The 144,179-nt window shown below is 41.6% G+C and overlaps 2 protein-coding genes across 9 annotated transcripts in view; both read right to left on the reverse strand.

Annotated features, from left to right (window-relative positions):
• Nucleotides 1–14,430: 14,430 nt before the first annotated feature.
• LOC119511247 (O-acyltransferase like protein) lies at nucleotides 14,431–74,480 on the reverse strand. The gene is given in 18 exon segments (XM_037805764.1): nucleotides 14,431–14,613; nucleotides 14,953–15,095; nucleotides 20,080–20,127; nucleotides 20,130–20,265; nucleotides 22,379–22,511; nucleotides 24,646–24,750; nucleotides 30,971–31,050; nucleotides 33,482–33,647; nucleotides 38,315–38,416; nucleotides 43,028–43,151; nucleotides 43,935–44,114; nucleotides 56,764–56,984; nucleotides 58,654–58,768; nucleotides 58,771–58,797; nucleotides 65,939–65,998; nucleotides 66,001–66,016; nucleotides 70,260–70,264; nucleotides 74,327–74,480. Coding segments are annotated over 18 exon segments (1,941 nt in total). The 3' UTR covers nucleotides 14,431–14,487.
• Nucleotides 74,481–96,799: 22,319 nt separating this feature from the next.
• ZNF532 (zinc finger protein 532) overlaps nucleotides 96,800–144,179 on the reverse strand; it is a 160,501-nt gene continuing 113,121 nt past the window's right edge. For 7 of the 8 annotated variants that reach the window (XM_037805984.1, XM_037805983.1, XM_037805979.1 and 4 more), the window contains 4 exons: nucleotides 109,285–109,374; nucleotides 103,912–104,024; nucleotides 101,715–101,862; nucleotides 96,800–98,772 (listed from right to left, as the gene is read on the reverse strand). In XM_037805984.1, the coding sequence (XP_037661912.1) occupies nucleotides 98,278–98,772; nucleotides 101,715–101,862; nucleotides 103,912–104,024; nucleotides 109,285–109,374 (846 nt within the window). In that variant the 3' untranslated portion in view covers nucleotides 96,800–98,277. The remainder of the gene's footprint in view (nucleotides 98,773–101,714; nucleotides 101,863–103,911; nucleotides 104,025–109,284; nucleotides 109,375–144,179) is intronic. The other variant, XM_037805985.1, reaches the window with a different exon arrangement.

The raw sequence follows: 144,179 nt of genomic DNA on the forward strand, positions 1-144,179 counted from the left end.
GCACTATAAACTCAAAGAGCAGAAACTGCATCTGTGTTTCTCAACATTGTGTCCCCAGCACCTAGAACAGTGCCTGGCGTGTAGCAGAAACAAAGAAATATTCGTTGAACATTTGAAGAAAGGAGTGGGTGAATGAATGAGTGCCTGCCTGCATCTGTAAATGAAGGGAGCCTGCTTCCAGAAAGCCAGTACCCCAAATTTTGGCGAACTCACTATGGAAGAGATCTTTGGCCAAAGGATCCCCTGGCGGCTTGAAAGACTGGCTAAAAGCAAGCCTACTGGGGACCGCTTCAGGCATGAGAAAGCTCACTTTGAGCCAGACTGTGCCTGTCTTTGAGAGGTTGCTATTTGCACATGAATGTCATAAATTCAGACTCTGTGATGTGGAACAAATCCTATTACTCAATGAGTCCAGTCGTTAAAAAACCCAGTTGCTTATTAGAATCCCTTGGGAAGTTTAAAAAAAAATTACAGATTCCTGAGTCCCACCCCAACCTACAAATCTCCAGGAGTATATCTGGGAACGTGTATTTTTTAAAAGCTCCTCAGGCCATGCTGCTACAGCCAGCCTGCAGAGACCAGCACTCGAGAACCTCTAATCTTGTCAAATTCTATCATCCTTCAGATGAGCAAACAGAGGCATGCTGACTCCATATCAATATCAATAGCATGAATTTTTTAATGAACAACAAACATTACTAATAATTTGCTTGGGACCAGAAAATATGGTGTGCTTTCAAAACAGCACATAATACCAATATGTCTGGATTCATTAGCATGGAAATTGAGGCTCGATTATAAAGTGTTGACAGTACCTACTCCTTCTCCAATTGCAATCAGAGCAAATACTAGATGGTTTGGCAGACTCAGTCAAGCTTCCTCCAAAACACTCATCACACTTGGCCAGGGCATATCTGCCAAGTTCTACACACTCTGACCCAATTCTGAGTCCGCCTCACCTAGGGCTTTGCCACCGAGTGTTTCTGGTCAGTGTGAACACAGAAGGCAATGCCATCATTCTCTAACCCAAGGCCTCTCAACCTGGCACTACTGATATTTTTGCCAGATAACTTGCTAAGTGGGGCTATCTTATGCATTATAGAATGTTTAGCAGTATCCCTGACCTCTACCCACTAAAGGACAATCAGAAATGTTTCTGGACATTGCCAAAGCTTCCCTGGAGAGGCCCCCCATTTGGAAACTACTCTAACCTTACAAATCTATCTTATAAAGAACTCAAAGAACTTGCAACACAATTTCAGGAATTGTCACTGGAGTCTTTTTATCCCACAGAGAAAATGTGAGAATATTTCTATGGGTTTCTATAAGACTCAAAAAAGCATAAAACAAAGGGAAAGAATTAATAATTTTGCCTGCATTAAAATGTAAACTTTCATATGAAAAACATCATATTCGAAGTTGCCATGGACTGCAACACAATCAACAAAGGATTAGTCTTCAGAATACATAGGGAATGTCTCAGAATCAAAAATAAAAAGACAAACAACCCTATAGAAAAAATGGGCAAAAAATATGGTGGGCAATCTATGAAGAGGAAACTTTAAATGGCCAATCGACACATGAAGAGTGCTCAACCTCACTGGTAGACTGGGAAATGGAAATTGAAATAATCAGATACTACCTTACACTCATTAGGGAGGGAATAATTCAGCAGGTTGACAGTACCAGCTGTTGGGGAAGGTACTGAGTAACAGTATATACTCCCCACACCACTAGTGGAGCTGTAAATTGATAGAATAACTTTAGACAATTGTCTGGTATTATCAGGAAAGGTTGAAGATACATATACTCTATGATCCTGGAAAACTACAATAACCTGGAAAAACAGCACATCTCCCTGAGGAAACAAGTACAAGGAGTTTGTTACAACCGTGTTTGCAATTGTGTAATAAGGGAAACAGACTAAATGTCTATCTACCAATCGGAAAATGGATAAACCTTTACGATACACATATACACAAGAGAAACCATCAGCTTTAGAAATGAGTGAATTAGAAAATGTTAGAGAAAATGGCAGACTAGGGAACTCCAAAAGTCTGTCCCTCCACAAAAACAATGAAAAACTGGCAAAAACAATCAGAATCAACTTTTTTTTTTGGAACTCTGGAAACTCACCAAAAGCTTGCAGCAACCAGAATGCTTAATCAAGAAAAACCAGCTGAATCTCAATAAGAGAACTTTATGGCATTTTAATTTACCCTGGTCCCATCTCCTGATCCCCAGGCTGAGCAGCGGCCTTGAAGACATCCCTCTTTCCCAGTATAGGTACCAGCTCCTAAGAGAGAAGAAAGGACTTTATTGTCAGAGAATTGTGGTTGGGTTTTTTTTACCTGTCTGACCAGCTCAGAGGGCTTTCCTTTAGTTTGCCTAACTTGGAAATCTGCCAGTGCTGAGGTAGCTACCTTGAGGGGGAAGGAGGGCAGGCATTTATTGAAAACATTTAAAAGCAAATGTGAGGAGGCGGGGCAAGATGGCAGACTGGTGAGCTGTATGTTTTAGTTACTCCTCCAGGAAAGTAGGTAAAAAGCCAGGAACTGCGTGGACTGGACACCACAGAGCAATCTGTCTTTGGGCATACTTCATACAACACTCATGAAAACGTGGAACTGCTGAGATCAGCGAAATCTGTAAGTTTTTGCGGCCAGGGGACCCGCGCCCCTCCCTGCCAGGCTCAGTCCCGGGGGAGGAGGGGCTGTCAGCTCCAGGAAGGAGAAGGGAGAATTGCAGTGGCTGCTCTTACCGGAAACTCATTCTACTGATTCAAACTCCAACCATAGATAGACTGAGGCCAGACACCAGAGACTCTGAGAGCAGCCAGCCCAGCAGAGAGGAGACAGGCATAGAAAAAAAACAACACGAAAAACTCCAAAATAAAAGCAGAGGATTTTTGGAGTTCTGGTGAACACAGAAAGGGGAAGGGCGGAGATCAGGCCTTGAGGCGCATATGCAAATCCCGAAGCAAGGCTGATCTCTCTGCCCTGGGCACTTTTCCTTAATGGCCCTGGTTGCTTTGTCTCTTAGCATTTCAATAACCCATTAGATCTCTGAGGAGGGCCGTTTTTTTTTTGTTTTTTTTTTTTTAAATCCTTTTTGCTTTTTCTAAAACAATTACTCTAAGAAGCTCAATACAGAAAGCTTCAAAGAATTGAAATTTGGGCACGTCAAGTCAAGAGCAGAACTAAGAGAGCTCTGAGACAAAAGGCAATAATCCAGTGGCTGAGAAAATTCACTAAACAACACAACTTCCCAAGAAAAGGGGGGTGTCCGCTCACAGCCACCATCCTGGTGGACAGGAAACACTCCTGCCCATCGCCAGCCCCATAGCCCAGAGCTGCCCCAGACAACCCAGTGTGACGGAAGTGCTTCAAATAACAGGCACACACCACAAAACTGGGCGTGGACATTAGCCTTCCCTGCAACCTCAGCTGAATGTCCCAGAGCTGGGAAGGGGGAGCAGTGTGAATTAACAGAGCCCCATTCAGCCATCATTTGAGCAGACTGGGAGCCTCCCAACACAGCCCAGCAGCCCAGAACTGCCCTGGGGGGACGGCACTCACCTGCGACATAGCACAGTCATCCCTCAACAGAGGACCCGGGGTGCACAGCCTGGAAGAGGGGCCCACTTGCAAGTCTCAGGAGCCATACGCCAATACCAAAGACTTGTGGGTCAGTGGCAGAGACAAACTGTGGCAGGACTGAACTGAAGGATTAGACTATTGCAGTAGCTTTAAAACTCTAGGATCATCAGGGAGATTTGATTGTTAGGGCCACCCCCCCTCCCCGACTGCCCAGAAACACGCCCCACATACAGGGCAGGCAACACCAACTACACACGCAAGCTTGGGACACCAATTGGGCCCCACAAGACTCACTCCCCCACTCACCAAAAAGGCTAAGCAGGGGAGATCTGGCTTGTGGAGAACAGGTGGCTCGTGGACGCCACCTGCTGGTTAGTTAGAGAAAGTGTACTCCACGAAGCTGTAGATCTGATAAATTAGAGATAAGGACTTCAACTGGTCTACAAACCCTAAAAGAACCCTATCAAGGTCAGCAAATGCCACGAGGCCAAAAACAACAGAAAATTATAAAGCATATGAAAAAAACAGACGATATGGATAACCCAAGCCCAAGCACCCAAATCAAAAGACCAGAAGAGACACACCTAGAGCAGCTACTCAAAGAACTAAAGATGAACAATGAGACCCTAGTACGGGATATGAAGGAAATCAAGAAGACCCTAGAAGAGCATAAAGAAGACATTGCAAGACTAAATAAAAAAATGGATGATCTTATGGAAATTAAAGAAACTGTTGACCAAATTAAAAAGATTCTGGACACTCATAGTACAAGACTAGAGGAAGTTGAACAACGAATCAGTGACCTGGAAGATGACAGAATGGAAAATGAAAACATAAAAGAAAGAATGGGGAAAAAAATTGAAAAACTCGAAATGGACCTCAGGGATATGATAGATAATATGAAACGTCCGAATATAAGACTCATTGGTGTCCCAGAAGGGGAAGAAAAGGGTAAAGGTCTAGGAAGAGTATTCAAAGAAATTGTTGGGGAAAACTTCCCAAATCTTCTAAACAACATAAATACACAAATCATAAATGCTCAGTGAACTCCAAATAGAATAAATCCAAAAAAACCCACTCCGAGACATATACTGATCACACTGTCAAACATAGAAGAGAAGGAGCAAGTTCTGAAAGCAGCAAGAGAAAAGCAATTCACCACATACAAAGGAAACAGCATAAGACTAAGTAGTGACTACTCAGCAGCCACCATGGAGGCGAGAAGGCAGTGGCACGATATATTTAAAATTCTGAGTGAGAGGAATTTCCAGCCAAGAATACTTTATCCAGCAAAGCTCTCCTTCAAATTTGAGGGAGAGCTTAAATTTTTCACAGACAAAGAAATGCTGAGAGAATTTGCTAACAAGAGACCTGCCCTACTGGAGATACTAAAGGGAGCCCTACAGACAGAGAAACAAAGACAGGACAGAGAGACCTGGAGAAAGGTTCAGTACTAAAGAGATTCGGTATGGGTACAATAAAGGATATTAATAGAGAGAGGGAAAAATATGGCAAACATAATCCAAAGGATAAGATGGCCGATTCAAGAAATGCCTTCACGGTTTTAACGTTGAATGTAAATGGATTAAACTCCCCAATTAAAAGATATAGATTCGCAGAATGGATCAAAAAAAATGAACCATCAATATGTTGCATACAAGAGACTCATCTCAGACACAGGGACACAAAGAAACTGAAAGTGAAAGGATGGAAAAAAATATTTCATGCACGCTACAGCCAAAAGAAAGCAGGTGTAGCAATATTAATCTCAGATAAAATAGACTTCAAATGCAGGGATGTTTTGAGAGACAAAGAAGGCCACTACATACTAATAAAAGGGCAATTCAGCAAGAAGAAATAACAATCGTAAATGTCTATGCACCCAATCAAGGTGCCACAAAATACATGAGAGAAACATTGGCAAAACTAAAGGAAGCAATTGATGTTTCCACAATAATTGTGGGAGACTTCAACACATCACTCTCTCCTATAGATAGATCAACCAGACAGAAGACCAATAAGGAAATTGAAAACCTAAACAATCTGATAAATGAATTAGATTTAACAGACATCTACAGGACATTACATCCCAAATCACCAGGATACACATACTTTTCTAGTGCTCACGGAACTTTCTCCAGAATAGATCATATGCTGGGACAGAAAACAAGCCTCAATAAATTTAAAAAGATTGAAATTATTCAAAGCACATTCTCTGACCACAATGGAATACAATTAGAAGTCAATAACCATCAGAGACTTAGAAAATTCACAAATACCTGGAGGTTAAACAACACACTCCTAAACAATCAGTGGGTTAAAGAAGAAATAGCAAGAGAAATTGCTAAATATATAGAGACGAACGAAAATGAGAACACAACATACCAAAACCTATGGGATGCAGCAAAAGCAGTGCTAAGGGGGAAATTTATAGCACTAAAAGCATATATTAAAAAGGAAGAAAGAGCCAAAATCAAAGAACTAATGGATCAACTGAAGAAGCTAGAAAATGAACAGCAAACCAATCCTAAACCAAGTACAAGAAAAGAAATAACAAGGATTAAAGCAGAAATAAATGACATAGAGAACAAAAAAACAATAGAAAGGATAAATATCACCAAAAGTTGGTTCTTTGAGAAGATCAACAAGATTGACAAGCCCCTAGCTAGACTGACAAAATCAAAAAGAGAGAAGACCCATATAAACAAAATAATGAATGAAAAAGGTGACATAACTGCAGATCCTGAAGAAATTAAAAAAATTATAAGAGGATATTATGAACAACTGTATGGCAACAAACTGGATAATGTAGAAGAAATGGACAATTTCCTGGAAACATATGAACAACCTAGACTGACCAGAGAAGAAATAGAAGACCTCAACCAACCCATCACAAGCAAAGAGATCCAATCAGTCATCAAAAATCTTCCCACAAATAAATGCCCAGGGCCAGATGGCTTCACAGGGGAATTCTACCAAACTTTCCAGAAAGAACTGACACCAATCTTACTCAAACTCTTTCAAAACATTGAAAAAAATGGAACACTACCTAATTCATTTTATGAAGCTAACATCAATCTAATACCAAAACCAGGCAAAGATGCTACAAAAAAGGAAAACTACCGGCCAATCTCCCTAATGAATATAGATGCAAAAATCCTCAACAAAATACTTGCAAATCGAATCCAAAGACACATTAAAAAAATCATACACCATGACCAAGTGGGGTTCATTCCAGGCATGCAAGGATGGTTCAACATAAGAAAAACAATCAATGTATTACAACACATTAAAAACTCGAAAGGGAAAAATCAATTGATCATCTCAATAGATGCTGAAAAAGCATTTGACAAAATCCAACATCCGTTTTTGATAAAAACACTTCAAAAGGTAGGAATTGAAGGAAACTTCCTCAACATGATAAAGAGCATATATGAAAAACCCACAGCCAGCATAGTACTCAATGGTGAGAGACTGAAAGCCTTCCCTCTAAGATCAGGAACAAGACAAGGATGCCCGCTGTCACCACTGTTATTCAACATTGTGCTGGAAGTGCTAGCCAGGGCAATCCGGCAAGACAAAGAAATAAAAGGCATCCAAATTGGAAAAGAAGAAGTAAAACTGTCATTGTTTGCAGATGATATGATCTTATATCTAGAAAACCCTGAGAAATCAACGATACACCTAGTAGAGCTAATAAACAAATTTAGCAAAGTAGCGGGATACAAGATTAATGCACATAAGTCAGTAATGTTTCTATATGCTAGAAATGAACAAACTGAAGAGACACTCAAGAAAAAGATACCATTTTCAATAGCAACTAAAAAAATCAAGTACCTAGGAATAAACTTAACCAAAGATGTAAAAGACCTATACAAAGAAAACTACATAACTCTACTAAAAGAAATAGAAGGGGACCTTAAAAGATGGAAAAATATTCCATGTTCATGGATAGGAAGGCTAAATGTCATTAAGATGTCAATTCTACCCAAACTCATCTACAGATTCAATGCAATCCCAATCAAAATTCCAACAACCTACTTTGCAGACTTGGAAAAGCTAGTTATCAAATTTATTTGGAAAGGGAAGATGCCTCGAATTGCTAAAGACACTTTAAAAAAGAAAAACGAAGTGGGAGGACTTACACTCCCTGACTTTGAAGCTTATTATAAAGCCACAGTTGCCAAAACAGCATGGTACTGCCACAAAGATAGACATATAGATCAATGGAATCGAATTGAGAATTCAGAGATAGACCCTCAGATCTATGGCCGACTGATCTTTGATAAGGCCCCCAAAGTCACCGAACTGAGCCATAATGGTCTTTTCAACAAATGGGGCTGGGAGAGTTGGATATCCATATCCAAAAGAATGAAAGAGGACCCCTACCTCACCCCCTACACAAAAATTAACTCAAAATGGACCAAAGATCTCAATATAAAAGAAAGTACCATAAAACTCCTAGAAGATAATGTAGGAAAACATCTTCAAGACCTTGTATTAGGAGGCCACTTCCTAGACTTTACACCCAAAGCACAAGCAACAAAAGAGAAAATAGATAAATGGGAACTCCTCAAGCTTAGAAGTTTCTGCACCTCAAAGGAATTTCTCAAAAAGGTAAAGAGGCAGCCAACTCAATGGGAAAAAAATTTTTGGAAACCATGTATCTGACAAAAGACTGATATCTTGCATATACAAAGAAATCCTACAACTCAATGACAATAGTACAGACAGCCCAATTATAAAATGGGCAAAAGATATGAAAAGACAGTTCTCTGAAGAGGAAATACAAATGGCCAAGAAACACATGAAAAAATGTTCAGCTTCACTAGCTATTAGAGAGATGCAAATTAAGACCACAATGAGATACCATCTAACACCGGTTAGAATGGCTGCCATTAAACAAACAGGAAACTACAAATGCTGGAGGGGATGTGGAGAAATTGGAACTCTTATTCATTGTTGGTGGGACTGTATAATGGTTCAGCCACTCTGGAAGTCAGTCTGGCAGTTCCTTAGAAAACTAGAGATAGAGCTACCATTCGATCCAGCGATTGCACTTCTCGGGATATACCCGGAAGATCGGAAAGCAGTGACACGAACAGATATCTGCACGCCAATGTTCATAGCAGCATTATTCACAATTGCCAAGAGATGGAAACAACCCAAATGTCCATCAACAGATGAGTGGATAAATAAAATGTGGTATATACACACGATGGAATACTACGCGGCAGTAAGAAGGAACGATCTGGTGAAACATATGACAACATGGATGAACCTTGAAGACATAATGCTGAGCGAAATAAGCCAGGCACAAAAAGAGAAATATTATATGCTACCACTAATGTGAACTTTGAAAATGTAAAACAAATGGTTTATAATGTAGAATGTAGGGGAACTAGCAGTAGAGAGCAATTAAGGAAGGGGGAACAATAATCCAAGAAGAACAGATAAGCTATTTAACGTTCTGGGGATGCCCAGAAATGACTATGGTCTGTTAATTTCTGATGGATGTAGTAGGAACAAGTTCACTGAAATGTTGCTATAGTATGTAACTTTCTTGGGGTAAAGTAGGAACATGTTGGAAGTTAAGCAGTTATCTTAGGTTAGTTGTCTTTTTCTTACTCCCTTGCTATGGTCTCTTTGAAATGTTCTTTTATTGTATGTTTGTTTTCTTTTTAACTTTTTTTTTCATACAGTTGATTTGAAAAAAGAAGGGAAAGTTAAAAAAAAAAAAAAAAGAAAAAAGACAAACAAGGAAAAAAAAAAAAAAAAACAAAAAAAAAAAACGATGTAGTGCCCCCTTGAGGAGCCTGTGGAGAATGCAGGGGTATTCGCCTACCCCACCTCCATGGTTGCTAACATGACCACAGACATAGGGGACTGGTGGTTTGATGGGTTGAGCCCTCTACCATAAGTTTTACCCTTGGGAAGACGGTTGCTGCAAAGGAGAGGCTAGGCCTCCCTGTATTTGTGCCTAAGAGTCTCCTCCTGAATGCCTCTTTGTTGCTCAGATGTGGCCCTCTCTCTCTGGCTAAGCCAACTTGAAAGGTGAAATCACTGCCCTCCCCCCCTACGTGGGATCAGACACCCAGGGAAGTGAATCTCCCTGGCAACGTGGAATATGACTCCCGGGGAGGAATGTAGACCCGGCATCGTGGGATGGAGAACATCTTCTTGACCAAAAGGGGGATGTGAAAGGAAATGAAATAAGCTTCAGTGGCAGAGAGATTCCAAAACAAGCCGAGAGATCACTCTGGTGGGCACTCTTACGCACACTTTAGACAACCTTTTTTAGGTTCTAAAGAATTGGGGTAGCTGGTGGTGGATACCTGAAACTATTAAACTACAACCCAGAACCCATGAATCTCGAAGACAGTTGTATAAAAATGTAGCTTATGAGGGGTGACAGTGGGATTGGGAATGCCATAAGGACCAAACTCCACTTTGTCTAGTTTATGGATCGATGTGTAGAAAAGTAGGGGAAGCAAACAAACAGACAAAGGTACCTAGTGTTCTTTTTTACTTCAATTGCTCTTTTTCACTCTAATTATTATTCTTGTTATTTTTGTGTGTGTGCTAATGAAGGTGTCAGGGATTGATTTAGGTGATGAATGTACAACTATGTAATGGTACTGTAAACAATCGAAAGTACAATTTGTTTTGTATGACTGCGTGGTATGTGAATATATCTCAATAAAATGATGATTAAAAAAAAAAAAAAAAAAAAAAAAAGCAAATGTATAAATTGCTGCTGCCTGGGGCATTGAATAACAAATGGGGAAACAATAGACTAACCAAAAAGCTTGGGAGGGAAAGGCTGGGAAATGAGACGATTTGGGGAACAGGGCTTTGAAAAGCTCCAACATATTCCTGGGGGTCTAGAAGGCCATGGGCTTGCCTAGGTCTGGACGAATGCTCTGGAAAGCCCTAAGAAGGCCGTAAACTCTTGCCTCTGGCTGACTGTCAGATTCTGCACAAGCAAGCAGAAAGGGAAGGTTAAGGCACAGTTGCAAACTGCTTGCTCTAGTGTTACAAGCACGATCCAACACCCTGCAAAGACTGGGAGTTTGTTGTTTGTTTTAATTCATTTATTTGTTTGTTTGTTTCAGGCATTCAAGGAAATCTCTAACCAATCACCAGCTGACCACTAAGGTAACAGAGAAGAGACTCAGTGGACACACATGACAAAGAATACAGACTTTACAAAATCAGTTCAGAAAAGACACTAAACAAGGAAACAATGACAACTGCAACAAGCAGCAACAACAAATCCTAAAGAAGGGGGGGAATCTGATTTCCAGAGTTGCCACATTACACTATTCAACATGTAATTTCAACAAAAAATTACAAGGCATGCAAAGAAACAAGAAAGCATGGCCCATACTCAAGGGAAAAAGCAATCAATAGAAACTGTCCCTGAGGAGGCCCAGTCATTAGACTTACCACACAAGAATATTAAATTGACTATTTTAAATATGCTCCAAGTAGAGCTAATAAACAAGTTCAGCAAAGTTGGGGAGTTCATACTGTCCCTTAACCCTTCTGTTTTTAGTATAATACCTGCATTCTCAACCTTGCCTGACCTCCCTCAATACAGAAATGCTCTGTCTGCTCCATCAGCCTCAGTGCACCAGCCTTGCCCCACCCCCTCATATTTACAAGATGTTGCCACAACTCTCAATGGCACACTGGCACCAGACTGAAGGTGATGAGAACAAGGAGGACTTCCTCCTTGATGTCCCTCCTCCTTCTCTTCAGGGAAGACAATCTTCCCCACAAGTGCCCAGCATACTTTTCCATATGCCTCCTTATGCTCCGTCACACCCACACCGAACCATTCACTGACAAAGGCAAAGAAGAGGACCATAGGCTTATACCAAATATGATTCTTTCCCTAGGTCTGTGCAAATGTACTGGAATGTCAGGATTTGTTTAGCAAAAGAAAAGAGGACATGAATTTGGCATAGGCCAGCAAAAGTGGCTGCCTCCCAGCATATATGAGCTCAGCACTGATTTAAACAGCACTTGAATTCTAGGGCCTAATGTTCTAATGGCTTCTCACACCCTCAAGCACCCTAGGGCCTCTCAGCTGTGAGCTTCACTGGAGCGGCTCTGGTTAGGCCATTGGGGTGAGGGTAGACTCTTATAACATTGAGAATATCTGAGCCCTGGTTGAGAGGGGCCTGCCTATCTGGCAAGAACTCATCCAAAAGGAAAAGGGGTTGATTCCATTACTGAATCAACTAACATTCATTCAACCCCTACTGTGAGCCAGTCATGGTGCTAAGGGCTAAAGGACACAGTGGTGAGCAAGACAGATGGAGAGGGGAAGCAGTTGTCACTCAGGTCACCCTCCACCCCAGCACCCATACTCATTCTGCCTCCAAGGGAGATGGACCTATATGAGAATGCATAAAAAATTCACAGGCAGTTTCAATGAAAACATGACGAGTACCTAGCAGAACTGCTGCCAAGTATGAATGAGGGAGCACAGGTAGCACGAACAGGGACAGAGGAAATTTATCTGCTTGTGGTGTTCATGGAGACCATTTGGGTTCTGAATAGACACACTGGCCTGGGAGGGTGGGGGTGGGGGGGTGCAACTTCCAGTCCAGAGACGCTGCTGGACAAGCTGGCAGCCTGTGGAGACTGGAGTGGGGAGGCACTGGCACCCACCACCGCTCAGCAGTTCTGGTAACAGAGCAGGGGCGGGGGCAGATCTGAGCACAGCCCAAGCCATAAAGAGGAAATACCAGAAGCCAGGTGTTCACCAGACAGGTGAGATGTCCCTGGAATCTCCCCAAACCAGTAAAAAGTGGCTGAAGTTCCTTGAGACCAGCTGGGGTGATTCTTTCCTGTTGATATAACTTCTTTTTTACCCACAGATTAGTGTGTGTGGGAAACATGGATTTCAGAATTTAAAAGAATTAGAAGAGGCTTCTGTTACTCAATGCTTCTTCTACTCTGAACCTGCTGCTTCTATAAATTAGTTTGACTCTATTATAAAAATGCCAAAAGTATAGAACAGTAGAAAAATAGTAAAATGAGCCCCTGCATACTCATCACCCAGCCCCCCAAATTACTACCACATGACCAATCTCATTTTTTGAAGCAAGTATCAGACTGAATATTATTTCATCCTGAAATATTTCAGTATGCATCAAAAAGATAAGTACTCATTAAAAAACATTATCAAATTAAAAAGTTAGCAAGTCCTTAATATCACCAAATACCCAATCGGTGTTCAGATTTCCAGTTGTCTCATAAATGTCATATGCTTTTTTGCAGTTCCTTTCAGGATCCAAATAAGGTCCACATAGTCTATAAATATTAAAAGCTCTATGGAATTCTGGGTTGAGACAAAATCCGGAACAATATTCGAGTTCTCTATCCCCCCTACCTTATGTTTTATGAAATTGCAATGGTGCAGAGAGTATTTTTTCCCCGTATAAAGTTCTAAAGGCTGTGTTAGTAATTGGAAAGCTATTTCCGTGGGTCCCAGGTTTCTAGCCTCATAACTTCACGCATTTGGCAACTGATCTGCGGCGCAATGCTGGCAGGTAATGTCCCACTGGGGTCCACCCACACTGCAGCGTGACTCACGTGTATGCCACCCGCGGCCCAGAGCTCTTCGGAGGCGTAATTAAATTAGAGGGCCAGGTGCCGACTCAGCCACCAGGGGGCTCCCGAGGAACTCGATGAGCTGCCGCGTTAACCTGGAAACCGAGCCGGTGGGCTTTATTACAGAGGACGCTGAACACACAGGGCGAAGACTGGGTTCCTCACCGGGTGAGATTCTGCCAGCAAGGGGACCAGACATCAGGGAGATGTGGCTCCTGCCCCACGGCTGGCTGGAAAACGACAAGGGTAGCAGTCAACCGCCCTGTCAAAGGATTTGAAGTTTGCAGACCTGCTCACCCGTCACTGGGGGGCAGCAGGCACCCCACGGCTCTGATCCCCAGCGTGCACTTGAGGCCAAGAGGGCATCGCAGACTAGCAATTGTGCTAATAAGCCCCTTGTAGCACCATGATTGCTAATAAATGCTTCAGTTGTTAAGTGAGGATAGCTTTGCTATCAGTGATGTTAGAATGTGGAAGCATGGACAGTTAATATGACATATACTTAGGAAAGGACATGGGACTAGAATATCCACATTCTCCATTTGGTCTCGAAAGGCGCTCCCACCTACAGGCCTCTCTGCTGAGAGTATTAGTGCAGAGAGTATTTTTCCCCATATAAAGAAACTTCCAAAGGCTGTGTTAGTAATTGGAAAGCTACTTCCGTGGGTCCCAGGTTTCCAGCCTCATAACTTGCTGGAAAATGAGGGGGTTGGGATAGCAACCAGCGGTCTCCACGGTCTCTTCCTTGTCTGTTAGTTTTTGTTACAGGACCACATTGTGGAAAGGATAGTGTTTGAAAGACCTACGATGACCACCATGCCAGCTTTACCATCCTGATAAAGTTAAGGATTTACTTAGGTATCATAATAACATAAACAATTGTGATGTGTTTTCCAACTGCTTTCCGTGATTTTACAGAGAAAAGTAAGCATTATAACCCATCATAACCCAAATCATATTAAAGAACCAAATCACCATTTGATGGTTTCCTTTGATCACTGATATTTAAAATCAAACACAACAAACACAAGACAAGACTTCCAGATTTTTTTTTGCAAAACTATGGTACTTCAGAGGGTTAGCGTTATGCTACTAAAAAACTACCGCAGAACTCTCTTATATGTTAAACACTCAGAACTTTTATATATTAAACGCATGGAAGTTGTATATATTAAACTTGCCTTCCACAAAATCCCTTTTCAGGAACACGTGTATTTATGACAGAAACGAGGTCAGCCCTGCACTTGCTCAGCTATAATGCTCACAGCCCTGCACACGTGGGTCCCAGGAGGTACCGCTTCAGCTCCTGACATGGCTTCTCAATGAACAGCGTCAGAGCCAGCCCGGTGATGAAGGTCAGGAGACAGTGTCCAGAGAAAAGATAGAACTGGAAAGAAAGCGGGGCACAGTGGGCACAATTTTACTCCAAGATTTCTATTGTGTTTGGACCTTAAAGTTTACCCTCCTGGCTACATGAAATGGATCTGGAACACACACAGCCTCAAATGTTAAAAATAAATACAATATAATACAATACTAAAATAAAATTTAAAAGATGTGATTCTATGTTAATGTCCTCTTTCTCCTCCCACCCCTCAAATAAAACAAAGAACAATAAAGACTGTAAAAAAAAAAAAAAACATAAAAGGCTTCCATCTGCTTGGTTTCTCAGGAAGAGAACAGGTTGTGGTACCAGCCCAGAGCTAGGAGCTGGGGGCCAGCTCACCATGTTGGTGTCTGTGTAGTGAACTGGTGTTTCCTGAAGTCCATTGTAGAGGATGATCACGAGTGGGTGCACCAAGTAGCAAGCATAACTGATGCTGGCCAGGAAACTCCAGACATCCCAAGAAAGCACCTGGCTCACCAGACCTGGAGGAAACAGGCTCTGCTTCAGGCAGTCACAAAGCTGTCCCTGGGCCTGGGAAGACGCCAGTGTCAGGGCTGCTCCCTTTGGGTTCTGTGCTCAAGTCTGTGAACTTTTCCCCAGAAGGTCTTTATTTATTGTAATTTTTAAAAGAACATACAAACAAAGCAAAACAAAAAAGCCACATCCTCTTCCCGTGGCAGGAATATGATGAAATAAGAGATGCTAATATTGAGCAGACAGCCAGCTTTACTTCTTTATCACAGTTTCAACCCCTAAGCACAAACATTGCACTGGCCCAGATTTGGGCTCACCCTGCAGCAACGCTAGCCCTTGGCTCTGGAGGAAGTCATTTAACATTCCTGGCCTGAGACTCTGCCTCTGTTCCTGAGAATCTGCATTTGATCATCTTCTAGGTGCCCTTTAGGGCAAACATTCTGTAACTTGGTCTGTTTTCTTAAACAGCCCAATACAATGGCCAATAACAAAAAATTCCATTCCTCTGGTACACGAGGGACATCTCAAGTGCTAGGTAGTGGAGACTGTCTGCTCAGCTGCTCAGGACAAAATCTTCAGAGGCATCCTAAACTCCATTATTACTCTCACAGCCCACAGAGTGCAGTCAATCAATCTTAAAAATACATCCCAAATGAGACCACTTCTGACTCCCTCCACTGCTAACCCCCCTCATGGAATCCTCCATCACCTCCCCCATGGACCTCCTTGGACCTCTCTGGTAGGTTCCAAACTGATCTATTGGTCACTGTGCTTTCACTCTTAAAAGCAGCAATCACATCATGTCACAGAAGCATTCAGAATAAAACCCAAATTCTTTCCCATGGCCTTACAGGCCCTGCCTGACCTGGCCCCTATCCTCTGGCTTCACTTCCCATCTCTCCTTTTCTCCTTGGTCATTCCATTCCTATCTCACTGGCTTTCTGGCTACTCTTCCAGCCCACTAAGTCATTCCAGTCTGGGACCTTTGCCTTAGCATTCCCTCTGCCTGGGATGCTCCTGCACCACCTCTTTGCAAATGTGCCCCTACTCCAGTTACCCTCCAATTCCTGCTTTATTTTTATTCACTGCATTTATCTGCATCTGAACTTACATTATAAATTTATTTACTTAATTAATATGTCTCTGTATGTGTTTCCTATGGCTGTTGTAACAAAATACCACAAACATGGTGGCTTAAGAAACACAAATGTGTTCTTTCACGGTTCTGGAGGCCCCAAGTCCAAAACCAGCATTGCTGGCCGAAATCAAGGTGTTGTCGACTGGGCCACACTCCCTCAGGGTCTCCAGGGGAGAATCTGTTTCTGCCTCTTCCCACTTCTGCGGGCTGCTAGCTCTCCTTGGTTTAGAGCCACATCCTTCATCTTCAAGACCAGCATCTTCAAGTCTCTGCTCCGTCTAAACATCACCTCCTGCTTTGGGTAGGTCTCACTCTCTCTCTCTCTCTCTCTCTCTCTCTCTCTCTCTCTCTCTCTCTCTCTCTCTCTCTCTCTCGGCCTCCCTCTTACAAGGATACATGTGATTGATTTAGGTCCATCCAAATAACCCAGGGTTATCTTCCCATCTCAAACTCCTTAGTTTAATCGCACCTGCAAGTTCCCAGGGATTACTATCTGATATTTCAGGGGACCATTATTCACCAACTACAGAATCCTAGTCTCTCTGCTTTCCCATCCTGCTGTAATTTCCTTCAAAACAAGGAATTTTTTCTTTTCTTTTGCTGTATCCCCAGCACCCAGTACAATGCCTGTCATGTAGCAAGCATTCAATAAGTATTTTTGTAATTGAGTGAATAAACAGAGCTTGACTCACATACAAAAGATTCATTTGCCCCATGTGAATGTGAAATGATAGGGTGAGGAAAAGTTTCACTGTAGAACAAACAGAATCAACATAGGAAAATTAGGTCAGCAAGAAGCCATGCTGATACAGGACACAAAAGAACCTGCACTAAAGCAAACAATACCATGTCCACATTGTAAGCTCCAGTCAACTAGTCATCACATTAAATGAACATTTTTAATTCAGATTTTATTGGTTTTATGGTTACTCTGTGAATTCGTTTTGGCTTTATAAATGTTATAAGCACTATAAACAAAGAATTTATAGCTAGGTCTATGATTGTTCTTGTTTAAGTGAAATTATAATAAAAATAATTTAGACCAATACTAAAGATCCAACAGAATTCTCATTTCTTTAGAATGGATCCATATAATACTGAAGTTTGAGAACCACTGCTGCAGGTGACAGGGCAACACTGAAAGGTTTTAACCAAAGGTATAACATGGTCAGAAGATGACTCTGACAACTCAACAGAAGATGACTCGGAGAGAACAAGAACAGCAGGTCTACACTGCTACTGATCTGAAGACAACTGAAAAGACTGAGCTGTCAAGATCCCTTCCTGTTCAGAGTCCCATTTAAATACCTCTTCAAATGTCCTTTTATACACTTCACATTCACTAGGATGGTCATTATGGAAAAAACCACACACACAGAAAATAACAAGTGTCGGCAAGGATGTGAAGAGATTAGAACTCTCATGCATTGCTGATGGGAATGTACAATGGTGCAGCCACTGTGGGAAACCATTTGACGGTGCCTCAAAAAGTTAAACACAGCATTACCATATGACTCAGCAAGTCCACTCCTAGGCATATATCCAAAAGAACTGAAAGCAGAGACTCAAACAGATTCTTGTACACCATGTTCCCAGCAGCATTATTCACAACAGCCAAAAGGGAGAACAACCCAAGTGCCCACAGACAGATGCATGGATAAACAGATATGGTATTTTCATACAGTGGAGTATTATTCAGCCATAGAAATGAATGAAATTCAGATACATGCTACAACATGGATGAACTTTGAAAACATTAGGCTAAGTGAAAGAAACCAGACACAAAAGGACAAATATTGTACGATTCCACTTACATGAAATATCTAGAATAAGCAAATTTATAGAAACAGAAAGTAGATTAGAGGTTACCAAGGGCTGGGGGAAAGGGGAATGGGGAGTTATTGTTTACGGGTACAGTTTCTGTTTCGGGTGATAACAAGTTTTGGTAATGGATGGTGGTAATGGTAGCACAACATTGTAAATGTAATTAATGTCACTGAATTATACACTTAAAACGGTAAAAATGGCAAATTTTATAATATATATATATAAAACCACAGTTCAAAAAATGTTTCATAGATATAAAATTTTCTAAAGATACATATTTTGTGAAAATTTATCTAACACATCACCTCCTCTGTTTACCTACTAATCAGTCTTGATATCTTATAAATAGCATTGGAGAGATCAACCTAGAGTATCAGTTACCCCTCTAACTATAATTGGCCCATGTCAACACACCTTTGTATGAAAAATTGCTCATGAATGAACAAAAAGGGCTTTATCAACACCTGGATTAAGAGAGAAACCATCAATACTCAGATTAATGACTAGTAACATTTACTAGTTCCACTGTAATGATAACACTGAAATTTGTTTAATCTTCTAACTTAACCCTAGTTGCTGCTCGCTAATCCTTATCTACATTAGCCAGCTGTTCTCACATAGCAGGACTTTTAATAGTAGACAGGGATGCCGTGGTGTGGGTCCCCGAAAACAGGCTGTCTGTGCCAGGCCAGGAGGAGGGGTTGTTTATGTTCTGAGGCTCTGCCTACAGCTCAGGGAAGCTGTCGTGGGAGGGATATCATGGGATGGGGTCAGGTTGTTGTCTGAGTTTCTTGTAAATGCGAAGACATTAGCCAGAAAGAATGCAGCCTACTTCCTTTTTAACTTATCAGTTTTCCATAGAAGAAGATGTTTTCAAAATTAAAATATTAAAGAACAAATCCCTCATCATATTAAAATACTCATAATTTCAAGAACAATTGTAATAAACAAACATGGGAGAGGGCCACTACTGCTGAGAAACGAAGGCTGTGGGCTTTGGGCTCCATCCTGGGCTCATTTTCTAGCACAACCACTTACTGGCTATGTGCCCTTTGCCAAGCTATTTCACTTTCAGGCATCATTTTTCTCGTTTGAAAAACAGAGCTAATTATAGTCCCACTCACAGGGAGGTGGTCAGTGTCACCTGGGGTCGTGTGTAAAGCTCCCACAAGCCCTGACATAGAGCGTGTGCTCCATCAGTGGTCGTTGTTAGGATCACTTCGTTATTTTCCTCCTTAAACCATGGTTCCCAGCCATTTTTGAGGCTGATGGTTTGGTACACAGGCCAGCCTTTAAGTTCTTCCTGATTGTTTTCCTAGAGTGTAAAATTGTCATGCCTTGGCCAGCTCTGGACCTGGCTCTGGTTCCATCACTTCAGGGCTTCTGGCCAATTTGGGGCTGCAACCCTTTCTGGATGCTTCCAACTAGCCTTTGTCCTGTCATTTGCTGACTGCTCAAGCATGCAGTTCCTACCTCATGGCAGAGAACAAAGGGAGGAAAATAACAGGTGGCTCAAATTTCTGATCTGAAGAAGATTCCCTTCTCTCCATTCAAGGCCTGGTTCTGCTTGACTCCCTGCACCCCGAAAGCCAAGCTGCAGACAAAGGCAGTTTCCTCAGTTATCAATAGGCTGAAAGAGATCTTGGCAACTATTTAATATCATACCCTCAGATAAGGGAACAGAGGCCCAGGACAGGGTGACGAGAACTCTTGTGCCCCAACTGGTATTTCTGTCTTCGCTACCCTACCCTGCCTAAGTTCTCTTCCAACTTCAAAGCTAGCTTCATGGAGACGCTGCAACTTTTTCTTTCAGAACCTGCATTTGTATACAAACCAATGTAAAATTGAATATGCAAGAATATGCAAGGTTATTTTATCAAGGATATTGGCAAATTGCTGTTTTTGAGTCAATATGGTCATTCACCAACTACTCCAGCAAATAAAATACCTTGTGTTCACTTTGTGTTTTTACATTTGTCACTTTTAAAATAACAATACTGATGTACAATAGCAACACCCCATCATACCTCCATAGCCTTCCTGACATGCCAAAATGACCCAGCCCACAGCCACCCCCACAGCATCCAGTGCAGGGCCTGACAGATGGTGGCAGCCACTGAAGAGGTGTCAGAGGTGTCATCTACAGCATAGGCCAGAGCCACCACCACAAATAGGGTCGACAGGCAGCAAATCCACCCCAACAGGACCTGCACCTATGGGGACAGGAAAGCATGGTTCACAGCCCATTTTTAGCCATTGTGAATTTATTTACTGCCTTCTATACAAACTGATTTTCTTTGGATTATTAGAGTCATACCTCATCTCACTGCCCAAATTTGCCAAAAATCAAAGGTTCAGGTTAGAGGCTACCACACGAAAGTGGGGTGTGTGCAACTAGCAGGATAGGGCAAGGGAGATCTTTGTGTTGTTGGAATAGTTGATTGTGGTAATGGTTACACAAACCTATACATGTGATAAAATTGCACAGCACAGAACTACACACACATGCACACACACACACACACACAAGAGTGCATGTAAAACTGGCAGAATCTGAATAAGGTCTATGGATTGTACCCAAGTCGATTTCCTGGTTGTGATTACCCACCATAGTTATACAAGATGTGGCCAGTGCGGGGAACTGGGTAAAGCGTTCATGGGATATCTCAGTACTATTTTTGCAACTTCCTATGAATCTACAGTCATTTCCAAATGAAAAGTAAAAAAAAAAAAAAAAAAAAAAAAAAAAAAGAGAGATAAGCAAGAGTTCCTGACTGTTTCTGCCTCCACCATGGACGTGAGGACACACAGCACACAGCCCAGACCTGGGCCACCCATGAGTCCATATAACAAGGTGGAAGGAATGGAAGGATGGAGAAGTTTTCAGCTGAAAGAAGAGCCCTGTGAGCAAAAGTCTTTTACTTAGCTTAGGTCAAGCTCTTAGATCTTTGTCATCTTCTTGGTGTTTTCTGCCTCAGGCCTATCACCGAGGGACCTCCCTCCTCTCCACATTCCTGCTTTCCCACCGCTGTGGTGAGGTCTCCACGGAACTGACCAAACTAGCATCTTATCAATCCACCATCTTGTCTCTGAGGGGAAGTTTTGCCCTACTTGGGTCTCGGGCTCCTGCCCTTATTTCTGGCTACAGGTGAGGAACAGTATTTCCTCAGGACCCCGAGACCACTATTTTCACCTGCACTGACCTCTCCATGGGCCCACCCTTTTAGACTAGGATCCCTGCACCTCCTCACTATTCCCTTGGCCTAAACACAGGCCTACAGTCTCTCAAATGCATCCTGGGTATTCTCTTCTTTCTGACCTTTGTCTGCCTACCTTTACTCACAAGGCAAGGGCAATAGCACGACCCCAGGAAGAGCCTGCTGTGGGTGTGAGTGGCAGTGAGAGAGCCCCGAGAACAGGCACAAAGGGCAAGGCAAGAGAAATGACACTGGAAAGGAGATGGGGCCACACCATGGGGCCCTTAAGGGCCTTAATGAACACATCAAGATTTATCCTAGAGGTCAAAAGAAGATACTTAAAGGTTTTACATAGTTCAGGGGCAGGCTAAGGGGGCATTTTAAATAGATGGCTCCCAGGGTAGATTTGGGATAAACAAGACTTGAGGCAAAAAAACTAGTGAAGAAGTTCAGGCAAGGGATTTAACAAGTCAGATGGAGAGGCTAAGAGAGGACAGCAGGAGAAACCATCAGCAAGGTTTTGTGGTTGATTGGCTGGTTGAAGGGTGGTAAATGAGAAGGGCGGTCCGAAATGAGCCCACGTTTCTGGCTTAGGAAACCAGGTTGGATGGTGAACCAGTATGACTGTCCACAAAGGATCCAGAGAAGGAAATGGATGTCCTGGCAAAGCCATCCGTGAAGACTCTATTAGCTTCCAACAGCTACTCTCCCTCTAGATACCTCATATCCTGATACCAGATGGAAGATTAAATCTGATCAAGAATCCCATCTATAGAAACCAAAGAGCTTGTGCTGTTAAAAATCCAACCCCATAACTATCCACTTCCAGTAGAGGGTCTTGCCATTGTACAGCACTGGGTGTGTTTTCCCATAAAGGTGGTTGCCCTGAGTCTGTACCAAGGCTCAAATGAGTGCAATCCCATTGGGTTCCAGAGGGAACTCAGTGGTGAAAGCAAGAAGAAAAAGCCCATCCTATTCTTTATCACAAAGAGATATTAACAACATACCACAGCACAACAAAGTACCCAGCACTCTAAGGCCTCCTTAGACTTTGGGAGAGCCTGGTCAGATGGGCAACCCCGTCCCAACCAGATCCACGCCCTTACAGTGTGGCACTGGGAAGCCATACCTTGGTTTTGAGAATGTTTTCTGGGTTGTTTTGGTGCATAAAAATGCTCAGAAAGAGGCCCACAAGGAATGGCCCAAATAGGCAGTAGGGCTTGGTATAGTACTCCAAGAAATACAACACAGTCACATTTTCACTGGAAAATACAAGAAAATAAGGCAAAAGGTTTTGTTTGGCCTAGACATGGAAAAAGGGGCAATCAGCAAATCCCAAGCTAAGTTTGAGGCACATTTGTTTATTTCCTCAGTAATGATCCACAAACACTGACCACATGATCTTACTGCTTGCCACAGCCAGCTTGTCAAAATTCCCTGATATCAAGAAAATATGATGTGTCCATATTAAATGGTTGTTTATATATATATATGGATAGCTCTTAAAATGTAGTGCCCAGAAGTGAACTCAAGACTCCCAGAGACAGAGACTGTCCTGAGAAAGAAGAGAAGTTCTAAGAGGTGCAGGTCAGGCCCGAGAGAGGATACTGAGGACTTTTATTTAAAGCAATAGTTTTCAAGATTCAGTCCCCTGACCTGAAGTAGCAGAAGCACCAGAGAACCTGTCAGAAACACAAATTCTGACCTACTGAATGGGAAACTTGGTGATGGGTCCAGCAAGCTGGCTTACCAAGCCCTCCAGGGGATCCTGTTGGGCTCAAGTTGAAGAATCACTGCCAGAAGAGCATCCTTTCCAGGAGATGCCCAAGTTATACCCAGGCCAGCTAAATCATCACCTCTGTGGAGGGAACCCAGGAATAGGCTTTTTAAAGCTTCCCTGGGATTCCAAAGTGCAGCCTAGATTGAGAACCACTTCTTTAAATTAATCATGTTTCCCCACTGACACTCAATGTACTCTTCGCTCTGAATCCCCCAGCTGCCATGCAGGGAGGCTCAGAGGAAGGGAAGGTTCTTCAACCAGGGTTGCACATGAGAATACCCTGGGGATGGGGGTGTGCTTTTACAAAATTCAGTTGCCCGTGCCATAGCCCCAGAGATTTGGATTCAGTTGGTCTCAGGTGAGGCTGGAAACACTGGTAGGTTCTGGAAGCTCCTCAGGTGACTCTAAGGTTTGTACAGGTTGAGAACCACTGGACTAGACAGGCATGGGTGAGCCTCATCCTGGATCACCTGGACATGTCCACAAAGTCAGATGAGATGGAAGGGGTGTAGTCATGTGTTCATTCGTTCCGCCCACCCACTCACAAATACATACAGAGCAACTTATGTGCCAGGCCCTGTTCTGGGTTATCTTACATGGGGAGGTCAGAGAAGGCTGCTCTGAGGTGATGTTTGAACAGACACCTGGAGGAAGGGAAGGCACAAGCCCCAATGAGATCTTTGATTCTAAGGGAAGAGCATTTCTGGCTAAGGGAACAGCAAGTGCAAAAACACCGAGAAAGGCATGTGCTTGGTGTGTTGAGGTGAGGAAGCCATAAAGGATGGTGAGGAAGCCATAAAGGATGGACCAGAGTAAGCCAATAGATGAGTGATGGATTAGGTCAGACAGGGATTTTACTTTGGTAGCAATGAAGAGCCATTGGGGGAATCAGAGAGATGACTGACTTAATTTGATTTTCATTTGTATCACTCTGATTGCAGAACTGAGAACAGATGAGGTAAACATATATTGGTTTTTCCTCTGTAATACACAGGGTGGTTACAAAGAAGAAATGTTATACATACCTCCTTGGGGAGGCAAAATAGCATTGTGGGTATGGCCCTAGGTTCGCATCACACCTATGCCACTCCACTATCTGTGTGGCCTTGAAGAGGTAACACCTTCCGGTGAGAAGGCAGGAGAAGCAGAGGGGAAGGTGGGAGTGAGGACACAAGGAGGCAGAGGAGTCTATTTTCAGGCAGAGGGAGGAGAGGTCCACCCAGCAAGACTTACAGAGCCCAAGCGGTCATTTGGGGCCGAGGGTTGCTGGCTCCGGAGGAGAAGGGGGCCTTGGAGCCACCTCCCGATTCCAGGTGGGCTCCACGCAGGGGTGATCCCCTGGAGCAGATACACAACACAGTCACGTGGGGGCGCCCGCTCCCCTGAGAAGCGTCTGGATGGGCCACGTGAGTTCCTTGTACATTCCTTGTACATCTCTCAGCGCAAGGTGGAAGATTCAGAAGCTTGAGATCAAAAATGTAATAAACTTTCCCATCCAGGCTGAAAATCTCCCACCCAGTTTTTCCACAAGCCGAGGCGCCGGTGCAAGGAGCCTGGCATCCGGCAGCCCTCCCGGGAAGGCCGTTCATTCCGCGGGCAGGCAGGGGCCGCGGGGCCTGGGCGCCGCCACCGGGAGACGGTGCGCCAGCGTGAGCAGGGCGGCGGCGGCGAACCACGCCGAGAACAGCGCGACGCCGACGAGCAGCAGGGCGGGTTTACTTCTGCAAAGAAGAGAGGCCATTGAGGGGGGCGCCCTTCAGTTTCCTTCACCATAAAATTTATGAACATGGAAAACTGGAAACCGTGGTAATCGACGGAGCTTCCCGTTGGTCCTCCTTTGGTGGAGGTACGGGGGGTCGGTGGGACACTGTGCCGAAGAGGAGAAAAATGCCGACCCTTTACTAGCTGTGGGTGGGCCACCCCCGACGGGGCCTTTGAGTTTCTAGATGACGGTAGTAATGAGTTCTCACCTGCCTCTCTCTGCAGCTTCCTGTGCAGCCCCAAATGACATGCTTGGGAATGTTCTTTGTCACCTGTGAAGCTCGGAAAGGACATAATGGTAGCTAATATAGGAGTGAAATGAACTGCCAGAGGCAGATGGGACACAGGGTGGACACAGTCCCCAACTCCAGGCACAGGGTAGGGGGACAGGGTAAGAGAGGGCTGGGGGGAGAGGGTGTAGGTGGGGGGGGGGGTTGGATCCATTTCACCCTTCTTCCAGGAAGTGGTACTAGAAAGTCTGTCCAATCAGTCTTAGTCTGGGAACACCCAGAAGCCGAGCCTGAGACAAATGTTTGAGTGCAGGTGGTTCATGTGGGAGCAGGAATGAGGGATGGGGTAGTGGAGCAGGGAAGGAAGGAAAGCCAATACCAGAAGGAGCTATCAGGGTGGCCAATGCTCAATTCTTCAGGAATGTTCTACAGAGCTGTAGGAAATGCATCTCAAAAAGTCCTGGGGGTTGAGGGAGGGAAGCATTTTCCCATTACCTTCTATCCCCACCCCACCCCGGGTCAAAGCAGCCCCACACAAATTAATTCCCCCACACTATGGGATTATGGATGTGTAAGAATCAGAGCAGTTTCCTGAAGGAGACCGGCTATCATGTTGAGGAAGTTCTGGGGCAGGAAAGAAGAGATTTGGAAGTAGAGGCTCAGAGCAAGGCACTCTCTGGTTGTACCTGCACAAAGCCAGCTGAAGGCTACTTGGAACTGGTCACCACGGCAGTGCCTGGAGTGAGAGCGGGGAGCAAGAGGATCTGTAGTGGTGCTGAAGAAATGTCAAACACAGGTGCTGCATTAGCCAGGTACAAACCTACCTGGATCATGCCCTTGACAACTGCACTCAACTGGTTGAAGTTGCCATGAGATGGCATTTGGTTATCACCACAGTGATACTGGGTGCAAGTAATCTTCATCCAAAGTGCCGATTCCTGTTTAGAGTTAATGCTTGGAAGGGAGAATGAGCCCTAGCTCAGTGGTACCATGACTGATTAGTAATGTCGGCCTTGAATGTGGCATAGGAGGTGTGGTGATAATGCTGTGTATTTACCGTATCTTTTACCGGACCATTTATTTACCTTTGCTCTCCTTAAATTACTGAGCTCTAAAAAGACCTGATTCCACTGATATTCTACACCAGAGTTTTCTCTGAAGGAAAGAAGCCCAACCTTTCACCACTTCCCTTCATTCAGAAGCTAAAGGTAGTTAAATAAGCACAAGTCTGCAGAGTGCTGGCTTTTAGCCAAGGGACTGAAATCTGCCTTCCATGACAGCCTGGAGGAAAGATGCTGATATTGGGGCCAGGGCCCCTCAGTAACAGAGCATCAAAGTAGGTTCCCAGACAGGTCTAGAGCAGGGAGGCACAAAGAACTCACTGTACTGGGTGGGTGGTAAACCATCCAGTCACGCCATCCAATAAAAAACCACATCCGACCAAGTAAACATTTGCTTAACTCCGGGGAGCCTGAGCCCAATCCTGGCACCTCATTCAGACAAGTCACCACTAGCTACCCTACCAGTACAGCTGAACTACTAAGGCATCATCCTGATGGAGAGGTATAAAAACAACCAGGACATGGAGACGGTGGATGTGAAGTGGACACCCTCCCCCTCCATCTTCCCTCTAGTTGGTCCTGTGTTCCCCTGAGCCCCTGAATCACTGATCAGGAACTGGTGCCAAGGCCAACTCAGATTAGTGCTTGTATTTTCTGGCTCTGTGGGGGAAATATTCCCAGGACATGGGATCAAGAAAAGCCCAGACCATTGAAAGCAGACTTTTGCTGATGCTTGGGAGATGACAGCCCAGAGTTTGCTCCAGAGAAGCTAAGAGAGGATAAAACATCCAAGAACAGTATTTTGAAGAATGCACAGGAGCTGAGAGTGGAGCTGGAACACAACTTGGGATCAGCAGATGCCAGTCACATGCATTTCCAGCTAACAGGTTCTCTGGACACCATTGGCCTTCCTTCGATGAAGATATACTCATGCTGATACCTTAATTTGGACATTTTCATGGCCTTCAGACTGTAAATTTGAAACTAAATAAACTCCCTTTATAAAAGCAAAACAAACAAACAAACAAACAAACAAAAATGCCCAGAGCTTCAAGCATTGGACACCCCCATTCCCTGAAGTTGGCCTTTCAGAAAGGCCCACTCAGGGGCCATAGCCCAAGACAAGGAAGGGGTAGCACAGTGTATTTCCCTCTGGTCTGAAAAGGCCCTGGGTTGCCTCGAAGGCCTCTCCCAGCCCCCAGGTCCTGGTCAGTTGTCGCCACAGGATTTCCCTTGCTCTTTCTTCACCCAGTACCTGAACAGCAGTCAGATCCTCCCACTCCCAACCCCACCTCTGGAAGCCTGTGGAGACCTGCCCTTTTTCCCCTGCCAGGGTGGCCAGGCCTGCTGGGGCTTCACGGTGCTGCATCTGAACCTGCTTGCACTTAACTGCTGTCTCCAGGGGCCCCAACCTGCTGGTCGAGGCAGACATGACCCGTCACAAGCTGAGGCCTCCTGCACCAGAGAATGGGCCCCAGCTCTGCCGGCCCAGCTGCTCCTCCTTCCTCCAGGGAGCTCTTGGTATTTCTTTGCTGTGAAACATGCTGGATATTTACCTTACCTTTTTCCAGACCAGCTACCTTTATTCTCCTTGAATTACTGAGCTGGAGGGGGAGTCCCTGGGGGTGGGAGCCCCTTTCAGCTCTTGCTCAGGGAGCCCACTGCCTGGCAACAGTGGGGTCAGTGACCCAGGGGTGTTCAGCCTACCCCAAGGGGCCTATTGGGGAAAGCTTGCTCAGCATCCCAAAGGCACCTTTATTTACTCTCGACCTTCTTCTGCTGATTCCCTGTTGAGCTGTGGGGAGGAGGACACACTAATTCCAGCCACTCTTAGTGGTTTCATCCTGGGTTGAGGGAGGAAGGGAAGACGTGGGTGACATAATATGGACATAACAGGAAGAGGTTTTTCTACAAGAGGGTGTTCAGAGTTGGGTGTTTTGATCTTGAGTTCCAAAATAAATAGAACCAGGACTATCAGATTTTATAATTTCCATAGTCTATCTCATATGCTTTTCTTAGTTTCATGATGCTATCAAAACTTGCACCTTTTATCCCCCACTGTGAGCAAACAGCACATTACATTAGGATGCTTTTGTTTTAGGGGATGGGGAGGGGGAGAACTTGGGTCACCCCTCTCTCCACAGGATGTTTACATGGATAGGCTCCCGCCAGTACTGGGTACCTGTTCACGGTCTCCACATCATCCCCCCTCGGAGGAGAGGGAACTCAGAAATGGAGAAGCAAGAAGGATGTGACAAGAGGTAAGGTTGAGCAAGAGAATGCAAAATACCTCCATTCTGGGAAACGTTCATTAAAATCGGCTCCACACCAACACCCTGTGGAAAGGGTGTTTAGAGGGGAAATCAAGGAAAGGGGACTGGTGGCACACAGGAGAGGGCCCTTTGTGGAGTGGAGACTCTACAGAGAAACGGTGAGATGTACAACCCTGAAACTAACTTAACCGGGCAGAAGCTTGCAGCCAGTTATCCGCCATCCTTCCCCCAACCCAGCAGAGACTGGGAGGGACAGGGGCTCCCGCTGCTTGGGGACTGGGTGCTCAGGGACCACAGCAATTACATTTGAATCTCAGAGGACAGAATGACTGAGTTGCCAGGAGGGTCACACGATCACTGACAAACAAGCGCTGCGCTGGTTCCAATATGTCTGATCTCGTTTTATCCTCCAACACTGATGAGAAGTGTTATCTTCTCTACTTAATAGACATGAAAAATGAAAATGAGAGTTCAGCAGTTTACCCCCAATCCCAGAGCTGCTCCTTTACCAGACTCAAACTTCACTATATCAACATAAACCACCTCTGTGCTTCATGGTCATTCAAAAAGTCTTTTACATTTGAATTTAGAAAGTTTTGTGTGTTTAAAATAAGGATGGAAAAATCAGATTTGACTTTTTTATCTTTCAATTCTTAGATAAAATTTAAGTTAGGATACATTTCACTTGTTTAAATGTTTGCATCACTGGTAAGCCTGAGATTTCAACCTCTGCTTGAAAAGGGCATGAACAGGGAACCACAAAAGCATGGAGAGAGCTGGTAAGCACATATCTAGAACACAGCTCTACCCCCTGGTGATCAAAGACTTATAAATTAAAACCACAGTCCTGTTTTTTCACATATCAAATAGGTCGGTTTGTTTTTTGCTTTATTTTGTTATTGATATTACATATTGGCAACGGTGTAATTTAGTATAGTGGGTTGAGCTATGTCCCCTCCCAAAAGATATGTTTAAGTCCTAAGCCCCGTACCTGTGAATTTGGAATTAGGGTCTTTGCAGGTGTAATCAAGTTAAACTGAGGGTGGACCCTAATCCAATGGCTGGTGTTTTAATAAGAAGAGGAAATTTTGGTTACAAAGACACACAGACACATAGGGAGAACGCCATGTGATGGTGGAAACCAAGATTGGAGTGATGTGTTGATAACCCAAGAAACACCAAGAACTGTCAACAACTATCAGAAGCTGGAAGAAGCAAGGAAAGATCCTCCCCTAGAGCCTTCAGAGGGAGCATGACCCTGCTGACACCTTAATTTTGGACTTTTAGCCTCCAGAACTGTGAGAAAGTAAGTTTCTGTTGTTTTAACCCAATGCAGTTGTGTTCCTTTGTTAGGGCAGCCCTGGGAAGCTGACACCGATGGCTGGAAGGACTGAATATTGACACAGTCTTTAAGGAAAACAATTTGTCACTGTGATGCAAGACCCCAAAAGACATTCGTGCCCTTTGACCCAGTAATTTCTCTTAAGACTATGTATTCTAAAGAAATATCAGAGTTGGAAACTAATGGTTGCTATGAAATTATATATTTACCGACCATTAAGTATAAAAGCATAAGACTGGAAATAATCTAAGCATTTAACAACAGGGGAGGATGTAAGTAACCTCTAGTTCATTCATGGAATGGAATGTTATACAGACAATAAAATTATGTTTATTAAACAAATAAAATCACATAGGGAAATAAATATTTCATAAAATTATTAAAAGATAGACACTAAAGGATATACATAGAATGCTCTCATGTATAAAAACCCATGCTGAGAAAAGGTCAAAAGGATAAGCTCCAAAACATTAACAGTGATGGCTCCTCTCTCTCCCTGAGAGTCGGAATGGGCCTAGGGTGATCGTTTTACCCTCTCCCTACCTTAATATTTTCCAATATTTCTTGAATGGAACATGTATTTTAATAAAATATAATAACACATCTTTTAAAATATGGCATGGATAATCCACAAACTGCAAGTCTATCCATGAATTATTGAAGCCTTTTGACTTTGTAAACCTAACAGAAATTAAAGTGATAAATATCCAAAGGGGGGAAAGCAGGTACGCTGATATATTGCTGGGGGCACTGTAAATTACTTCACTGTTTCCAGGGAGCAATCTTACAATATGTAACAAGCACCACAAAATTGTTCCTACCCTTTGACCTACTAATTACACTTGGAAACATGCCCCCAAAGAAATAACTTAAAGGGCACAGAGACCTTAATTGCAGAGCAATTTATAATCATGAAACATTGGAAACAATCTAGATATCCGACCAAAAAAATGGTATACAAAATCCTAAAACCAAAGTAAGCAGGTTATGTCAATATGCAGAAATGTTTATAATAACAGTTAAATGGAAAAAAACTGAACACTTGAGAAGATATATACACAGATTATAACTCTGCAAAAACGTATACTTACTTCTGTAGGACAAAATTTGGAAGAGAATGTGGAAGAAGGTAAACAGTGGAGGATTCAATGTTTACTTCTCAGAAAGTTAATTTCCTAATTTTTAAATGCTGCACTGCTCAGAACTGGAACACTTCCATACAGTCTCAGGAAAGAAGCCACCTGGGAAGAAAAACTTGTCTGAATTACACTTACTTCCTATGGATGACGACTATCACCGGAGTCATGAGGTGGAACTGGAAGTCACTGGCAAGATACCACGTCCAACCATTGCACTGAAAAGAGAGAAACAAGGTCACTTCCTTCTTTACTGTGTCTGTGCCACATTGTCCCACCTATCGTGACCAGGAGGAAGAATCAAACAGGCAGGTAGGGTGAATTTCGATGGAAAGTAAAAAGAAATCTGAGTCTCTTGGTGTCTGATCCTTCATGTACTTCCTCTCATTTAATCTTTATAACAAGCCTTATAAGGTACTTATCATTGCCATTTTATAAAATGAAGATTCGGACATGTTTTCTCTTTTGTGTACAGAAACAATGAAAGCTAATCTTCTAGGGCAGTTCTGGGAACTAAACTATATCACATTATACCAATGTAAGGGATTTTTATCCTTATTGTGTGGATGGTAATCAGAGTGGTCAAAGCTGTTCTCTTTTTCTTTCCCTGCTTGCCGTCCCCCACTCTAGGTGGAGAGAATGTTCTTTTAGATCTGAGGCCTGGCTCCAGATGAACTTTTGTGTGAAATGCAAGAGTGCCCAGCATGACTGACATGGGATCTTCTTGCCAAAGCCACATCATTCCAAAAGCTATCAGTGCTTGTGCTCAGTTAGACAGTTACCTATTGTACCAGGTTGAAAAGTGTCCCCCCAAACTTCATGTGCACTCCGAACCTCGTAACATGATCCTTTTTGGAAACAGGTCTTTGCAAAGGTAATTAGTTAAACTAAAAGAGCCCTAAATCCAATATGATTGGTATCTTTATAAGAAGAGGGAAAAAATTTGGACACAGACACACAGGAGAGAAGGTCATGCAAATATGGAGACAGAGACTGGAATTATGCTGCTATAAACCAAGGAATGCCTGGGCTACAAGATGCTGGGAGAGGCAAGAAGGATCCTATTCAAAAAGCTTCAGAGGGAGTGTGGACCTACCAACACCTTGATTTCTGATTTCTAGCCTCCAGCAGGTGAGAGAATAAAATACTGTTGTCTTAAGTTACCCAGTCTGTGGTAATTTGTTACTACAGCCCTGGAAACTAATAGACCTAGATTTTTTCTTCAATGTGAAAAACATTCTGGTGGCAACTCACTCCATTGCTTTGGAGATAAAACGCACCCTGGTCTCTCCTCCTACCCACCCTGTACAAGGAAGACCAGACTTATCCACAGTAGGCACAGCTTTGTTCACGGTTAAAGAGAGATTCTATTAGTGGGGGAAAGTTGGATGAGTACTGCGTTGGGGATTGAGTCATGTCCCCCCAGAGGACATGTATGTGTGCACCCATTTGTAAACAGGACCACTAAAGATGTTATTTATTAGGGTGAACCCCAACTGAATGAGAGTGGGCCTTACTCAATATGGCTTAAGTCCTTATAAACAAAGGAAATTGGACATAGAAAGAGAAGCTCTGGGGAGCAGCCAGAAGCTGGAAGTCAACGGAACCCAGAAGAGAAAGAAGAAGACGCCACCAGGTGCTTTGCCATGTGACAGAAAAGCCAAGGAAGCCCAAAGAGTGCCAGCCAGAAGATACCCACCCAGGTGGAAGCAAGCCTTCTGGGCTCTGAAACCTTGAGCCAATTAATACCTATTGTTAAGCCAACCCAACATATGGTATTTGTTTAGCAGCCGGGAAACTAAAACACATTGCTTCACAGCCCAGGAAAGATCCTGCTTTCAAGGAGCTAAGGTGGGCTTTATCTCCGAGGGGTGACTGGCTCATGTCCTCACCACCAATGCCCACACTAGCCCAAGCTGTGCCCCCGCCAGTCTACTTCTAGGAAAACAGCACAGACCCCCCGTGGGCCCTGGACACAGCCCCCGGGAGGCCGGTGAATGGCTGTGGAAGCTGCTGGGCATTTGTGAAGGGAAGGCAGCTGTCTCAACGGTCAAGTGGTTAGGTTATATGCAATAACCACACTTTAGTGGGGCTTTCCATGCAGAATCATCAACATGGCTTAATTACAGCTATTTCACTGTCATTCAGTCTGAGTTCATTATGAGGGAGTGGGGCCTTTGGGGAAGCCACGACATACAGAGATGGTGGCTCTGAACCAACTCTGTCAAGGAGTGGCTTGAAATTAAGAATTCATTATGGTGAGGGTGTGGCCCCCTGTGAGGGGTAAAGTGTCCTCACCCGGGAGCTGATGTGGACTGGAAGAGGACCCACGCCGGAGCCGGGTCGGCGGCCTCGGGGAGCGCACCAAGATGGCCGCCGCCGCTGGCCACGCCACCCCCCCCCCCCCCCCCCCGTGCTCCCCGCCCTTCGCTTGCAGAGCAAGCGCTCCCCGCGCAGGTGGGTGTGTACCAGCCGCCCCATCACAAGAGGCCCACAAATCCCCTCCTACAGCATCACTATTACCCCAGAGACTATGCCACAAAAAAGAGGATCAGAACTCAGCTTGACCTTGGAAAGGTCAGTGAACCCGGAAGCTGGAGGCCGCATTGGGCCCTGCCCGACCTCTCATGGCCAACACTGGAGACTCACCGCGTTCCGAACCGAGAAGAAGTTATTCAGCAGCAGCAGATTGGTCCACCAAGCTCGCCGGGAATTATCCAGGTGGAATTCAGGCACTTCCCAGACGGGTCCCCAGGGAACAAGGGAGAACAATCCAACCAACAAGCACACAGAATACAAATGAAGAGGCTGCAGCCTGGCAGGAAAGAGCCGGGAGACAGAAGATGGCTCTCCACAGTGGTCCCATCCAGTCCCGGAGGGCACACGGGAGATGGGCAATAAGACTTTCTAAGGCAGACTGCATTTGGTGGGCAGCTGCCTCTCCACCCACACCCAACAGCCATGCCTTCATGGGTTCAAAATCATTTACTGAGCCCGTATCAGATGCTGGCTCAGGCGCAGCTGAAGCCAAAGTCATGTTATTTATTGAGCAAGTCATACATGCCAGAAACTATTCTGGGAGCTTTTTTAGATATTTCTAAATCTCAAAGCAACTTCATCAGGTACCTATTATCTCCATTTTACTGACAAGGAAATGATAGCTCAGAGATGTTGGAGTAACTTGGCTAAGATCACCCAGCCCTAAACAGCAGACTAAGATCTGAAACTAGTACATGCTCTTTCTACTATACTACATGGCCTAACTTATCTGTATATAATAGAAACATATTTCTATTATATATAAATGTGAAATTTTATATTTAAATAATTTTTAAATATAATTTTAATGTCAAAAAATTAAAGTATTTTTCCTGTCTTTGTTTCATTCATTCTTTCCTACCTTCTTTCCTTCCTTCATACCATCTGTCCTTCCAAGCAGGATTTAAAGCAGCTACAAAGATGATGAATGAGACACAAGACCAGCACTGTTCAACAGCAATATAATGCCAGCCACATGTGCCACATCATTTACATTTTCTAGTAGCCACATTTTAAAAATTAGAACAAGTAAAGTTGATTTAAATAACATTTAGCCCAATATATTCAAAATATTGTAATTTCAACATGTAACCAATATAAAAATATATTGAAAGATTTAATATTCTTTTTTCTTTTTTCCTAGGTTCTCAAAATCCAGAGTGCATGTCACACAGATAGCACATCTAGGCCTGCCACGGGGCATCTAGTGGCCCTACCGGGCAGTGCAGCTCTAGAGTTAGATGTGAGGTTGGGGCAGGGAGGTGCACACAGCGCTGGCGTGGATGCTGATGGGGGCTGGGATCAAAGTCCTGTTTAAAAAGAACACATTTAAAAATTGTGTTCTCATCCCAGAGTAATTTGGGCAGATAATAAAAAATATATTTACAGCCTCCCCCTACCCAGCCCTGAGAATCTGGGGGAAGGTGCAGATGTGTTGGACATCCTCACCTGGACTGATGTTGATGTTGTCACAAACATTGGGACTGGTGGTTTGATGTGCTGAGCCCTCGAGCATGGGACTTGCCCTTATGAAGCTCATTACCACAAAGGAGAGTCTAAACTTGCATGTAATGGTGCCTAAGAGTCTCCCCCTGAGTACCTCTTTGTTGCTCAGATGTGGCCCTCTCTCTCTCTAACTGAGCCATCTCGACAGGTGAACTCGCTGCCCTCCCCCCTAAGTGGGACCCGACTCCCAGGGGTGTAAATCTCCCTGGCAATGCACAATATGACTCCCGGGGATGAATGTGGACCCGGCATCGTGGGACTGAGAGTATCTTCTTGACCAAAAGGGGGATGCGAAATGAAACGAAATAAATCTTCAGTGGCTGAGAGATTCCAAATGGAATCGAGAGGTCACTCTGGTGGACATTCTTATGCACTATATAGGTAACACCTCTTAGGTTTTAATGTATTGGAATAGCTAGAAGTAAATACCTGAAACTACCAAACTCCAACCCAGCAGTCTGGACTCCTGAAGACAATTATGTAATAATGTAGATTACAAGGGGTGACAGTGTGATTGTGAAGACCTTGTGGATCACAACCCCTTTATCTAGTGTATGGATGAGTGGAGGAATGGGGATAAAAACTAAAGGACAAATGGGGTGGGATGGGGGATGATTTGGGTGTTCTTTTTTCACTTTCATTTTTTATTCTTGTTCTGGTTCTTTCTGATGTAAGGAAAATGTTCAGAGATAGATTGTGGTGATGAACACATAACTATGTTATCATACTGTGGACAGTGGATTGTATACCATGGATGATAGTATGGTGTGTGAATGTATTTCAATAAAACCGAATTTAATTAAAAAAAAATTGTGTTCTGAATGTCAACCTTGCAAGGTGTTAAAAATAGCGTGGGCTTGGGAGAAAAATACAATCAATGCAAACTAGAGACTATAGTTAACAGAAACATTGTATTATGCTTCCTTTAATGTAATAAAGGGAATATACCAAAGCTAAATGCATATGGGGGGGTGTGACATAGGGGAAGGTATGGGACTCTTGGCATTGGTGATGTTGCCTGACTCTTTATTCTACTTTAGTTTAATGCTATCTTTTCTTTTTTTGTTCCTAGCTGTCATGTTTTGTTTTGTTTTGTTTTTCTCTTTCTTTTTTCTTTTTCTTTTGTCTCTCTACCTTCTTTGACTCTTTCTCCTTCTTTGTGGAAGAAATGGAGATGCCCTTACATAGATAATGGTTATGGTGGTGAATGCATAAGTACATGATTATACAGGGAACCATCGATTGTTTACTTAGGATGGAATGTATGGGAGGTGAACAAAACCGTCTTGAAAAACAAGAAAAAACAACAACAAAAAAAAAAACAGGTTGATGAAGAAACCCTGAGGGCACTATATTGACTTATTAAGTCAGACACAAAAGGACAAATATTGTACAATCTCACTGATACTAACTAATTACAATATGTCAACACATAGATATGAAATACAAGTTAACAGGATATAGAATGAGGCTAAAGAATGGGGAGTGGTTGCTTATTATGAGCAGAACATTCAACTAGGGTGAACTTAAATGTTTGGAAATGGACAGAGGTGACAGTAGCACACTGTGAGAATAACTAACAGTGCTGAATGGTGTGTGAAGGTGGTGGAAAGCAGAAGCCTAGAGTCACGTATGTCACCAGAAGGAAAGTTGGAAGAAGATAGGAATGTATAAAACAGGGAATCTTGTGGTGGACAATGTCTATGATTAACTGTGCAACTATTAGAAATCTCTCTCATGAACTAGAACAAAGGTAGGACACTATAACTAGAATAATAGAGGGGCATATAGGAACAAAATATACCTATTGCAAACTATATATTACAGTTAGTAGTATTTTAACATTCTTTCATCAACAGTAACAAAAGTACTATACCAATACTATGAGTCAATAATGGAGGTGGGGAGTGGTTAGGGGTATGGGAGGATTTGAGTTTCCGTTTTTTGTCTTTCTTTCTTTTCTGGAGTAATGAAAACGTTCTAAAAATTGAAAAAAAAAATTAATTGTGATGGATGCACAGCTGTATGATGGTACCGTGGGCAACTGGTTGTACACTTTGGATGTCTGGATAATTGTACCATATGTGAACAATCGCAATTAAAAAAAAAAAAAATTCAGGGTACTGCAACCAGGCAGAGCACGTGGCCCAGCAACACCTCCAAAACCTCTTCGTGAGGGGCCAGGCCTGAGGATGGGCGTGGCAGATGGGAGACAGGGAGCGAGCCTCTGCAGTTAGCAGCGCTCCATCCGCAGCAGCGGCCCGCCTGGGTCCGCATCAGCCTCCGTCCGCACCTGGAGCTCCAGGTCCGTCTGTCTTCCTGTCCGCCCCGCAAAGATAACATTCTATAAAGAGCGTGTCGTGTCTTGTGGGCGGACGGAGGGTGGGGAAGGCAGGGGCAAGGGTGGAATTGCTGATCGAAATCAGAGAGAAGAGGCCGAGCTGGCTCCCCAGAGCGCCCAGATCAGCTCACGTGACAGCACGGAGCCCCCCGCCCCGGGTGCCGGTCCCTGCCAGGTTGGCCATCTGACCGCTCTGCCCCACAGCTGCCCCTGCGGGCCTCTGACACTGGCCTCCCTTCCCACCATCTGTCGCCTCCCCCGCCCAGGGGGAGAGTAAACGGGGCCCTGCTCCTGCAGCGGGTCCGAAGCCCCCAGAGAGGGCCGTACCGGGGCGTGGCTTCCCCCACTGCCCGCGCCCCTCCCCGGAGCTCGTTGAAGGGCAGCTCTGGCTCCGTGGGTGCCCCTTGCGTGGGGGCAGGGCTGAGGCTGCTGGCGTGCACCACGCCTTGAGTAGCAAGGGTATAGGAGAAAGAACAAGCAACGTGATTCTAGTTTTGTCTCAATTTTTCACGTTGAGAAAATCATACAGCTGCTTTCTTTTCCCTTCTAGAAAAGGGGAATAATTCCTGCCTCCCAAGATGTTTTTGAGAATCAGATGATATAAATATAAAACAGTTGGAAACATTTAAAGCAACATGAATGTACATGAGCTTATTTTTGTGGACGTTTCCAGAAGATTTGAAGTCAAACTGGGTTTTCATAGATTAAAAATTGTGATACTAGCCATTGTCGTCGTGGTGTGAAAAGCGGACATTCTCTTACCTCGTTGATGGGAAGGTAAACTGGAAAATAAATGTCTCTCAACAGGCTAAATGCACAAAACCACCAATTGCTACTAATTTGAAAGAGTCACACAGATTATCCTGTTGCATATAGAGTCCGTGTAATTCTGACAGAAATATGCAGGCCATTAGCTGAGGAATAAGGATATTTCTGTCAGTGGAAGTTATCAGTTTTCATGGCATTTTTCCTAATTGAATTTAACACATTAGGCCAGTTTATTTTTCTTTGGAAATTCTTTCAAAAGAGGGTTAAAGACAAAAATAATAAAATATTACATAGCAATAATGAATTGAAAATTATACTAATAAGCCTACCTTGTCAAGCGACTGAAAAAGTATCTGAGGATGACCTTAAGGGTTACTCCTTTGTCTGAATTCTGATGTATCTTTAAAAATGACCTTGCACTTAACCAGCCACTGACAAAAAGAGAAGAACAGTTGCAGGAATTACTTATCAATAACACAGTACATTGGTCAATTAATTTAGTTGTCTCAGTCCAGACAGGGTAAGTTATGCCACATCGACGAAGCAGCAAGGAGTCCTAAACCAATAGTTATTTTGTTTTGTTTTTTGTTCATGCTGCAGGTCCACAGCCAGGAGTAGCGCCTATCTGAAACTTCACCTGTGACCACAGCAGAGGACAAGAGAGTTCTAGAAGGCCTCAAACCAACAATTAAATGCTCTAGCCCATAAGAGAGTTCAAATAGAGTCAAGAGGCTGTCCTGGAGGTAACTCCTATGCAAGCTTCACCTAGATATGCCAAATGACCACAGTATGATAAGCCCAAGTCAACAGTAGCCCCGAAAACCTTAAAGAATATCCAGATCCCTATAAAAGTTTCTATGACTCTATAAAAATTTCACTCACTAAGCTTATTCTTCAGAGACTTAAATCCTTCAGAGTGCTCCTATGCCAGCTAAGTCCCCAAACCCAGAGGCAACAGCCTCTTCAAGAACATCAACTAGATGTGTCCCCTTTGCTCATAAAGTTGATTCTCCTTTTCAACATGAATAGGTTAGGGTGGTCACTGCCTAGGCATCCCTGAAGATCGGGAAAGTGATTAAACTAGAGGAAGGGGTAGCAACAAACAAGATGGAATTTAACAAAGGATTATGAACACTGAATCCTTATATAATTTTCTTTTTCTTAGTTGCTAGGGTACTAGAATAGCTAGAAGGAAAGAACTGAAATGGTGGAATGTGTACAACATAGCATACTTTGAAATTTGTTCTATAGCTACTTGTTAAATTGTAATTTGAAAGCTATACCTTTTTGTAGAGTTAGATTTTAAAATAAGGAAATAACTGAAACTATGGTACTATAACTCATAACAACTTTGGAAATATTCTATGTATCTACTTGTTAAATCATACTTTGAAAGATACTACCTTTTTTATATGTTATATTTCATAATAAGGAAATAATTGAAACTGGAACTATAACCTATTTTTTTTGAAATTTGCTCTCTAACTACTTGTTAAATTGCACTTGGAAAGTTATCATTTCTATATGTATGTTATATTCAACAATAAAAATATTTAAAAAATGTTCTAGCCTGGAAGTGACACGTGTCACTTCCATTCATCACTCATTGATCAGACCTAGTGGTGATCTCCCCAGCCACAGTGGGGCCAGGAAGTGATGTTACCAAGTGCCTGGAAAACAAGAGCAGGAAATATTTGGCGAACAGCACTAATGATTACTACACTGGTCTTCTGAAATACTAATGCCAAGGTCTCCCGTTTACATAACGCCACGTAGTTTTCAAAGCACCTTCACTAATGGGATTGCTTGTGTTTCTCCAGCCTTACCAAACTGCTGTGCGATAAATGTTGGTTGAGTAAAAGATTGAACAGATAAACAAACAGCTCTATTAACTTTATTATCCTTGCTCACCTTATAGGAAAATTGAGAATCAGAGAATGTTCAGTAGGTTGCCCAAGCTCACAATCCGAATTCTTTACCAACATATTGTGACACAAATTCGTTACCCAGAACATTCAGCTAAAGAAACCAAGGTTATGCCTTTTAGTTATTACTTGGTGCCAAGCAAGTTTGTGAGTGGATTACCTCATCTTGTGACATTTATACTAGGGATCCTTGCTGGTGTTTCCCTAAAGATCAAATGTGTTTCCTCTTGCAAATGAAGGCTGCGTGTGTTGGGCAGAACTTGGAAGGGATGGGGGGAGGGTAGGAGAATGTCTTTATTCTCTGCCTGCTGGGTTTTCCTTTGAAATGCATAAGTTGGATTCACTATAACAGGAACAAAGTTTGTAGAGACATCTAAAGGGGAGCGCTGAGATGTGGAAGTAGGACAGCCGGTTCTGATTCCCGCCCCCTCTTACTTTCAGGACAGAATGACTCAGGGGCCTGAGCCCCCCTCTCTTCTCAGAGTGCCTGGCCTCCCCCTTGGCCTCAGGTCTCCCTGTGGGCGGGCAAGCACCTTCCAGCCTTTAAGTTCATCTAGAAAGAACAAAGAGAAGGCCTGGGAGGACAACAGGCTCGGGACAAGATAACTCGGAATAGGACGAGAGACTCAGGAGACCTAGAGACCGGGAAGGGAAAATCATGGGATAGAGGTGTATGACATCAGCCTGAGCCATAGAAAAGGATCCAAAAAGAGTCGCTGACTGGTTATTCTCATCGATAATCAGAAGACTTTGGTTTTACTATGTAAACATATCAGGGACAGAGTGGTTAAGACATGGTTTGGGAGTGAAACAAACACTATATTTAAGTTCTGATTCTAGCCTTACTAGCTGTGTGGACTTGGACAAGTTACTTCATCTCTAAATATCAACTTTCTCATATGTAAAAATGAGAATGTTACTGGCACCAACTTTATAGGTTTATTGTAAGAATTGCAATGGGATAAAAGATTTAAAGCTCTTACAATTATGGCAATGCTGTGTACCGCTATTATTGATATTTCCTTTGTTCAAAAGAAAATTTTAAATAAAAGAATATGTGCACCTTCTAAAGTAATAAAATAAAAACTGAAGGGAGACAAAGATAGTCTCTGAGACTTGGCAGTGAAAAACAGAAGCAAACAGGGATAAAGAAAAGGAAATGTATTCTTCTTCGCTAGACTGGTGTCGTGACCCGTCTCACTTCTCTCTCTCCAGCCCTCAGCTCCTCACACCTGGGCTTACCTGGTGGTTGTCAAACTTGAGCCCACGTCAGCATCACCTGCAGAGCTCGCTGTCGCACAGGTTGCCAGGCCCAGATCTCCAGTATCAGTCAGGCTGGGGTGGGACCCAAGGGTCTGCATTTCCAACAAGCTTCCAGGTGACACTGAGGCGGCTGGGCTGGAACTATACTTTGCAAACCACTGACATAAGGCATCGCCTTCCCCAGGCTGCAGACCAATCAGGTGGGGATGTGCAGTCTTTAAAACAAAGGGAGCCTATCATTTTCTTGGATGTTTCATATTTAATAAGCTCAGCCTGTGTTCTGGATTGCTCAGGGCTGACCCAATGGGCTCTATGTTGTCTCAGATTCCCACAGATGGCTCAGGGATGACCTTTCACGCCCTTCACCCTTCCCTCCTACTGACAGCTTTCCTATTCTCCCAACTGAGTTCTTGCTTTGGTGCCAGCCACAGCTTGGAACTGTGCAGTCAGTCCTGTCCTAACATAAGGGGTCTGCTCTTGCTAGTCCCCTTTGCCAGGGACCAGAGTTCTGGTGTTTGCTGCCCCATCAGCAAACCTCCTCACCCTCCAAGGGACCTGCTGCTGCTGCAGGTCCTGCAGTTGTGCTTAGCCCGCCTGGGGAAGCCCAGTGATGCCCTCTTGGAAATCCATAGCACTGCTGGGCTTGCTGCAGACTTTAGACTCTAAGCCCTGCCCATCTGGGCCATGTTGCATTGTCACCTCGGCCACCTCCTCACTTAACTGCTGCCCTCGGCTCATCCTGCACCCCACGTCCTCTGCGTCACCACAAGAAGCCATCACATCCAAGCCTCGAGATAATGCAATCATGGACTCATTCATTTCGACAGCTACTTATTGAGCAATACTTAGGGCTTGGCACTGTTTTAGGCAATGGTGATACAGCACGTGGTAGATCAAATTATGAACCCCAACCAATACATGTGCTTTATCTTAATCCAATTCCTGTGGGTGTGAAGCCATTGTAAACAGGAACTTTGAAGATGTTGTGTTAAATTATGGTGTCTCCCAACTGAATCAGGGTGGGCCTTAGTCCATATTACTGGGTCCTTATAAGCCAAAGAAATTCGGATGCAATCAGTCAGAGGAGGCCACACGGGAAGAAGCTGGAAGTCAGCAGAAACCGGAAGAGGGATCCCATGTGATAGGAGGCAGAGCTGCAAGCCAAGGAACCAGGACGCTGCAGACTTTGGGGAAAAAAGCCTGGCCTTGCTGATGCCTTGATTTTGTACTTCCAGCCTCCAAAACCTTGAGCTAATAAATGCTTGTCATTTAAGCCAACATTGTGCAGTATTTGTCACAGGAGCTCTGGCAAACTAAGACACAGAATCCATAAAACAGAAAACATTTTTGCTTTCCATTTTAGTAGAGAGAGATAGACAATAAACTAAACAAATAAAGCAACATATATGGTATGTTAGATAAGGAGAAAAATTGCCTGACAATTATTAAACAGTTAAGTGATTTTAACTCTTTGTAGTTAATTTAAATAAATATAGCTTTATGACACCTCAAACCATTTTCTTAATTTTTCACATTGGAAACTTCATCATAGACCTGCACCAGTCCATGGGCCAGCATTTGAGAACTGCTGAAATAAACCACTCTGAGAAACAAAATCACCATTTTATAGAGGCCCATTTTATAGGGCCATCCTAATGCATTTATAAACCAAAGATACAGAGGAGAGGAGCTTGACAATAGTGCTGTCCAGAAATGGACAGAAGCAAAGGCACACTGAAGGAGGTATGGGCTGTTCACCTTTTCTCACTAGAGTGCGACTGGCAACCCATGCACACACACACCAAAACAAACAACATGCGCTATTACAGAGAAAACATAGTTTGACCTTGTTACCTGATCAGGAAAAACGTATCAACGCCAAGATAGAAGGGGCCACTCTGAGAATAAATGTGCAGTGGGTTTCTAAGCACTCGGGTTTTCCATTCACATTATCTGTAGCAAAGAGAAAAGGCAGGGTCTTTTTACTTAATAGAAGAAAACCATGTGATTTGGCTTTCGGGGGTTTGTTTTTGTTTTTGTTTTTCAGAAAAAGCAAGGGGAACACCCTCGCCTTGCTGTTGTATTGGGAGGGTTTCATGAACTACCAGGACTTGCGTAAGAGGAAAACTTAATGGTGACTAAGGCTGGGAGCTCCTTTGGGCTCTCACGGTGGTCGTGGCCCCTTTGGGACCACACAGCATCGTCTGTTCATGGACAGGCACAGATCACCTCACAGGCTTTTTCTAACTACCCTGGACAGACTCTGTGCCCTCAATTCTGATACATGTGTCTGGTTCACTGATTAAGAAAAACGGCCAGAGTTTACCACAGTAATGGATGGGAATGCTTCGGGAATATAGGAACAGGGAGAAGACTGAGAAACTCATTTATTACTAGTGCGCAATATTTATTTATGCTTGATTGCTTTCCAGGGAGAGGAAAAAAATGCTAATTTGTGGCTTCATTAATCATGAGGAGGGAGAATGGAAGTCTTCGGATCGTGACAATTCAATGCCCAGGTATCAGCATTCACCTAACAGGGCACCTAATTGATGCCTTGGAGGAGTTAAGGCAGCCACGGACACTGGCCTGGAAAGCTCACTTATGGGAAGTCATGGTGTGTGTCTTTAAAATAGAAGGAAAGCAGCTTGTGGGGAAGGTTAGGAGCCTCCTGCCACGTGGCCCAACACAGATCCCACCACAAGGCAGCTTCTCTCTTCCTTGACTGCTCATAAAGTAAAGACTCATCAAGACTCCGCACCCGACGACAGCCATGCGGTCATCTGACCAGTGTGCCCCGAGATGACCCAGAGGAGGCTCAAGATGCGGATGCCATTCAGTGGACAGCAGGTGCTTCCTGGGGTCTTTGGCATCCAGATGGCAGGCACGTTCTTCTGCCAAGAAAAGCATTTCAAGGCATGGTCCACGGCTCCTAGAAACCCCGACCAAGAGGAGAGTATGACGGTCCATTCCGAAATCCAGACCTATCCCCGTACCTGCCCGTAAACCACAGCCACACACAACAGGGACTCAGGCAGCCCCCAGGAGCACCCTCACTCTGGCTTGGGACTGCCCAACCCTGGTCCCCTGTCCCATCTCAGTCTGTCTGAGTCTTTCCTCCCCCTTGAACCTTGACTTTCCCCAATAGACTTGACCTGAGGTTGTGCCCCACAATGCCTTGCACGTAAGATGCTGCCCTACCTCGGGCCCCAGGGAGGCCATCCCCTGACTGCAGCCCTGTTTTACAAAGGGCTGGGGGGACTCCAGTGAGAAGCCACATGATTCATAAAACCAGCATTTCACTTGAAATGGAGTCCCTGGTGCTTTCCCGAGGATGAACTGCTCATGACCACCATCCCTGACATTGGTTAATGTATAGGCATGAAAACAGCTGGAGGAGACATGTGACACCCTAGCTCCAGGTGGGGACTTGCAGTAAGATACTCTGGATCTGAAATCTGGCTCTCTGGCCTCTGAAAGTTAATTAACTTCTCTAAGTTTCCACATCTGCAAAATGGGAATAAAAGCAGATCGCATAATCATAGGATTATGGTAAAGAACAATTGAGATAATGCTTACATATTATTTTGAATTGTGACCAACCCATAGTAAGTACTCATGAAATCACAGCTACGGCCATGACTATTTTAAGCCCTCTCTCCTTAAGAAGGAATGGTCAATTTTTCCTACTTGGTTTATGTTCGTTGTTCCTTAAAATTCAATTTGACCTATCCTGAGAGTCAATTTTGTGGCTAGAATTGTGAGACGGGAGACTCCAAAACTCAAGCCAGCTCCAAGAAACTCACATTTTCTCCTGGGCATAGCTCAGGGCCTTAAACAGTCATAAATCCTTGCAGAATTGAAACTTCTCACAAACAAGACCTGGCTTATGAACAAGCATTGGATATCTAAATCGATTTATTGAGGTGAGGAATTTAACTACCTAACATTTTTAGGTTCCAGCCGTAAATATTAGTTTTCCATTCAAGTTGCTCAGTGTGACGGTGTCTCTGCCTTAAGGCAGACGTTCCTGCTTTCATTCAGAGGAATTTCCACTCACCAGGAATTGGCACTGAACACAGCACTATCTGCAGTTTCCTTTGCCTGCTGTCACCTGGCCCCTCCTTGGTTCCCAAAAGGCACAGTGCTGCTGTGGGGGAGCACAGGACCCGGGCTCCACCAAGTTTGGCCAAGTTACTTAACCTCCCTGAGCCTCAGTTTCCTCACTTTTAAAGTGGACATGCCTTTTGGCAGGATTTTTGTAAGGATCCAAGAACAGTGTTTGTCAAAGGTCTGATCCGATGGCTAATTTGGCAAGCGAGCACTCAAAAAATTTTGCTATTATTTTTTTCCATCTAAATTTTACTCGTGGGTGAACTTAACTGTGAGTAGTTTATAAGATCTTATGAACATAACCGGTCCACAAGGAGGACACTTAGCCTGGGTGAGTCTCATTTGACTCTTTTGTAAATGGAAACTATTATAAACCACCCATCCCACTGGGTCTCTGGTGGATCAGATGAAACAATGCATGTGACAAGGGTTCTCAAAGTGTGGTCCCTAAATGCATCAGCATCACTTGGGAACTGTTAGAAATGCATATTCTCAGGCCCCACTCCAGACCCACTGAATCAGAATTTCTGGGTGGGGCCCAGCAGTCTGTGCTGGAACAAATCCTCCAGGTGATTCTCATACATGCCAAAATTTGAGAACCACTGGGTGTGATAGTGCTTAAAAAAAAAACCTTGCAGCCCCTTCAGACTTTCTCAATTATTATTACTGTGAGCCCAACTTCCAGATACTGAAACCTATGGCAACTTACATCATGAAAACTTCTTTATCCATCCACTCATATTTTTCTCATCCAAATAGGAAAGTACAAGCTCATGTAACAGGAAACTACTCTAAACAAATGCATAGATTATTTGGAGGGTAAAGAATCAGGAATTCAAAATATCTGTTTGGGCTTAAAGCTTCTGGAAGCTACAGTGTTCTCACGTTGATTTGACTCACTGATGAATGCAAAGGTAGACAGGAAAACCCACTGAACGTCAGTGTCTCTCCATCTCAATTTTTATTTCTAAACATTCAAGAATGTAATATTCTATCTGTGGTGGTATTCAATACAATACAATTGCTATGACCATTGAACCCCCATTTTGAGGCCACAGTTCATGTGGCTGTTAAAAATCTACAGTAGCCTCCATGTCCCTTCACAGAGAGCCAATTCCTGACACTATATGAGGTTTGTGAACCCTAAATCCTGTCATCTGGCCTTAAAATGCAGGACTCTGTGGGGCAGTCTAACACCCCGATAATAAGCAAAGGTGAATTTTGGTGACGGTGGGCTCACCCTTCACGTGATAGTTAGAAGCCTGGGCCCAGTCACTGGTGTCCAGCCCTTGCCCTGATGCTCACTCAGCGAGGTCAGTGTAGCACAAACTAAAGGTCTTGGCAAATTAAAACTCCTGCCCCTCTAAACTTGCATATAATTGTGCCTAGGAGTCTCCCCCTGAGTACCTCTTGGTTGCTCAGATATGGCCCTTTCCCTCTAACTAAGCCATCTTGGCAGGTGAACTCACTGTCCTCCCCACTACGTGGGACCCGACTCCCAGGGGTGTAAATCTCCCTGGCAACACAGGATATGACTCCCGGGGATGAATCTGGACCCAGCATCATGGGATTGAGAACATTCTTGACCAAAAAGGGGATGGAAAATGAAACGAAATAAAATTTCAGTGGCTGAGAGATTTCAAATGGAGTCGAGAAGTCACTCTGGTGGACATTCTTATGCACTATATAGATAACACCTTTGGTTTTAATGTATTAGAACAGCTAGAAGTAAATACCTGAAAGTATCAAACTCCAACCCAGTAGTCTAGACTCCTGAAGACGACTGTACAACAGATTACAAGGGGTGACAGTGTGATTGTGAAAACCTTGTGGCTCACACTCCCTTTATCTAGTGTATGGATGGATGAGTAGAAAAATGGGGACAAAAACTAAATGAAAAATAGGGTGGGATGGGGGGGATGATTTGGGTATTCTTTTTTACTTCTATTTTTTATTCTTATTCTGATTCTGTCTGGTGTAAGCAAAATGTTCAAAAATAGATTGCGGGAGGCGGGGCAAGATGGCAGACTGGTGAGCTGTATGTTTTAGTTACTCCTCCAGGAAAGTAGGTAAAAAGCCAGGAACTGCGTGGACTGGACACCACAGAGCAATCTGTCTTTGGGCATACTTCATACAACACTCATGAAAACGTGGAACTGCTGAGATCAGCGAAATCTGTAAGTTTTTGCGGCCAGGGGACCCGCGCCCCTCCCTGCCAGGCTCAGTCCCGGGGGAGGAGGGGCTGTCAGCTCTGGGAAGGAGAAGGGAGAATTGCAGTGGCTGCTCTTATCGGAAACTCATTCTACTGATTCAAACTCCAACCATAGATAGACTGAGACCAGACACCAGAGACTCTGAGAGCAGCCAGCCCAGCAGAGAGGAGACAGGCATAGAAAAAAAACAACACGAAAAACTCCAAAATAAAAGCAGAGGATTTTTGGAGTTCTGGTGAACACAGAAAGGAGAAGGGCGGAGATCAGGCCTTGAGGCGCATATGCAAATCCCGAAGCAAGGCTGATCTCTCTGCCCTGTGCACCTTTCCTTAATGGCCCTGGTTGCTTTGTCTATTAGCATTTCAATAACCCATTAGATCTCTGAGGAGGGCCGTTTTTTTTTTTTTTTTTTTTTTTTTAAATCCTTTTTGCTTTTTCTAAAACAATTACTCTAAGAAGCTCAATACAGAAAGCTTCAAAGAATTGAAATTTGGGCACGTCAAGTCAAGAGCAGAACTAAGAGAGCTCTGAGACAAAAGGCAATAATCCAGTGGCTGAGAAAATTCACTAAACAACACAACTTCCCAAGAAAAGGGGGGTGTCCGCTCACAGCCACCATCCTGGTGGACAGGAAACACTCCTGCCCATCGCCAGCCCCATAGCCCAGAACTGCCCCAGACAACCCAGTGTGACGGAAGTGCTTCAAATAACAGGCACACACCACAAAACTGGGCGTGGACATTAGCCTTCCCTGCAACCTCAGCTGAATGTCCCAGAGCTGGGAAGGGGGAGCAGTGTGAATTAACAGAGCCCCATTCAGCCATCATTTGAGCAGACTGGGAGCCTCCCAACACAGCCCAGCAGCCCAGAACTGCCCTGGGGGGACGGCACTCACCTGTGACATAGCACAGTCATCCCTCAACAGAGGACCCGGGGTGCACAGCCTGGAAGAGGGGCCCACTTGCAAGTCTCAGGAGCCATACGCCAATAACAAAGACTTGTGGGTCAGTGGCAGAGACAAACTGTGGCAGGACTGAACTGAAGGATTAGACTATTGCAGCAGCTTTAAAACTCTAGGATCATCAGGGAGATTTGATTGTTAGGGCCACCCCCCCTCCCCGACTGCCCAGAAACACGCCCCACATACAGGGCAGGCAAAACCAACTACACACGCAAGCTTGGTACACCAATTGGGCCCCACAAGACTCACTCCCCCACTCACCAAAAAGGCTAAGCAAGGGAGATCTGGCTTGTGGAGAACAGGTGGCTCGTGGACGCCACCTGCTGGTTAGTTAGAGAAAGTGTACTCCACGAAGCTGTAGATCTGATAAATTAGAGATAAGGACTTCAACTGGTCTACAAACCCTAAAAGAACCCTATCAAGTTCAGCAAATGCCACGAGGCCAAAAACAACAGAAAATTATAAAGCATATGAAAAAACCAGACGATATGGATAACCCAAGCCCAAGCACCCAAATCAAAAGACCAGAAGAGACACAGCACCTAGAGCAGCTACTCAAAGAACTAAAGATGAACAATGAGACCCTAGTACGGGATATGAAGGAAATCAAGAAGACCCTAGAAGAGCATAAAGAAGACATTGCAAGACTAAATAAAAAAATGGATGATCTTATGGAAATTAAAGAAACTGTTGACCAAATTAAAAAGATTCTGGACACTCATAGTACAAGACTAGAGGAAGTTGAACAACGAATCAGTGACCTGGAAGATGACAGAATGGAAAATGAAAGCATAAAAGAAAGAATGGGGAAAAAAATTGAAAAACTCGAAATGGACCTCAGGGATATGATAGATAATATGAAACGTCCGAATATAAGACTCATTGGTGTCCCAGAAGGGGAAGAAAAGGGTAAAGGTCTAGGAAGAGTATTCAAAGAAATTGTTGGGGAAAACTTCCCAAATCTTCTAAACAACATAAATACACAAATCATAAATGCTCAGCGAACTCCAAATAGAATAAATCCAAAAAAAACCCACTCCGAGACATATACTGATCACACTGTCAAACATAGAAGAGAAGGAGCAAGTTCTGAAAGCAGCAAGAGAAAAGCAATTCACCACATACAAAGGAAACAGCATAAGACTAAGTAGTGACTACTCAGCAGCCACCATGGAGGCGAGAAGGCAGTGGCACGATATATTTAAAATTCTGAGTGAGAGGAATTTCCAGCCAAGAATACTTTATCCAGCAAAGCTCTCCTTCAAATTTGAGGGAGAGCTTAAATTTTTCACAGACAAAGAAATGCTGAGAGAATTTGCTAACAAGAGACCTGCCCTACTGGAGATACTAAAGGGAGCCCTACAGACAGAGAAACAAAGACAGGACAGAGAGACCTGGAGAAAGGTTCAGTACTAAAGAGATTCGGTATGGGTACAATAAAGGATATTAATAGAGAGAGGGAAAAATATGGCAAACATAATCCAAAGGATAAGATGGCCGATTCAAGAAATGCCTTCACGGTTTTAACGTTGAATGTAAATGGATTAAACTCCCCAATTAAAAGATATAGATTCGCAGAATGGATCAAAAAAAATGAACCATCAATATGTTGCATACAAGAGACTCATCTCAGACACAGGGACACAAAGAAACTGAAAGTGAAAGGATGGAAAAAAATATTTCATGCACGCTACAGCCAAAAGAAAGCAGGTGTAGCAATATTAATCTCAGATAAAATAGACTTCAAATGCAGGGATGTTTTGAGAGACAAAGAAGGCCACTACATACTAATAAAAGGGGCAATTCAGCAAGAAGAAATAACAATCGTAAATGTCTATGCACCCAATCAAGGTGCCACAAAATACATGAGAGAAACATTGGCAAAACTAAAGGAAGCAATTGATGTTTCCACAATAATTGTGGGAGACTTCAACACATCACTCTCTCCTATAGATAGATCAACCAGACAGAAGACCAATAAGGAAATTGAAAACCTAAACAATCTGATAAATGAATTAGATTTAACAGACATCTACAGGACATTACATCCCAAATCACCAGGATACACATACTTTTCTAGTGCTCACGGAACTTTCTCCAGAATAGATCATATGCTGGGACAGAAAACAAGCCTCAATAAATTTAAAAAGATTGAAATTATTCAAAGCACATTCTCTGACCACAATGGAATACAATTAGAAGTCAATAACCATCAGAGACTTAGAAAATTCACAAATACCTGGAGGTTAAACAACACACTCCTAAACAATCAGTGGGTTAAAGAAGAAATAGCAAGAGAAATTGCTAAATATATAGAGACGAATGAAAATGAGAACACAACATACCAAAACCTATGGGATGCAGCAAAAGCAGTGCTAAGGGGGAAATTTATAGCACTAAACGCATATATTAAAAAGGAAGAAAGAGCCAAAATCAAAGAACTAATGGATCAACTGAAGAAGCTAGAAAATGAACAGCAAACCAATCCTAAACCAAGTACAAGAAAAGAAATAACAAGGATTAAAGCAGAAATAAATGACATAGAGAACAAAAAAACAATAGAAAGGATAAATATCACCAAAAGTTGGTTCTTTGAGAAGATCAACAAGATTGACAAGCCCCTAGCTAGACTGACAAAATCAAAAAGAGAGAAGACCCATATAAACAAAATAATGAATGAAAAAGGTGACATAACTGCAGATCCTGAAGAAATTAAAAAAATTATAAGAGGATATTATGAACAACTGTATGGCAACAAACTGGATAATGTAGAAGAAATGGACAATTTCCTGGAAACATATGAACAACCTAGACTGACCAGAGAAGAAATAGAAGACCTCAACCAACCCATCACAAGCAAAGAGATCCAATCAGTCATCAAAAATCTTCCCACAAATAAATGCCCAGGGCCAGATGGCTTCACAGGGGAATTCTACCAAACTTTCCAGAAAGAACTGACACCAATCTTACTCAAACTCTTTCAAAACATTGAAAAAAATGGAACACTACCTAACTCATTTTATGAAGCTAACATCAATCTAATACCAAAACCAGGCAAAGATGCTACAAAAAAGGAAAACTACCGGCCAATCTCCCTAATGAATATAGATGCAAAAATCCTCAACAAAATACTTGCAAATCGAATCCAAAGACACATTAAAAAAATCATACACCATGACCAAGTGGGGTTCATTCCAGGCATGCAAGGATGGTTCAACATAAGAAAAACAATCAATGTATTACAACACATTAAAAACTCGAAAGGGAAAAATCAATTGATCATCTCAATAGATGCTGAAAAAGCATTTGACAAAATCCAACATCCCTTTTTGATAAAAACACTTCAAAAGGTAGGAATTGAAGGAAACTTCCTCAACATGATAAAGAGCATATATGAAAAACCCACAGCCAGCATAGTACTCAATGGTGAGAGACTGAAAGCCTTCCCTCTAAGATCAGGAACAAGACAAGGATGCCCGCTGTCACCACTGTTATTCAACATTGTGCTGGAAGTGCTAGCCAGGGCAATCCGGCAAGACAAAGAAATAAAAGGCATCCAAATTGGAAAAGAAGAAGTAAAACTGTCATTGTTTGCAGATGATATGATCTTATATCTAGAAAACCCTGAGAAATCAACGATACACCTACTAGAGCTAATAAACAAATTTAGCAAAGTAGCGGGATACAAGATTAATGCACGTAAGTCAGTAATGTTTCTATATGCTAGAAATGAACAAACTGAAGAGACACTCAAGAAAAAGATACCATTTTCAATAGAAACTAAAAAAATCAAATACCTAGGAATAAACTTAACCAAAGATGTAAAAGACCTATACAAAGAAAACTACATAACTCTACTAAAAGAAATAGAAGGGGACCTTAAAAGATGGAAAAATATTCCATGTTCATGGATAGGAAGGCTAAATGTCATTAAGATGTCAATTCTACCCAAACTCATCTACAGATTCAATGCAATCCCAATCAAAATTCCAACAACCTGCTTTGCAGACTTGGAAAAGCTAGTTATCAAATTTATTTGGAAAGGGAAGATGCCTCGAATTCCTAAAGACACTCTAAAAAAGAAAAACGAAGTGGGAGGACTTACACTCCCTGACTTTGAAGCTTATTATAAAGCCACAGTTGCCAAAACAGCATGGTATTGGCACAAAGATAGACATATAGATCAATGGAATCGAATTGAGAATTCAGAGATAGACCCTCAGATCTATGGCCGACTGATCTTTGATAAGGCCCCCAAAGTCACCGAACTGAGCCATAATGGTCTTTTCAACAAATGGGGCTGGGAGAGTTGGATATCCATATCCAAAAGAATGAAAGAGGACCCCTACCTCACCCCCTACACAAAAATTAACTCAAAATGGACCAAAGATCTCAATATAAAAGAAAGTACCATAAAACTCCTAGAAGATAATGTAGGAAAACATCTTCAAGACCTTGTATTAGGAGGCCACTTCCTAGACTTTACACCCAAAGCACAAGCAACAAAAGAGAAAATAGATAAATGGGAACTCCTCAAGCTTAGAAGTTTCTGCACCTCAAAGGAATTTCTCAAAAAGGTAAAGAGGCAGCCAACTCAATGGGAAAAAATTTTTGGAAACCATGTATCTGACAAAAGACTGATATCTTGCATATACAAAGAAATCCTACAACTCAATGACAATAGTACAGACAGCCCAATTATAAAATGGGCAAAAGATATGAAAAGACAGTTCTCTGAAGAGGAAATACAAATGGCCAAGAAACACATGAAAAAATGTTCAGCTTCACTAGCTATTAGAGAGATGCAAATTAAGACCACAATGAGATACCATCTAACACCGGTTAGAATGGCTGCCATTAAACAAACAGGAAACTACAAATGCTGGAGGGGATGTGGAGAAATTGGAACTCTTATTCATTGTTGGTGGGACTGTATAATGGTTCAGCCACTCTGGAAGTCAGTCTGGCAGTTCCTTAGAAAACTAGATATAGAGCTACCATTCGATCCAGCGATTGCACTTCTCGGTATATACCCGGAAGATCGGAAAGCAGTGACACGAACAGATATCTGCACGCCAATGTTCATAGCAGCATTATTCACAATTGCCAAGAGATGGAAACAACCCAAATGCCCTTCAACAGATGAGTGGATAAATAAAATGTGGTATATACACACGATGGAATACTACGCGGCAGTAAGAAGGAACGATCTGGTGAAACATATGACAACATGGATGAACCTTGAAGACATAATGCTGAGCGAAATAAGCCAGGCACAAAAAGAGAAATATTATATGCTACCACTAATGTGAACTTTGAAAAATGTAAAACAAATGGTTTATAATGTAGAATGTAGGGGAACTAGCAGTAGAGAGCAATTAAGGAAGGGGGAACAATAATCCAAGAAGAACAGATAAGCTATTTAACGTTCTGGGGATGCCCAGAAATGACTATGGTCTGTTAATTTCTGATGGATGTAGTAGGAACAAGTTCACTGAAATGTTGCTATATTATGTAACTTTCTTGGGGTAAAGTAGGAACATGTTGGAAGTTAAGCAGTTATCTTAGGTTAGTTGTCTTTTTCTTACTCCCTTGTTATGGTCTCTTTGAAATGTTCTTTTATTGTATGTTTGTTTTCTTTTTAACTTTTTTTTTCATACAGTTGATTTAAAAAAGAAGGGAAAGTTAAAAAAAAAAAAAAAAAAGAAAAAAGACAAACAAGGAAAAAAAAAAAAAAAAAGATTTAGTGCCCCCTTGAGGAGCCTGTGGAGAATGCGGGGGTATTCTCCTACCCCACCTCCATGGTTGCTAACATGACCACAGACATAGGGGACTGGTGGTTTGATGGGTTGAGCCCTCTACCATAAGTTTTACCCTTGGGAAGACGGTTGCTGCAAAGGAGAGGCTAGGCCTCCCTGTATTTGTGCCTAAGAGTCTCCTCCTGAATGCCTCTTTGTTGCTCAGATGTGGCCCTCTCTCTCTGGCTAAGCCAACTTGAAAGGTGAAATCACTGCCCTCCCCCCTACGTGGGATCAGACACCCAGGGAAGTGAATCTCCCTGGCAACGTGGAATATGACTCCCGGGGAGGAATGTAGACCCGGCATCGTGGGATGGAGAACATCTTCTTGACCAAAAGGGGGATGTGAAAGGAAATGAAATAAGCTTCAGTGGCAGAGAGATTCCAAAACGAGCCGAGAGATCACTCTGGTGGGCAGTCTTACGCACACTTTAGACAACCTTTTTTAGGTTCTAAAGAATTGGGGTAGCTGGTGGTGGATACCTGAAACTATTAAACTACAACCCAGAACCCATGAATCTCGAAGACAGTTGTATAAAAATGTAGCTTATGAGGGGTGACAGTGGGATTGGGAATGCCATAAGGACCAAACTCCACTTTGTCTAGTTTATGGATGGATGTGTAGAAAAGTAGGGGAAGCAAACAAACAGACAAAGGTACCCAGTGTTCTTTTTTACTTCAATTGCTCTTTTTCACTCTAATTATTATTCTTGTTATTTTTGTGTGTGTTCTAATGAAGGTGTCAGGGATTGATTTAGGTGATGAATGTACAACTATGTAATGGTACTGTAAACAATCGAAAGTACAATTTGTTTTGTATGACTGCGTGGTATGTGAATATATCTCAATAAAATGATGATTAAAAAAAATAGATTGGGGTGATGAATGCATAACTATATGATGGTACTGTGAATAGCTGATTGTACACCATGGATGACTGAATGGTATGTCAATATATTTCAATAAAACTGAATTTAATTAAAAAAAAAGACTCCTGCCCTTTCCTCCGCCTGCTGGCTTTAAAAGAAGAGAGTAGGAAAAGAGGGACGAATTTAGCAGTGAGTCTGTATTATCTCATTTAATCCCCTGAATAAATCCCATTATATGCCTCTATTTTACACACGTGGAAACTAAGGTCTGCACAGGTCAAACTACCCCACAAAGGTCAGGGATGGCAATCGAGGCACACTGGTCCCGGGATGGCTCAGCATGTGCCCTTCTGTCCCGCCCACTACCTGGAGAGTCTAGACTCACTCATGAGAGAAATAACTGAAGGTTTCTGAGACCTGGGGGAGGCTGTCGTAACTGTCCTCAGTATCTGAGAGGGATGCCCCAGAAACCAGAGAGTAGATTTATTTTCTGTGGCCCTAGAAAATAAAACCAGAGCCCGTGGATGGGGATTTCAGGACGGCAGAGAATGACTCTTGCATGGAAGTGTGTGGAACAATGAGCACTTCCCATCACAGGTGTGTGTCCAGGGAGCTGCCAGGTGGTCAAACTGCTTCTGACTTTGGGAAAAGGTTGCACCAGGGAGCCGCTAAGCCTTCTCAGTTCTGAGATTACATGTATGTCTACCCAAACAGGTTTTTTATTTATTTGGTTGTTGGGATTTTTTGTTTGTTGTTGTTGTTTTTGTCTTAAGATCTGAATTGGATCTGAGAAAATCATCATAATGCCTTCCACACTGGACATATTCCTCAAAGCCACTTTATCAGACATTCTTTGGCAACATTCATTGAAATTTTGTTTTATTTTTATCCTCCTAGTTGGTGTAAGGAAAGGACAACTGTGTGAATCTAGGGGAGATTGGCCAAAAATTATTCCACAGGATCCACATGTATTTGCATGATCAGGCTTTTCTTATTTGATAGATATAGTTCTAGACATAGTTATAAATTTATAGGCAAAGATAAATATACAGAGATATGGATATGGATATGAATATAGATATACCATTCGCCTTGTCGTAGCGGCAGGAGAAAATGAAGCCAATGCTCTTGATTTTTAACTAAAACATGGCACAGTGTAACGCACTGAAATCCAGCCTCCCCCAGCACTACTCTGCTATCTCTTTCTGGCTTGTTTTAATTAGCTTGTGTCAGAGGCTCTCCTCTGACCTTGGTTTACATTTAAATCACTGACCTCCGTGATGCCAGGAAGCTTCTAGGCATCCTCTGTGTAACTTGTGACACTGGAAACAGACATTGTGATCGTGTACTTGTTCCTTAGAGGAAGAGTGTGGTGCGGCCCAAGCCCTGTTCTGACCCAGTCTTTGGTTAGCACAGAAACACACTGGATAATTGCACTCGGGAGAGAAAGCAGCGCTTGCCTTAACACACGACGGTAAGCAAAGACCGGATGTAAAGAGCAGAGTCGCGCCCTCCATGCCCACACTTAAAGCTCTTGGGCATCCCCTAGACTGTGGCTCGGGAGGACTTGTTCTCCAACTGCATCCTCATCCAAGTCACCTTTCAAGGGGAGCCTCAGTTTCATTAAAGTGCCTACTTTTTCCTCTGCTCGCGGCTCCTGACAGTGACAGGCGAGGCAGGCACTCGGTCAGTCGGCGGCGCTTCCCGCCTGGCGCCGTCTCTGCCCCGGGCGGGCTCCGGTAGCTGGCGGGGGGAGAGCCCGGGGCCGCCGCTCCCCCGCGGTCCCACCCCCGGGCCCCCGCGGCCACGTAGACCTTCCCGCCCAGGGGCCAGGCCAGGCCCAGCACCGAGATGACCCTGCAGGGAAAGACCACGTGAACCTCGCCCCCGCGCCCCGACGCCCCGTGAGACGCGGAGAAACAGCCCGCGGTGCAAGGAAGCGCTCAAAGCCCCCGACGAGAGTATAGGTCAATATTTAACGGTTTTAAAGGCAGAGAAGGACCTCCTAAAAATAATGAAAGAAGTTACAAAGGAAAATATTAACAGATTTGATTGAACTCCTTATTACGATTACAAAAAATAATAATTATAATAATAAGCAATCAAAAAGGAAACTAAACATTGAGGGAAATATTTACAGCTGATATGGCTAAGGATTAATATCCTCCATATATATAATGAACTTTAAAAAAATCATATTTATTGTGGTAAAATATATATAACATAAAATTTGCCATTTTAACCATTTTTAAGTGTACAATTCAGTGGCATTAATTATATTTACAATGTACAACCATCACCACTATTTCCAAAACCCTTTCATCACCCCAAGAAGAAACTTTGAACCCTTAAGCAATAATTCCCCATTTCCCCTCCCCCAGCCCCTGGTAACCTCTCATCTATTTTCTGTTTCTATGAATTTGCCTATTCTAGATATTTCATTTCAGTGGAGTCATACAATATATATCTGTCCTTTTGGGTCTGGCTTATTTCACTCAGCATAATGTTTTCAAGGTTCATCCATGTTTTTGCATGTATCATTTCTTTTTATGGAGAATAATATTCCATAGTATGGATATGTTAAATTTGTTCATCCATTCATCTGTTAAGGGAGACTTGGGTTGCTCCCACCGTTTGGCTATTGTGAATAATGCTGCTGTGAACAGTGGTGAACAAGCATCTCTTTGAATTCCCTTTTTCAATTTTTTTTGTATCTATATCTAGAAGTGGAATTTTTGGGTCATATGGTAATCCTGAGTTAAAATTTTGAGGAACAGCTCATTGTTTTCCACAATTGACTGTACCATTTTACATTGCTACCAGTAATATACAAGGGTTCTAATTATTATGAACTTTTAAAATCGGTAAGAACCCAAGAAACACAAACATGGAAAAGAGGTAAAGAATACAAATAAATAATTTACAAGAGAAAAATACAAAAGGCAGATAACTGGGGTGGGGGAACTCATTACTAATTTTTATAAATGTAAATTAAACCAATTTATTTACTTGTCAAATTGGTTTTTATAAAGGTAACTTTTAATGCTGGTGAGAAGGTGATGCAACAGACATGTAGCTTTCCTACTGGGGTCAGTGTAAATGAGTTTTCAAGAAAGCATCTTATCAAATGACTCAAGGTTTCTGACCCAGCAATTCTTCTATTTAGTTTATTCTAAGGAACAATTCAGGTGCAAATAAAAAGCAAGGGGCAAGATTGCAGCCATATTTGTGAGAGAGGGAAAGCCTTGAATAAAAGAAACTAATCTCCAGTAGTCCCAGATGTAAGAGTTCTTGATCCTAAGGAACTGGAACATTTTGGGACAGGACACACATCTCAGTGGTTCTGAAACCCAAACATGTTTGGATGCGACCAGCCTTCCCCTTGAACTATTTGCTGTTTTCTCATTCAAGGTCAATGGTGAGCTCTCTGTGGCCAGGCATCATTCAGTGGTTAAATGCAGCTGGTGAGCAGAAGTTGATGAAACTGTACTGACCGGTCCGTCCCACCCTCATACCCTGCCCATACTCACAGACACACGGCAGCAAACGTGTCGAGGGGAACCTCCCAGCAGCACATCTGGCCACACTCCCACCAGAGGAGGGTGAAGAGTTTAATGCAAAGAGAGAGAGGGATGGGGCTAAAATGAAATGTTTCTGAATCTTAAAATATCTACCAAGAGAGAAAAAAAAAAAGTATTAACAATACTTTGCAATAGTGCTTTACACTTTTCTAAGAACTTTCGTTATCTATTACTTCAAAACAAAACTTTGACATAAAAAAGGCAGCTGGCTTTTAATAGATCTGTTTCATAGATGGGAAAAACAGGGCACAAAGATATTGAAATTCACAGAACTAGGAACCCTTAGCCCAGGTGGAAATGGACTGCTCAGGGTTAGCACAAGGCTCTGGAAATTAAATCCTTAAAATACACCCTTGGCAGATCAAATCTATTTCTGAACGAGTCCTCACAAGAGAGATAAATGCAATAAGAGAAATGAGACAGTAGGTAGGCTGATGGAATGCGGATGCATATACATGAAGTTCTCCAAATAAAACACAAGCCCACGATCTGCAGAGAGTTGTTCTCTGAAATCGAAGCTAAGAAAAATCAGGTTCAGGCAGAGCTGCACAGACACCTGAAGGGATGTGTGAAGGTCTTACTGATAATACTGGGGCAGTGGTCTCAAACTTCAGGGAGCCTCAGGATTACCTGGAGGGCTTATCAAAATACAGATTGCTCCCCTCCTAGTTTCTGATCCAGTAGGTCTGGGGTGGGGCTTGAGAATTTGCATTTCTAGCAAGTTCCCAGGGGCTCCTGCTACTAATCAGGGACCACATTTTGAGAGCCCCAGGACCCTCCTGCAAGGACGAGGGAGTCAGCATGGTTTAATGAAACAATAGCAATTGTAAAATAACAATAAATTCTACTGTTTATTAATTGCCTACTAGATATGAAACACGTTTTGTCCATTATTTCTAACCCTTCAACAACCCTAAAAGGAGCTTATTTTACAGATAAGATGCATTAGCCTCAGAAAAGTTCATGAACTTGGGCACAGTGGTTAAGAGTCCAGGTTCTGCCATTTGGGACCCAATCAGCCTGGGTCCACCCCTTACTATGTGACCATGGGCAAGTTACTTAATCTCTCTGTGCCTCAGTTTCCCTGATAAAATGGGAAGAGTAACAGACCCTAACTTAGGGTCTAACAAATAGAACTATGTCTAACAAATAGTAAGTGCTCAATAATTGTTGGTCTATGTGATGGTTAGTTCAGGTGTCACTTTGGCTATGTTAGAATGTCCAGTCATTTGGACAAGCAAGCACTGGCCTGGGTGTTATTGTGAGGGTATTTTGTACATGGATTTACATCATTAGTCAGTTGATTGCATCTACATTCAACAATGGAATGTACATTTCATCTACATTTTCCAATCATTTGGAGGTCTCAATGTAAGAATTGAGGATTTCAGCAGCCAGAAAGAATTTCTATCTCTACTTCAGCCAGCCAGCTTCTCCTGGGGAATTCAACTTTAATTTCACCAAGTTTCCTTGTGGTTTGCTCTACAGAATTAGGAATTGCCAATCTCGACAATCTTATGAATCAATTCCTATGACAAATCTCTTTATGTTTATATATTCGTATATATACATATCTTCTGTCAGTTCTGCTTCCCTGGAGAATCCTGTCTATGCAGTTGTTTTTATTATTATGGTTGGTAAGTGGCAGAGTGAGAACTCATCCCTGAAGGATGTGCTCTTTGACTTCCTCATGCTGCCTCTCACCACACCTCATTGTCTGGACTTGGATTCAGGAGGTGTGGGTTCAAAGTCTGACTCTTTCCCTATGTTGCTGTGTGACCCTGGGTAAGTCATGTCACCTCTCTGGGTCTCACTTCCTCACTTGTGTAATAGGAAGTGGGGGCCAAACTTGGATCTGGTGTATCCTAACACCCCTCTACCTCCAACACACACTAGTCTGACGAGTCTGTGACTAGAGGTATTCTGAAATGTCCAAATAGATTGCTAAAAGATTAAAAATATATGATTAATTGTGATTCTTAATTATATCATGTCAATGGCAGGAACAACAAGGAAGACTTGTCCATGTGTCCCCAGTACTGGCCGAGAGTGAGAGTGCTCGAATTAGGTGACAAGCAGGTCCCCACAAGGGATGTGGCAGCAGAATCTACTACCCAATTCTATTTGCTCTGAATTGATGCTCCCCAAGATGCTTCCTGTTAATATCTGAATTTCCCAAATAAACTCTTCCAGTGAAAAAAAAGTATACTGACCAGTCAGCACATGTCTGTTCTTAGCAATTCTATTTCTAGTTTAAAAGAATCAGCAGGCATTTTGTTTTGTCACTCAACCATTAGAAGGTGCTGGATGCGTAAATCGGGCCCCCAGAGCTGGCTGACCCCTGGATGAACCGAGAAAATCAACTTCCTGGGCCTGCACAGCTGAGGCCCGGCTCTGCCCCTGGGGTGACCCTACGGACCCTGTGCCATGTGGACTTCCTGCGAGGCCTGGATTTAGCCAAACTGCCAAGGTGAGAGCCGACTATCAAGTTTAGGGGGCACACAGTCCTCCACAAGTCCACCCTCACTTCTGACACCAACCACAAGTTTGGGGGTTCCCAAAACACCCTGAGTTCCAAAGATTTGCTCAAAGGCTCCAAGTAATCTGAATTAAGACCCACCCTCATCCAGTTGGGCCACCTCTTAACTAAAACTAACATCTTGAAGAAGTCTATTTACAGTGGGTCCACACCCACAGGCATGAGGATTAAGACCAAGAACATGTCTAACTAGGGGGCAGGCAACTCAAGCCAGCACCCCTCCTGTAGGTATGGCATGGATCACCTTCCAGAAGCCACCTGCTTAGAGCAGCCTCTCATTGGCAAGGCTAAATTCTTCATTACACACAGCCTGTACCTTTCTTTGATACCTTTTAATGGCACAGCATGTATTGAAGGCCACAGGGAAATCCAAAATCAACTTTTAAAAGACTTATAATTTATAGCTACACTATTGGGAAAAAAAAATTTTTAATTTAATTTAGGGCCCTACATGCAACAAAAAGTACAAGACAACAGAACTTAGAATAAAATGATAAAGTATACCTCTAGGAGCCCATAATAGATTTCTTTCACTTTCCATTGTCTTTAAAAGTGTATCTCTCCTTAAGTCTGAATCCTCTCTTCCCAAGAAGCACAGGCCAACATGTACCAAGTTGTCTTAAATGATGGTTTTTCTGCCTCGCAACCACAGAGGCACCACCCTCACCTGCCTGCAGCCCAATGGGAGAGCAGCTCAGCAGGGTAACCTCAGTTGCCCTGGGGGCTGCCTCCCCTGCAGCCCACAGGGCGTCCAGGAACTCGAGGTGTGAATGTGAGGATCCAGGACCCTGAAGGACCAGGGGGCCCCCATCGCCTGCTGCTCGATGGGCAAAGTGCAAAGTCCCTACTTCATGGTTCCAGTGGTTACTCGTAAAATGATGTACTTGGCTCAGCCCTCCGTAACCACACTCACTTGACAGTCTGGCAGTAATTTCTAACCTTCTGAACTGCTCTGGCCCAATCATGAAGCCAGAGCTGGGAGCCTTGGGAGAAGCGTGTATATGAGTGCGTGTATGTTTTGGGGGAGATAATAGAAAGGGTTAAATCATCTGCACTTAAGGCATCATCGGCTTTGGCCTCCAGATACTCAGGCCCTTCCTTTCCTTACATTTGCAGAGCCCAGGGCGAGAGTGCAATGGATCCCTCCCAGTCCTCCCCGCTAACCAAGCTCCTACCGCACCCCTTTTCCCTTCCCACATAGGAGAGTAACATCCTAAGCACCTTCCCCTCCCAACCCCCTCACCCCCTTTGGAAGAGGGCTTGGCGCTGGCTGGGCAGTAGATTCACTCAGAGCATGTACTGGAAGAGAAGGGGGCAGGCTCTAGGTGGGCATGTCTCCTTGGTCCTGCAGACAGCTCACCCCTGGGGGAGGACACAGGTGGAGGGAGGGCCCCTAAAGGCTGGGGCCCGGGACAAGACCCTTCTTGCCTGGGTCTGGGGGGTGGGCAGCAGTCACCACAACCCCCTCCTCCAAGGCGTCCAGCCTCGCCACAAACTGACCACAAGAATCCAGAGATCCCAAGAATCCCTGGGTCAGGAGAGGAAAAAAATGGGTAGATCAGAACTGAGCCTAGGGGTTCCAGAGGCAATTGCAAAGAAACTTTGAACAGAGACTCCCCAAATCAGTATAGTCTACTGAGGCAGCCTCTGGCAGGGAAGCAGGCCTAGCCCCTCAGAAGAGGCCGCAGCTGTGTGGGTCCAATCTCACCCAAGGCCTGAAGTCAGTGTCCTCAGGGTCCCAAAAAGTCGTGGTGCCAGCAGCGCTGAGGAGAAGCACCCGCGCCCTGGCTGGCTCTAAATCCTGCCATTGTAACAAGGCCAACTGGCAGCCACGCACACTTAGCCAGCTCTGGCGGTCTACAGCGTACCAGGCTCTAGGTCTACGGAAGAGAATATAAAATCTTTATCTGAAGCTTTTATTTGATCTGCTTTCCACCAACTCCTCACCACCCCCCGCGACCACTTCACTAAGGCAAGGCCAGGTCAGCCCTCTCTGTAACTGTCTTCTCCTCGCTGTCTCCAGTGTGGCTTTCCCCTCCCATTCTCCACAGCTCCTCCAGCCTGTATATGTATGTCTAGCACATGCATGGTGCTAGTTGTCCTCAGCGCTCAGTGGGAGACACAGCATTTATTTCCTGATAGTGTTTCTTAATAGCTTCGGGCACACATACTTTTCTTACTGACTACATGATAGGTTTCATGAAACAAGCGACTTCCAGTTCTTTTGATTCTCAGCCAGCACACACCTGTGGCATCTCATTCACAGGTCAGATAAAAAATTGCTCAAATAAGTATTTTCTGAATTGAATTGAGAACAGAAAATGGTATTCTGTGAAATGTTTTGGATTCCTTTTGAGTCCTTAGCCAGAAAGGCACTTTGGTGGGGAATTTGAGGAGTTCCTGTTAAAATGGCCCAATTTTCTCAATCAGGGCTTGGGGACTTTGTAAGAGATAGAGTGGAGGGAAAAAATCATCCCTTGTTCCAGCACCGTTGTTCCACTCCGTAGGCCTAGTAATTCCAATCAGGATAGGCAAGCCAAGATGGAATTAGCCTAATGGAGCATGGAAAAGAGGAATGGTGGAAGCTTATTGTCAGGGCCTGTTAAACATTGATTCTGAGCAGCTCAGCACTCACTATTTTGGGCCATGGCAAACTGGAATAGAAGGAGCATCATAAAATGTTATAAAAATTCAGATCGGACAGACTTGGAGAGACCCTGAGAATGGAAATATGTAGCACTTCAATGTTGAGTCTGGATAAAAACTGCCAACTCAGTTTTCACAGGTCCCCTTTTTCAGCTGGCCCTGTGGCTTGTGTGGGTCCTTGGCCTCACAGTTAAACTTCAGTGGCATCATTTAACATTTGTCAAGCCTGTTCCAAGTGGAGGTTGGGTGGCTGCAAATCGCCGTCTTCCCAACTCTCTGTCATGTTTAAGGGAACTCAGAAATGACACTGAAATACATGGATCTGAATTTTTTAGGGAGACAGCTTATAATTGGGTTGCATGGTCTTTACATCCAAGTTTTACCCAGGCTGGTGTTATATAGATTTATTCTCAGGAATTTGTGCAAAGTCTGTTGGGTGAAATTTGATAATGAATAATGATATATAAAAACTATACAGTTTTTTGCCCTAGCCTTTGGCCAAAAGCAGTAAGTTTTGACCTGTCCAGTATCTTTTTTCCTCCCTCTGCAATAGCAAGCTAATTTCCTCTTGGGCTTTCTGTTACAGTCTCCACACATTCACTCCCTGCCTCGGTGATAAAGGCCGTGCAGTTTCTGCCTGGTACCGCTGAACTGATTGCCCCCATATCTGGAGAGGAAGTTTTGGCAATTTCATCAAATAGCTTTAGGAATAGCTGACAAATCCTTTCCACCTGGGGACCTTTTCCCCCAGTCGGAGGCACTGCCATAACTATCCATTGTCTCTGTGCTGCACCTGGAGAGACACCTCGGCTGTGAAGACAAAATTCCACCAACATGTCCATCCACTAGCCAGAACCTTTCCTTTTTTTTTTCTTTTTTCTTTTTATTGTGGTAAAATGTATATAACATAAAATTTGCCATTTTAACCATTTTTAACTGTTTTAGCTCAGTGGCATTAATTACATTCACAATGTTGTGCACCCACTCCCACTATTAAATGTTAAAATTTTTCATCACCCCAAACCTTTTCTTTTCTCCAGTTCATCAAAAAGAAACATCATCTTGCTTTTCTCCTTACTCTGCTTTCTCAAAATACCTTTGAGATATCTTGTTGGCATATCCAACAAGCATTGAAATTTGAGTTTCATTTATAACATTTTTTAAAACAGCACATGAAATATTTGGCTATATAGATAGATAATGTACCCAAAGCTATAGGGATAATCAAATATGCAGAGGATAATTTAAGGTTATTGAAAACTAACTGCAATATCAAGACTTTAAAAGAGGACTCAATAATGTGTCATGTTAATTCTTATTTGGATGACAAGAATAAATCCAAAAGATACTAGAGGTAAAATATTAGGCTTTAAAAGCTCTTACTTTGAAAAATCTGAAAGACTTAGATGAATCAAACCATTCCCATGTGGATTAAAATGTACTCATTCTGGGTAAAGTCCAAAAAGATCCTAAAGCATAGAGAGTTAGAGCTAGACTGAACTTCAGAGTCCACCCCTCATTTTATAGAGAAAGACACCAAAGCTGGGGGAGATTAAGTGATTTGCCCAGGATCACACAGCTGGGAGGTGACAACTAGGACCAAATGCTGGGCTCTTAATGCTAATCCATTGCAACATGTTGACTTCACACAACTCCAGCTCCCAATGGCCTTCTGGATTTGGCAGCTGACAAATTTCCCACATGGGCCACAGCAGAAACACTCACAGTAAGGAAACCTGATACTACCCACCTCCCTTCAGGCCTGACCATGCAGCTGTGGGGAAGGGAAGACTTTTTCATTTAAAATTTTATTACATAGAGATTCTGCTCCTACCTCCTCTTTATTATCTTTCTGCTCCTTTCTACCTACTCCCTTCCTCTCCACCACCTCCACTCCTAAGCCCCTCAAACTCTGTTTCCTCAGTTAACTGAATTTTATCAGCATGAAAAGTGAGTGCAATCCTGAAGGCATTGCCTTTTTTTTTGGCTCCAAGGAGTCGGGGTTTTCAAACTTAATGCTGAGACAATAGTTCCCCTGGACCTACCCAGACGACACAACATGGTCACACCCTCTTCCACACACGAATCGGGGACACACACCCCACACTGTAGTCTGCGCCATCCTGTGAAACACAATGCCACCATGTTTCTGCCTGCTAGTGCTCACAGTGTGTGCACATAATCATTTCTAAGAAAGGCTGTCCCTGCTCTGTGCGTGAATCAAACAGATTGGGAGAGTGGAGATACAAGGTGTTGAAAGAAGTTTTCTGACTTCTTCAGAGATGGCTTTTCCATTACCGAGTGGTTCAAGTGAATTTCCAGAACATCAGATGCTTCCATATTTAAGTAAAAATATATTCCAAGACTTAATGTAGTTGGTTATTTAAAAGGCAGCTGCCAGTTTTGGATAATCTACCAAAGCATCTCTCTCCCATATTAGAGGTCACTAAGAGTTGACTGCCCTACAATATTCAGTAAAATCACCAAGTTGCCATTTCTTGATAGCAGGACCCAAGGTACTGAGAAAACATTTTATTAATAAAAGTCTAGCCAATAATGAGAGTGCCTTGCTCAATAAGGAAAAGATCAAATCATAAATAAAAATTTCTGGGATGCTTCTTCTAAACATGTAACTTACATAATTGTGTATGCCTGACCTTTTGCTGTATCAAAACCATAAATCTGCTTCAGAAATAGGATATGAAGTCTGTACACACCGATTAAACCCTCAAGCAATCATCATTATAACTCTCAGCAGGACAAATGGGGCTGGGGTGATAATCTCCCTGTCTCCAGTGGTTAACAATTATAAGATCATTTTCTAGTATTAATATCAAAGAGATCAGATTTCTTTACTGTTATTTTTATACAATTGTTGTTAGCCAACTAGTGATGTAATTTTTGTTTAGTATTTTATGACACGCATAAAATCAATCTCTGTGTTTAAGAAGAGACTGTGCTAGTTTCCTAATTTCTTCTAGCAGTAAAATGATTAACATGCTTTGAAGACTTAGTGATTTAGTGATGTATTCAGAAGTCAGGGCCCCTCTGATAGGATAATCTGAAGTGAAGGGAGACAAGGTCCAAGCAAAGTTTGGAGTTCATTCATCCCAGCGGGGGCCCTGAGAGGCTCTAGAATGGGTGCTGTCACCCATACTGCCTGGACCTGACTGGTCCAAAGACCAGTTCTGAGCCTAGTAGGTATTTGGCCTTCCTCTCCATCCTGTGAGCTTCCCCACATCCTATCAGCAAACCCTCCCTTTTGCTGAAGTTTGACAGAATCGGTGCCTGTTGTTTAACCAAGAAATCCTTCCCACCTGATATACTCAGGGATCTGGCAAGTCGATGACTCAGACTCGGCCCAAGGGAAACTCTCACCTAGGAACATCATCATAGGATGTTCACAGCACTAACGCTTGGAATGCCAAAAAGGTGGATACAAACCATTAGGTCTAACCACGCAAAAATGCCATTTTATAGGATAGAAACAGTTGAGTGCCAGCAATTTCAAGTAGTTCAGCCTCTATCAGTCAGGAAGTGGTTAAGTGGGCTATGGTGCTTTCATATATTTTGTAATGCTATGCAGCGATTTAAAAGACAGAGATCTGCATTTGCTGTTGTGGAACATGCTGCAAAACATTATTACATGGGAAAAAAAGGAAGGTTAAGAAAACTGAATATATTTTTTAAATTTACAAAATAAAACTCTTTCAAGTAGATACATGTACAAAAATGTAAAGAGAAAGTTCTGGAAAATTCTGGAAGGATATGCACCTGGTGATAACAGTTGTTATCCAGGAAGTGGATTGGTGTTTGAATGCAGGAACAAAAAGGACTAGAACTTTGTCTATATTGTTTAGATGTCTTTACCACAAGAACGGATTCATATATTATTTATGTAACAAAATATAAACAAAAATTTAAATCAATATATGTTTAAAATTTTTCATGGCATCCCAACATCCAGAGTAGTAGTCAGTAAACCATGGCCGACCTGTTTTTCTAAGTAAAGTTTTATGGGAATATAGTCACGCTCACTCATTTACATATTGTCAACGTTACTTCCACGCTACAAGAGCAGACTAGAACAGTTTGCAGCAGAGGCTGTATGACGCACAAAGCCGAAAATATTTACTATCTAGCACTTTACCGAAAAGTTTGCAGACCTCTTTTGCAGAGTTGTGATTCTCAACCCTGGTTGGACATTAGAATCACCTGGGGCACTTTCAAAACATACTAATACCCAGGCTCCACCCTCCCAGTGTGTGATTTCATTGGCCAGGGCTGGGCTTTGATTTGGGCACTAATTGCTTTTCAGGATTTCCCAGATGATTCTAATGTGCAGTGAGCATCAGTGCTCTGACCTTTAGGAGTCATTGCAGACTCCCAAGCATGGCCTTTCGTGACCTGACTTGCCCCTCCGTCTCATCCCTCTCGCACCCACACACGTTTCCTCTGCTCCATTATACAGAAGGCACCAGCCTGCACGAATCTTTCTTTCCACCCAGATGTCCCTCCTTCTCACGTGCCTGGCAAATGCTGAATCAGCCTTTATGCCTGGGCGGAAGGGCCATCTCCCCCAGGAAACCTTCCAGACGTCCCTTAGTGCATCACAGAAAAGGCACATCATGTTTACCTATCTGTCTCCCAGGTGAGAGCTGGGGCCATGTCACAGCTAACGTATGCCTTGGAGGAGGAGTTCAATAAGCATTTGTTCAATCAAATTAAGTTTTGAAAAAATTAAGTGCGAATGCCCAAAATACACTCCTCAAATGTATTCTGAGGTCTTCCCCATGTCGAAAACAAACAAAACAAAACTGGACACATTTATTATCACTAGAATAGATGATTCTCAAATTCCCTTCCCCACCACTGGCTGGGTATCCCAAAATCTGTAGCCTAAATTTAAGGGTCTGCAATGACAAGAGTTGAAGGACACAGAAACAAGGGCATCGATTCTGAACTTGTCTTCACCCTGAGGGACACACGTTGTGTGATACCCGATTCTTTATTTGAGAAGATTCAATTCTAGTTGTCTTCCTGGTTGGTGTTTTGCTTTGTAAACTAATTGGATATTTGGTTGTCTAGCTAAATTTATTTTGTGTGCTACGCAAATTTCTGAATTGCATTTGCTTCCTTTCTGATTATGAACTCAAATGGACAAGTTGCCCTTTTCCAGCCTCATCGTTAATTAGTTTCTGTCAAGAACCTGAGAGACACTGGGCCATGGGTGCCATCCAAGTCAAAACACATCTTGGCTGTCATGGGAGAGAAGACTAGACTAAATGAATGACTAATAACACCTGTTATTGCAAATCACGTGGCAGTTGCGCCAAGGTTTTATTTTCAAAAGATTAAGAACAACTCATTTCAATTTGGCTGGGCTAACTGGCAGATAAATTTTCTTTCTCACATGGCGGCAATGATACTTGGATATTAAAATGCAAAGTAGATTAGTTTCTAGGTTCAAATGGAGGGGAAAACATGCATTGGTCATTGGTGTTAAATTTTATGATATGTGCACTTAGGCTATGCAGTTGAAGGCAGCAGAAGTCTCTGAATGAAAGGTCAGAAACAAATCCTCACAAAAATGACCATCTTAATTAATTTATTTATTAAGCACCTACCAGATCGCTGTGTTACATTGGAGATTTTTAAAAACCAGAATTAGATGGTCCTTGCCCTACAGTTGATAATACAAGGCATAGGAATAAAATCTTCTCAGGAGAGAAAGTGAGACACTGAGACAAGTGTCATGAAATCATTTAGGAAGCCCAAGAGAGTAAGTCCTCAGAACAGAATGACTGAGAAATCTCCATATTTATATGGGTAAGGATCAGATATTCGCTACACAAATTCACCATTCTATATTGTGGTCAAATTTTTAAAACATAGCCAAGAAAAATGTAGGTGTGGGGAGAGGACCCAAAAGTGGTCATAGAGAAAATGAGTAGAAAAAAGACAAGGAGTGTGGTCACGGGGCTGTGTGGCCAAACTAGTAAAAGTGAGCTTCCTCTAAATCTCTATTACTTTTCTATTGCTGCTGTAATGAATCTGTGCTGCCAGAGCTTATCCTTGTAGCTGTCCCTCCAGACGCTCTGGAGACGGTCCATTCCTTGCCTCTTCCAGTGTCTTGTGATTGCCACATCACTTGGCTTGCAGCCACATCACTGCCATCTCTGCTTCTGTAGTAACATCACCTTCTCTTCTGCCTATGTCACATCTCTCTCTGTCTCCCTCTTAGAAAGATACATATTACTGCATTTTAGGGCTCACCCAGAAAGTCCAGGATAATCTCCTCATCTCAAGTGTCCTTAGCTTAATCAGAGGTGCACAGACCCTGTTCCCATATATGGCAGCACTCACAGGTTCTGGGGATTAGGGCAGGGATAACTTTAGGGGAGCCATGTGTCAGCCAACCACAGCAGGGTCATTTGAAATCCAGTTGATCCAGAAATTTCAAGAGCATGCCCTGTATCACCTTTTCCCCAATGAAAGATTCTCCTGGTTTCAGCATCTTTTGCCCTATAGCTGATAATACAGGGCATATGGGTAAAATCTTCTCAGGAGAGAAAGTGAGACACTGAGACAAGTGTCATGAAATCATTATGAAGCCCAAGAGAGTAAGTCCTCAGAACAGAATGACTGAAAATCTCCATATTTACATGGGTAAGGATCATATATATTTGCTACACAAATTCACCATTCTATATTGTAAGCTCCTCTGAGCTCCAGCACCAGGGAAGGGGCTGGACTTGAGTAAAATACCCTCCAGATTGTCAGTGGGACTGGAAAGAGGAATATTCACAGACCAGAAATCAAGTACAGGATCAGGGCTCCACTGATGACTGGGGAACAAAGTCACGGCCAGGAGCCGGTAGCTGGGGCCAACCCAGTGCCTCTGATAACAGGGCTATAATCCAGGGCTGTGTCCTCCAGGAGAGAAGACATGAAATCATCCGTCCAGGAGATGAAGGATGAAGCCAAAGGGAGTGAGTGACCGGGGTGGGAGCTCAGCAACACAGCCATCAGGGTGGGCTAAATGTTGTGGAGCAGGTACCAGAGAGAAGGGACTTAAAGGGTTAAGAAAAAGGTTCAGAGCAAAGTAGCTGCTGGGAAAGAATTTAAGAATGTTATGAGATTAGGGAAAACAGGAAATTAAAAGGCCTGAGGCTGCTCAGGAACCAGAGGCCTCCTCTCCTCCCTCTATCATCCTCTCCCAGAGGAATAAAGTACAGGAACTTACGTGAAACCATGAGGCCACAGGGTTTTAATTCCATCTAACCAGACGCCACTGCCAGGCCCCCCGGAGACGGTGTACAAATGACCCAGCTGGACTTGCATGAAATGGCTGTGGGTGACCTGGTACATCTCGAGGAAACTTAGTCCCAGTATCTACCTGAGACTAATGGGTCTGTTTGTTTGTTTATTTTAATCCCAGATAAATCGATGCATGTCTTTTAAATCTAAAGAGTGTGCTCGAGAGGAGCACGGCTCACCAAGTGGGCATCCCAAACTGAGCCAACCTCTTGTTGAATCCAATGAGTTTTCAAGTACTGAAGAATATTTCCTCAATTTTTTTTGTGCTATTTGTAATGTAATGGCTATAGACACTTTTAAATTTATTCTGCATTATTAATATTTCCTCCATCAATTTCCTAAGTCTAGACAGTGAACAAAACACTAAGTCAAGCCCTCATTTGTAACACTTGCAGACTTCCATGGCAAAAGTACTCCCCCCACCAGGGCTGACTTCAAGTTTTCAATTAGAAATGGATGAATTTTAAGAAGGAGGAAGGCAATGAATATTGTGAGGTCAAGGAAAAGGAAATTGGAGGAAAAAAATTATTAGTCAGGAGGGAGGAAGCTGGAGATCTGTTAGGGTATGGTTTTTGTACATGATAAGAGGTTGCATATAGATTTCTGAGGATTATGGAGTAAAAAATTAATAACATTAGAAAAAGAAGCAGTGTTGGGGACGCTTGCACCTTCAGCGATGCCAGAAGCACAACATGGCCGCTAGAGATAAGAATAACCTTGAATAGCGTCAGCCTTCTTTACGGAAGTAGTAGTTCGCGCCAAGAGTTCGCGCCTAAACAGTAGCCGCCCATTGGCCATCCACCCCAGCAACAGCTACCACCAATCCCAGACCGCCACCTGTCCCTATTAGCCACCCCCTCTCCCTCCAGGGCATATATACCCTGCCTTTTCAATAAAGCTTTGCAGCTTGATCAGAAACCTGTCTTGCTGTCATTCTTCGTGTCTCTTGTCCCATATCATTCTTCCCTTGCAGGAGTTAGAGCCTCGGTTGAAAGTCCCGCGGGCCGGGACAAAACAGATATGACAGAACAGTCACCCAAACTCCACAGCAGTGAAAAGAAGGATAAAATAGGACGATGACCCAAGAGGGTGGCAAAATCAAAGCCTACAATAGTATTTGATGGATGTTGCTCCCTATAAGATGGTGGAGTGCATGTCTGTTAGAAAAGCAAACAGAGAAGGCTGGTGCAAGGGGAGAGACGGGATCTCCTTCCAAAGTTATATCATTACAGTCGTCTACTTTGTCACCTCTATACCCTTGAATCTGTCCTATCCACTGCCAGATTGAGTCTCTAACTCTCTCACTCCCCTGTGTTCTAGAACAGTCATGACTCCAGTTATCTTCTGCGAGACCAAGCGTCTCTGCTTGAATTTCAAGGACCTTCTCTCTCCACCCTGTTCCTTAGGTGCCACAGGTTACCATCCTGAGGTTGTGCTTTGGATTGGGGGTGGTGTTTTAAAACATTGTTTAATATATTTTAAAGGCATGAAGAATAAAGTAATAAATACCTATGTTCCCATCACCCAGCTTAAAAAATTAAACTTGACCAATCGGGTGAAACCTGGTATGTCCTGTCTGCAATTTCATCCCTGCCCTAACCACTTCCCCCAAGGCAGCCGTTAGCCACACTGAGAGCTGCATGTGAGAGCTTTTCTTCCTGTTTCTACTACATACATATGTCTCCCTGTTATGGGTTGAATTGTGTCCCCCAAAAAGACATGTTCAAGTCCTAACCCCCAGTGCCTCTGAATATGACCTTATTTGGAAATAGGGTCATTGCAGATGGAATCAGTTAAGATGAAATGATACTGGAGCAGGGTGTCCTTATAAGAAGAGGCCAGACACAGAAGCAGAGACACACAAAGAGGAGGCCATGTGAAGATGACACAAGACTGAAGTATGGAACATCATGGATGCACAGCCAGAGTAATCTGTAAGGCAAATATAGCAAAACGTGGCTGTGACTCACAATGACAATATATGTCACCGCCACATCACAGGAATCCAAGGCAGCCATTACACCTTCTGGATTTTCTTGGCCAGCTTATTTGGCCCAGGTTTGTCAGGATGTTCCCTGTCAATATCACCAAGTGTTGTAGCAAAACATAATCAATTCCAAAATGGGACTTGAAAAAGATGGCTATTGAATTAATGGATTTGTATTTTCCCACAGTTTCATTAAATACCAGGATGTCTAATTTAGCATAGAATGGCAATTGCTTCAAACCATGTGCTATTTTGAATTACCCAATGTAAGTTCAAAACATTTGTTTATCTTATGATATATATTATAATATTAAATCTAAGTGTCTTTCAATACAAAATTTAAGTGTTCCAAATGTAAATGAAAATTTCTCTGTTAATTTTTCTGATTTTGGAAAGAGAGTTTTTACATTTTCTCTTGTTAGTGGTTTCCATAAGAATCAACAATGATTTCATTCATTGTAACCTCTGAAGAAGTTACTCCTCTGAAAATGAATCTGGTTGCCTGCCCCTTTAGGGTAGGAAGATATGGGTCCTTTTAGCTCTGAGAATAACTGGACAACTAACAAAAAATAAATTCTGTCCTCTTGGAATCCATCTCTATCATTTGCAAAGATGTTTGGCTACTGTCTTACTTCTTCCCCCTTGAGCCAGTCCATCTACCAACCCACTCCTTGTAATGTATTAAGAAGCATATAATGGGCAAGACGTTCCCTGAATAACAAAGCAATTCATTATCAACAGCAGACAAAATGTCTAGAAAAAGAAATAAACCAAGCGATCTCATATGACAGTGAAATGTTATCAACTTCAATAATAGTAACCAGCATCATACAATTTGGAAAAAAATCTCATCTTATTAAGAGGTTGGTCCACATAAGATTCCTTCTGGCTAGATTTAATACCACTTCCTACTCCACTGCCCTCTGCAATAAAAATTCCTACTCCCTTCTGATTCCTGGCACAATGTATAAAACAAGGCTCATCTTCTCCTCCTCATTTGGTTCTGTGTTTTTAATTCTCAAGAGTTTTTCTGGAATCCTCCCGGCAGGAGAAACTGCACAACCCTCAGGCTGCCCTGTCAGTCTGGGCACTGGTCACCCCCCATGGGTCAGGGAAGTCAACTTACTTCTTAGAGTGTATTCTTTGGGCACCACTGAATTCAGATCAGAGAGGAACTCATCAACGTCTTGCATGCACTTGAGAGGAATGTTTCTGGCAGGAAAAACAAAAGGTAATTGAAATTGAAAAGAGAGCAGGCAAAGCAATAGTGTGGGGACCATCTTTGTCCCTTCACCCATCAGGAAAAAACTCCCTTCTCATATTCTTGGACAAGTGGCTTATATTTATGAAACACTGGTCTATAATCCAGAGGGGAAAATGGTGACACTGCTTGTCCGTTAACATGTGGAGATGAGTGTGTTTCCTCAGCCACCTGCAAAATGGCCATGACCAACAAACCATGGAAACCAATTGATACACGACTTGTTATTGTTGAATAAAATAGTGCTCTGGGTGAGGATGCCGCAGACCACCTGGCGTCCTTTAGTCATGCAGATTAACCTTTCCAGCTAACACAGATAAGGCTAGATTTTCTTTGGTTAGACAACTTTGTTAGCTGTGTGTATCTATGGGTTTAAAAAAATACACCGGCTATTATATGGCAATATTTGTTTTGTCAACAAATGATTATAAATCCAATCTTTAAAACATTTGGATGAATGATAAGAAGAGAAGGGCCCCTCTGTGATACTTTGGATAGTTTATGCACTTGTTGGTTTCTCCTGGTGTAAATATTGTCTTTCCAGAAAGACCGTCTTTTGTGAGTAATCTCCCTGACTACGTTTAAAACGGGATGTGATTTCTGCAATTCTTGTTTATACTGCAGGGACAAGCATGCACCTGTGGGTGACAGTGACGCAGTCGCTCTTCCTGCAGCTTGTCTGCTTCACAGGAATTCCACCCTCTAGCGCCCCAGATGCTGCCCCTTTCCTTGCACATGCTGTGCAGTCTCCTGCCTCTGTGCCTTGCTCATGCTGTGCCCTCTGTCTGGAGTGCCCTCCTCCCAGCCCGCCTCCTTTTCGGCTCTACTCCCCACCCCCCAACTCTGAATTATTCTTTTAAGCTAGTTGCCTGCTCTTCCAGGAGGTCCTCCTGGGCTTCTTCCTGGGCCAGGTCAGGTGCCTGTTGTCTGTGCCCTAAAGGCTGTGGGCATTCTCTCCCCACTCCCAGCATGGCAGCCATCTATTTCTGTGCCTGTCTCTCCCACAGACCAGCAGCTCTGAGAGGGCAGGGGCTAGGTCCTTTCTATCTTCCTGTACTTTTCTGAGCAACAGTATGTAGAGTGGCTTTGAACCAAAGTGACACTTAACTAGCTGTGTGACCTGGGGCAAGTTACTCATTTTCACCTGCAAAATGAGGATAGGAATAGTCCCTATCTCTTGGAATTTTTGTGAGATTTAATGATAATACATTATTTAAAGTGCTAAGAGAGTACCTGGCTCATGATAAATATTTGAGAAATATTAGCTATCACTATCTTTACAGCTACTACACACCTGGAAGATAATATATACACCACTCACATAAAGTACACACAAAAGGGCCTTGCAGGGTCTGACCTGTAATAGGCTCTTAATAAACAGCTATTGTGATGGCTTACTATTGTTTTTTGTTATTGTTATTGGTCTAAAGAAAAGACGATTCAGAAATACATGCTGGTTCTCTTTGAATAGTTAAAGCACTACTAGGTCAATAGTTCCTTGGAAAACCAATCATTAGATTGAAGTTACAGAGGAACAATTTTTGAAACAATAAAAAAACAACTTTCTAATGGTCAACACTACCCAAGGTGAGTGGGCTCTTTCAAATTATATAGAGGTCTCCAACTTTGGAGATGTTCAACTCTTGGGTAAACACTGAATGGGAATGTTAAAGAAGAGATTCGAGGACTCGGGCAAGATGGTGGCATAGAGAGGAGTGGAAGCTAAGTAGTCCCCCTGGAACAACTACAAAAAACCAGAAACAACTAGTAAATAATCCAGAATAACTGCGGGGGGACAAACGAGACCATCCACTCATCATACACCAACCTGAATTGGGAGGAATGCCCGAGAACACAGCATAAAATCTGTAAGTAAAACCTGCGGAACCAAGTCGTGAGACGCCTTCCCCATAGCCCGAGCTGCAAAGCCTCGTGGTGCCAGAGAGAAGCTCTCTCCCAGCAAGCAAATATAGCTCAGCTGAGCTCCAACTGGGGTTTTAAGTGGCGAGTGTGAACTGCTCACTACAGGTACGCATCCCCCAAAACAGACAGAGGCTTTGGGTGACGACTGACCTTGGAGAGCCAGAGGGTCGCCTTGGACTGGGTCTGAAGGGGACTATCTGTTTCTTTTTCAGCTCAGTGGAGAAAGCCCCAGTCATTTTCTATGTCCAGGGCTGTGACTCGGGGAAGGGCAGAGACAGCACAAGCAGAGAGAGAGACCATTGAAATGCTAATAACCTTCACCTGGGGGGTCTGTCGTCTCTAGGAGGAAAGGGGTGGGGCCCTTTCCATTCAGAACCAGACCCCAGAGCCTGGGGGAACATGGCCACACCACCTCACACCAGTCAAGAATTATAGGCTAACAGGCATCACCTGCTGGGCAGAAAAGCACAGTGACCTGAGGCATCAAAGGGTGGAGCAATTTTCTAAGACACACCCTCAGGGAAACCAGATACTGAATATTTCTTCCCTCTGGGACCTGAGCCTGTTCTGGTCCGGGAAAACCTGATTTGGATAACCAAGGAAACCATGCCTAGACAACAGAAAATTACAACCTACACTAAGAAAAACAAAGTTATGGCCCAGTCAAAGGAACAAACGTACACTTCAACTGAGATACAGGAATTTAAACAACTAATGCTAAATCAGTTCAAAAAGTTTAGAGAAGATATTGCAAAAGAGATAGAGGCTGTAAAGGAAGCACTGGGCATGTATATGGCAGAAATCAAAACAACTAGTAGAATCTATGGAAATGAAAGGCACAACACAAGAGATGAAAGACACAATGGAAACATACAACAGCAGATCTCAAGAGGCAGAAGAAAACACTCAGGAACTGGAGAACAAAACACTTGAAAGCCTACACGCAAAGGAGCAGATGGAGAAAAGAATGAAAAAATATGAGCAACGTCTCCGGGAACTCAAGGATGAAACAAAGTACAATAATGTACGTATCATTGGTGTCCCAGAAGGAGAAGAGAAGGGAAAGGGGGCAGAAGCAATAATAGGGGAAATAATTAATGAAAATTTCCCATCTCTTATGAAAGACATAAAATTACAGATCCAAGAAGCACAGCGTACTCCAAACAGAAGAGATCTGAATAGGCCTATGCCAAGACACTTAATAATCAGATTATCAAATGTCAAAGACAAAGAGAGAATCCTGAAAGCAGCAAGAGAAAAGCAATCCATTACATACAAAGGAAGCTTAATAAGACTATGTGCAGATCTCTCAGCAGAAACCATGGAGGCAAGAAGGAAGTGGTGTGATATATGTAAGATACTAAAAGAGAAAAACTGCCAACCAAGAATCCTGTATCCAGCAAAGCTGTCCTTCAAATATGAGGGAGATCTCAAAATATTTTCTGACAAACAGAAAAATGAGACTGTGAACAAGACAACTGCCCTACAGGAAATACTAAATGGAGCACTACAGGGTGATAGAAGACAGGAGTGCGTGGTTTGGAACACAATTTGGGGAGATGGCAGCACAACAATGTAAGTACACTGAACAAAGGTAACTATGAATATGGCTGAGAGAGGAAGGTGGGGAGCATGTGAGATACCACAAGAAAGGAGGAAAGATAAAGACTGGGACTGTGTAACTTGGTGAAATCTAGAGTATTCAACAATTGTGATAAAATGTCCAAATATGTTCTTTTATGAGGGAGAACAAGCAAATGTTAACCTTGCAAGGTGTTAAAAATGGGGAGGCATTGGGGGAGGGATGCAATCAGCATAAACTAGAGACTGTAACTAATAAAAAAAAAAAAAAAAAAGAGATTCGAGCATCACATGGTCTTTGTGCTAAAATAACTTTAAGGTCTCCTCAATCTTCAAATCCTCTGTGTCTGTCTTCAGATTTACTCATTTATTTATTTATTTATTTATTTATTTATATATTTTTTTTGTAGATAAAGTCATTTATTTCATTTTAGATTTTTTTTTTTTAAACTGTATTTAACCAAAAGAAAAAAAAGGCACAACGCTATTCTTGAATTTAAAAAGTCAGCTTCTGGTCCAGTTCACTATTATAATCCCCAAATGAGATCGGTTGCTATGAAATAAATATCTTACTGCCTATTCCCCGCATCATTCTTTTTTTTTTTTAATCATTTTATTGAGATATATTCACATACCACGCAGTCATACAAAACAAATCGTACTTTCGATTGTTTACAGTACCATTACATAGTTGTACATTCATCACCTAAATCAATCCCTGACACCTTCATTAGCACACACACAAAAATAACAAGAATAATAATTAGAGTGAAAAAGAGCAATTGAAGTAAAAAAGAACACTGGGTACCTTTGTCTGTTTGTTTCCTTCCCCTATTTTTCTACTCATCCATCCATAAACTAGACAAAGTGGAGGGTGGTCCTTATGGCTTTCCCAATCCCATTGTCACCCCTCATAAGCTACATTTTTATATAACTGTCTTCGAGATTCATGGGTTCTGGGTTGTAGTTTGATAGTTTCAGGTATCCACCACCAGCTACCCCAATTCTTTAGAACCTAAAAAGGGTTGTCTAAAGTGTGCGTAAGAGTGCCCACCAGAGGGAACTCTCGGCTCCTTTTGGAATCTCTCTGCCACTGAAGCTTATTTCATTTCCTTTCACATCCCCCTTTTGGTCAAGAAGATGTTCTCCGTCCCACGATGCCAGGTCTACATTCCTCCCTGGGAGTCATATTCCACGTTGCCAGGGAGATTCACTCCCCTGGGTGTCTGATCCCACGTAGGGGGGAGGGCAGTGATTTCACCTTTCAAGTTGGCTTAGCCAGAGAGAGAGGGCCACATCTGAGCAACAAAGAGGCATTCAGGAGGAGACTCTTAGGCACAAATATAGGGAGGCCTAGCCTCTCCTTTGCAGCAACCGTCTTCCCAAGGGTAAAACTTATGGTAGAGGGCTCAACCCATCAAACCACCAGTCCCCTATGTCTGTGGTCATGTAAGCAACCATGGAGGTGGGGTAGGCGAATACCCCTGCATTCTCCACAGGCTCCTCAAGGGGGCACTACATCATTTTTTTTTCCTTGTTTTTCTTTCTTTCTTTTTTTTTTTTAACTTTCCCTTCTTTTTTAAATCAACTGTATGAAAAAAAAAGTTAAAAAGAAAACAAACATACAATAAAAGAACATTTCAAATAGACCATAACAAGGGAGTAAGAAAAAGACAACTAACCTAAGATAACTGCTTAACTTCCAACATGTTCCTACTTTACCCCAAGAAAGTTACATAATATAGCAACATTTCTGTGAACTTGTTCCTACTATATCCATCAGAAATTAACAGACCATAGTCATTTCTGGGCATCCCCAGAAAGTTAAATAGCTTATCTGTTCTTCTTGGATTATTGTTCCCCCTTCCTTAATTACTCTCTACTGCTAGTTCCCCTACATTCTACATTATAAACCATTTGTTTAACATTTTTGAAAGTTCACATTAGTGGTAGCATATAATATTTCTCTTTTTGTGCCTGGCTTATTTCACTCAGCATTATGTCTTCAAGGTTCATCCATGTTGTCATATGTTTCACCAGATCGTTCCTTCTTACTGACGCGTAGTATTGCATCGTGTGTATATACCACATTTTATTTATCCACTCATCTGTTGAAGGACATTTGGGTTGTTTCCATCTCTTGGCAATTGTGAATAATGCTGCTATGAACATTGGCGTGCAGATATCTGTTCGTGTCACTGCTTTCCGATATTCCGGGTATATACCGAGAAGTGTAATCGCCGAATCGAATGGTAGCTCTATATCTAGTTTTCTAAGGAACTGCCAGACTGACTTCCAGAGTGGCTGAACCATTATACAGTCCCACCAACAGTGAATAAGAGTTCCAATTTCTCCACATCCCCTCCAGCATTTGTAGTTTCCTGTTTGTTTAATGGCAGCCATTCTAACCGGTGTTAGATGGTATCTCATTGTGGTCTTAATTTGCATCTCTCTAATAGCTAGTGAAGCTGAACATTTTTTCATGTGTTTCTTGGCCATTTGTATTTCCTCTTCAGAGAACTGTCTTTTCATATCTTTTGCCCATTTTATAATTGGGCTGTCTGTACTATTGTCATTGAGTTGTAGGATTTCTTTGTATATGCCAGATATCAGTCTTTTGTCAGATACATGGTTTCCAAAAATTTTTTCCCATTGAGTTGGCTGCCTCTTTACCTTTTTGAGAAATTCCTTTGAGGTGCAGAAACTTCTAAGCTTGAGGAGTTCCCATTTATCTATTTTCTCTTTTGTTGCTTGTGCTTTTGGTGTAAAGTCTAGGAAGTGGCCGCCTAATACAAGGTCTTGAAGATGTTTTCCTACATTATCTTCTAGGAGTTTTATGGTACTTTCTTTTATATTGAGATCTTTGGTCCATTTTGAGTTAATTTTTGTGTAGGGGGTGAGGTAGGGGTCCTCTTTCATTCTTTTGGATATGGATATCCAACTCTCCCAGCCCCATTTGTTGAAAAGACCATTATGGCTCAGTTCAGTGACTTTGGGGGCCTTATCAAAGATCAGTCGGCCATAGATCTGAGGGTCTATCTCTGAATTCTCAATTCGATTCCATTGATCTATATGTCTATCTTTGTGGCAGTACCATGCTGTTTTGGCAACTGTGGCTTTATAATAAGCTTCAAAGTCAGGGAGTGTAAGTCCTCCCACTTCGTTTTTCTTTTTTAGAGTGTCTTTAGCAATTCGAGGCATCTTCCCTTTCCAAATAAATTTGATAACTAGCTTTTCCAAGTCTGCAAAGTAGGTTGTTGGAATTTTGATTGGGATTGCATTGAATCTGTAGATGAGTTTGGGTAGAATTGACATCTTAATGACATTTAGTCTTCCTATCCATGAACATGGAATATTTTTCCATCTTTTAAGGTCCCCTTCTATTTCTTTTAGTAGAGTTATGTAGTTTTCTTTGTATAGGTCTTTTACATCTTTGGTTAAGTTGATTCCTAGGTACTTGATTTTTTTAGTTGCATTGAAAATGGTATCTTTTTCTTGAGTGTCTCTTCAGTTTGTTCATTTCTAGCATATAGAAACATTACTGACTTATGTGCATTAACCTTGTATCCCGCTACTTTGCTAAATTTGTTTATTAGCTCTAGTAGCTGTATCGTCGATTTCTCAGGGTTTTCTAGATATAAGATCATATCATCTGCAAACAATGACAGTTTTACTTCTTCTTTTCCAATTTGGATGCCTTTTATTTCTTTGTCTTGCCGGATTGCCCTGGCTAGCACTTCCAGCACAATGTTGAATAACAGTGGTGACAGCGGGCATCCTTGTCTTGTTCCTGATCTTAGAGGGAAGGCTTTCAGTCTCTCACCATTGAGTACTATGCTGGCTGTGGGTTTTTCATATATGCTCTTTATCATGTTGAGGAAGTTTCCTTCAATTCCTACCTTTTGAAGTGTTTTTATCAAAAAGGGATGTTGGATTTTGTCAAATGCTTTTTCAGCATCTATTGAGATGATCAATTGATTTTTCCCTTTCGAGTTTTTAATGTGTTGTAATACATTGATTGTTTTTCTTATGTTGAACCATCCTTGCATGCCTGGAATGAACCCCACTTGGTCATGGTGTATGATTTTTTTAATGTGTCTTTGGATTCGAACTGCAAGTATTTTGTTGAGGATTTTTTCATCTATATTCATTAGGGAGATTGGCCGGTAGTTTTCCTTTTTTGTAGCATCTTTGCCTGGTTTTGGTATTAGATTGATGTTAGCTTCATAAAATGAGTTAGGTAGTGTTCCATTTTCTTCAATGTTTTGAAAGAGTTTGAGTAAGATTGGTGTCAGTTCTTTCTGGAAAGTTTGGTAGAATTCCCCTGTGAAGCCATCTGGCCCTGGGCATTTATTTGTGGGAAGATTTTTGATGACTGATTGGATCTCTTTGCTTGTGATGGGTTGGTTGAGGTCTTCTATTTCTTCTCTGGTCAGTCTAGGTTGTTCATATGTTTCCAGGAAATTGTCCATTTCTTCTACATTGTCCAGTTTATTGCCATACAGTTGTTCATAATATCCTCTTATAATTTTTTTAATTTCTTCAGGATCTGCAGTTATGTCACCTTTTTCATTCATTATTTTGTTTATATGGGTCTTCTCTCTTTTTGATTTTGTCAGTCTAGCTAGGGGCTTGCCAATCTTGTTGATCTTCTCAAAGAACCAACTTTTGGTGATATTTATCCTCTCTATTGTTTTTTTGTTCTCTATGTCATTTATTTCTGCTTTAATCCTTGTTATTTCTTTTCTTCTACTTGGTTTAGGATTGGTTTGCTGTTCATTTTCTAGCTTCTTCAGTTGATCCATTAGTTCTTTGATTTTGGCTCTTTCTTCCTTTTTAATATATGCGTTTAGTGCTATAAATTTCCCCCTTAGCACTGCTTTTGCTGCATCCCATAGGTTTTGGTATGTTGTGTTCTCATTTTCGTTCGTCTCTATATATTTAGCAATTTCTCTTGCTATTTCTTCTTTAACCCACTGATTGTTTAGGAGTGTGTTGTTTAACCTCCAGGTATTTGTGAATTTTCTAAGTCTCTGATGGTTATTGACTTCTAATTGTATTCCATTGTGGTCAGAGAATGTGCTTTGAATAATTTCAATCTTTTTAAATTAATTGAGGCTTGTTTTATGTCCCAGCATATGATCTATTCTGGAGAAAGTTCCGTGAGCACTAGAAAAGTATGTGTATCCTGGTGATTTGGGATGTAATGTCCTGTATATGTCTGTTAAATCTAATTCATTTATCAGATTGTTTAGGTTTTCAATTTCCTTATTGGTCTTCTGTCTGGTTGATCTATCTATAGGAGAGAGTGATGTGTTGAAGTCTCCCACAATTATTGTGGAAACATCAATTGCTTCCTTTAGTTTTGCCAGTGTTTCTCTCATGTATTTTGTGGCACCTTGATTGGGTGCATAGACATTTACGATTGTTATTTCTTCTTGCTGAATTGCCCCTTTTATTAGTATGTAGTGGCCTTCTTTGTCTCTCAAAACATCCCTGCATTTGAAGTCTATTTTATCTGAGATTAATATTGCTACACCTGCTTTCTTTTGGCTGTAGCTTGCATGAAATATTTTTTTCCATCCTTTCACTTTCAGTTTCTTTGTGTCCCTATGTCTAAGATGAGTCTCTTGTATGCAACATATTGATGGTTCATTTTTTTTGTTCCATTCTGCGAATCTATATCTTTTAATTGGGGAGTTTAATCCATTTACATTCAACGTTATAACCGTGAAGGCATTTCTTGAATCAGCCGTCTTATCCTTTGGTTTATGTTTGCCATATTTTTCCCCTCTCTCTATTAATATCCTTTATTGTACCCATACCGAATCTCTTTAGTACTGAACCTTTCTCCAAGTCTCTCTGTCCTGTCTTTGTTTCTCTGTCTGTAGGGCTCCCTTTAGTATCTCCAGTAGGGCAGGTCTCTTGTTAGCAAATTCTCTCAGCATTTGTTTGTCTGTGAAAAATTTAACCTCTCCCTCAAATTTGAAGGAGAGCTTTGCTGGATAAAGTATTCTTGGTTGGAAATTTTTCTCACTCAGAATTTTAAATATATCGTGCCACTGCCTTCTCGCCTCCATGGTGGCTGCTGAGTAGTCACTACTTAGTCTTATGCTGTTTCCTTTGTATGTGGTGAATTGCTTTTCTCTTGCTGCTTTCAGAACTTGCTCCTTCTCTTCTGTGTTTGACAGCGTGATCAGTATATGTCTCGGAGTGGGTTTATTTGGATTTATTTTATTTGGAGTTCGCTGAGCATTTATGATTTGTGTATTTATGTTGTTTAGAAGATTTGGGAAGTTTTCCCCAACAATTTCTTTGAATACTCTTCCTAGACCTTTACCCTTTTCTTCCCCTTCTGGGACACCAATGAGTCTTATATTTGGACGTTTCATATTATCTATCATATCCCTGAGGTCCATTTCGATTTTTTCAATTTTTTTCCCCATTCTTTTTTTATGCTTTCATTTTCCATTCTGTCATCTTCCAGGTCACTGATTCGTTGTTCAACTTCCTCTAGTCTTATACTATGAGTGTCCAGAATCTTTTTAATTTGGTCAACAGTTTCTTTAATTTCCATAAGATCATCCATTTTTTTATTTAGTCTTGCAATGTCTTCTTTATGCTCTTCTAGAGTCTTCTTGATTTCCTTCATATCCCATACTATGGTCTCATTGTTCAACTTTAGTTCTTTGAGTAGCTGCTCTAGGTGCTGTGTCTCTTCTGGTCTTTTGATTTGGGTGCTTGGGCTTGGGTTATCCATATCGTCTGGTTTTTTCATATGCTTTATAATTTTCTGTTGTTTTTGGCCTTGTGGCATTTGCTGAACTTGATAGGGTTCTTTTAGGGTTTGTAGACCTATTGAAGTCCTTATCTCTAATTTATCAGATCTACAGCTTCGTGGAGTACACTTTTTCTAACTAACCAGCAGGTGGCGTCCACGAGCCACCTGTTCTCCACAAGCCAGTTCTCCCCTGCTTAGCCTTTTTGGTGAGTGGGGGAGTGAGTCTTGTGGGGCCCAATTGGTGTACCAAGCTTGCGTGTGTAGTTGGTGTTGCCTGCCCTGTATGTGGGGCGTGTTTCTGGGCAGTTGGGGAGAGGGGGTGGCCCTAACAATCAAATCTCCCTGGTGATCCTAGCGTTTTAAAGCTGCTGCAATAGTCTAATCCTTCAGTTCAGTCCTGCCACAGTTTGTCTCTGCCACTGACCCACAAGTCCTTGGTATTGGCGTATGGCTCCTGAGACTTGCAAGTGGGCCCCTCTTCCAGGCTGTGCTTCCCGGGTCCTCTGTTGAGGGATGACTGTGCTATGTCACAGGTGAGTGCCGTCCCCTCAGGGCAGTTCTCGGCTGCTGGGCTGTGTAGGGAGGCTCCCAGTCTGCTCAAATGATGGCTGAATGGGGCTTTGTTAATTCACACTGCTCCACCTTCCCAACTCTGGGACAATCAGCTGAGGTTGCAGGGAAGGCTAATGTCCACGCCCAGTTTTGTGGTGTGTGCCTGTTATTTGAAGCCCTTCCGTCACACTGGGTTGTGTGGGGCAGCTCTGGGCTATGGGGCTGGCGATGGACAGGAGTGTTTCCTGTCCACCAGGATGGTGGCTGTGAGCGGACACCCCCGTTTTCTTGGGAAGTTGTGGTGTTTAGTGAATTTTCTCAGCCACTGAATTATTGCCTTTTGTCTCAGAGCTCTCTTAGTTCTGCTTTTGACTTGACGTGCCCAAATTGAAAGTCTTTGAAGCTTTCTGTATTGGGCTTCTTAGAGTAATTGTTTCAGAAAAAGAAAAAAGGATTAAAAAAAAAAAAAAAAAAAAGGGTCCTCCTCAGAGATCTAATGCGTTATTGAAATGCTAAGAGACAAAGCAACCAGGGCCATTAAGGAAAGGTCCACAGGGCAGAGAGATCGGCTTTTCTTCGGGATTTGCATATGCGCCTTAGGGCCTGAGCTCCGCCCTTCCCCTTTCTGTGTTCACCAGAACTCCAAAAATCCTCCGCTTTTATTTTGGAGTTTTTCGTGTTGTTTTTTTTTTTTCTATGCCTGTCTCCTCTCTGCTGGGCTGGCTGCTCTCAGATTCTCTGGTGTCTGGTCTCTGTCTATCTATGGTCGGAGTCTGGATCAGTAGAATGAGTTTCCGATAAGAGCAGCCACTGCAGTTCTCCCTTCTCCTTCCCGGAGCTGACAGCCCCTCCTCCCACGGGACTGAGCCTGGCAGGGAGGGGCGCGGGTCCCCTGGCTGCAAAAACTTACAGATTTCGCTGATCTCAGCAGTTCGACATTTTCATGAGTGTTGTATGAAGTATGCCCAAAGACAGATTGCTCTGTGGTGTCCAGTCCACGCAGTTCCTGGCTTTCTACCTACTTTCCTGGAGGAGTAACTAAACCATACAGCTCACCAGTCTTCCATCTTGCCCCGCCTCCCACTCATTTATTTATTTATTTAGATTTTTAAAAATTTTCTTGCGATTGTTCACATACCATTCAATCATCCAAGGATCCAAAGTGCACAATCAATTGCCCACGGTACCATCATACAGCTGTGCATCCATCACCACAATTAATTTTTTTTTCAATTTTTAGAACATTTTCATTACTCCAGAAAAGAAATAAAGACAAAAAAGAAAACTCAAATCCTCCCATACCCTTAACCACCCCCTTCTATTACTGACTCATAATATTGGTACAGTACATTTGTTACTGTTGATGAAAGAATGTTAAAATACTACTAAATGTAGTACATAGTTTGCAACAGGTATATTTTTTCCCTATATACCCCTTTATTATTTATTAACTTCTAGTTATAGTGTCATATATTTGTTCTAGCTCATGAAAGAGATTTCTAATATTTGTACAGTGAATCATGGACATTGTCCACCACAAGATTCACTGTTTCATACATTCCCATATTTTAACCTCTAACTTTCCTTCTGGTGACATACATGACTCTAAGCTTCCCCTTTCCACCATATTCACACACCATTCATTACTGTTAGTTATTCTCACAATAATGTGCTACCATCACCTCTGTCCATTTCCAAACACTTAAGTTCAACCTAGTTAAAAATTCTGCTCATAATAAGCAACCGCTCCCCATTCTTTAGCCTCATTCTATATCCTGGTAACTTTTATTCCATGTCTATGAGTTTACATATTATAATTAGTTCATGTCAGTGAGACCATACAATATTTGTCCTTATGTGTCTGACTTATTTCACTCAATATAGTGCCCTCAAGGTTTCTTCATCCTGTTTTTTTTTTTAAGACGGTTTTGTTCACCCACCATACATTCTGTCCTAAGTAAACAATCAGTGGTTCCCTGTATAATCACGTATTTATGTATTCACCACTATTACCACTATCTGTATAAGGACATCTCCATTTCTTCCACAAAGAAGGAGGAAGAGTCAAAGAAGGTAGAGAGACCAAAGAAAAAGAAAAAGAAAGAAAAAAATGACAGCTTAAAAGCAATAAAAGGAAAGATAGAATTAAAGTAAAGTACAGTAAAAGAATCAGACATCACCACCAATGCCAACAGTCCCATACCCCTTCCTTATGTCCCCCTTCTATGCATTTGCATTTAGCTTTGATATACTGCCTTTCTTACATTAAAGAAAGCATCATACAATGTTTCTGTTAACTATAATCTCTAGTTTCCAATGGTTTTATTTTTTCCCCCAATATCACCCCATTTTTAACACCTTGCAAGGTTGATATTCATTTGTTCTCCCTCATGTAAAAACATATTTGTACATTTTATCGCAATTGTTGAGCACTCTAGGTTTCTCTGAATTATACAGTCCCAGTCTTTATCTTTCCTCTTTCCTTCTGGTGTCACACGTGCTCCTAACCTTCCTCTTTCAACCATACTCACAATCATCTTTGTTCTGTGTACTTACGTTGTTGTGCTACCATCACCCAAAATTATGTTCCAAACCTCTCACTCCTGTCTTTTCTTATCTGTCTGTAGTGCTCCCTTTAGCATTTCCTGTAGCACAGGTATCTTGTCCACAAACTCTCTCATTGTCTGTTTGTCAGAATATTTTAAACTCTCCCTCATATTTGAAGGACAGTCTTGCCAGATATAGGATTCTTGTTTGGCTGTTTTTCTCTTTCAGTATCTTACATATATCACACCACTTCCTTCTTGCCTCCATGGTTTCTACTGAGACATCCACACATAGTCTTATCAAGCTTCCTTTGCATGTGATGGATCGCTTTTCTCTTGCTGCTTTCAGGATTCTCTGTTTGTCTTTGACATTTGAAAATCTGATTATTAAGTGTCTTGGCGTAGGTCTATTCAGATCTATTTTGTTTGGGGCATGTTGTGCTTCTTGGATCTGTAATTTTATGTCTTTCATAAGAGATGGGAAATTTTCATTGATTATTTCCTCTATTATTGTTTCTGCCTCCTTTCCCTTCTCGTCTCCTTCTGAGACACCCATGACACTTATATTCATGTGTTTCATGTTGTCATTCATTTCCCTGGATGTTGCTCATATATTTCCATCCTTTCCCCATCTGTTTTTTTGTATGTATGATTTCAGGTGTCTTGTTCTCCAGTTCCTGAGTGTTTATTGAGATCTGCTGTTGTATGTCTCCATTGTGTCTTTCATCTCTTGTGTTGTGCCTTTCATTTCCGTAGATTCTGCCAGTCGTTTTTTCAAACCTTCGATTTCTACCTTATATTCGCCCAGTGTTTTCTTTATATCCTTCATCTCTTTTGTCATATCTTCCCTGAACTCACTGATTTGGTTTTTGAGTTGATTTAGTGTATTTCTTTGAAAATCTTTATTTGATTGTTTCATTAAAGTAAAATAATACCTCAACTCTATCTTAATTGAGATGTAAGTTTGTTCCTTTGACTGGGCTATATCTTCATTTTTCCTAGCATAATTTGTAGTTTTCTGTTGTCTAGGCACCTGGTTTCCTTGGTTACCCCAATCAGATTTTCCCAGACAAGAATGGGTTCAGGTCTCAGATTGGGGTTATATTCACTTTTGAGTTTCCCTGAGGATGTGTCTTAGAAGAATGACAGATTTTCCTGAGGCCTCCAGCCGCTGTGCTTTTCCTAACCTGCCCAGCAGGTGGTGCCTGCCAGCCTGTCACTCCTGATTGGTATAAGAAGGTGTGGCCCCTTTAGTTTCTGTTTTGTCTATTTTCCCCCAGGCTCTGGGTCTGAGTTCTGAAAGGAGGGCCAGCACTAGAGCTTGGCCCCACTTCCTTCCTGTTAGGGAAGATACACCCCCTAGGGAGTTATCTTTTGCATGTGAATTGCTCCGTTGTCTCTCTGACTCTGTTATCTCCACCCCTGTCTGTGTAAGAGGGTTGTGAACTGAAAATGTCTGAGGCTCTCTCCACTGAGTCACTCAGTTGAGAGAGAGAAAAAGGGAAAGAAAGCCCCCTTTTAGAATCAGTACACAGCTCCCCAGTTTCGCCCGTTGGTCAGAAAGAGCCCCTGGTCTTCTGGGCTCCCTTTCCTGGGGCACAGTTTTCTGTCTCTTTAAGGTCAGTTGTCACTAAAAGCGTCTGTCTGTTTGTTAGGGGTTTGTCTATGTTTGTAGTTTATGTTCAGCAGTCCACATTTGTTAATTAAAATCCCAGTTGGAGCTGGGCTGAGCTATATTCGCTTGCTCCAGGAAGATTGCTTTCTTCTAGAGCAAGGTCTTGTAGCTTAGCCCGTCGTGGGGGAAGGGGGCTCCCGGCGCACGTTTGCAGTTTTTACTTACAGATTTTATGCTGCAATCTTAGCCATTCCACCCAATCCAGGTTGGTGTATGATGTGTGGAAGTCACAGTTGTCCCCCAGCAGTTGTTCCGGATTATTTACTACTTGTTCCTGGTTGTTTATTAGTTGCTTCAGGGGACTAACTAAATTCTACTCCTCTCTATGCCACCATCTTGCCCAGATTTATTTTTTACCATTAATGCATTGGTTTTATGACCCCCTTTAAATGGAAGGAGAAATAGACATTTAAACATGAAAAATGAAAGATAGCTTCCAATCTGGAATTATATAGAGAAGGCAACAACTTTTAGTTAAAAGTGAACCTAATTTGGTATCAGAAACTAGGATTTAAGTCCTGACTCTGTCAGAAGCTGGTTCAATTTGCCCATCTGTAAAATCATAAAACCAGTCTCCCTGACTAGATTTCTTTATAATATTAAATTAGAGCTCATGACACAAAAACATTATATAAGACTCGAATCATAAACAAGTATTCATTAGCATTATTAGAACTCTCACTTTCAAATTATCTCCTGAACTTAACTACCTTTCCACATTAAAAAGTGGGGAGAGGCCCCCCTACATGGGACATGACTCCCAGGGGTGTAAATCTCCCTGGCAACGTGGGACATGACTCCCCAGGGATGAGCCTGGCCCTGGGATTGAGGAATTGAGAAAGCCTTCTTGACCAAAATGGGGAAAAGAAATGAAACAAAATTAAGTTTCAGTGGCTAAGAGATTTCAAATAGAGTTGCGAGTTCACTTTGGAGGTTATTCTTATGCAGTATACAGATATTTCTTTTCAATTTCTAGTGTATTAGAATAGCTAGAAGGAAATACCTGAATCTGTTGAACTGTAATCCAGTAGCCTTAATTCTTGGTGATAATTGTATCGCTATACAGCTTTTATTGTGTGACTGTGCGATTGGAAAACCTTGTGATTGACACTCCCTTTATCCAGTGTATGGGCAGATGAGTAATAAAATAAAGTCAAAAAAATAAAATAATTGGGGGGGGGAGTACGGGCTATGACATGTTTTGGGTGTTCTTTTTTTATTTTTATTTTTTTGGACTACTGAAAACGTTCTAAAATTGATTTTGGTGATGAATGCACTACATGATACCATGAGCCACTGACTGTATGCTTTCGATGGATTATATGGTGTGTGAATATATCTCAAGAAATTGCATTTTAAAAGGCGGAGGAGAGATTAAAAATGAGAGGTTTGGATAATTTGAAGATTTAAGAACGTTTAAACAGAAAACTCTCTGAAACCTGGATTTAGTTCCAAGTTAGTTGCTGACATTATGAAGTTGCTGCAAATAAGGATGATATTGCTTTTAGAATTAAGTGTTAAATATTCCATCTTTTGTCAACTAGGTAGAAATTACAATGAGCAGAACACACACATTTAACTATTAGTAATAAAAAGCACCTAAATAATAATTTAATACATAAAAAAGGAAAAAGAGAATATTACTTTTGGGTAATTAATAGCTAAAGACCCTTCTAATGTTTGCCGCAACCCCCAAGAAATAAAATTATGACTAATCAAGGTTCAAGGAAACACAGTCACCTTACAAATATATTTTGGGCACCTGTTTTATGCAAGGCACTGTGCTGGCCATAAAAAACAGGACCTGAAAATAAGTAAGGCCTTCCTCCCCTGGAAGCAGCCTTTACCATCACCAAGATAGCAGCAGTCAGTTAGCTGATGCTATTGTTAACAAACACCAGGGTCATTTTATTCAGGTAACTAGCTCCACGGAAAAGGAAAGGGCGTTAGGCCTCTCCTCATTTGGCGGTGGATTCGAGAAAATGAGGGTTTATGTTTACTGACAAGGATAAGGAGCAACCTGATGGAAAAAATGTAACTAATATCTGCTGCTCTCAGCCTCTTACAATGGGAGGAAATGGAGATTTCAGATTAGAAAGCTGGCAGAGGGTTCATGGAAAAGCTTAGAATAGTTGTTCTGGGGATGGCAGACAGTTAACATATAAACATATGAAGTCAGTCAATGAGAAGTGCTAGGAGAGTAACAATGCAGCGTGAGGAAACGGGGAGCGGGTTGTGGGTCACTGGTGGGGCAAGGGCACCTTAGGAAGGTGCTGGGGCAGGCGAACCCTGAGCCGCCATGGGAACGATGGGGGGTGGGGGAAGAGCATTCCAGACAAGGCAAGCAAGTGCGGAGACCCTGTGACGGGAATGTGAATACTGTAGTACAGGGATACGAAGGAGGGAGGGAGGTGGACGTGGGGAAGAGGTGGTAGGGGATGAGGTGAGTGAAGTGGTGGGATATAGGGGGAGGTGGGTCTTCTGGGGTCTCATGGCCATTGAAAGACATACAATTACGTTTGTCTGGGTAAGCCCCTTCTAAAATGACTGATGTGGTCATGTTGTTCGGATGCAGTCTTATTCAGAGTGAAGCAAGAGTCTGAGCTTCACGATGTCCCAAAACGATTTTGGCCTGCTCTGGGTTCAAGCAGTGGTTCCTTAAAACACACTCAACCACCCCACCCCTGCTTCCCCAATGGGCGTAGATGCTGAAGACTACACACATTCTTTCCACTCCTCCTTATCTTGTTTCTTCCCTTTCCCTGATTGAACGATGGAACTCACAAGGTAAATCTCATCCTGCGATCACCATGACCATTGCTACCATGCCGTCACCATTGCCACCAGAATGAATAAATGTAAACTGTCCCTGCTTCTTTGTACTGCCTGCTCCAGAGTCAGGGTAGGGGAGTGACTGTTTGCTTCCATAGTAAGAAGCCAGGTTCATCTCTTACTGAGGTTTATAGAATGGTAGATTCCCCAACATTGGAAGGGGATCAGATGCTGAACTGACAAAGTAAAGATCAATACTCATTACTCCTGCTTACAGATGCATCTTCCAAGATGGGGTCGTATCCTTTGACAGATGTCATTGTGCTTTCTCTTGACTCTTGTCCACTTCACACCCTCCTGTCCAATCAGCAGACCTTTGTCTTCCTTGTTCTTGTTCATAAAAAAATAAAAAGAAGGGGTTTATTCTCCAGAAATAACCAATCCAATTAAGCCTGACTTAATCTAGAGGTCAGAAAATTACTCTTGGACTAAACCCATACTTTCGAAAACTGAGTTGTAGATGTGAGATGGCAGACTCTAATTATGGAGCCCTCCTAGACAGAAATAGGGTTTTGCAAAGGATTGTGTTTAGCGACAGATCTGCCATGGTAGTTTAATTTACAATTATAACTATAAGAAAAGCTCGAGGATAAGCAGTTTGCAGTAAAATACCAAAGCAAATTGAATAGTCAGTTCCTTTCAAAATTGTGAAAAATTATAAATAGGAGTGCTTTATGAGTCAGAACTAACCTCGTAAATGGAGTTTAGAAACTGGTAAAGAGTATTTTTTTTTTTTTTTTTGAAAGTGCTCTTCTGTATCTTTGAGTAAAAATAGCCACTAGAGAAACGCTATAATTCCATGATAAACCTGGTGAGGTAATTAGAGAGAAAAGTTAAATGTAGATTCCAAAGAACTCCATTCCAGCTAAAGCCTACATAGGGGGGATAAAAATGCACATTGACAATAAAACAGGAAGAGAAGACGCACTAACTTCTAAAAGCACATTCTAGGTGTCTGTGCCAATTACGATGTTTGTCCCACCCTGCACCCCAGAGCCACCATCCACCCTTTTCTGCCCTCTCCATGCCAGGAAGCCAACATCTATGGCTGTGTGGTGGGGCCCCCTGGCTTCTATTTGGTTTCGGCCAGTGGGAGGTATGGGCAGGAAACCTGAGAGTAGAGGAGACAGCTTTCCTGTCATCTCCCTTCCGCCCCCAACACACACCCTCATTGCTTCTCCACAGTTCTGTGCTCCTTTCTGGCTGTGGCCCCTATGGAGTGGCCCTTCTTCTATGGCTCCAGTCCCCACCCGAGAGTGGTAATGGCTCCCCACTGTCGCTAGCCCCTGGACGCCTCAAAATCCCTTATTCCAGCCATAGCTCTTTAAAGTTAAGCCTTTTCCAGTGTGCTGTTTCCTCCTGTGGGGACCCTAACTGACCCCGTCTAACGCTGGGCTGCCCCAGACCTACCTTCCCAGGGGCAGCAGCAAATGTAAATGAGCAAACTACCCGAAAAACACGGGCCAAGATGATCAAAGTTTTACCATTCTACGTATTGACTCTTCACTAGAATGATCACCAAAATCCATTAGAAGAGTAGGAAGGAAAGTAAGTGTGAAAAGAGAATGCTCTAACAGGGAAGACTGACAGTGGCCAATTCTCAAATTCAGCCTCACTCCTGAGCTAATCTGGCAGACGCTGGGCTATTCTGAATGAGTGAGTTCCGGGTAATGGTGACCAGAGTTGCAAATGGTTAGCCCACAAGCTTCTAATGGCAGGAGGAGAGGCACTCTGCAGAGGAGTGAGTTCACATTCTCATATTCCAAAGGCTTGCAAATGACTGCAGGGATGCGGGGCTCAGAAATGTAAAAAAATTCAAAGAAAACAAAAGGTCCAAAAGTCCATTTAAGCAAAGAATAAATTCTGTATGAATAGAAGCCAACTTTTCATGGTAAGTAAATCTATGTCCCTTATTTAGAAGACATATGCTAAAGTTAAGATCTACTATCTAGGATCCTTACAAGATCTGAGATTTGCAAAATATGTGTGTGTGTGTGTGTAAACTAAATGGCATAAAGAGCACTCCACATTTGGCACACTCCTCTAGACTCAGATGCTCCTTTGGGGTAGGTGAACGGCTCCTTTGTGTAATACTTTATACGAAGTTCTTCAAATGGATTTTCATTTCTTCCCCTTTCACAAAGGCATCTTTAAAAAAAGCAGGATGAATATATTAATATGAAATATTTTATATTAATCTTGACTGGCCAACATTTTCAACCAGAAACTTCACTGGTCAATGATCCTGGGATGGAAACTCTGGCTGACACTGGGGAGGAAGGTGAACCCACCACCTTCTTCCTCACCACAGTTAGGTTGGAAGAGTTTTCCTTTCGAATCTTTACTGTAATAGGAGTTAGGAATTTGCAGAAAATGTGTTTGGGAGGAAGAACTGGTTTATGCCATATAGTCTCAGCCTTTCACCCTTTTCTCATTTTCTAAATTTTTAGTACTTTGGTGGCATTCTTCTTTGTGCATTCAATTACTGATAAGCAAAAATAAAGTCAACCAACCACAGACAATCGTAACAAAAACCTACCTTGCATGTACATCTAAAATCCAAGCTCTTAATTTTGACTTCTGTATTTCTATTTAAGCAGTCTAAATAATCCATTTAAGAAACCACTAGGCTTGAACTTTCAGATCGGAGATCTTTCTTCCTCTGGACCCTGGGATATAAAATACTCTTGATGCTACTTCTGAAAAATAACAACCAAACCCTCTTTCCAAGCCTTCTCCCACCACCTAGGTCAAGCCCTCATGGTCATATGGACTACTTTGTTAGCATCATAGCTACATGTATTCACTCCTCGAATGGTCATTATGCTGTTCAAATATTTTCACCCTCTACCTTCTGGACACATGGTAGGTTTGCACTTCCTGACCTCCTTGTGATTGGGTGTGCAGGGGGTGGTGGTGGTAGGGGGCTGTGTGCCTGGTTTTGGCAAATAGGTTGTGAACGTAAGTGAAATATGGCAGCATTTAATTGCTCTTTCTTTTTGCCATAGTAAACAGCAACTTTTGGGATAGTTGGATAATGGAACAGAGACAGGGAGCAATGCCTCCAGCCAACTCACAATGGACATTGTATATGAGCAAGAACTCAAGTCTTGTTATAAGCCATTAAGATGTAGGGTACCTACTATAGCATAAACTAACCTACCCTGGCTGGTAGACTCCCCTATTTAGATACTGCTATCAATAAATCTAGTCATGTCAAGGCACTGTCCAAAAAACTTGTCTCTAACTGCCCAAGTGTACAAACCCCTTAATCTGTCATTCACAGCTCTTCAGAACTTGGCCAGTCTCAGCTCCCAATTCTCCACTAAACAGTAAAAGGGCTTCCTAAGGATTCATCAAGCATGCCCCAGTTTTCTGTTTTTGGTCCAACTGTATCCACCTTCTCAAATGCCCACACCCAGTGTGGATTTATGTTCAGTGTTCTCTATGTTGAATCAAAGGATTCATTTCTTTAATGGCTAAGAATTTCCACATTGATCCTTCCCAATTCTATTTTCTCTTTCTAAAACTCCAATTAAACCTAAGTTGGACGATCTTTTCTTTTTGTCCTTCTTGACCTCTAACATCTCTTGCATATATTCCATCTTCTCATCTTCATGCTGTACTCTAGGTTATTTCCTCAAGATCTATTTTCCAGTTCACCTGTTCTATTCATCCAGAGGCTCCTTCAGGGCTACAGCATCCCATGAGGTTTTTCTTACTCTGGATTTCAGTTTCTTCTCTATTTTGGGCCCCTGGGTATTTTCTTTATTTTCTTGTGCACTCAGCAAGGTATTCAATAGATGTTCATAATGTATTATAGAGCAGTTTGGGTATTTAAAAGTAGATAGGTTTTCAGTTCTCATCTTATAAAAAGCCGTATTGCCAAAAACAAAAATTCTAGTATCGTGTTTTGCACATACTTTTTATTTGTTGAATAAATGAGTATTTGTCAATATGTACATAAACACATACAGCAAGCACTACACTTAGAGTAAGAATATCTGGGTTCTAATCCTCACAGCCCCTTGATAGCTATGACGGTTTAGGCAAAAAACTTCATCTGAGCTTAGCCTCCTCAACCATAAAACTCGAGTAGTAAGACCTGTGCAGCCCACCACACAGGTTTATTGCAAGGTTCAAATTCAGAAACATATGAAAGTGCTATGAATACAACTTAGAGCAATACAAAGATAAATATAACAAGTAACAGCAATTGAATTTTCCAAGTTGAGGAATTACTTAGTCACGCCCTCAGATCATACCAATGTACTGACGGAGTAAACCAGAAAGCGAGAAAACAGCTGACTGCTAATGGGAATGACCGTCCCACACCTCTGCGTGGGAAGACTTCCGCAACATCCTGTAGCTTGTTCCTGCAATTACTTCCTAAACTTCACGAAGATGCCAGAGACCCGCCATCAATAACTCTCTCACGGAAGCACAAGGGCCAAATGTCCCACGTTTATTTACATCTGAAATGCGTTTAATACAGTTAGGAGGGGTTGTAGTGCATAACACCTGACAGCAGCAAGACTTCTGAGGAACCGAACGTTGACTACAGTTTATCATGCAAGTATCTGTATATACACAAGAGTTTCTTAAAAAAAAAAAAAAAAGTACAAAACATGTTTAGGGATAAATACAAGTTATAAAATGCAAAAGAAAACACATACACAAAAAAATGCAAAAAATTTAACTCTCCCAGAGAACTATAAATGGAAGGGACAGAAGAGTACCTTTGCTGCACTTCAGTAGAGCAGAACTACGAGTAGTACAGGCATTGAAATGGCTGGAATAAACCCAGGGGGCTCAGCGTGTAATCTAATGGCCAACTGCAACCCCCAGGCTGCAGCACTGGTGAGTTGGTGGTCGAGGTTGAGCACCCCAACTCTAAGAACCAGGACGTTTGGCAGTAGCACCCAACTGGAAACGCCAACTCTTTAGACAGCAAAGGGTTAAGTCAACCGATTCTTTTTTTCCTGTCAAGAGCCAGAGAAATACTTGATATTCTTAGTTGTGTGTCTGTAATATTTAATAAATTACATGACAAAAACCTGACTGTATAAATCTATTGGTCTAACTACATATTTGTAACTTTTACAGTAGTCCAGCCCTTTCGTAACTTTTACCTCCTTGTGCTCTTTAAACCAGCCTTGCAAATTTGCCCAGCAGACAATCAGCTCTCGTTTTCTTTTTCCTTTGTAACACCTTCTTTCCCCATTCCTTAAGAAGGAATGAAGGAAATCCACATTCCTTACTGGGCTCTGGGCCTCCGTTTTTAACCCACCACTGGGAAAGAAGCTACTTACAAGGCTGCTTTAAACACCGTTTGGCATGGCCTGACAAGGCGGCGGTGCGCAGGTGCGTCCCGAACGTGCCCTCGCTGACTTCGGGCAGGCACACTGAGGATAGTGCTAAGACACTTAAAAGTTCCTAGTGTTTGTGAGACCCACAAATCACCTACAATTTATGTAGTGAATTCTAAAAACTAAAAAACACTAAAAAAGGCATTATCGTAGCCTGTAATTAGTTAACCCATTCAAATCCATAACATACAAAATGGTTTATTTGAATTCAGGAACTGCCCCTGTTACTAAGAACTGTTTTAAAGAAACAGTACAAAAAAGAAAAATCCTAACCCCCAAAAAACTCAAAACATTTCCACTAAATACTGATACAAACATGTAACAAAGAGTATAAAAAGTTATTCATTTAAATATATACAAACTCTTTTAAACTCAAATAGTGTTTTAATACTTAGCAAGGATATACATGACAAGGTGAGGAAGGTACATGGAAAGAGAATATATTGCAACAGCCTGCGCAGTACTGTTAACTCTATTATACTGCAAACTTTCTGCAACAAAAATGTCTGTTTTTGATTCCAATGTGGACAGGGATTTTCCTCATGGAACGCCGGTGGCTATTTCTCAGCTGAACTCATTCTTTTGGATTTTATGAAGGCCATGCCGTGGGTCCGCATATGAGTATTTAAGGCAGCTTCAGTTTCAAAAGTTTTTGCACACACTTTGCACTTTCGGTCTGACACGGCACCATCGGAGGCTTCGTCCTCGGGGCTGGGCTTGTTCTCCTGCTGGCTGTCTTCCCCAGCCCCGTTCTGCTTGGACACTGGCTGTGGTTCCTTCAACTTGTGCACGATGAAGAGGTGCCTGGAGAGCGAGACGTGGGACGTGTAGCAGAGGCCGCATTCCCGGCACTGGTAGGAGGAGCCATCCGATCGGTGCTGCGGGATGTGTTCGTGGAACTGCAGGAGGTTCTCGGTGGTGAAGCCACACACAGCACATTTGTGAACCTTGAAAACATTTATCTTTAGCTTTTTCAGCGGTTGAGTAATTGCTCCTCTGGGAGGTCTGAACTCTAAAACTGGTTCTTCCAACTTCCGCTTTGGGCTGGGAACCTTTGAGAGAAAGCAAAACGAGTGACACAATTCAAAACCGTTCTGTTACATGGTGGATAAATGATCAGTTCTCCAGGACTCGAGGGGCTATAAAAACATTATCTTGTAAACTTTGGGATTTTGGCTTTTTTAACAGCTGCGTGTCTGCCGCCCCACCTGAGGCATATGTCTTTTATCCACTCCGTGAATATTAAGCCGAGTTCCTACATATACCAGGCACTGCTTAGCCAGACAGGTCTTTACCTTCATGGAACTTACGTCCAATGGAGCGAGACCAACAAAAACAAGGAAACCATAAGTGTACAGCGTGTCAGACACAGAATGACCAAAGCAGGGCATGTGTAGTGAGATGACCGTATTTGGAAACAGAGTTTTTGCAGATGGAATTAGTTAAGATGTTGCCGTACAGGATTGGGGGGGACCCTGAATCCAACACTTGTGGTGTCCTTTTAAGGAGGAGAAGACACACAGCGACACGGGAAAAGGCCATGCGAAGACAGAGGCGGCAACTGGAATCAGGGACGGCCTCAGTGATGGGTGACATTTTAACAGAGTCCTGATGTGGTGAGGACATGAGGACAGCTACGTGGGGGAAGCTCTCCAGGGAGAAGCAGCCCTGAGTACAAAAGCCATGGTGGGAGCAGGTCTGTATGCTTAGGGAATAGCAGGTGGGCGAGCGGGGCTGAAACCGAGTGACCCAGGGAAAGGGCAGGAGATGAAGACAGGGAGAGCTAGAGGGGTGCACTGCACAGCAACAGGTGAGAGAGAGAATTTAAGGACTTTTGCTTTTACTCTGATGTGGGAAGAACCTGGAAACTCAGCTGTAGCTCTGTGATTTGGTAATAAACTCAGTTCCCTTAGTAGAAAGTCATGACACAAAGGAAGAAAATGCAGCAACTTCCTTTAGAACTGAATTTTAAATTTCTTTAAACACACCCACTCAACTTGCAGTAAACAGGGGTAATGCTGGATTCTGTGAGAGGTGGGATAAAGACTGGCTCCTGGCCCTCAGGAGAGAGAGACAAGCAGAGGGGGTCACTGCGGAGGGGGAGTTATAGAGTAAAGGAAGGAGAGAGGCTACTCCGGGGGCGGGGGGGGCGATCAAAGCAGGCCTATGGGAAGATGGCACTGAAGCTGAAACCGGAGGGAGAAAGTGGCAGCCAGAGAAGACACGGGGAAAGGGAAGGCCAAGCAGCAGGATGGGCAAGTGCAAATGTCCTAGCTGGCTCCCTGGCGCCCTTCCCGCCTCCTCCTCTCTTGCCACATGGTTTGAGCATTCCCTTGAGCTCCACGGAGCCTTGCAACTCAGGCTGCGCCAAGCTGCCTCCACCTTCAGCTTCAGGAGAGGCCCTGCTGAGTCTGAGAACAACCCCATCCTCCTTTGCCAACGGCTGGTTCAAGAACAGACATGTAATCCAACTCAGCCAATGACACAAGAGAGATTTGCTGGGGGCCCCTGGGAAAAGCTAACCCTTGCTCTAAGAGAAAGCCATGGGAAGCCACATCTTCCCCAATGCACACGCTCTCTAGTGAACCAGGAAGCAGGAAGTTTGCCAGTGGAAGCAATCCCAGTGTTTCGAGGTCAGAGCAGGAAGCCAGAGAAGGAGGAAAACTACAAGTGTGTGTGACCACAGCATCTGAGGAGAGTGTTTTCCAGGCTCAATGGCCAATTATGCCAAATACTGCCAAGGAGCTCAGTAGGACAAGGAGTTTCACTGGCTGGGAGTGGGGGGCAAAGTCACACTTTGGGGGCTCCTTTAAAGACTTCAATTAGCACATTGTATCATGTGTACATTCTTCCACATTTAAACATCTGTGAAACAGTAAGCTGCTTACAACTGATGGCCTGACAGCTTAATTGGCAGCATTTTTTCTTTCTTAATGGCACATGAAACAAGGAAACATCTTATAATTAATGGCGCCTTAAAATTCAACAAAATACACTATTTTGTAACTATAGAAATACTCAGGACCCAGGAAAGAAAAAATCCCTATTTGAGAGTGCTTGTAAGCTATATAATAAACAGATCTATGACCTCACTGTTAGCTCCTGCCATTTTCTCCATGGACTCCAGGCCAGCCAGGACGGCAAGTAACTGCTTCCTATCAAATAGCAACTGCCCTTTCCTGCCTACTTACGTTCTTTGCACTATTTCCCCCAACTTCCTCCTTCATTTCCAGCTTTCAAAATCTGACCCACATAAAATCCTCTACTTCTACTTCTCCAAAAATCCAAGCCAAAGTGGCATCTTCCTCCTCCAAACTCCAGGGCTTGTCTTCTCTGCCCTGTGCATATGGCATCTCACACACGGCCTCGAACAGAAGCTCCCTCGGCATGCATGTTCTTTAAACTCCCCCCACCCCCTCCATCATTTGAGGGTGAGGACTGCATCTTAACACCTCACTAGTCTGACCTGTATTCTGCTTAGCTTTGACTCAATGATTAACTCCTTGAGAGCACACATAGCATCTTACCCAGGTATATTCCAACTTAGCAGAGTGCCAACGGCAGTGGAATCTTCTAAATGTTGGCTGAACTGTTGCTTTCTTTGACTCTAATAGCACCTGGCATACATGATGCCTTTACACAGGTTAATATATTTATTGTTGTCTAATTGAAGCCCACTATTGTCAATGAAAAGGAATCCAGTTTATACATTCCTTCTGGTAAGAGAATTTCTATAAGTCAACATAAAAATTTTTAATGTATATATGTAAGCAGATCCCTAAAGCTTTTCCTGGAAGGATAAAGAAGAGAGTTCATAAAGGTTGACACCTTTTAGAAGCAGGATGAGAGGTCAGAATGGGTGTAGGGGGAGATTATTATTTTATATCTTTAATGCATAGTCTGAATTTGAAAAACTGTGTAACTCTACAGAAATTTAAATGGAAAAGCAAATCAACACAATGTCACTGTAAAGAGAACATCTGCAGTGTTTGACCTTGGTGTCTTCCTTTACTTCTGTTTCCTCCTCATTGGTGGCTTCTGTCATTTCTTTTAGGTCAGGGTCCTTAATGCCATGCATCAGCTGGATGTGCTTCTCCAGCATCAAGCGCTTTGTAAAGGTGCGTCTGGAGTCCGGGCAGTGCCTGGGGAGCAAAAGACAGAGAGATGATCTATGTGCTGACAGGATAACCTCACAGTGAACAATACATCACTGCAGAAAGATCTCTAACCAGCGACAGTGCACTCAGAGAGGTCTGTGTGAATACCAATGGTCCCAGGCTAAGTAGCAACTGTGCTACGAGTCATTTTCCAATTTGTGAAAGAAATTTCACAGCTTTTGTTAAAAATAAATAAATAAATAAATAAATAAATAAATAAATAAAAATTTTTTTGGTCCATTTTTGTTTCCTTTAGGACGAACCTCATTTGGCTTGGAAGGAAAATTTATTTTCTAGGTTTGGTTAAAGAAACTAGATAGCTTTAGTTTCAGTGTTCCTGGCTGTGGCTTGAAGGGTACTCAGAATTTACATCCTGACAGTTTCTTGAGCAGGAGGAAGAGGTCCCTCCCTCCCCGGCTCCCCTGTGCTGACAGAACTGTTCCCACTGGCTCTGCCGTAGTGAAGAAAAGGCAGTGTCCACTGCAGTCACGTTCCTCACCAAAGCACGGATCCAATGGGCAGGTTTATAATCTTTATAATCACAGCACTCTAACACATTTATTCATTCAGGAGATTAGAAAACTGTGAGTAGATACCCAAAATCGCTCACTTTTTTAAAGTTTTCATTTTATCTTGTATAAAACAAACAAAACTTAAGAATGCTGTAGATTAGCAAAAATTTTTCTTTGGAAGATATGAATTTACTATTTTCTTAATAAAACAGGCCAGAAACAGGTATGAAAGTTAGTGAACATGGTGAATACACCAAGAATACATCAAGACCTCAAGAACACCACTGCAGTGAAGGGGGAAGAAAAATGTGGTCATTCAGAATCCAATCTGCCACCTTCAAAAAGGCTTCCCAGGATTTTCTAATGCTTCGTCCCTAAATGCTGATGATTAGATTATTACAGATGCTCTGTAGGGACAGACTGGAAATCAGCGCCTACACCAAAGACCCAGTGCTCCCAGTAAGGATGCATTTCAACTGCTAGCTGGGAAACGCCAGCATTTTATTACCTTGCAAAAGACTATGCAGGAAAATAAGCCCCACCTATCGGTGGAGCCTTTATGTCATGCCAGACTTTCTTTCTGCCTTCCTCTCAGCCCAGGGCATCCATCTAATTCTCCGATTCTTTTGATTTAGCCTCAACATATTTATAGAATGTTCCCATTTCACTAAAATCACTCCCAGCTTCAATTTTATTGAAGTAAATTTTCCCCCAAGAAACTGTCCCTAACTGGCCAAGACACGGTAAGGCCTCGCTCCATCTGCCAGCCTTCCTGACCTCCTGCTCCACAACCTACACTGGACCTTGGTTCACTCATGCTCAAATGGCAGACATCCACAGCATCTCTTAAAAAAGTATCTTAAAATAAGTAACCATGTTATATCAATCCATTTTTGGCAGTAACTAATATAGTTCTCCAGTTGGTTAAGTGGGTGATAAATATTTTTCATTAATAATATGATAAATTCTGATCTTCATCTACAAAGAAGTAGCGAGCGCATGACAGTCCACTGAGTAGTACAGGTTTGTGCTGGTCCAATTATACTAGAAAAAGACTGCCATGCATTAGGTGGTGAACTAATGAATCCATGACCCAGCCTTGGCAGAGTGTCCCCCGAACCATGGAGTCAATCAACCAGCCAACCAGCCAAGGAGATGCTGACAAGTCGCTTTGTGTGTAAGGGCCAGAAAGCATCTCATCCAACTATGCACCTGCAAATTAGTCACCTCCCCAAAACTCAGGACTAAAATATGCACCTCTGGATTACAAATAAGGATGTACACTGTAACAAGCAGAACATAAAAATGTACCCAGGGTATTCAAGGAAGTTCTCCTTTTTATGTGTTCAAATCTGATCAAAAAACTCTATGCCTAAACAATAGAATATAACAAAGAAACTCAGTCTATAAACTATGGAGCAGAGGATGGGGACTCAAGGATTAATGAAAAAATGTGAAAAGCCCTTCAGGAAGTTCTGACGATTGTTTCACTGCATTTCCCATGTTAGACATGGTAACTTACGAGCAGGTGTAAACTTTCCTGATGCCTTTGTGCTTGATTCGATTATGGCGACACAAGCTGTGTGATGAACTGAAGGACTTGTCACACTGGCGGCAAGGGTGTTTCTTCATTTGCTTTATTAGGAGAAAAGAGAAAAAAAGTCACTCGAGAACAAAAACAGAAAACACTTAAAAAATTAAGAACTCTTTCTTAGTTATTAAATTAAATAACCAGTATCATTTAGCAAACAATATAATAACAAAACTAAAAGATTCTCTAAAAATATGTAACAAAAATGAAGGGTGGGGCCGAGGTAAGCATGAAGGGGCTGATTTCAAGAGGATGGGGTAAACTTTACCATAAAAGTAAAAAACCAGATTTTTCTCTCAAAATATTTTTTCATCCAACACAAATATTCAGGTATTTGAAATAGGAGAAAATATTGTATAACCTTTTTTTGCAAAGGAGAAACAACAAATGTTAATTTTTTAAAAGCAGATAATATTTGAAAACATACCACTTCACTAAATACCAAATAAAGCCATTATCTAATTTAATGTACCTGGTAAGAATAGACCACCTTATCCAACATGCCATTTAAAAGCTAAATCTCTGGCTAGTTTTAAATGTTTTTAAAGATGTTTTCCCTTTAACAACTAAGTATTCATTCTACAAGGGAAGAGTTTTCCAGAAGGCCTTTTGTTTTAAATGATACTATTTGTTATCTCAAGAAAACAAAAGTTTGAAGCCACTTTAAAGAGGTTGCGTGTGGGTGTGTGTAGGGTGTTTGTGAATGTGTGTGTATGTGAGAGAGAAAGACAGAGGGACAGAGAGAGAGAAAGCTATCAAGCAATACCTAAAAACTGAAGTAGGTAAACCTAACATTTTCTCATTCTTAAATGCTTCCCACTTTGGCTAAGTCATAATCTTTGAGTATTACATACAAAGCAATCTGGAACTAAACAATGTCCTATCACAAGGAGATGAAATAAAGAAAGAACTGTTAGCCTCATGAATGGATGGTTCCACCCTCATTAAAAATAAGTTCTCATGTGAGATAACAGTACTATTTTTGGCAGAAAGTGGAAAGAAGTAACAAGAGAGCAATTCTGAGCTAAGTGATAAAGAAATGATAAAAATAAATTATTTTCAAATTGCTCCCTGATAAATATGTCCTTATTTGAACCGGAAAGTAAATCTATTTAAGAGGTTGAGTTTGGCTCTGAAGACCCAGAGAGATGGTTCCCACCTGGTCTCCATCAGTCACCAACCTGGGACCTGGGAAAAGTTCCTCAATTTCCATAAACACTCATTTCCTCAACTGTACAGTTGGAATCAAAACGGTCCTTCCACAAAGGGTGCAGAGGGAAGCCCAGAGGACAATTAAAAGGTCACATAGAAAGCACTCAATAAACATTCCTTATTAACCACAATTGTCAAGTTTCACATCCAAGAGTTTCTTTTTAAAAGAGTGAAAAATATTATCTTTTACATAAAGCAAGTCAGTCTGGCAGGTGTTCAAGAGGGTCTTGAGCTCAGAGGAAAGAAGGAATTTTCTTCCCAATGTTAAAAAATAGAAGTTGTGCCATTCCTTTTATTGTTTTCCTACCAGACATTCTCTGAAAAAGACACTGAACAATCAGCCTGTACCTCTGTGAGATATAATGTCCCCTCCCCCAAAAAGTGTTTCTTTATAAAAATTTTGATCACAGAGAGTAGACCGTCAGCAACCCATAGTCTCTTCAATTAGCATTTACGTAACTGGAGAATGAGTAAGAGGGAAACCGTGTGTGGTTGGGCTCAACTGTGCACCGTTGGGCATGTCTTCGGTCTTGGTCTGGATTCTGGTGACATGCACCATTGTAACAGGATCTCTTAAAGACGTCACTTCAGTTAAGGTGTGACCAATCAAGTCAGGCTTTAATCTGGATTACTGGAGTCCTTTATAAAGCAGAATGAAATTCAGACATTGAAAAAAGCCATTGGAAAAAGCTGGAAGTCAACGGAACCCAGCAAAGAAAGAAGACCTCACTATGTGCACTGCCATGTGACAGAAAATCCAAGGACAAAGGATTGCCAACAGCCAGCCCCAGAATGCCACTGTATTTGGGGAGAAGTATTGACTTGCTGGCACCTCAATTTTGGAGGTCCTGGCCTCAAAACTATGAGGCAGTTAATTCCCATTTGTGCCGGTTTACAAATATTATGTCCTCCAAAAGCCATGTTTTAATCCAATCTTATCGGATATTTGGATTAGGTTGTTTCCATGGAGATGTGACTCACCCAAGTGTAGGTGAAACATTTCGATTAGACATTTTCATGGAGGTGTGGGCTCCACCCATTCAGGATAGGTCTTTATTAAATCACTGGAGTTCTGTAAGAGAGCTCACAGACAGAAGGAGCTCAGACCAGCTGAGATGGACTTTTGAGAGGCACTTGGGAGCTGACAGAGATGCTTAGAGATGCTTGGAGATACAGACAGAAGGACGTTTGGAGATGCTAAGCTAAGAGAAACCCAGAGACCTTTTGGAGAACACCCTTTTGAAATACAACCCAGGAGCACAGGACCAGCAGACGCCAGCCACAGAGGTGATCCAGATGCCACTGGCCCTTCAGCGAAGGAATCCTCTTGTTGATGCCTTAGTTTGGACACTTTTATGGCCTTAGAACTGTAAATTTGTAACCTAATAAATCCCCTTTATGAAAGCCAATCCATTTCTGGTATTTTGCATAACAGCAAAATTAGCAAACTGAATACCACTGTTTAAGCCAACCCACTGTATGTTATTTGTTTTAGCAGCTAGGAACCTAAGACACAGTCTTTATTTCAGAATAAAGTAAAGAACAGAGTCACAATGAACAAACTTGACAACAGTTCTACTATGATTCAATAAAGGTATTAAAAATCTATTAATACCTAATTCATTTTCAGTTTTGTACATCTAAGATCAACAACATATTAAGATCAACTGTTAAGAGTCAAAACACAAGAGATCTTTCTAAAAGGAAGACTTTTGCAGCACATAATAAAGGAAGTAGAGAATTGCAAAATATCTTTCTAACAATACAACAGGGAAAGAGACCTCAGAGATATGCAAACTGGATTTTCTATTAAGGTGAAGCATTTAATATTCTATTTCTTATTATCATATAGCTATATTAGTATCAAATAAAAGTATAACAGGGAAATGCCAATAAAGAAATCCTCAGTAGATAATAAATTAAATGAAGAACAGTTTTGGCTTGAATCAATAATTACTATTTTCTACAGTCAAAAATGTGTGACCTCTTTCTTTTTTATCATCTTTATGAAAAACATGCAGAAGTGATCTGTGTGCAATCTCAAAACAATAGAACAGGGTCTCATAGTTCACTAGTGGCAAGAAAATTAAAGGTTTAAACACCAGTTTCCAGATCAAACTTGTCATGTTCACATTACCTAAACAAATGACTTTTCTTATTCTCTGTTGAATTTTAAATAATACTAAATTATTTAAAGGTGCTCTATCTAATTTTTAAATAACATTATCTTCAATTGGTTAGTAACATTATCTTCAATATTGGTTCATACTGCTAACTTTATGACACAGAAAACACTCTATAACACAAACAAAAAATGGAAAAACAAGGTTAAGAAAGTGTCAAGTCTATCATCATGCTTTCACAACTTTCAAGGCCATTTGTTTTCTCCTGACTCCAAGGTACACTAAGACGGTATTGAGGAAAACAGGCCTTGAGAGGGCTTTTTAAAATAAACTAACATCAGAAAAGGAACATGCTTTCCACTTACGAGTTATTTTTAATTTTTTTTTCGTAGAAGAGAACTCTAAAGAAATAGTGAATTAATAAGCTGCCAGGCCCCCCCTTTCAATATGAACAAGTTAGGGTGCCCACCCTGAAGATGGAGAAAAAGATGAAGTGAGAGGAAAGGGTGGCAACAAACAAGATAAGATTCAACAAAGGTCTATGAATACTGAAACTTTATATAATTATACGTATTTTTTGGATGCTGGGGTGCTGGAAGGGCTGGAAGGAGGTAAATGACTCGCTGGAACTGTAGCCTATAGCATCCCTTGGGATTTGCTCTATCGCTGCTCGTTGAATTGTGCCTTGAAGGTCTTCACTTTCCTGTATACACCCTGCGTTGTATAATAAGGAAAGAACTGAAACTATGGAACTGTAACCCATAACAATTTTTGAAATTACCTATATAACTTCTTGTTGAGCTGTACATCAAGAATTGACATCTTTCTGTATGTATGTTATATTTTACAATAATGGAAATGGCTGAAGTTGTGGAACTGTGACCCATGACATTCTTTGAAATTTTCACTACTGTGAAATTGTACTTTAAAGTTATCACTGTTATGTATATATGTTAAAGTTTACAATAAAACAACAACAACAGCAACAACAAATAAGCTGTCAGGTCCAAAAAATTCAAGTGTAAAACCTTACTGAGTAAAATATCAAATAAAGCAAACACTTGGGTATACTTCTTAAACTTCCTCCCTAATCGCTAATTTTAAAATTTTTTTATCTTCATAGCTTTTTGGAAAGAAAGCATTAACTCCTCTTATCAAATTACTATGCTCTGAATGCCTTCCCTTGTATGTGACCTCTGGGCTCTGGGAGTTAAACTGCCTCTCAAGGCCACTCTGCTTAACAGCACTTGCTAATGGTGTCTGGGACTGCCATGGGCTCTTGCACAGTCGATCACTACCCACTCTGATAACTAGTCCGTTTTTTCTCTTTGCTTGAACACCTCTTTCTGTTTTAGCTGACTTCGCTGAAGTCCAATCTCACACTGCATTTGGCTACAGACATCTACTTCCCCACCTTTTTCTGAGATTCTTACCTCCATGAGGTATTGTGGTCTGCACCTACATGCAAAGAGACTTCTTAAGGACCATCATGCAGCCAGGAACACACTCAAATTTAAGACCAAAGGATGCAGGATCACTCCCAAAGTGCGCTGACACATACCCTTCTTTAGCTCTATCACAACATTTTTTTTTTGTGAAAAAGAATCATACCAATCTTATAGTTTAAATATATAACAGCATTGAGAACTCAAACTATAAAAATCTGAACCCACCCACTTTGGAGACTTTACAGATACACTATCACATTTACAAAATAAAATACAGTCAGTTCTGCTACAATGTAACACAGGCATTCCTAAAAGTCAGTGCGCTATGCAAAATTGGGCAAAAAAAACCACACTGCTTATGGAGAAAATGGAGTTACAGAAGGGCACAGCATCAAAAACTTTTCAGTGACACAGTAAAAAAAAATAAAAAGATTGGAATCTAATAAAAAACAGCAGCACAGTTTTACAGATGTTAAATTGTTAATAAATACATAAAGACTGCAAAAAATATGGCACTTTACCTTGAAAAAGACCTGCAGTTTGCTTGTGGAAGTGGGCGTCAGAAGGGTTGCAGCTTGTGAGTTATTATGAGGTGGTGGAAGGAGGGTTATCTGAAATTGGAGGGAAAGTTTTAACACCAGGTGTGAATGGGTGTGACAACACACGGTGACTCGAAGTAGCTGGTAGAAATCTGAGGTGAGTATGGGTGTGTTTTGTATATTCCTTTACAGCTCCATTCAGCAGTTTTCTGTGTACTCAGGGACAAAATCGAACAAGCAAATGGGATATTCATGTTATGCTCAAATTATTCCCTAATGAATCAATTGCATTGGAACAAATTTGCATTTTCAAAATAAGCATTATAGCAGAACTGATTGTATGCATAGCAGCACTGTATATAAGGCAAAAAGACCAGAAAAACTCTGTTCATCAAAGGACAATTGGTTATATAAGCTTTATGCGCACACACAACAGAACGCCATGCAGCTGTGAGAAAGAATGTGGACAAACTCAATGCATTGATGCTACTAATAAAATTGTATTAATTGTGCTCTGTGTTAGAAAGGGCTAAAAATGAGAACATATGCATATGTTAATACTTGCATAAAGAAATTTCAAAATATAAAAGACATTTAGTGATCATAGGTGGCAGGAGTGGAAATGAAACTTTTCACTGTCTTCTTTTATATTGTCTGGATTTCTGAATTATGTGACTATACAGCACATATCCAAAAAATATTTTTTGTCTGTTGCCTCAAAAAAGACTCGGTCAGGTTTATCGAGATATAATTTACAAAATGTTAAAATTCACTTTTTAGTGTAGAGTTCCATAAGTTTTGATAATTGTATAGTCGAGTAACTGCCACTGTGATCAAGATATTAGAACAGTTCATCACCCTAAAAAAATTCCCACATGACCCTTTAGAGTCACCCCCTCCCTCCACATCCAGCTCTTGGTAACCACTCAACTGTTTTCTATTCCTATAGCTTTGTTATTTCTATTTATCATATAAATGGAATCATGCAGAATAGCATGTAGCTTTTTGAATCTGGCTTCCTTCACTCAGTGTAATATATTTACAATTCATCCCTGTTTTTGAGAGTTTCAGTAGTCCATTTCTTTTCACTGCTGCATAGTACTCTATTGCGTGGATGTACCCCAATTTGTTAATCCATTTACCAAATTGAAAGGCATCTAGGTTGTCTGCAAAGCCACCATAAACATTCAGGTATGTATGTTTTTTCTCTCTTGGGTAAATACCCAGGAGTGCAATTACTGAGCCACACAGTGTGTATTTAACATAAGAAACCATCAAACTGTCTTCCACAGGAGCTATACCTTGCACTTCCACCAGGAAAGGATGAGAGCTGCAGTTGCTCTGCAACCTTGTCAGCACTTGATATTGCCATTTTATTTTATTTCAGCCACACTTAAGAGTGGGTAGTGGTATTTTATTATGGTTTTAATTCATATTTCTCTATTGACTAATGATGTTAAGGCAAAAAAATTTCAATTAAAAGATAATCAATAGCCAAAAACATCCTGATACAGAAGAATAAAGTGAGGGGACTCAAATTTCCTGACTTTAAAGGTATTATAAAGCCACAGTGGTCAGTACAGCATGGTAGTGGCATAAAGGAAGACATATTGATGAATGGAATCGAACTGAGAGTTCAGAAATAGACCCTCAGATCTATGGTCAACGGAAGTCCACTAAACTGGGACAGAAGAGTCTCTTCAATAAAATGTAGGGAAACATCTTCAAGATCTAGTGATCGGCAGTAATTTCTTAGACTTTACAACCAAAGCACAAGCAATGAAAGAAAAAATAGATAAATGGGGACCTCCTCAAAATTGAATACTTCGGTACTTCAAAGAACTTTGTCAAAAGGTTGAAAAAGCAACCAATTCAAAGGGAGAAAATATTTGGAAATCACATATGTGATAAGGGTTTGATATCCAGAATGTATAAAGAAATCCTACAACTCAACAATAAAAAAACAAACAACTCAATTAAAAAAGAGCAAAAGACCTGAACAGATATTTTTCCAAAGAGGAAACAGATGGTTAAAAAGCACATGAAAAGATGCTCAGCTTCACTAGCTATTAGGGAAATGCGAATCGAAACCACAATGAGATATCATTTCATACCTACTAGAATGGCCACCATTAAACAAACAGGAAACTACAAGCATTGGATAGGATGTGGAGAAACAGGAAGACTTATTCTCTGCTGGTGGGAATGTAAAATGGTACAGCTGCTGTGGCAGATGGTTTGGTGGTTCCTCAGAAAGTTAAGTATACAGTAGCCTTATGATCCAGCAATCCCACTACTCAGTAAATATCCAGAAGATCTGAAGGGAGTGATGCAGACACTTGCACACTGATGTTCATAGCAGCATTATTCACAATTGTCAAAAGATAGGAACAACTCAAGTGTCCATCAACAGACGAATGGATTAACAAATTGTGGTTTATACATACAACAGAATACTATTCAGCAGTAAGAAGGAATGAAGTCCTGAAGCACATGACAACATGGATAAACCCTGAAGACATTATGTTGAGTGAAATAAGTCAGACACAAAAGGACAAATATTGCACCATCTAATTAATATGAACCTATTATAATATGTAAAGTAATAGATAAAATCTAGACTATAGGTAAACAGGCGATAGAATGAGGCTAAAGAATGGGGAGCAAATGCTTAATATGCGCAGAAATTTTAACTAGGTTGAACTGAAACGTTTGGAAATGGATAGAGGTGATGGTAGCATGTTATGATGAGTATAATTAACAGTAGTGAACTGTGTATGAATGTGGTTGAAAAGGAAAGTTTAGAGTCATGTATGTCATCAGAAGGAAAGCTAGAGGTTTAAATATGGGAACTATGTATAATACAGTGAAATTTATTTTGGACAATGGCTGTGATTAACTGTATAAATATAAAAAAGTTCTTTCCTGAATTGGAACAAATGTACAACACTATTAAAAGGAGTTAATAACATAGAATGGTATATATGGGGAAAACTATCTTTTGAAAACTATGGACTACTTAATATCTATATTAAATTCAACATTAATATCTATATCTTATTTAATATTAAACATATTTATTTATATTTATACTATATTATATTTAATATTAATATCTTAGTATTTTTTCATCAACAGTAACAAAGGCACCATATCAATAACAGGGGTCAATAATAGGAGAGGATTGGGGGTAGGTTTTCTTTTTTTTTTTAAGTAATGAAAATGTTCTAAAATTGATTGTGGTGATGAATGCACAGCTATGTGATGATACTGTGAGCCACTGATTGTAAACTGTGAATGGATTGTATAGTAGGTGAATATATCTCAATAAAATCGCACCAAAAAATAAAGTTCCTGAGGAGCTGTGGATTATTCATCTCTGTATCTCTGGCACCCAGTACCCAGAAAATACTCAGTAAATATTTGGTGAGTTAATGAATGAATAAATAAAAGAAGGGATAACTGAATATATAATTATCTATTAGAAAAAATCAGTAGGTTCTACAAAGAAATAATCATAGCGTAATGAACTTAGGGTAAAGTGGTAGACACTGATTTTTTGAAGATGGGTAAGATATTTTAAATACTGGTAAGAATAATCCTGTAGAAAAAGAACACACTGAGGACAGAGGAGAGAAGTGAATTAAGAGGAGGGAGAAGGGGAAGACAATCCAGATGGGGGAGGACAATTCTTCCTGTGTGGCCAGACATAAGGCACCATCTGCAGACAAGTGCAATGCATATTAAGGTCAGTGGTGGGTGGGTAAGGAAGGGACCAGGAAATTGACAGAATTCCTGCCCGATGGCTTCCATTTATAAAGAGAAGAATATACGGTACAACAGGATAATGTGGCCTTCATTTTCTGTCTCTATTTTTTTTAAATATAAAATTTTAAAATGCTAATTGCAAAATAAAAAATAAAGATTGCTTCTAATATCACCAATAGAAATAACTGTTGTCAATTTCTAGCTATATATCTTAATTTCCTTCTGAATATGTATTTATATTTATAAAATATATATTTATGTATATTTTATTTGTATTTATAAAAACGAGTCTATATTATACATATTTGATTTTTAATCTTTTTTTCACTAGTAAAGCATAAACATCTATATACATGTTGACATTTCTACATTTAAACACATGTATAGTATAGTATTGTGTAAACAGACTAATTAAGCCATCATCTATTAATGATTTAGGCTGCTTCAATTTTTTAGTAAAAAATTAGATAAAAATTTCTGTACTTGACCAATTATTTCCTTTGTATACATTTCTGAGAGTAGTCTTTTAGTTTAAAAGTTGCAAAAAATTTTAAGGTTCTTTGAAACTTCTTAACAAAATGCTCCCAAAAAGGAACACTGATGTACGTACCATGTAAGCTGGTGCTCATTTATCAAAACAATCTCCAACAATGGGTCACTATTCTTCAACTATATAGGTAAAATATTGTATTTCATTGTATTTTGATTGATTCAGTGCCTAGTGATGTTGAGCATCTATTCACCTAATCCTTGGCCCGTTTGTATTTCTACGTGAGTTGTGCAGTCATACCCTTTATGGAGCAAAGACGGGGAGAAGGGTGGGAGAGCAGTTGGAAAGCAGACCGTAGGACTTTGTGGACCATGGTGAGAGCTTTGAATGGCTCAGGAGTGAGATGGGAAGACCTGGGACACTTGAGGCTTTCAGCAGGAGTAACATGCTTGACACGTTTTAGGAGGGGCACTCTGGCTGCCAGGGTAGAAGAAGGGAAACCACTGAGGAGGCTGCGTGCCACAATCCGGGCCAGAGGTGATGTGTCTGGACAAGGAAAGCAGAGGAGGTCATGATAAGTGGGTGGATTTGGTATATATTTCAAAGATACAGTTTATAAGATTTGTGGATGGATTGAATGGAGGTGAAAAAGAGAAGTCAAGATCTCTCCAAATTTTTCTGGCCTGGACATCTGGGAGAATAGAGTTGCCAGTTACTAAGATGGGAAAATACGAGGAGATAAGCAGGTTTACAGGTAGGGAAGAATCAAGAATTACACTTCAGATATGTTAAATTTGAGAGGCCCATTGGAGATCTATGTAGAAATGTTAAATAAACAGGTAGTTAAGATTCAAGTCTAGAACTCAGGGGAGAGGTCCAGGGTACGGGCCAGAAACACAGATCTGTGAGTCAGTAGGAGACAGGCATTTAACATCATAGGCCTAGGTGAGAACCTTCCAAAAGTAAATGGACACATCAACAATTACAGACTAGAGAGATGAGAAAGACTGAAAAGGGACTACGAATAAGACAGGACGAGAACCAAGAGAAAATAGTATCCTGGAAGCCTAGCAAAGAAAGCATTTTAAGAAGGACCTTGCAGACAAGTGCACCAAGTCAGGTAAGATTAGGACTGACAAATCACCATGGGTTTGGCAATGTAAGATGAGGACTGACAAATGACCATGGATTTGGAGACATGGAAGCCACTGGAAGCCATTGGAGGCTTTGACAAGAGTGGTTTTGATGGAGTGTTAAGATGAAAGCCTAAATGGTAGGAGAGAAGTAGGGGCTACAAGTATAGAGAAGTATTTCAAGGAGGTTTGTTGTAAAGGGAGGTACAGTAAAAGAGGCAGTAGGGAAGAGGTGTCCAGGAAGGTTTCTTTGTTTTGCTTTGTTTTGTTAAGACAGCAGGCATGGACACGCTTTATGATTTAGAGAATGATTCCGGAAAAGATGAAGATGCAGGAGAGTAAGGAGACACGCACGTACAGTTGTGATATCCTTTAGTAGTCAACAAGGGGGCCGGATGGAGTGCACAGATGGAGGAGTTGTCTTTATAGAGGGACAAGGGAAAGTAATCCTTTAAAATGGGAGAGGAGAGAGTGGGTTCAGATGCAAATGGGTTTTACTGCATCCTGCCTCCCATTATATGTAAAGCAAAATCTAAATTCCTTGGCTTGCCTGACAGTCTCCAATCTAGGTTCAACCTATCATTTTGACAGCATCTCCTAGGACTTCATGAACTTTCTGTTCAAGCTCAGCCACATTCTGATGACAATGACACATTCCTCCCTGGCTCTTCTGAGACCACCTTCCCTCTCCTGGGGGCCAACTCAGCCCCCTCTGCCCCCAGGCCCAGCGTACATCTCAGCTCCTGGATGGACTGTCCTGATCTCTCCAGCCCTCATGGTCCCTCCTCTTAACTACATTTCATACACCTACCACAGCCATCCATTTAAAACGTACGTCTTCATGTGTCACGTTTCTGCCCAAACCCATCCGGTGTTCTCTGTAGTGTTGGGGGTAAGGCCTCTAACGTGCCCCGTGAGGCCTCTGAACTTGCCTGCCTCACCAATTCTAACCGCTCTCCTTGCCTTCCTCCCATCTCATGCTCCACGTCACATCACGTCACGCTGGTCTGCACCATCCATACTCTTCTTGCTGCTCTGTATGCTGGGAAAATTCCTCTGGCTCATCCTTCAAATACCTCTCTGAGTAGTATTTCCTCTGGGAAGCCTTCCCTGGCATTTCCCACCCCCTACCAATCCTCTTGGGACCCCTTTGAAGGCTGGGCTGTATTTTACTGTTTACTCTATGCACAGGACATTAACAAGTAGTGAACCCTGAACTCAGAGAGCCTTTCACTGGGCATCTAATTATACACCACTTTGTGATTCCTTGTAGATTGTTTTAAACACACTCTTATACGGCCATGGCTTCTAAAATGTTTATGCCTTCTTTTTTACCCAAACCGTAACCAGGAATGGATGGCAAGAACTATTTCATTTTTACTTCCCCATACCAAATGCTATGCAATATTTATCAAATTATTAAATAAGGTGTGTACAGTAGAACCAACATATTAAAAGTTATTAAACATTCCCCAAAGTATGAATGAATGACCTTTTCTAATAGTCTCAGAATGGCACATTATGCTTATAATATGCAAGTACCCAGATAAACCAGAGCAACGGAGGAAGGGAAGGAGGAAGAAGGAAGGAAGGAAGGAAGGGCATAGATCACTAATTTCAACAAGTTAAAAAAAACTACAGTCTAATATATCCTCTAAAAAATGGATCACCTTTCTGCAAAACAGAAATGCACTATGATTACATATGAACTATGCCTCAATAAAGCTGATAAAATAATTTGCTAAAAAAAGTTTAATGTCATTAGCATACTTAATAAATAAATATAAGGCATAATTTTCACTGAGAATTCTTTAAGCTTTTTACCAGGATAAATAAAAACTAACACAGTATAAGCATTTAAGTTTCTTTCTTTACTCATGCTACATCTGGATATACTCAGCATATGTCCAAGAACCTGAAAAGCTTTCACTCAAGTTTTTAACTGGGGTTATATATGGTAAATTACAGGAAATAAACCTGCTCATAGGCTCTTAGGAAATGGTCTTTTACACACAGGCTACGTAGCCTTCCCCTCAGGTTTGGAATATTTTGGTTCATAAATTCCAAAGTCCCTCCTAAGAAAATATAACATCGAGGGCTAGTGAGATTTTTCAGTTAGTTTCACTATGTCCAACAACATACAAATAAATGGGTATTTTAAAGCCCAGGAAACTAAAACTGCACATATGTGGAAGCACTGAGAAAAATAATTTGTGAGTACTAAATTAACTGCACCATTCATGCTTCTGCAAATTGAACTGAGCAGTTGTGGGGAAATATTTAAGCACAGAGTATAAATTTAGGCCAAGGCAGATCTTTTTCTATAAAGGGCCAGATAGTAAATATTTTAGGCTTTGCAGACACTACAGTCTCCGCTGCGATTACTCAACGCTGCCCGGGCAGTGAGAGAGCAGCCGCAGACAGGAGTACACAAGTGAATGGGTGTGCATGTTTTCAGCAAAACTTTACTTTAAAAACAGGTTGTTGGCCCATGGACTGTATTATCCTGAAGCTGATTCAGACCATGTTCCCATCAATAGAAAAAAAGTCTCCATCATCCCGAACCAAACCTATTTAACAAAGTGGACAATCAATCTAGGAAAGCAAATCACAACTATGCAGTAAGGAGAAGGATTTTTTTTTTCACATGACATGCTCTGAACATGTTCCAAGTACCGGCAGTGCCACTGTAGTGTATCTAGATTTCTGAGTGACAACTTTGAAATGAAATGTTCATAAGGATGAATATGTGCTGGCCACTGCACTTATTTAAGATAGCAACAAAACAAAACCAGTGCCCTAATTTTATGGCTATGAGACTTTCTGGTTTGCTGATGACACTGTACAGTTGAGAAAGCAATGACGCAGAACAGTAATAAATGCATGGGAAGGAAAGGCCAAGCCCAGAGCAGACAGGAAGAGCTGTGTCCTATCACCGTTTCCAGGCTCAGAGCAACGTCGGCTACTCGGGAAGTGGAAAAAGGCAGAGTGGTGAAAAGAGGGCTGACTTTCAACAGAGCTGCCAGAACCATGGAAATGATGCTCCAAAACACCTGCCTGGTGTGGGGGTGCACAGGCACACAGCTCCCTGCACCTCCACATCGACCGGCTGAGCACAGGTGCAGCTGAGGTCTGGGGTCCCACCTCCAGACCCTCCACAGACCCCACGCCTCTGCCTATAGGACTCTTGGCCTGGCTCCTCCTGCCATCCACTTCACTAATCTTATTAGAAGTCCCTCACACAATAAATCCCAAATAATGGTTAATCTCTCCTTTTCACAATTCACAATCGAGAAGAAAAGAACAGACAGGCACCTGGAGGCTTGCGCAGTCAAACTGCACTTAACTGTGAGATACTCAGGAATCAAAAGACCGGGTCACCACACAGGGAACTCTGCTGCCAAATTCTTCTGGATCTGGTTCAGTTTTGTTTCTTCTCCTGCTTTTAGGGGTTTGTCCTGTCTGGTAAGCCCTCTTGGTTCCTAAAATATATGCCTACAGATTGTATTATTTCTGTTCTCAGAGAACCCAGTCTTCAATGAGTGACCATAGAAAGGAATATCTAGAATGTTTTTGCTTCTAATGCAATGTTTAATACAATCTTTTTGCTCTTTTTAATTAAAAGGCCACCTAAATGGGAAAGACACCATTCTAAAAGCTCTTGCAGGGAGAAAGACAAGGACAAATATTGCAACAGAATAAAAAATTTAAATATGTTGTCTGAAGACCTAAGTAGAGTCTTTCTAATCTTATTCTTTTCCACAAATAAAAATACAAAGGAAAGTAGTCATTCCTTTTAAAGACAATCATTGTTTTAATCATATGATCCAAAAGAAATCTGCTAATAACTCTAAAAGGTAAATCGGCAAGCACAATTAAATGTCAAAAGAGCTAATATTAAAACAAACTGATGAAGTCTTACACCACATTCCCACATATTAATTTTAAAGTTACCTAACCAAACCCCATGAACGAGGTATTGCTTGCATGGTATGACCACCTATTAAATCTGGAGACGTGAGAATGTAAGTGCTGGTTTGCAAGTAATCCATTTCCCTGCTCCCAGCAAGACCACATGTGCCTTAGAGAACAAACTGTCAGGCAGCCATTAAAAGCCTCTTTGGTTTTTCTCATCTTGTTGGTGTTGATTCCAGCTTTGTGATCTTTTGGCTTTTAGAGCTAGGGCACTGTGGGTTCCCCCTTTCTTCCTTGAACAACCCCCCCCCCCCCAACTCGGCTTTGTGTGCAGCCCAGAGCAGAGCACATATTGGGCAGGAGCAGGGACTTGCTGGATGTAACGGATTGGACAGACCCTTCCTGCTGACTCCAGTCTCACCCTAGACTCTGGCTCTTCTCCTACCCAATAACAAGAGTTTATTCTCAGCCATAACTCAAGGTGACTGCTCACAAACCTGCACAGCGATGCTGTGGAAGCGGCAGCACACCTTCTGTGGGACTCCAGGTTCTAAGGCAGAGTTTGCCACAAAGGGCTAAGTGCTCAGAAAAAAAGGCATGCCCTCCTTCCGAGAGTGAAGTTTTCCCACCTGTAAACTAAACTGAGTGGAAACTATGACTTCTTGGTTATCTTCTAGTACTTTCTACTTTATGATTCCTTATTAAGCCTTTGAAGTCACCATTTGTAGTATTCTCTGGTTGTTTTGGGTTTCAAGGTCCTATCAACTTACAGGCAGAGCTTTGTGCTAAATTCTTAACTTAAAATCTAAAAATCGGGGTCTGCCAGTTGGATTTTAAAATACATACAAATGATGTTTGCATTTCTGGGCAAGTTCATAAAAGCCTACTCACTGAACAGAGCAGAACCACTAGGCTATAACAACACGACAAAGTCTAAGCATTCTTTCCAGCACTGTTTCAATGAAGAAAACTAACCCTAGGGCAAATCTGTGTTCCCCAAGCCATGAAAGAAACTCTTCTCCTCCCTCTCTTCCCCTGGTCCAAATCCTATCGTATCTGCACCTGCTCAGGACGTTCCAGGGACTCAAGGGGAGGGAGGAAATCCTGGTGCACAAGGGCTGGGGTGGGGAGAACAGGGGGTTGCTTTCCTGTTCAGAGAAGCAAGGGAGGGGTTTCAGCGAGGCAGCAGTCTGAGTCTGGGTCTGAGTAGGTAATGGTTAAAGGCCACATCTTTGCCGTATGGTGAGCATTCGTGTGTTCTGAGTAAAGTCAAACCTCGAGCATGCACAGGAGGAGGACTGGGAGCTAGTCCACCGCCGTGACGAGGCAGGGCGGGAGGAAAATAGCTTGTCTGTGACAGTGAGTCGTGTATGTCCCTGGCTGTGCAACATGTTTTTAGTAAGAAATATTCTGAAGCCAGCAAGTCCTGGTACATTCACCCAAAGCAGACGTCCCACGTCTCCTGTTTTCCCTCCTCGGCAACAGCTCCAGCCCAGCATCTCCACCTTCTGAGCCTCCTGGAGACAAACAGGAAGAGCCAGTGGAGAAAGTAACTTCCTCGGTCTCCAGAATAACAGCAGCTCTGAGACACAGTGCACTGCAACGTCTGTAAACAGCTCAGTCACTGTGGTGTTTTGAAGTACCAGGTTCTAACCAGATACTCCTTGCAAGCCTTGCAGGGAGCTGACTTTCCAGAAAAGGCTACCCCATGTGCTGCTCTTCAGGAGCCAAGATACAACTTGGTATCTGTTCCACAAGGGCTTTAAGTGACCCGTTCCCTTTCTGGTTGGTAATTCTGGCCAAAGGCTTATATCAGTCACACAGCAAGGATGAACTAAACGTGCAGTCTCTGGTTACAGAATGGAGGGGAGAGTAACTGCCCACAGCCAGCCCTCGGCCACACCGAAGCTCCAAACCTGCCTACTAACCCAGCACACCACGGGCGGCTGTGGCACACTCTGATTGATTCATTCCACAATATTTACTAAGCCCCTACAATTACTGATCAGGATCTCCCTGCCCTTGAGGAGATATAATCAGTTGAGGGAGACAGAAAAACAAGTAGAGAAGATGGTAGCAAAACGGATGTGACAGAGGCAGTCACAGATACTGGGAAGATACAGAGGCAGACATGGTGGGGGCTGGGGAAGATTTCTGCTGGCCACAACTGGCTGGATCCCAACAGGAGTCACCCAAGCAATGGGGCCGGGAAAGAGCATTGTAGGCAGAGGGAGGTGAAGCAGCAAAGGCAAGAAAAAATACGATAAGTGTGAAGAACAAGCAGTTCTATACTGCCAGAACAAAAAGGAAAGGCATAGCAGAGAGGATGGTGGGGAAGGGGGCAGGGTCAGACACAGAGGGCCTCGGTACCTGGTGCTAAAACACTCATGCGGAGACCACGGAGGCCTCGATACTCCAAGCTAAAACACGCGTGGGAGGTGTCCATCCAATGCCTACAGACTGCATTTACAGGAGAGCACTCTTGCAGCTGTCATGTACAGTGAGTCTGTCATGTACAGTGCGTCTAACCTATGGGGCTCTGATCACAGGTGACTGGTTCCATCTGGGACCCTCCACCTGGACCACCAACAGCTGGCCCTGCCTCCAGGCCCAGACCCACCAGCCCAGCCCTTAAACCCTTTTGGACTTTGAGACAAGCCCATGACACTGGGCCTTAATGAATTTGTCTTACTGTTTTCTGTTATTAATTCTATTGAATATCCTTTGATTTTGTTTTTTGTTTTTTTTTATATCTAATGTCCAAGAGAATGTCCATTAATATACCCTCTTATGATCAGAAAATGTGCATACCTGACAGTAAAAGGAATAATAAAATGAATCAGGAAAGAAAGACGTGTCTTTTTCTATAGATCATAACAACTGGGTCAACCTGGTGTCTATAGAAATTTTGAGTGAGTTCACTGAAAAATGCCTCCTAAAATGGCTACAACAGACACCACACGCAAACATTGCACACCTAAGAGCAAATCTTCATAAAAATCTGAAGGAAAAAAAACAGTCTCTTCTAGCTATAAACAAGATCTGAAATAATATTTTGCAGACTTATTTGAGTCTCATTTTCAAAATAGTTGTTTTTCTTCATTTTTCTGACCCTCATGGAAGAGCAGTCAGTAAATTTCAGAAGTGGAAACTGGTCACTGGCTTGTCATTTCATTTTCTTTGAATTTAGAGTGCCAAGTCTCGTAATTCTTCTTCAATCTTTAACTTTACTTAGGGTCGGTGTAACAAGGAAGAACTACCTCATATGGCAAAGCATGGGGTTTTCCAGATTCTTATTCATGATTCAAAAATAAACAGTTTTGCTAAAATAGTGTAACTGAAATAAACTGTAAACTAACATCTAGGCAAGTGATTTTTTAAGGTATACTTTTTAAATATAAGGTAATATCCAAGATAAAAACTTGCATTTTTCTAGCTTTTTTTTTTTTTTTTTTTTAAATACATTCACTCCTAAATTGAAGCTATTTTCTAATCTCAATTTCCTGGTAGGTAAGTTTTTATAAACTCTCTGGTGTTAAGAGTTGAATACCCTAGAAAGTTGATCTGTCAGCTGTCAACTAAATCCCTTTAGAGTAGAACTTCTCAAAGGGGAAAGGGAAGGCGGGAGAGTAGGAGGGAAGATGATTGTAAGTGAGAAGGTATTGTAATTAACTGGGGAAATTTAAAAATACAGCTTCTCCCTACCCGCATCCTATCCATTTCTCCACGTCCCAATACCCCAAAACCAGACCACCCTCAACTCTGACTGTACTCTCCCTTGGGAACCTCGGCTTTAGGACAACTCCTGGAGTAAGACAGGGCTTCTCTGGTGCGTTTCTCCAGCTTTCTCTTTCTCCAGGAAGGGGCTCTGTCTCCCAGGAGATACCTAAAAATCTCTCCCAAGGAGCTCATTCCCTGCCACAATCCATTCAGCCTCCAAGTACATCCCAGGCTATCAATAAGAAATGAAAGTCACTCTAAAGCCTTCCATGACACTGACAGAGATTTGTGCAATTTATTCCCACCAGCACAGCACTCTCAACCACACTGCAACTAACTCCAGTAAAGCATTAGGCCCCAGTCGAGGAAGATACAACTATTACACTCAAACATTCTTCAAAACTGCAAACATATGTTCATTTAATGATGGCAGAGCCAGCTTTAATCAAGACTGAGCATCTAAAGCGACAGCAAAAGCTAAAGTAAAAACTGGATAGAAAGTCATATATCTGCCTACTGTTCTATATCTACACTGAAAGACTCAAAGACACTAGAATCAAGCAATTTTTGAAATGCCCACCCTTTATGCTCCACAGATAGTAACTTCAGCATAGTACTTAAACGCTTGGACTCTTGACAGAATCCTGGCTCAGCTACTTACAAGCTGCAGAACACTGGATAAACTACCACACCTTCCCGCAGTTAGTATGAGTGTCTACCTCAAGAGCCTGTTTCAAGGGATACATGAGATAAAATACAGTGCATAGCACATGGCAAGTCTTCAGTCAATGTGTTAGTAGCCACTGTCATTGTCACCACCCCCAAATTCAATTTAGCCACAAGTTACTGAAGTCATCAACAGTCATGTATTTTAATGTTTTGAACTAAAAACAGTGTAAGTCATTTATACAAGGCAAGTATATCCTTACATTTAAAAAATAGCTTTTCATTAAAAGATCAAGAACTTCTATAAAACTGTATGTAGTAACGGATTACTAATAAAATATCAATTTGTGATCAAAATTGATTTAAAAGAAGTCTCATATACCAGCAATCGTATACTTCTAGAACAACAAATTACTATAAAAACTCGACTTATGCGCCTGTTAGCCCTTGGGTTTACAAAGATTTGAGCATAGAATCAAGTGAGAAGCCATCCTTCTTTCACAATTGACCTGTACAGCAGAATATTCAACTGATTTAAATATATTTCTCTTAAAACCATGGGTGATCACAAATAAGTTCTAAACCAAAAAGATAGAAGAAACAGACTTTTTTGGGCAGAAAATCAATTATCATTGTACTAAAAGACCAGTTTTGGAAGGAGGAAAATCTATTATCTGCCTACATTTAGATTTATTAAATAAAAAACCCTTTAGTGTTTTCAAGTAATGCATGCCTAATGACAAGAAGATGCAATATAACTAATGCTAAAAGAATGAAAATGAAACCCTCCGGCAATTAACCATGAAAACTGGACAATATTTTCATATTCTTAACTAATGGTCATCACCACAATAAAGGAGAAAAATAGAAACCAAAAGGAGTTGTAAAATCTTCTTTATTTCACAATTTTCTATTACCTTGAAATTTCAGAAAGCCTAAGAGGAAAAATTATGCCCTACCATTACATGTTATGAGCTTGGCCAGGATCCAGATTTGGGGTGAGGGAGGGGAACTTAACATATAAAAATTACAACTGGGGAGAGGATCTAAGATGGCGGCTTAGAGAGGAGTGGACGCTAACTAGTCCCCCTGCAACAACTAAAAAAAACCAGAAACAACTAGTAAATAATCCGGAATAACTGCAGGAGGACAGACGTGACCGTCCACTCATCATACACCAAATGAATTGGGAGGAAGGCCAGAGATCACAGCATAAAATCTGTGAACTGCGGATCCAAATCGGGAGACCCCTCCCCCACAGCCTGAGCTACAAAGCCTCGTGGCGCCAGAGAGAACCTCTCTCCCAGCAAGCGAATATAGCTCAGCTGAGCTCCAACGGGGGGTTTTAATTAGCAAGTGTGAACTGCTCACTATGAAGTACGAATCCCCAAAAAGTAGACAGAGGCTTTGGGTGATGACTGACCTTGGAGAGCCAGAGGGTCACCTCGGACTAGCTCTGTTCCTTTTTCAACTCAGTGGAGGAAGCCTCAGCCATTTTTAGTTTCCAGTTCTGTGACCCAGACAGGGGTGTGGCACAGGCAGAGAGAGACCATTGAAATGCTAATGACCTCCCCCTAGGGAGTCTATCTTCTCTAAGAGGAAAGGGGTGGGGGCCAGCTTTACTACCTGCCTTTCATTCAGAACTTACACCAGTCAAGAATTACAGGCTAATCTTTGCATCAGGCTGGGAGTGCCCCTGCACAGCCCGGCGGCCCGGGGCTTCTCTTGAGGGATGACGCACACTAGTGATGTAGAACAGCCTTCCCTCAGCAGAGGTCCTGGAAGATCACAGCTGAGAAGAGGGGCCCGCTCAGAAAACCCAGGGACACTATGTCAATGCCGGTGGTTTGTGGGTCAGCGACAGAGAAAAGCTGGGGCAAAACTGAAATGAAGGCTTAGACTCTTGCAACAGCCTTGGATCTCCAGGAACACCTGGGAGATTTGAATACTAAAGCAGCCCTGCCTCCATGACCACCCAGACACATGCACCACGTTCAGGGCAGACAGCTCCAACAACAAACCCAAACTGAGTTCACCAACTGAACCCCACAAAAATCATTTCCCCACACACCACAGAGACAGAGTTAGGGAGAACTGACTTGAGGGGTATAGGTGACTCGCAGACACCATCTGCTGGTTAGTTGGAGAAAGTGTATGCCACCAACTTGTATTTCTGAAAAATTAGATAGGTATTTTTTTTTTTTTTTTTACAACTTGAAAGAACCCTATCAAGCAAACAAAGCAAATGCCAAGAGGTCAAAAACAACAGAAAATCTTAATGCGTATGATAAAACTAGACAATATGGAGAACCCGATCCCAAACACCCAAATCAAAATATCAGAAGAGAAACAGTACTTGGCACAATTAATCAAACAATCACAATAGAGGAATGAAAACATGGAACAGGATATAAAAGACATGAAGAAAACCATGGAGCAGGATAAAAGGGACATAAAGAAGACCCTGAAGAGCATAAAGAAGAAACTGCAAGATTAAATAAAAAAACAGAAGATTTTATGAAAATAAAAGAAACTGTTGGCCAAATTAAAAAGACTCTGGGTACTCATAATACAAGATTAGAGGAAGTTGAACAATGACTCAGTGTCCTTGAGGTCCACAGAACAGAAAATGAAAGAACAAAAGAAAGAATGGAGAAAAAAAATTGAAAAAATCGAAATGGATCTCAGGGATATGATAGATAAAATAAAATGTCCTAATTTCAGACTCATTGGTGTTCCAGAAGGGGAAGAGAAGGGTAAAGGTCTAGAAAGAGTATTCAAAGAAATTGTTGGGGAAGACTTCCCAAACCTTCTACACAATATATTTATACACGAAGCATAAATGCCCAGTGAACTCCAAATAGAATAAATCCAAATAAACCCACTCCGAGACATATTCTGATCAGTCTCAACTACTGAAGAGAAGGAGCAAGTTCTGAAAGCAGCAAGAGAAAAGCAATTCACCACATACAAAGGAAACAACATAATACTAAGTTGTGACTACTCAGCGGCCACCATGGAAGTGAGAAGGCAGTGGCATGACATATTTAAAATTCTGAGAGAGAAAAATTTCCAACCAAGAATACTTTATCCAGCAAAACTCTCCTTCAAATTTGAGGGAGAGCTTAAATTTTTCACAGACAAACAAATGCTGAAAGAGTTTGTCAATAAAAGACCTGCCCTACTTCAGATACTAAAGGGAGCCCTACCGACAGAGAAACAAAAAAAGGAGAAAGAGATATAGAGAATTTTAAAGGACATATACAGAATCTTACATCCCAAATCACCAGGACACTCATTTTTCTCTAGTGATCATGGATCTTTCTCCAGAATGGACCATATGCTGGGACATAAAACAAGCCTCAATAAATTAGGGAAAAAAAACAACAAAAAAACAATTGAACATATTCAAAGCACAATCTCTGACCACAATGGAATACAAATAAAAGTCAACAATTTTTGAATTGTAACTCCACTATTTACTTCCTACATGATATAAAATACACAAACTCTAATGACAAATCAGTGGTTTTGAACTCAATGTAAAATATGTAATTTTTGACAAGAACTATATAAAGGTGGCGGAATGGAGGAGTATAGGTACATAGTTTATGTGTCCTATTGAAATTAAGTTGGTGTCAAAGAAAAACAAGATTGTTACGGATTTAAGAGTTTAATTTTAAGCCCCACAGTAAATACAAAGAAATTATCAGAGAATATGACCATAGAGATGAAAAGTAGAGTTTGGGTTAAGAGAAATGGGGGAAGGGGCAATGGGGAGTTAAGAAATGAGGGTAGGATTGCTGTTTGAGGTGAAGGCAAATTTCTAGTAATGGATGGTGGGAAGGTGATAGCATTACAACATTCTAAATGTGATTAATCTCACTAATGGAATGCTAGGGAGGGGGTGGAATGGGAAGATTTAGGCTGTATATATGTTTCCACAATTGAGGGAAAAAAAAAAAAAAAGTCTAAACAGATGACAATTGAATGCCAAGGATGACCCTGGATAGGATGTGAGGATGGAGGAAAGGAGGCTCAAAGGGACACAGTTGAGACATAAGGAAAAGGAAATATAGAATGCAAGCTTTGTATAATTGTTGAATCTCTTGGACTTCTTAGCTGCACTTAATGGGACTGCATAAAAGAATGTTATTGTTCGTGGGAAGTGTATATGTGAATTATAGTGTTTGTTCAAGGATGTGTGCAGCTAGCTCTCATATGTTCAGAAGACAGAGCAATAGATGATGGATGATAGACAGGGAGGGAGGGAGGGGAAGAAATAGCTGTGCGACAACATGTTAAACTTTGTGGACCAGGGTATTGGGAGGGTCAGGGAATGCTGGAGTTCTGTGTATGGGGTTAGTATTGTTTTTGCAACAGCTCCTATAACTTTGAATTTATTTCAAAATAAAGTGTAAAAAAAAAAAAAAATTACAACTACAAAGAAGCCTGTGCAAGTGAGGGGCTCTGAAAAGCTCCCTGGTCAATCTGACTCTAAGCATGGCCACCCCACGTGGGAAACGTAAGACAAACTCACCAATACTTTAGAAGGCACAAGAGAACAAACTCCACTTCAACAGCACTTTAATTTCCCAGACACTTTTATCTTTCATTCTTCCATTTTCCTTTCCTGTCACTGCCCTTTCTTTTACCTACATCTCAGAATAAGCTCAAAGTGTACTTCAAAACAGAAAAGACCAAATAATAGTAAGTATTCCAAATCCTCCTCATCCAGGGAGGAAAAAAGCAGGAGATAAGATCTGTGGACTTATCTTAAAGGGTTTACAAACTCATAGGGAAGAGAAAAGTTAAGAAATCGTGAAACAGTTTATAATTGGGCATTAAATTATTGAAGACCTCTCCCTCTATGGCCAACTGACTTTCAACACAGGTGCCAAGTCCCTTCAGTGGGGAAAGTCTCCAACAAATGGGGCTGGGAAAACTGGAGAGTCATATGCACAGGAATGAACCTGGACCCCCTACCTCACACCATATATATAAACTCAAAATGGATCAACGACCTCAACATAAGAACCCAGATCATAAAACTCCTGGAAGAAAACTGTTTCAGATTCAGGAAGACGATGTAAGCTATACTGGGTGTGGTAAACAGCATCCATCACTCCCTCCCCTCCAGGGCACACACACTTGGGTCTGGTCCGATGATCAGCGCTGGCCAATGAAATGTGCTGCATGTCACCTCTGGGTTAATGAGTGTGAAGTCTAATCCTTTTTATCCCCCATTGCATGGACACCTATGCCTTGATTATTGAGTCATCAGTTGAAGGACAGCTGCCCTGGAGAACTTCTGAAACCCATGGCAGACTGTATGAGCAAGAAATAAACCTTTACTGTATGAATCAATGGGCTTTGGGGAATTTTAGTGCCACATAGCCTATACCAGTTGTGCACAAAGTGGGATTCAAAGACCAGCAGCATCAGAGTCACCTGGGAACTTGTAAAAATGCAAATTAACAGGTTCCACCCCAGACTTACTGAACCAGAAACTCTAGGGGTGGAGCCCAACCGTGTTTTAACAAGCCTGTCACGTAATTCCGGCACACACTCAAGTTCTGAAAACCACTAACTTGATTACTGGGCCAAATGAAAAGATATTAGCTTCCCTGATATGAAAGCTATCCCAAAAGCTGCTAAGAAAGATGGTTATAACAAGACAGTCATATAAAGCCAGAACATCTTCACATAAGTTAGCTACACCATAGCTGCCCCACGTAGTATTTGCACACTTGATTTTTTTGAACCTAAGTAAAAGACTCTGCATCTATTTGTTAAAATTTACCTTGTACAATCCCTGCTGGTTCCTTTACCTACAACTGAGGCATTGATAAAAATGTCAGGTAGAAGCTGATTCAGAATAGAAACTTTCTCCTCTCTAGGAGGAGAAAACAGCAAAGAGCCAGATGTCAGTTCTCTTTGGACTAGAGATGTCCTATCTGCTAGAAATTCAACATTTCATCCAAGTCCTTTTCCACTATCCTTTCCAAAATGGTATCGAGAGAGGCTGTTTCAAAAGTTTTGCTGAAACCCCATTACTCTGTTGAGTTATTCTACCTAACACCCAGTAACTCTGTGAACAAAAGAAATTAAAATTTATCTGAAGTCACCTGATCTTATTCTTCACGAAGTTCTTTATCCCTCTGCTTAGGATTCAACTGTGTTCTGAAATGGCTCAACCTAACCAACTATCTGAAATTTTCAGAACGTAATCTTCTCCCTTTAGAAAAGCAGAATATTTGGCCACATCCCACCACTAAGATTGCGTGTGTGTGTGTATATATACATATATATTTTATATATATATATATACACACACACACATATATATATATATATATATGTATATATACATATATATATATATATTAAAATGTGCAAGCTCTTTTAGCCCCATGTAAAAATGGGAAAGTAAACTGGCTAGACCCTCTCTCTTCGGGCCTTGCTCTCTTTCTTCCTATCAAATCCCTCTTAAAGATACTGGTTCCATTTTCTTTGGAAAATCAAAACAGAAATGGAGTAATTTTACCTTTTCTTGGTCGATTGCAAACATCACAGGACTTTCCAAAAAAACAGTGGCCCGTGTCTACCCTTGTCCTTCATGCTTTACAAAACTCATTTATTAAACATTCCATCCAACAACTGGATATATTTTATGAGCTCTGGGTCATTCTAATTTTAGCCAAAAGCAGCTGATAAAAACACATTAATTCCCAAATATATCATATTACCTCACACTAAATAACTGAGAAGCCACTTTGAGGTTGTTACTTTTTTCCACCCACACTCTATTTTCCTAATTATAGTTTCCCACGAGGAGTGATAACCTATACTTAAAGAATCTCTTAAAAATATATGTCAAAAAAAGCAAATGAAAGTATTAAGGGCCATTCGATTCAAGGAATTGTGCCTCAACTCAAAAGAACACTTATTGAGAAACTACGCTGAGCTAAGCACACAGCCTTTAAAGCTACAGAGATAAAAACACTCTGGGTTTCAGAAAGCCAGGAACTGCGTGGACTGGACACCACAGAGCAATCTGTCTTTGGGCATACTTCATACAACACTCATGAAAATGTCGAACTGCTGAGATCAGCGAAATCTGTAAGTTTTTGCGGCCAGGGGACCCGCGCCCCTCCCTGCCAGGCTCAGTCCCGGGGGAGGAGGGGCTGTCAGCTCCGGGAAGGAGAAGGGAGAACTGCAGTGGCTGCTCTTATCGGAAACTCATTCTACTGATCCAGACTCCAACCATAGATAGACAGAGACCAGACACCAGAGACTCTGAGAGCAGCCAGCCCAGCAGAGAGGAGACAGGCATAGAAAAAAAAAAAACAACACGAAAAACTCCAAAATAAAAGCAGAGGAGTTTTAGAGTTCTGGTGAACACAGAAAGGGGAAGGGCGGAGCTCAGGCCCTAAGGCGCATATGCAAATCCCGAAGAAAAGCCGATCTCTCTGCCCTGTGGACCTTTCCTTAATGGCCCTGGTTGCTTTGTCTCTTAGCATTTCAATAACCCATTAGATCTCTGAGGAGGACCCTTTTTTTTTTTTTTTAATCCTTTTTTCTTTTTCTAAAACAATTAATCTAAGAAGCCCAATACAGAAAGCTTCAAAGACTTTCAATTTGGGCATGTCAAGTCAAGAGCAGAACTAAGAGAGCTCTGAGACAAAAGGCAATAATTCAGTGGCTGAGAAAATTCACTAAACACCACAACTTCCCAAGAAAACGGGGGTGTCCGCTCACAGCCACCATCCTGGTGGACAGGAAACACTCCTGCCCATCGCCAGCCCCATAGCCCAGAGCTGCCTCAGACAACCCAGTGTGACGGAAGGGCTTCAAATAACAGGCACACACCACAAAACTGGGCGTGGACATTAGCCTTCCCTGAAACCTCAGCTGATTGTCCCAGAGTTGGGAAGGTGGAGCAGTGTGAATTAACAAAGCCCCATTCAGCCATCATTTCAGCAGACTGGGAGCCTCCCTACACAGCCCAGCAGCCCAGAACTGCCCTGAGGGGACGGCACTCACCTGTGACATAGCACAGTCACCCCTCAACAGAGGACCCGGGGTGCACAGCCTGGAAGAGGGGCCCACTTGCAAGTCTCAGGAGCCATACGCCAATACCAAGGACTTGTGGGTCAGTGGCAGAGACAAACTGTGGCAGGACTGAACTGAAGGATTAGACTATTGCACCAGCTTTAAAACCCTAGGATCACCAGGGAGATTTGATTGTTAGGGCCACCCCCCCTCCCCGACTGCCCAGAAACACACCCCACATACAGGGCAGGCAACACCAACTACACACGCAAGCTTGGTACACCAATTGGGCCCCACAAGACTCACTCCCCCACTCACCAAAAACGCTAAGCAGGGGAGAACTGGCTTGTGGAGAACAGGTGGCTCGTGGACGCCACCTGCTGGTTAGTTAGAGAAAGTGTACTCCACGAAGCTGTAGATCTGATAAATTAGAGATAAGGACTTCAATAGGTCTACAAACCCTAAAAGAACACTATCAAGTTCAGCAAATGCCACGAGGCCAAAAACAACAGAAAATTATAAAGCATATGAAAAAACCAGACGATATGGATAACCCAAGCCCAAGCACCCAAATCAAAAGACCAGAAGAGACACAGCACCTAGAGCAGCTACTCAAAGAACTAAAGATGAACAATGAGACCATAGTACGGGATATGAAGGAAATCAAGAAGACTCTAGAAGAGCATAAAGAAGACATTGCAAGACTAAATAAAAAAATGGATGATCTTATGGAAATTAAAGAAACTGTTGACCAAATTAAAAAGATTCTGGACACTCATAGTACAAGACTAGAGGAAGTTGAACAACGAATCAGTGACCTGGAAGATGACAGAATGGAAAATGAAAGCATAAAAGAAAGAATGAGGAAAAAAATTGAAAAAATCGAAATGGACCTCAGGGATATGATAGATAATATGAAACGTCCAAATATAAGACTCATTGGTGTCCCAGAAGGGGAAGAAAAGGGTAAAGGTCTAGGAAGAGTATTCAAAGAAATTGTTGGGGAAAACTTCCCAAATCTTCTAAACAACATAAATACACAAATCATAAATCTCAGCGAACTCCAAATAGAATAAATCCAAATAAACCCACTCCGAGACATATACTGATCACACTGTCAAACACAGAAGAGAAGGAGCAAGTTCTGAAAGCAGCAAGAGAAAAGCAATTCACCACATACAAAGGAAACAGCATAAGACTAAGTAGTGACTACTCAGCAGCCACCACGGAGGCGAGAAGGCAGTGCCACGATATATTTAAAATTCTGAGTGAGAAAAATTTCCAGCCAAGAATACTTTATCCAGCAAAGCTCTCCTTCAAATTTGAGGGAGAGCTTAAATTTTTCACAGACAAACAAATGCTGAGAGAATTTGCTAACAAGAGACCTGCCCTACTGGAGATACTAAAGGGAGCCCTACAGACAGAGAAACAAAGACAGGACAGAGAGACTTGGAGAAAGGTTCAGTACTAAAGAGATTCGGTATGGGTACAATAAAGGATATTAATAGAGAGAGGGGAAAAATATGGCAAACATAAACCAAAGGATAAGATGGCCGATTCAAGAAATGCCTTCACGGTTATAACGTTGAATGTAAATGGATTAAACTCCCCAATTAAAAGATATAGATTCGCAGAATGGATCAAAAAAAATGAACCATCAATATGTTGCATACAAGAGACTCATCTTAGACATAGGGACACAAAGAAACTGAAAGTGAAAGGATGGAAAAAAATATTTCATGCAAGCTATAGCCAAAAGAAAGCAGGTGTAGCAATATTAATCTCAGATAAAATAGACTTCAAATGCAGGGATGTTTTGAGAGACAAAGAAGGCCACTACATACTAATAAAAGGGGCAATTCAGCAAGAAGAAATAACAATCGTAAATGTCTATGCACCCAATCAAGGTGCCACAAAATACATGAGAGAAACACTGGCAAAACTAAAGAAAGCAATTGATGTTTCCACAATAATTGTGGGAGACTTCAACACATCACTCTCTCCTATAGATAGATCAACCAGACAGAAGACCAATAAGGAAATTGAAAACCTAAACAATCTGATAAATGAATTAGATTTAACAGACATATACAGGACATTACATCCCAAATCACCAGGATACACATACTTTTCTAGTGCTCACGGAACTTTCTCCAGAATAGATCATATGCTGGGACATAAAACAAGCCTCAATAAATTTAAAAAGATTGAAATTATTCAAAGAACATTCTCTGACCACAATGGAATACAATTAGAAGTCAATAACCATCAGAGACTTAGAAAATTCACAAATACCTGGAGGTTAAACAACACACTCCTAAACAATCAGTGGGTTAAAGAAGAAATAGCAAGAGAAATTGCTAAATATATAGAGACGAACGAAAATGAGAACACAACATACCAAAACCTATGGGATGCAGCAAAAGCAGTGCTAAGGGGGAAATTTATAGCACTAAACGCATATATTAAAAAGGAAGAAAGAGCCAAAATCAAAGAACTAATGGATCAACTGAAGAAGCTAGAAAATGAACAGCAAACCAATCCTAAACCAAGTACAAGAAAAGAAATAACAAGGATTAAAGCAGAAATAAATGACATAGAGAACAAAAAAACAATAGAGAGGATAAATATCACCAAAAGTTGGTTCTTTGAGAAGATCAACAAGATTGGCAAGCCCCTAGCTAGACTGACAAAATCAAAAAGAGAGAAGACCCATATAAACAAAATAATGAATGAAAAAGGTGACATAACTGCAGATCCTGAAGAAATTAAAAAAATTATAAGAGGATATTATGAACAACTGTATGGCAACAAACTGGACAATGTAGAAGAAATGGACAATTTCCTGGAAACATATGAACAACCTAGACTGACCAGAGAAGAAATAGAAGACCTCAACCAACCCATCACAAGCAAAGAGATCCAATCAGTCATCAAAAATCTTCCCACAAATAAATGCCCAGGGCCAGATGGCTTCACAGGGGAATTCTACCAAACTTTCCAGAAAGAACTGACACCAATCTTACTCAAACTCTTTCAAAACATTGAAGAAAATGGAACACTACCTAACTCATTTTATGAAGCTAACATCAATCTAATACCAAAACCAGGCAAAGATGCTACAAAAAAGGAAAACTACCGGCCAATCTCCCTAATGAATATAGATGCAAAAATCCTCAACAAAATACTTGCAATTCGAATCCAAAGACACATTAAAAAAATCATACACCATGACCAAGTGGGGTTCATTCCAGGCATGCAAGGATGGTTCAACATAAGAAAAACAATCAATGTATTACAACACATTAAAAACTCGAAAGGGAAAAATCAATTGATTATCTCAATAGATGCTGAAAAAGCATTTGACAAAATCCAACATCCGTTTTTGATAAAAACACTTCAAAAGGTAGGAATTGAAGGAAACTTCCTCAACATGATAAAGAGCATATATGAAAAACCCACAGCCAGCATAGTACTCAATGGTGAGAGACTGAAAGCCTTCCCTCTAAGATCAGGAACAAGACAAGGATGCCCGCTGTCACCACTGTTATTCAACATTGTGCTGGAAGTGCTAGCCAGGGCAATCCGGCAAGACAAAGAAATAAAAGGCATCCAAATTGGAAAAGAAGAAGTAAAACTGTCATTGTTTGCAGACGATATGATCTTATATCTAGAAAACCCTGAGAAATCGACGATACACCTACTAGAGCTAATAAACAAATTTAGCAAAGTAGCGGGATACAAGATTAATGCACATAAGTCAGTAATGTTTCTATATGCTAGAAATGAACAAACTGAAGAGACACTCAAGAAAAAGATACCATTTTCAATAGCAACTAAAAAAATCAAGTACCTAGGAATCAACTTAACCAAAGATGTAAAAGACCTATACAAAGAAAACTACATAACTCTACTAAAAGAAATAGAAGGGGACCTTAAAAGATGGAAAAATATTCCATGTTCATGGATAGGAAGGCTAAATGTCATTAAGATGTCAATTCTACCCAAACTCATCTACAGATTCAATGCAATCCCAATCAAAATTCCAACAACCTACTTTGCAGACTTGGAAAAGCTAGTTATCAAATTTATTTGGAAAGGGAAGATGCCTCGAATTCCTAAAGACACTCTAAAAAAGAAAAACGAAGTGGGAGGACTTACACTCCCTGACTTTGAAGCTTATTATAAAGCCACAGTTGCCAAAACAGCATGGTACTGGCACAAAGATAGACATATAGATCAATGGAATCGAATTGAGAATTCAGAGATAGACCCTCAGATCTATGGCCGACTGATCTTTGATAAGGCCCCCAAAGTCACCGAACTGAGCCATAATGGTCTTTTCAACAAATGGGGCTGGGAGAGTTGGATATCCATATCCAAAAGAATGAAAGAGGACCCCTACCTCACCCCCTACACAAAAATTAACTCAAAATGGACCAAAGATCTCAATATAAAAGAAAGTACCATAAAACTCCTAGAAGATAATGTAGGAAAACATCTTCAAGACCTTGTATTAGGAGGCCACTTCCTAGACTTTACACCCAAAGCACAAGCAACAAAAGAGAAAATAGATAAATGGGAACTCCTCAAGCTTAGAAGTTTCTGCACCTCAAAGGAATTTCTCAAAAAGGTAAAGAGGCAGCCAACTCAATGGGAAAAAATTTTTGGAAACCATGTATCTGACAAAAGACTGATATCTTGCATATACAAAGAAATCCTACAACTCAATGACAATAGTACAGACAGCCCAATTATAAAATGGGCAAAAGATATGAAAAGACAGTTCTCTGAAGAGGAAATACAAATGGCCAAGAAACACATGAAAAAATGTTCAGCTTCACTAGCTATTAGAGAGATGCAAATTAAGACCACAATGAGATACCATCTAACACCGGTTAGAATGGCTGCCATTAAACAAACAGGAAACTACAAATGCTGGAGGGGATGTGGAGAAATCGGAACTCTTATTCATTGTTGGTGGGACTGTATAATGGTTCAGCCACTCTGGAAGTCAGTCTGGCAGTTCCTTAGAAAACTAGAGATAGAGCTACCATTCGATCCAGCGATTGCACTTCTCGGGATATACCCGGAAGATCGGAAAGCAGTGACTCGAACAGATATCTGCACGCCAATGTTCATAGCAGCATTATTCACAATTGCCAAGAGATGGAAACAACCCAAATGTCCTTCAACAGATGAGTGGATAAATAAAATGTGGTATATACACACGATGGAATACTACGCGGCAGTAAGAAGGAACGATCTGGTGAAACATATGACAACATGGATGAACCTTGAAGACATAATGCTGAGCGAAATAAGCCAGGCACAAAAAGAGAAATATTATATGCTACCACTAATGTGAACTTTGAAAAATGTAAAACAAATGGTTTATAATGTAGAATGTAGGGGAACTAGCAGTAGAGAGCAATTAAGGAAGGGGGAACAATAATCCAAGAAGAACAGATAAGCTATTTAACGTTCTGGGGATGCCCAGAAATGACTATGGTCTGTTAATTTCTGATGGATGTAGTAGGAACAAGTTCACTGAAATGTTCCTATATTATGTAACTTTCTTGGGGTAAAGTAGGAACATGTTGGAAGTTAAGCAGTTATCTTAGGTTAGTTGTCTTTTTCTTACTCCCTTGCTATGGTCTCTTTGAAATGTTCTTTTATTGTATGTTTGTTTTCTTTTTAACTTTTTTTATCATACAGTTGATTTGAAAAAAGAAGGGAAAGTTAAAAAAAAAAAAAAAAAAGAAAAAAGACAAACAAGGAAAAAAAAAAAAAGATGTAGTGCCCCCTTGAGGAGCCTGTGGAGAATGCAGGGGTATTCGCCTACCCCACCTCCATGGTTGCTAACATGACCACAGACATAGGGGACTGGTGGTTTGATGGGCTGAGCCCTCTACCATAAGTTTTACCCTTGGGAAGACGGTTGCTGCAAAGGAGAGGCTAGGCCTCCCTGTATTTGTGCCCAAAGTCTCCTCCTGAATGCCTCTTTGTTGCTCAGATGTGGCCCTCTCTCTCTGGCTAAGCCAACTTGAAAGGTGAAATCACTGCCCTCCCCCCTACGTGGGATCAGACACCCAGGGAAGTGAATCTCCCTGGCAACGTGGAATATGACTCCCGGGGAGGAATGTAGACCCGGCATCGTGGGATGGAGAACATCTTCTTGACCAAAAGGGGGATGTGAAAGGAAATGAAATAAGCTTCAGTGGCAGAGAGATTCCAAAACGAGCCGAGAGATCACTCTGGTGGGCACTCTTACGCACACTTTAGACAACCTTTTTTAGGTTCTAAAGAATTGGGGTAGCTGGTGGTGGATACCTGAAACTATTAAACTACAACCCAGAACCCATGAATCTCGAAGACAGTTGTATAAAAATGTAGCTTATGAGGGGTGACAGTGGGATTGGGAATGCCATAAGGACCAAACTCCACTTTGTCTAGTTTATGGATGGATGTGTAGAAAAGTAGGGGAAGCAAACAAACAGACAAAGGTACCCAGTGTTCTTTTTTACTTCAATTGCTCTTTTTCACTCTAATTATTATTCTTGTTATTTTTGTGTGTGTGCTAATGAAGGTGTCAGGGATTGATTTAGGTGATGAATGTACAACTATGTAATGGTACTGTAAACAATCGAAAGTACAATTTGTTTTGTATGACTGCGTGGTATGTGAATATATCTCAATAAAATGATGATTAAAAAAAAAAAAAAAAAAAAAAAAAGAAAAACGAAGTGGAAGGACTTACACTCCCTGAGTTTGAAGCTTATTATAAAGCCACAGTTGCCAAAACAGCATGGTACTGGCACAAAGATAGACATATAGATCAATGGAATCGAATTGAGAATTCAGAGATAGACCCTCAGATCTATGGCCGACTGATCTTTGATAAGGCCCCCAAAGTCACTGAACTGAGCCATAATGGTCTTTTCAACAAATGGGGCTGGGAGAGTTGGATATCCATATCCAAAAGAATGAAAGAGGACCCCTACCTCACCCCCTACACAAAAATTAACTCAAAATGGACCAAAGATCTCAATATAAAAGAAAGTACCATAAAACTCCTAGAAGATAATGTAGGAAAACATCTTCAAGACCTTGTATTAGGCGGCCACTTCCTAGACTTTACACCAAAAGCACAAGCAACAAAAGAGAAAATAGATAAATGGGAACTCCTCAAGCTTAGAAGTTTCTGCACCTCAAAGGAATTTCTCAAAAAGGTAAAGAGGCAGCCAACTCAATGGGAAAAAATTTTTGGAAACCATGTATCTGACAAAAGACTGATATCTTGCATATACAAAGAAATCCTACAACTCAATGACAATAGTACAGACAGCCCAATTATAAAATGGGCAAAAGATATGAAAAGACAGTTGTCTGAAGAGGAAATACAAATGGCTAAGAAACACATGAAAAAATGTTCAGCTTCACTAGCTATTAGAGAGATGCAAATTAAGACCACAATGAGATACCATCTAACACCGGTTAGAATGGCTGCCATTAAACAAACAGGAAACTACAAATGCTGGAGGGGATGTGGAGAAATTGGAACTCTTATTCACTGTTGGTGGGACTGTATAATGGTTCAGCCACTCTGGAAGTCAGTCTGGCAGTTCCTTAGAAAACTAGATATAGAGCTACCATTCGATCCGGCGATTGCACTTCTCGGTATATACCCGGAAGATCGGAAAGCAGTGACACGAACAGATATCTGCACGCCAATGTTCATAGCAGCATTATTCACAATTGCCAAGAGATGGAAACAACCCAAATGTCCTTCAACAGATGAGTGGATAAATAAAATGTGGTATATACACACGATGGAATACTACGCGTCAGTAAGAAGGAACGATCTCGTGAAACATATGACAACATGGATGAACCTTGAAGACATAATGCTGAGTGAAATAAGCCAGGCACAAAAAGAGAAATATTATATGCTACCACTAATGTGAAGTTTCAAAAATGTAAAACAAATGGTTTATAATGTAGAATGTAGGGGAACTAGCAGTAGAGAGTAATTAAGGAAGGGGGAACAATAATCCAAGAAGAACAGATAAACTTTTTAACGTTCTGGGGATGCCCAGAAATGACTATGGTCTGTTAATTTCTGATGGATATAGTAGGAACAGGTTCACAGAAAGGTTGCTATATTATGTAACTTTCTTGGGGTAAAGTAGGAACATGTTGGAAGTTAAGCAGTTATCTTAGGTTAGTTGTCTTTTTCTTACTCCCTTGCTATGGTCTCTTTGAAATGTTCTTTTATTGTATGTTTATTTTCTTTTTAACTTTTTTTTTCATACAGTTGATTTAAAAAAGAAGGGAAAGTTAAAAAAAAAAAAAAAGAAAGAAAGAAAAACAAGGAAAAAAAAATGATGTAGTGCCCCCTTGAGGAGCCTGTGGAGAATGCAGGGGTATTCGCCTACCCCACCTCCATGGTTGCTAACATGACCACTGACATAGGGGACTGGTGGTTTGATGGGTTGAGCCCTCTACCATAAGTTTTACCCTTGGGAAGACGGTTGCTGCAAAGGAGAGGCTAGGCCTCCCTATATTTGTGCCTAAGAGTCTCCTCCTGAATGCCTCTTTGTTGCTCAGATGTGGCCCTCTCTCTCTGGCTAAGCCAACTTGAAAGGTGAAATCACTGCCCTCCCCCCTACGTGGTATCAGACACACAGGGGAGTGAATCTCCCTGGCAACGTGGAATATGACTCCCGGGGAGGAATGTAGACCCGGCATCGTGGGACGGAGAACATCTTCTTGACCAAAAGGGGGATGTGAAAGGAAATGAAATAAGCTTCAGTGGCAGAGAGATTCCATAAGGAGCCGAGAGGTCACTCTGGTGGGCACTCTTACGCACACTTTAGACAACCCTTTTTAGGTTCTAAAGAATTGGGGTAGCTGGTGGTGGATACCTGAAACTATCAAACTACAACCCAGAACCCATGAATCTCGAAGACAGATGTATAAAAATGTAGCTTATGAGGGGTGACAATGGGATTGGGAAAGCCATAAGGACCACACTCCACTTTGTCTAGTTTATGGATGGATGAGTAGAAAAATAGGGGAAGGAAACAAACAGACAAAGGTACCCAGTGTTCTTTTTTACTTCAATTGCTCTTTTTCACTCTAATTATTATTCTTGTTATTTTTGTGTGTGTGCTAATGAAGGTGTCAGGCATTAATTTAGGTGATGAATGTACAACTATGTAATGGTACTGTAAACAATCGAAAGTAAGATTTGTTTTGTATGACTGCGTGGTATGTGAATATATCTCAAGAAAATGATAAAAAAAAAAAATATATATATATATATATATGTCATTCTCCACCCAGAGGTATAAATCTCCCTGGCAATGTGGGATATGACTCCTGGGGATGAATCTGGACCCCATATTGTGGGATTGAGAACATCTTCTTGACCAAAAGGGGGATACGAAATGAAACAAAGTTTCAGAGGCTGAGAGATTCCAAAAGGAGTCGAGAGGTCACTCTGGGGGGCATTCTTATGCACTATATAGATAACTCTTTTTAGGTTTTAATGTCTTGGAACAGCTAGAAGTAAATACCTGAAACCAACAAACTGCAACACAGTAGCTCTGACTCTTGAAGATGTATATATAACAACGTAGCTTATAAGGGGTGACAATGTGAATGGAAAGCCTTACGGATCACACTCCTCTTTACCCAGTGGATGGATGGATAAGTAGAAAAATAGGGACAAAAATCTAAAGGAAAAAAAGGGTGGGGGGAGATGACGAACTGGGTGTTCTTTTTTTACTCTTTTTTTTCCCTATTCTTACCTTCACTTTTTCAGGTACAAGGAAAATGTTCAAAAAAATAGATGGGGGTGATGAATGAACAACTATATGATGGTAATATGAACAACTGTACACTTTGGATGATTGAATGGTAGGTGAATATATCTCAATAAAATTGAATATAAAAATATATGTCATTCTCAATTGAAGAAATGGTTGCTTGAAGGGCTGGGGAAGGAAAAACACAAGATGAACCTGGAGCATACTGTGGCACCGGAAAATAAGGCAGTGCTCAAAAATGATGGGGCATTTTCACAGGACACAAGAACCAACTTAAAGGCACTCCTAGTGGTCAAATCTAGGACAACCTGAGCAAAAAGACAGTAACAGATTCTAATCCATCAAATAAAATATACATGAGTCCACATAGATCTAAAAAAAAAAAATTGAGCTCATCCTTGCAAAAGAGTTCCATTTAATTAATGTAGAAGAAATAATGGAAGCACAAAGTCACCAATAGGCAAACACTAGAGTTATAATTATTGCAGGCAAGAATAATGGATAGGGCTCACATTAGTAGGTAAAAATATGATCAGAAACAGGATGTTTGTTTGCCTGGTTCCAAAATATTTCCCCACAAGATATTTATTAATGGAAAGGGGAAACAGCAGTTTATAGGGCAGAAATCTGGGGGACAGCACCTTAACCACCAGGAAGGAGACCTGGTGACATCATGCCCCTCGGGAAACGAGGCAACGAGGAGGGCACCACATCACTTCTGTGATATTTTTACCAAAAAAGGATATGTGGACCAAATCATGAGGAACCATCAGACAAGTCCAAGTTGTGGGGCATCCTACCAAATAACTAACCAACTATCTTCTAAAGCATCAAGGTCATGAAAGACAAAGAAACTATCATAGATTGGAGGAGACTAAGGAGACATGCCAAGTAAATGTCAAGTGGGACCCAAGACTGGATCCTAGACTAGAAAGGGTCATTAGAGGGGCAGTGGTGAAATTAGCATGAGGTCTGTGGATGGGTTAACAATATTGTATCAATGCTTATGTCCTAGTTTTTATCACTCTACTACAACTACATAAGATGTTAACATTGGGGAAGTGGATGAAGGGTAGACAAGAACTCTACATATTTCTGCACTTTTTTGTAAGTCTAAGATTGCTTCAAAATAAAAAAAAAATTAACATATACATTTACATTTTGTCAATCTACAATGAAAATGTTTACATAACAATGTTTTATTTTGGTGCACTTCTTTCAAGCAATACCTAAGTTTTATAAACCTAGTACACAGAGGGAAAATACATATAAAGAGAATGCCTACCATGTATGGCACTAAATGCAGCCTCATTCTATTTCACCTTCAACGGAACCTTATGTGGTGAACATTACTATTTCCATTTTATACATAAGCAAAACAAAGCTGGAAGGTTATTTTTATAAAATCATATTGCTACTAGATGGTGAAGCAGAATACAAACCCAAGTCATCAGGCTCCAAAACTCCAGGCTTCTCCTGACCCCAAAACCCAAGTTCTAGACACAGAACTGGACTATGGCTACATGAGGAATCTCAAAAGGTCTCATAGGTTCATCTTAATGGTACCCGAGGTTCCATTATTCAGTAAATGCTACTCTGCTTTAGGCTCTTTCTATGAAAAGTTTGGTAAATTCCTTGATGGGTAAGGGGTACCAGGCAGCAAATGAGAAAATGACTACAGATGATTACTATAGATCACCTTGTAATTTTCAGTACTTGAACATACAGACAACTTTTACTTTTTTATTTTACTGTGAGATCACATAATCATAGAATGTTAGGTCTGTAAAAGTGACCTGAGATATTATCCCTCCCAGGGTCTTTAGAAGACCCCTAAGAGCAAGTAAGAAAGAACTTCTGAAGTATGTGAACCTGCTAAAACTGCATGTAAAATTCTGTTTATTTATGCATTCATCTGGGAAAGGGCCCATGGCTTGAAGGAGCTTACCGGGTTAACAATACTGACAAGCCCCTTCTCCACATTTTTATAGTTAAGAATATGGAGACCACGAAGCAAAAGCATTTCTGTGATCAAAAAACTATTTCATGCCAGAGCCTCGACTCCAACTCATGTGTATCAGTGACGAAAAACAGTTCTCCTTTCCATGTATGCACATGATGATCCGAGGAGAACTGCGTCAACCTGTGACTCCAAAAATACTAGGCAAGGCACAGTGCACATGCCATGGGCGATCCAACAACATGCCCAATACAGCGCCTGCCCTCAAAGAGCTCATCACTGAAAGGACGACAGGAACCTGATCACAACCAAACAATAACCAACTCTAGAAAATGATCCACTTTATGCTGGTTTCTCTCTACATTGAACTTCTTTATCAATCACTTTTTAAAATGCTACTGTTTTAACTATTTTTCTTTATAAATGACTAATGTAATGATTCAACAAGTTGTATATTTTAAAATGATTATGTCTAACAAGTATTTACTGCATATCTCTTAAAATTTTCTAAAGGCTATTTTAATCAGAATTACTACATACTACTGAAAATGAAGTACTTAAAAACACTGAAAGTTGTTACTGAGTATTAGTAAAAAAAAATATGCATTAGAGAGATACAGTAGCTAGCTACTAAATACTAGTACAGTTGGAACTATGTTTTTGAATTTGAAAATAAGGCTACTGAGTATCTTTGTTAAACAAGTATAACTCTGCAAAATATTTCTTTTAGTAAAAGATATTCTGGATAGGAACTGCAGACAAGAAGAAAGGTCAAACCAATTACTGAAACCAAAAAGGCCATCCAGAAGTAGTGAGTAGCAGTAAATTATCTTGACAAAAGTTTTTAACTCACTTTGCTCAGGTTTACTCCTATCTTCTTTTCTCCAAACCTTATAAAAATAATAATCATACTAGTAGCAATAACACCAAAATTACGTCTGTGTTGTGACTGGCAGAATGTGTTTAAGTTACTCTCTAAATTACTCTACACACACATTTATTTTTTAAGGCATTATCTTAGCACTGAAACCAATTCTCCTGTCACAGTTCACTGGTTCAGAATGTTGGCATACTTGTCATAATGCACAGCAGGATTTCACTTTCAAATAATTTCTAGCCCGGTGGAAGTAAACAATTATGCTCTCCAGAGAATTTTAGCCAAATACAATTTTCAAATCCCTTATACAAAAATAGCATTTCATATTTGTATCTTATCTGTGCTGGTTCATATATATTATGTCCCCCAGAAAAAGCCCTGTTTTTTGATGCAATCTTGTGGGGGCAGACATATTGGTGTTGATTAAGTTGGAACGTTTGGATTAGGTTGTTTCCATGGC

This window comes from Choloepus didactylus, chromosome 16 (genome assembly GCF_015220235.1).
Source record: "Choloepus didactylus isolate mChoDid1 chromosome 16, mChoDid1.pri, whole genome shotgun sequence".
Taxonomy (NCBI): Eukaryota; Metazoa; Chordata; class Mammalia; order Pilosa; family Megalonychidae; genus Choloepus; species Choloepus didactylus.